Below are 144,179 nucleotides of genomic sequence, written 5' to 3'. Positions count from 1 at the left end.
AACTGACGCTGTGGTCCTATCAAAGCTATACCGCGCTCCGAAAACGCTCTCAGCACCCCGCCCAATCCTGCGGTGGCACTTCAGACACCTCATCGCTGTGCTTGAAGAAGAAAATGAAGAAAAGGAAAGAAAAGACTGCGGTGGAATGTTTGCCAAATGCCAGTCTGCGACATTCCTGTGCCCCGCTTCGGCTTTTTCCGTCCCTGCCACGTAGAGACCCTTCTCCTCTTAACACTGCGCATGAAGAAAAAGAGGGGAAAAAAAGCTGTCGCAGAGAGTTGGCTCTCTCATGCCGATCTGCAACGCGCCGGTGTCACGCTTCCCTGTTTTTCGTTCCGGCTATGTAGAGAAGAGACTCTTCTCCTTTCAACACCGCGCATGAAGAGAGAAAAAAAAAAAAAGCTGCCGCGGAGTGTTTCTTTCTCGAATGCCGATCTGCTTTTCTCCAGGTGGAGACGCTCCTCCATTCTCATCATGCGCTGGCCACGCTCCGGCTGCAGCGCAGATGGTAACAGTGGAAACACAGTTGTCTTCGAAGAGTGTCAGCACTGGACATTGCCGCGCGCAACTTCTTTTGCCAGGAGAATACTGAAGCCGAAGTACAAATGCTTTGCAAACTGCACGCAAAACTTGTTGACTCGTTGCAAGGCCAACATGTACAGACATGTATTGACTACTTTAATTAATGACGGATTTCCTGTAATTTGTGAATAAAACTTCTCCATGCACATGCATCACTGCATGGTGAGCCCTCCGCTCGTTTACCGTATTTACTCTATTCTATCGCGCCCTCGATTGTAACGCGCGCCCGGTTTCCACGACAAAAAAAAAAAAAAAAACTAAGACATCGGTTGCAACGCGCACCCTTTTTTCTCGTTGGCCCGCTTGATCACACCACTCGCGAAAACGACTCTTTTTGAGAGCGTCTTCTGTTTAAATATGAAACGGGGGAAGCTTATGCCTATCTGACGTGCAACAGAGCATTGCTGTCACTCTAGTTTTACCGTGGCCCGATGTCAGTACACAAACTTGCTTCGCCCCCTTCTCCTAGACGGTTGTGGTACCAGGCATGTCGAAGTAAAGAGGCGTGTGATCGGCATTCCCGATTTGCCCAAGCAGGTAGCCGTTGTTGTGCCGCAAGTTTAGGAGGAACCTCTGAAGACTCTGAAGCTTTTCTTCGTACTCCTCCGGCAACTTCCGGCATATGCCCGTTCGCCTTCGGAGGGAAAAGCCTTTTCTCTTCATAAAGTTCGTTAGCCAGCACCTGCTCGCTTTAAAATGGCTCTGCATTAGCCCTTTTTCTAAGGCTAACTGCATAGCCTGCACTTGGAGCAGTTCTGTCGTCACGGGCCGCTGTGCCGCTCACTGCTTATTCACATACTCGCCGAGCAGCTGTTCAATTTGTAGAAACCGACCCTGCTGTGGTCCACTGAAGCCTTTGCGTGAATCTTTGCTGTCGACAATATTCTGCTTTTGTTTCCGCCAGTCCCGCACGCACGTTTCAAGAACTCCGAATGACCGCGATGTGGCCCGATTTCTGTCCGTTCCGGCACACGCGACGACTTTTCTTTTAGAAGCAGCATTGTGGTGCACTCATCGAGTTTTTGGAGTCGGCCCTACCATGCCGTCGATGCTAATGTACTACAAGATGACGAACTCCTCAGCACACGTATGAAGTGCCGCGCATGGGAAACACATAGGCAGAAATGACCGACGCGCCATGCCGACGCACGTAGGGGGCGGCCATTTTGTAAGTGGCGATGGATATAGAATGACCATATTCATTTTTTTTTTCGTACTCGATTCTAACGCACATGCGATTTATGAACTCTCTTAACCGGAAAAAAGGTGCGTGTTAGATTCAAGTAATTACGGTAACTTTCATTATTTTGAACTTCTTTTAATTTGAACAAATTTTCTGGCCTCTTTGAGTACGAATTATTCATATTCGACTGTAGTACAGTGGCTCATGAGATAACCTGACTAGTTTGTTTCCCGAAACACAGTATCTTAAAGCAGTACTAAATTTCTGCATGTTACATAGGCATATTAAAAATCAAGAAATATACACCAAAGCCGCAGCCACAGCTTTACTCTGCGTAGCTGCCTCTGCTGCCTCCACTTCTCCAATTGTACCAGCAGGCAGCCGGGGAAGGTCAGAGGGGCGCTGTGCTGGCTGGGCGTGCTGAGGCACGGACAAGAGCCGTACCTTGTGCTTCAGCTGTCGCACCTCCTGCAGAACCTGTCTTTGTTGCTGCCGGATGCCAAGTTGGATCCGCAGGATCCGTAGCAATAGAGCTGAAACATACAAGAGTACATACCATATTTACTCGCACAATTTGCATCCTCACATAATTTGCTCACCAGTATAATTAGCCAGCCTGCTTTACTACAAGAAACTTTTCGCTCGCATACTTTGCCCTCCCCAACCAGCCCGAGCCACCTTGCCAGCACACACACAGACACATTTGACTTCATGATGCTCTGGTCAGGCACATCTCTTGTCGAGCAGGCGAGTGCAGTCTTACACAAAATGGACTGAGTGCAAGGTCCCTTCTTCCATGAACTTTTATGCTTTCCCTAGAATATCGAACTTGAAAACTGAAACCTGTTTATGTGTAGTCCGAAATGCCTAAAGGTTTGCCTCCTATCTTCCCACCTCTTCCACGGCAAGAATGTATTCCCGAGACACAGCACAGATGTTGAACGCGTGCAAGGACCTGTCACATCAACTAGATGAGACAGGTTTTCGCACTCATTTTTTTTTTTCGGTTTCGCCATCTGGCCATTGCGTTTTTACCGTTCCTTGTGATAGGCTACAATAATTATATACGAGGAAGATTGCTGTTATAAAGCTTACCGAAGAAAACTGAAACCGTGCTACCGCTAAGCACCTCAGCGTGGAGTTCTTCGACATGCAATATTCAGTATGGGAGCCAGCAGAAAAGTGCGTTGAATAAGACTTAGCATAGAAGCTTGGGTGTGTTGGTTAGATATCGGAGGGAACACAACGCAATAGAAGACTGGGACAAGGAATGGACACACACACACATGAAGGGCGACACACACAGCACTGTGTTGGCATCGCGCTTCCTTGTCTGCATCTTACTTTACGTTGGGTTCCCGACAATTATTGGAGAGTACTTATGTTCTCTGGTATAACCCTGTCGTGGGAACTGGTTTTTGTGAGCACTGTTCGGAAGAACTTCAAGAAAATGGGGGCATTTGAACAGGCTTAGCAAACAAATGACAATCCGCTTTGAGACAGCTGCGACAGCGCCTGCAACATATATTCCCAGTTGAGCTTTTAGGCCAGCGATTCCTACTAGCTTCGCACATGACCGGATTGACAAAAAAAGTACACATAATACGCGAGTATATACCGCATTTGACTCTGTAGCTTTGATGAACCAGGCAGATACACAAATTTATCCAAAACTCCATTGATTCTGTTGCAAAATTATTCAACAAACAAATTGCGATATTATCCATGTTACTATACGATTGTGGCACTTTACCATTGCAGCTTTCCAGGAGGCACACATAGTGCAGCGTTAGTTCACCACTCGCAGTTAATTGTATGCAGTAGGTTGCTCACAGCAACTGACTGCATGCAATGGTGAACATCTTGCATGCTTGCACCGCTGTTTCAGCATGCTGGCTGCTTCCCATACGGCTATCAATTGATGTTCACAAAATTGGGAAGATGAAGAAAGACTACACAGTGCCCTCTGCCCACCCTATACTCCAAACCTCCAGCCAACAAACAAACAAAAGAAACAGAAGTATGCAAATTAATATTATTCCTAATGCAGCTGGAATGGAGTGTAGTTTTCACCAATTCTGTGTGTTAAGTCAATATGGAGTGAGTTAACTCCATAAAGTAGCTTTTCTCATAACAGTGTTCACTCTATTGTAACACAAGGAGTGACTTTATAGCATCTAGAAGGAAAAATAGAATCTTCAGTATTTGATAGAAATGTGAGGCTCTACCTTAAAACAACAATAATCTGGAAAAAGAACTCATTACATTCGAAAAAAAAAAAAGGTAGCACAGTTGATCCCCTTTACAAGAGACACTGATGTAACAGACAAACGGGGATAAGAGGCACCAGTGTGCAGGCTGACATTTGGCCCATCATGCATCAAGCACTCCGTAGATGCGCCTGTGCAGCCGGGAGCCCTGCAGTCAAGCATGCTGAGCAAGACTGTTGACCACTGTACAATGACACATTGCCACAAAACTTCAAAACTTCATTTCACAGACTTCTGCAAAAGCTTCTTACACTCTTGCATAATTTTTGCACAAGCTTCTCTCATTCTTGCGTGATTTTCGTCAGAACATATAAGTGTTGGAAGTTGTATGTCCCCAAAAACTTGCACAATACAAATAGCATACATTAAAGTCTATCACTTAATACATGCATAGTGTAACAATGAAAGGAAACTCACGCATGATTTGCTCCGAGCCTTCCCCGTGCGGTGCCTCCTTGAGCCTTGGAGAGCACTGTACAGCTAGAGCAAAGTAGCATCAATCCAGTGTTAATGGCAGGTTAACAAGACAACAAAACTAACCCCCATATTCATAAACGCTCCCCGACTCGACTTTCACCCTTCACTTGACAGAGTTGAGCACTGTGCCGCTGCTCGTTTGAAAGCGACGCTGCGCTACTCGAGAATCACAGCAGATTATTGCTGACATGCAGCAATTTTCTCTGCTTAGAGACGGCGCTCCCATCAGCCATCTCAAGTGAAGGTGAAGCGTTGAGTAAAGGGACGTTCTAGCATACGGGGGTAAGATTGGTTGCAAGAACACTACAATAGACACACTTAATTTTTACACTTCATCTATATTGTACAGCTACACACATTCTGCATCCTTATAATGCAACATATACATACAGGCTTATAAAGTAAACACTGTAGGCTGCTCAAATAACACCTACACAAAAAAATTACCCAAAAGTGGCCATGCGCAAAGTACTTTTATTTGAAACTCACAAAACTTTTGCGGTGATGGAGAATAAATAAGACAGGTTACGCTTGGAGGCACATGAGACCTTCGCAGCTTTCATAAAGTACAAAAAACAATATGGTATGTGTGTGTGTATGTACGCATGAAGCTTCAGCCTTTACATACGGTTTCTTGAAAGAATCGACTATGAATTTTATGGCACCTGTGTCCTTCAGCGCAATTGAAAGCCTGCTGATCAGTGTGCGCAATTGTGGAATAGTTACATGGAAAATGGCGTGAAACACCTAAAATCAAATTTTTCTAGCTAGGAAATATGCAGCTGTGTATACACAACACATGCTGCAAACAGTGGGAGGTGACCACAAGAGTGATTTGAGTGTAAGCGGCAGTATTCCGCATTCATGCACCCCGCCATTTTCAACTGTTGCCCAAAAACAGCACCACTTCAGCGTGCTACTTTTTTTTTTACATCATAAACAGCACGGAATACAGCGAGGATGAAAACAACATATGCAATTAAATTTTGAGCACTATTTATGGTGCGCATGATTGATTGATTGATATGTGGGGTTTAACGTCCCAAAACCACTATATGATTATGATAGACACCGTAGTGGAGGGCTCCGGAAATTTAGACCACCTGGGGTTCTTTAACGTGCACCTAAATCTGAGCACACGGGCCCACAACATTCCCGCCTCCATCGGAAATGCAGCCGCCGCAGCCGTGATTCGAACTCGCGCCCTGCGGGTCAGCAGCCGAGTACCTTAGCCACTAGACCACCGCGGCGGGAATGGTGCGCATGAAAAAAAAAAAAAAGAAAAGGCCTTTGTACAACGACGGATTCATAATTTGCCTTCACGGACCTTCTGTTAGGCTGCACCACATACAGATTTTTTGTGGCTTTCAAAAGAGATTTGAAAAAAAAAATAATAACCGTGTTTACTCTCGTCATGAGCGCACTCACTAAGTCACCCTCATTTCAGTCGCCAAAATTTTGAATTTTTTTTTCTTCCACACATTAAACACACACCTTACGTTCATCCGCTGAAGTCCCACGGGCTCCCCCCCCCTTGCCGCCTTCGCTCGCTGCCACGTGCAATTTTATTTTTGTTTCTATTTGTTCACGGAACGTCCCCTGTCTTTTTTAATTATCTCTTGTAACATACGTGGCATTATCTTGTTCCCGAGGTGCCACAGGTGCTTTGCTATGTAGATGCACCATTAAACTAGTATTTTTGATCAACTGTGCATTTCTGATGTTTACCTTGCAAGTACGTAAAACTGGCATGCTTGTTGATCTACGATACACATGTGGCTTGTCTCACTTTGAAGGAAAAGTTAGCATACAATGGTGTAAATGCTTAGAATTTGAAATATTGAGGCAGCAGCACACCGGAGATGATCATATGGTAAAGAAACAAGTGCTGCCTTATTACTGGCAAGTATGTACAAATAAATTTTGCGAGCTAAAAAAAAGTACAAAAGCACAGCGAGGCTATGATGTGGTTCAACCTGTGGATTCGCTTCATTTATCACGCCATATGATGAAGCTTCCTTTGGTAAAACTGCTCAGATAAAAAAAAAAGTTTGCTGTCCAATACAGCAACTCTACAAAGTGTGCACGTGCATCTCGCAGCGCCTTTTCGTCACTTCCGAAATGCGCCACCAACATGCCCGGGCACCAACCGAATCTATCGCCTACAACTGCCATGTTGTCTCCTCGTGCTTGCACCCGTTTAGTTTTGCCTCACGATGCAAGTTTGAGAAATTATGAGCTGCTAGTGAGGCAAGTTGATTTAGTAGTCCACGCAGAGGGAGCAGAGCTTAGGGTGTTTCTTCGCTGAAAGTTATAACCTGAAATTGAGAACGCACATTCCGATTTTCCTAAAAGTACCAGCGTATTTGGCTGGTGCAGATTAACAAAAGCTACTTGAAGAAACTTTGCAATATTTGCATCTTCAGGTGCAACTTCATTACGGGTAAGTGCCATAGCCAAGTATTTACCTGCAAACAGATATAGCTTACCAAGATACTGTACATACAAACTTGTCCGCAGTTAAAATCATGATGGCGAAGAAGGCGGTTAAAATCGTGATGGCGATCGAGGAGATTTGGTATTTCATTGAAACAAACTATAAAGAATGGGAAACAATATTAGTTCACCTTGAAGTATAGCCGATCGGTTCAAGTTGGGCGTCAGGATTTTTTTTTTATTAGTCAATTAATTCCATACACGGTCTCTATCATGTTCAGTGACTCCACTGTACATTAGCGTACAACAAAAGCAAAATACAAAGTGAAAAGTGTGTTAAAGCATACGTGAAAAATAAAGTGATGACTGGCATTACCGCGGCACACACCACGCAAAGTCGCTATCTGCCTTGTATAATATTTTCCTCGACTATTTCCACAAATTCCACGACTATTTCCACTACTCTTCACCGGTGTTGCTGGCGGCCCCGATCTGGATGAACACGCCCCTGCGTCATCTGCCACTATCTGACGGTGGCATCCTTTCCATCGTCACCTGGTCCACAACACTGCGGGCGACTGCAGCGACGCAAGAGCATATAAAGACCACGGAATTCTCCTGTTCCTTCAGTGGGCACGGTGGAGCGGCAACGATGCGGTCGCTCAGAAATCCGATTTTGCTTTTTGTGCAGGTCAGTAAACCTCCTTCTCTCTACTGTAAGCGAACCAGTAACGTCTGTCTGCTGCTCCTACCGTGCCCAAGTGTCATATTTGAATGTGTGTGCGAATGCGTGCATGTCACAAAGCTTCTACTATGTTGTGGAGACGTTGAACTAAACCCTGGCCCTGCAAATACTAACAAAGAAATACTAGACGCGATCGCTAAGCTATCTGAAAAAGGTGATCACCGTCACGATGAGCTAATGGAAGCTCTTGCCGACCTAAAGACTAAACAGGAGGCATTAGCGCAAACTGTTGCTGATTTAACGGAAAGGTTGTCGGCGGTGGAAGCTTTCGTCGAGTCATGCGACGGATCTGCAGTAGTCAGTGATGTGCCACGTCTAATCGCTGAAACTGTCAAGGTGCAAGGCCAGACACTCAGTGCCCGACTGGACGATCTTGAAGACAGGTCCAGACGAGAGAACGTATTGTTTTTTGGTATATCGGACAGCCCTAATGAGACGTGGGCTCAGTCTGAAGGCCATGTTCGTGATCTACTCTCCCGACACCTTGACATGCACATTTCTGACTCCGAAGTTTCCCGAGCACATAGGTTAGGAAGTTACGCCGCTAAAAAAGCTCGGCCAATTATCGTCAAATTTTCGTCATTTAAGGTTAGAGATGCTATCCTGATGCAGAGACAAAAATTCAAAGGAACTGGTGTATCAGCTAGCGAAGATTTTTGCAAAAGCACGCGAAACTCAAGGAAGAAATTAATGGAATTTGCTAAGGCAGCCGGGCAACCGTATTTGCTACGCGTTAACAAACTGGTCATGAACAAGAAAACTTACGTTTACTGCGCAGAAAGCGACAGCGTTCGCGAAATCAATTCACCCCAAGCTAAGGACAAAGAACCCTCTCTACCTGCACGTGCTGACACTTCTAGCACCTCATAGCTACGCCCGTCTCGTTGCTGCGCAGGAAACGCTTCTTTTTTCTTTTCTAATGTGCGCAGCGTCCTGAATAAACGCGTCGAACTGTCTTCTGCTATTGATTCCTGTTCCGCTGATATTGTTGGTCTGACAGAGACTTGGCTTTCTACAAAAGTAAGAAATGAAGAAATATTGGATTGTGAGAAGCACTACAAATTTTACCGATGCGACCGCGATTACCGGTCTGGTGGGGGTGTTCTGCTGGCGGTTGCCGATAATCTTGCCTCTCATATTATTCCTGTTATGTCTTCACTTGAACTTGTTTGTGTTCGCGTGCTCATTGATTCTCGCGAAATAATATTTTGTATTTGCTATCGATCACCAACTGCATCATCATCCTTTTGCAATGACTTGCATGATGTTGTCAATCAGCTGTTCGTCAGATACCCGAGATCACCTTTGTTCATTCTTGGCGATTTCAACTTTCCCGACATCATGTGGGAAAGAGACCCGGTTACCTTAAAGCACAACTCAGGTGAAAGTAGGGAATTTTTGAATTTTTGTCACGACTTCAACTTTACCCAGCTTGTTGACTTTCCTACTCGCGTTACTCCCACTTCCGCTAGCGTATTAGATCTAGTACTTACCAGTACACCTGACCTAGCTTCACCCTTCACTCATCTACCGGGAATTAGCGACCATTGCATAATCCACTTCACAATAAAAGCACGGGTTTCCATCAAGAAAAGAACAAAAATTATCCAAGACTATAGCAAAGCGGACTTTCATGGAATGAATACAGAGTTACAATCTTTTGTTGACCTATTCTTTGCTGGTTTTGAGCAGCGATCTGTTGAACAGAACTGGCTAGACTATAAGAACAAACTGCTAGCCCTAATTGACCGATTTGTACCTAAGAGAAAAGTTTCATCGAATCCTCGTTCTCCGTGGTTCAATAACACGTTGAAACGCATGCGCAATAAAAAGAAGCGGCTATTCAGACGCGCCAAATCAACAGCCAGAACAGACCATTGGTCTTTTTATCAGACATTTAACAGAGAATTCTGTACTGCGCTTTCGAAAGCCAAAAAAGTATTTTTCGATGAAACTCTTCCTTCGCTGCTGCGCTCTAATCCACGTAAGTTTTGGAGCATCATTAGCGGAACTACAACGCGACATATCCAATTAATACAGTCTGATGTCCCAGTCGCTCTTAGCGAGTGCTGCAACGTTCTGAGTAATGTATTTGCTGCACACTTTCAGAACAGCATCCCAACTATATTTCCACAGTTAACAAGCACCGATTTCTTGCCAATGGACCCTATTATCATTGATGCAGTTGGTGTCGAAAAACTTGTTGGAAACTTGACAGTGTCATCATCAGCTGGTCCAGATTGCATTTCGTCAAAAATGTTGAAGTGTACTCAAGTCTATTCTTCTTTAATATTGTCAAAACTTTTTGAACAGTCATTACAGACGTCCACACTGCCATCTGACTGGAAGACTGGGAAGGTGGTCCCTGTGCATAAATCTGGTGATGTACATTCCCCCAATAACTACCGTCCCATATCGTTAACATCCATTCCAGTGAAAATCTTAGAGCATGTCATTTACTCGCACCTCATTGAATTCCTTGAATCTAATTCCTTCTTTAGCATTTATCAGCATGGCTTCCGTAAGACAGTTTCATGCGAAACACAGTTGCTGTGTTTTACTAACGACTTGTTTATTAACGCAGATCTTGAATTTGATACTGACTGCATATACTTAGATTTCGCTAAAGCATTTGACTCCGTTTCACACGCACTAATCATTTTCAAACTTACTCAGCTTAACATCGACCCCAATGTACTTACATGGATTAAAGAATTCCTCTCTAACCGCAGCCAGTACGTGACAGCTAATAATTTTTGTTCACCTAATTCCGCAGTATCATCTGGTGTACCGCAAGGGTCCGTTTTAGGGCCACTCCTTTTCTTAATTTACATTAATGATCTTCCTTCTTGTGTTTCTTCTTCTACTGTCCGACTCTTTGCAGACGACTGCGTCCTCTACCAGAAAATAACCAGTCATGTCGATCACCTTAACCTTCAACGCGACCTAGATAGCATATTCGCATGGTGTAACACATGGTTCATGACACTTAACATATCTAAATGCAAGAGCATGCAAGTTTCACGTCGCACTACCACCCACTGTCTGCGTACTTATTCCCTCAATAACATTCCATTACCATCTGTTGACAATTACAAATACCTTGGTGTTCACATATCTTCTAATCTTTCCTGGAATAAACACACAGAATATGTGATTAACAACGCTAACCGCATGCTTGGTTATCTGCGCCGTAACTTTTCCTCTGCGCCATCGTCACTCAAGTTAACACTGTATAAAACATTGGTCAGACCAAAATTAGAGTACGCATGCGCCATATGGGACCCAACTCATGCCATTCTCATTCAATCTCTCGAAACCACTCAGAATCGCGCAGCACGTTTCATTTTATCGAATTATTCACGTCATTCCAGTGTCACATCCATGAAGAGCACCCTAAACTTGCCTGATCTTTCATTGCGCCGCACATTGTCTCGCCTTAACCTTTTTCACAAAATCTATCATTATAACAGCCATTTGAAGGACGCCCTGTTTCATCCACCTCGCTTCATATCACCAAGGATGGATCATCGCTTTAAGGTGGGCCTACCATCCTGTCGCACCAGACTATATAATGATTCATTCGTGCCAAGGACAAGCGCCGCCTGGAACCACCTTCCCGCCTCCATCGCCTGTATAACGGACCAAAAAGACTTCAAGCTCGCCATACATGATGCCCTGTAGAATTTTTCTTTTTTTCCTGTTTTCTGTTTTTTTTTAACTTTTTAACTGCACTTACGATTGTTCAAACCACTCCTTTCTGTAGTGCCTTCGGGCCTTGAAAGTACCTTTAATAAATAAATAAATAAATAAATAAATTGCAATCAAAGAGGCTCAAGCTCAACATCAGCACTGTTTAAAACACTTGGGGGGGGGGCATTGCTACTTTGGTGGCATAGGCCGTGACAATATATTCATAATATTATATCTCTTGTAAACTTGCCAAGCTCTGCACGACTAGTTTTCGATGGGAGCAGCTGCGCTTCGCACATCCACTCTTAAAATTGCGGCTCGAGAGATTTTGAGCTTTCACTTGTTCACTTGTTTTTGGGCCAGGCAATTTGTAGTGAAAGCAAGATAATAGGCCCTCATAGGTTGTGGCGGGCAGCCGGTGTACGCCGTGACTGGTATATGTGTCGCACATCTTGATTATCTGGTCTTGTATCGAGTGAACGAGCGAGGCCTTCCTAATCCAATGAGCTCGTTAAAGTAAGACAACAAAAAACCACAATGCTTCCACATCGTTCACAGCAACAGATGACGAGCCCCCAACAAACCGCACTGCAGCACGTGAACTGCCGTAGGTACCCAGGGAGTTACCCGGGCATGGCGGGAGAGGGCGACAACGGCAGAAGTGACATCACAAGAACACTATGTATAAAGGGGACATTTAAAGACTTTTTTCCCATTTATAAACATCGTGCACTGTTCTGTCACAATTCATAGCTCAGAATAGTTGTATTTTGAAAAGGGCACTAATTCATAAGCCCGATGGTTCAAGGATGGGTGCATTTAGGGGGCCCATTCTACGTTTTACTTATGCCCTTCAAGAACTTGCTTACAGGGCCAAAGTCCTGTTTCAGAAAGAACACGCTAGTGCGTGGCCAGCAGTCCGTCAAGCATTAGTGCTGGTGAGATTTGGAAATGCAGCGCATGAGCATCCTCATCTGCTACTTCTCTGCTCATGCTCTCGGGGCTTACTTGCGAGGCACGGTCCTTCGCACTTTTCATTTTCACACTGTAAATCAACTGATACCAACTCTTCCTTCCATTATTTAATAAACCAATATTTCATGGTCACGAGGACGAGCTTAAAATGTTTGCTACATCAGACCTGAACAGCATTTTGAGTCATCGAAACTTGCTAGTTGCAGCGAGCATTATGCGAAAAATATGATGTGCTTTACGGTGACAACTTGCAAAACACTGCAGCAACGATTAAAATCATGCATTTTTTGTGCTCACAGGAAATCCCTGAAGCAGGAGGCACTGGGCTAGATAAATTGCGCAGCTAAAATACGGATGCGCTTTCCAATGCTGTCATGCGTGCAGGCGGAGAAATGGCAGACAAAACTGGGCGCACCCCGATTCTATGCGCATGCGTCCCATTCACAAGCCTCGCTGCCAGTTAGCACCACATGGCTCACTGTCCATGAGCTCGCTTGTTTCCTGTAACAGTGGACCATACGGTACACCTATTTAAAAACGAGGATAGAATGTATATAATGCAGCATCTGATGAAGCCATGACGATGTGTTGCTGATGAAATCTGGAACTCTAGTTAGTACCCTTATTGTTAACCAGCCGACCGACTAGCAAAAAGATTTGCGACTGAAATGATGGCATCTACACCTGCCCTTAAAGGGACACTGAACACAGTTTTTGCCGCCGAGATTTTCAGCCAAAGCAAAAGATTGGGCCATGAAATTCATAGACAATAATAATTTCAAGCAGAAACTACGAAAACATACTGAATTTAATGAACCTTTTACAAAATGCCGCGTCTAGCTCTTAGACACGGCGTTTTCTAAAAGGTCGCGACATTTATTTTTCAAGTTTTTTTTTGTTATTCAAGACAAATCTACGGTGCATTGTTCACAGAAAACAAAATTGCCTCGGTAAGATTTCTTTGCGAGCAGCTTACTAATTTTAAGACAGGCGCGTTGATTCGTGAACTGAAGGATGCGAGTGATCGATCTTGCCTGCTAGTGGCTAGGCGACAAAGGCTTTACCTCATGTCCTGGTGTAGCTAAGTCACGCAAATGGAGCAGAAAATGTGCATTATCATTTATTTCACCTAAATATCACATGTATGTGACTTATTGCCGGTGACAGGTGATCAGGATGAAGTCGACAAGTTGCAAATCTGAACAAGAATTCACTCGAATGAAAAACCAACCTATACTCACGTGCACGGTGAAGTCGAACACGTCGTCCGTCAATGTTGTCGCTGATGCCCGAAGGAAAAGAGAAGAGGACAAGCGACGGGGTCGTCTCTTTCTATAAAGTCGGCGGAACTGCCAGAACGGCCAACACAAAAGGCATCGGGTTGACATTCCTCCATCTGGGCATCAGCCGCTCCACCCGGGCATGCAGCTGCTACTGGTTCTACTACTATCCTCTTCCCCGTGCCTCTTCCTGACATTGCAGTGTTGCTGCCACACTCGCGAACCTTTTTAAATTAAAGCACGCAATCATGTATTATCGTGCGCCATACTAAACTTAAAAACAGTGCGCCGGTACATTAGATCACGAAGCGCGGTCCACGCCATCACAAGAGCAATTAGAGAAATGAAACAAAGAAAACAAAAATGTATAAAATATTTTGTCTCAATACGATCCGCAATTCAGTTTCCTGCAGCGGCTTTTGGCTCTGTATGAACGGCCAAGCCAGTGCCAAGCCAAGCTTGCGTCCCTGATCAGCTGTTTGTTTCCATCGAGAATTCAACAGTGAACTGGCAATTTGTTTAGATGATATTGCTAAAGGGCTTGAAATTGAATATTTCTCTACATACTACTGCTGTACTTTTCCTCTCTGTTTCCTGATCACAGTGATGAGATTGAGGAGGTTACAATTTAGAAAACAGCAAGTGCAGCTCAAGCATTGCTAGTATCGCTGTTTCGGTAATAGAATGTTACAAAGATTTTGCCCCGCGACCTGCTTGCCGTGTTTGAGCACCCAGTAGAAATTTACGGTGCCGCGTTTAAAAGAGTTGAATAAAATTGCAATATTACGAAAGAAAGGCTCTGAAGCAACATCGCATTTTATCAGGCCTACACCTCCCACACCTAGACGAGTAAAACTCGTCGATATTATCTTGCAAAGCTGTGTATAATATTTAAAACACATTCTTTAGCCCACGATGAATTGTTCTCTCGTGTGGCTTCTCCATTTGGTACTGTCATGTTAACTTACAAAGGCAACTTTCCATATTTAGTCTCTTTAGATGTTGCAAAAGCTTGACACGTGGTGTGTATGCCATACTGATAATTCTCCTCGTAACCTGGGTCCGCCTCTTTAAACAGCGTCGCATTTTATTGTTCGCAATTGTGTTTGTTTTATACTGTAAGCGAGCTGTGTGATTTCATCAATATTCACGAGTGCTCCCTGACTATACAAACACGTGCGTCTTAATTGGTGCGGTGCACGTTTGTGTGTAGCAAAAAATGTCATTTCGTCAGCGTGTGTCTGCATACACTTGCATGCCCTGCAGTACGTGTATATAATTAATGCAGTAAGGACTGCAATGCATAGCCTTGCATGGGACATATATTCCATGCACCCTCAGAGAAATGTTGTTTGTTATGAGCCTACTGTTTATCATTACATTTTTTTTTTTCGTTAAATTTTCATCTCCATATAAAGCAGCTGTATACAGGCACGAGCTTCAGCAGCTTCCTCGTTGTTCCATTTTAAATAAAAACACCAAGCCTACCCAAATCAATGATCTGTTTGATATCATTACTGTTATGTGTTCTACGATGTACACAAGGACAGTAGTATACAAAAAATAGGGAGGGAATTGAATGCCCTGCCTGCATGGCTGCGCCGTTTCACAAGATCAGGCGCTGCGCTGTGAAGCTTCCTACCGGCCTGCAGAAATTCAAGGGAGCGTACAATAGCGAGGTTCAAGAGGACTTGTGGGGAATACTAGACACACTGGGTGTAAAAGATGGAGTCACTAATCGTTTAAAGGAAATCTATAAAACTAACAAAGTAGTTAAAAAGTGGGAAAAACAGGTATCCAAGCCCACAGTGGTGAAACGTGGACTTAGGCAGGCGTGCCCACTGTCACCCTTCTTATTCATGATGTACCTACAAAGATTAGAGGCCAAATTAGAGGCAAGGGGACTTGGCTTCAACCTATCTTTAGTCAAACAAGGAAAACTCATTGATCAGGCACTACCAGCATTAATCTACGCAGATGATATAGTGCTAATGGCCGACAACAAGGAAGATTTGCAGAGGTTGATGGACATCTGCGGTAATGAGAGAGATAGGTTAGATTTTAGATTCAGTTAGGAAAAATCAGTAGTCATGATTTTTAATGATAACAAAGGTAGTGAGCTTAGAATACAGGAAGTCACGCTAGAGATAACAGATAAATACAAATAACTGGGCGTATGGATAAGCAATGGGACCGAGTACCTGAGGGAACACGAAATATGCGTGACGACTAAAGATAACAGGAATGCAGCAGTGATGAAAAATAGGGCACTGTGGAATTACAATAGGTATAATGTTGTGAGAGGAATATGGAAAGGGGTGATGGTTCCTGGGCTGACGTTCTGCAACGCGGTCTTGTGCATGAGGTCAGAAGTTCAAGCAAGATTAGAAATTAGGCAACGTGAAATATGTAGGCTTGCTTTAGGAGCTCACGGGAATACACCAAACCAGGGAGTACAAGGTGATATGGGATGGACATCATTTGATGGCAGGGAAGCTAGCAGCAAGATAAAATTTGAGAAGCGATTGAGAGAAATGGGGGAGGAGCATTGGGCTATGAAGGTTTTCAGCTACTTGTACATGAAGAATGTCAATACAAAATGGAGGAAGCGAACCAGGAAATTGACTGGTAAATACTTAGAAAACAGCAGGTGGCCAAACCAGAAAGAACTATCGGTTAAAAAGAAACTGCAGAAAACGGAGACTGACATGTGGAGAATTGGCATGATTAAGAAGTTCGCACTAGAGATCTATCGAACTTTTAAGCAGGAAATTGCCAAGGAAAGAATCTGTGATAATACTCAGGGTAGTTCTCTACTGTTTGAGGCCAGGACGGGAGTATTGCGAACCAAGACATATCGGGCCAAATATGAAGAGGTAGACACAATACGCAGTGCATGCGAAAAGAAAGAAAAAACTGCCGAACACTTGACAATGCTCTGTAAAGGGCTTCACCTTATAGTTCAAGATGATGGCGCAGAGTTTTTCAAAGCACTGGTGTTTAGGGACAGGGAGGGCAAAATAGACTTTAAGCGGGTAGACTTAACTAGAAGGAGGTTATCTGATTGGTGGCTAAAGTCAAGGCACGATTGAAAATTAAACCCTTCACTTCAAAGTACCCGTCCAACTTCTAGTGGTTAGCTCACTAAGCATTACGGCTAGGTGACGTTAGCCGCCGCCCGATCTAAAGGGTACGGCCACATCCATCCATCTATCCAGCCAAGAATATGCTCTCTGGCTTGTTGCTCCAGGCCTAGTCAGGTAGATTTTCTGGCCTCACCGTTGAATTGTTTGCTCGGGTTGTGGCTTGCAAACATTGCGGTTTTGGGCTTCGTATCATCTTGTTCCGTCATCATGTCCTCCAAGTGGAGGACATGTCGCAGTGTGAGGAGGGAGTACGACAAGGCGCTGATAGAATGAGCTATCAGTCTTACCAGGCAGGCGGTTGAGAGCGCACCGAGGCAGCTGACGCACACCAGCACTATCCGCTTCCTGTATAATACAGGCTAGGGAATTATAGAAACACAGAGCAGAAATCAACTCTTGTGCCTCTCTCATGCACTCACAAGGCGGAACCTGCTTCGAACACCGAGGACTGAGCTAAGCAACACCATGCGTGACGATAAATCATGGTCTCCTATTGCAATAATGATTAAGGCACGTATGCAACTTAAACCATTGTCACGCAAGATGAATTCACAACACCATCGAAGTGAACCCAAGGCACGTGCTGATTATTATGTACGGTACTAGCGCTAAATTCGTGCAGACGTTTAGTTGGCGCTGCAGTAGGCCTAGTTGAAGGAATGACCACAGCTACTGCTGTGATGGAGAACGGGCTCATTAACATCTTCATGTAGACTGAAACGGCTTACCCCGAAATGGCTGGGAGTGTCACGCTATCCCTAGCAGTGGCACATGCAGTTGCATATTTAACGATTACAGAAATGGCATACCGATTTCCAAAGCACTTATCAATACTTCCGTCAAGGCGTAGCACCAAGCATTTTATCGCATATTTCGGGAAACATTCCTTTTTCTCCCAATCTGGTGGCTAGGCATGACTACGCCCAGGAATAAGCATGTTATTATGTATGTCGGAGGTATTTTCATCTGATCCCTAAAAAATTATTTCCCTAAACCCATGGAAAAAAAAGAAAATGGAATTCGCACCTGTCAGCACATTGCACCCCATCACAGTAATGGGATCAGATTGGCCTGGCGCTCAATACTCCCTTACGCTTAATCAGAGCTCGGTCTGGCACCAGCTCCAGACAAAATCATTTATAATCTCCTGTCTGGCACATCTGTTTTACTCTGCTCTCTCTCAACCAGAGTGCACCATGTACCTGTGGTTCACCCCTGGTGGATCTTTTTCACTGTTTGTGAATTGCACACAAAGCCCTTACTGGTAGATCCTATTCCCAATTCTTCACTATTCTCACGGGAGGCCACTCTTTGGGCAGCTTACATCACGACATGTGCGTGTCATGATGTCAGTGCCATCTTTTTCAGAGTCGGCGCCGTCTTTTCTTTCTCTTTTGCTCCTTCCCTGTCCTGTGTTTCTGGTGTTGCGCTGCAAACAAGTGAAGATGTTAAAGAACACCAGATGTTCAAAATTTGCTTCTCATTAATATATCGTGGTTTTGGGAATTAAAACCCCAGATATATTGAAAGAAGATGCATGAAAAGGGAAGGATGATATTAGAAACTGGCAAAAAAGGGATGACAGACTTCTTAAGCTATGCTGCCATTGAGATTTCAGCTGTTCACGCAATTCTCACACGTGGCTTTGATGCAGCTATGCACATATCACACAAGCATGCTGACTGTACAGTTAGTATAACTGCAACCTTCATGTACCCAGCCTTCATGTACCCTCTATGACATTTCAGAACATCTGAGTCAGTGTTAGCATCAAGTTATGTTCTTCATGCTGGGGAACCAGTGTGATGAGTTACCATTTCTACAGAATGAAGCCCTGTCTACCTGGAACAAGCTGCAAGATATATAACTAAACGGCCCTTTTCAGGACCAGTCAATCTCTGTCCGGCTTGGATGCACCAACTGATTCCCTTTATCATCAATCCTCAATAAAACTAGCAAATGTTTGTACATGTGCAAGCAGTGTCATTCAATATTTTAGGAAATGCTTGTGAAGCAATTTCAAGGAGAATCGTTTTTCTGATCTCACAGTGAGGCATTAGGAACACCTTAGTCACACCAAATGCCATTATTCAATGAGAGGAACAAGAGAAATATTTCACTGGGAACTATGAAGTAAACAAAAAAACAAATGTTTTCAGATACTGCGAGATCATTTCATAAAAAAGCTCAGAAGTTGCTATGTGTGGCCACATTTAATCTGTGCAAGCATCGTGTGGTTACAAAATTCTGTACCAAACATAGGTTCAGCTTTCTGGAATAGACCGCGCTGCACAAGCTAGCTCAGTGCATGCACTTCTGTACCCTGCCAGTGAATATTTTTACCACCAGTATGTTGTAACGTGAAGTGAAATGGTGATTGCATACTAGGGTGCGTCCTGCAGGACCCCAATAAAGTTGTTTCACTTGATCGGTTGGTGTGCTGTAAGCAGAACATTTCCAAGAAAAATCGTATAGTTTGGAGGAGGACTTAAGCAAGGAAAGGTGTAGATAAAACACTGGATTCACTGGCATCATCCTCACCAAGTATAACATTGTTTTTCTGGTGAAGCTTTGTGTCTGAACAGCGAGCAGGATAAGCTGGTAAAAACATGCAAAATGGGAAGTCTAGCACAGCAATCTGTGCAGTACTGCTCATTTCATGGAGCATTAATTTCACAGGCTTTGCTCATTGTTAGCGTTAAGCCTATATTATGTCCACTGCAGGGTGGAAGTCCAATCAATGTTCCCTGTCCTGTATGAGCCAATTTCATATTATGGCTGATAATTTCTCTATCTCATTGGAACTAATCACCTGCCACCCTCTGCTACATTTCACGTGTCCTAATATAAATTAATTGACATTACTGACCTGTCATCTATCTTTTTTTCTCATTCCCAACTAATGCATTCATTTTTGATAAACTCTGCTTTCTTCCCATGTCTTAATATTATGCTAGTCTTTTTTCATTTTTCTGAAACATTATCTTTGCTCAGAAGCTAGAAGTTATCAGAAAGAACATAACGACATTCTACCTCCTGAGCATTAGCATCATCAATACAAAAATGTAATAAAAGTGAGAAAACATCCTATCTATATAAGAGGCCCTAAAATACTGCAGGAGGCAACAAATAAACTGGTATTTGTATAAAGGCAGTGACAAAAACTTTGACTACTGTCACTTATTCTGATTCTTGGGACATCTTTTTTAGTACATCATAACACATAATTACACATTTACACAATTTACACAGAGGAATTGCCACCACGTGCATTGAGGCCACCCTTCAGAAGTCATGTGAGCACAAGGATGAGGTAAGCCTTAAAAACCAGATTAAAAGACTAAAGGATGCTGGATATCCCAACAGCACCATCACACCCGTGTGCTAAACCCTCCTGCAGAAAGTTAAGTTAAACAAAACAGGACCAAAATAAAAACAGAATGACCAAAGATCTTTGCATGCTATACCGTACGTACATAAGGTGTTTCACAATCTTGTTATTTGCCATCCCTTGCAAGTTTTCAAAAGTGTGTGTACTAAGAAGCAACAGGAATAGCCATTATTTCACCATTCGTCACGAGAATAGGTATACTGAATGCCAATATAATGTTGTGTATGAGATACTATTGACACGTGGAAACGTAAACATAAGACAAACTGGGCAATGCCCCAATGTTTGAGCAAGACAGCATGCTTAAAATGTTAAGAATGGCTATGGTAGTCGCATGGCCATACACTGTAAAAAATGTAAGTGCAGTTCTATGTTTCATAAAACACTGTTTTTGAAAAAAGCAAGAACAAGAAATGAAAGAGAGACTGTGAAAGCATTTTCTTGTCAGGAAGGCCATGGATCAGTGCATCAGTATACCTTCACTCATCCATTCGGAGAGAGAGTATTCTTTTCTCAGTTAAGATTATATTATCATGGTCTCACATGTGTCGTTGTGCATGAGCACTGTTCTTGTACTCTGTAAAAAAGTTGGCGTAGTACCTTCAATAAAATTTAGTTGGCAGTCAGCGCTCTTTCCTGTCCTTTTTGTCTCTTCTTGAACTTCTCTCACTGTTACTAGAACACAACCACGATGAACCAACTTGCCCAGATTAAGCTATTGTTGACGAAAAATCAAAGCATGAAAATACTTCAGGGGCTCAGAACCTCCTCACTACCCGTCTAGTTACGGCCCTGGTCTATGTGTTCCGAGAGTGAAGCACTAGTGGAGCTATCTAACTACCTAACAGTGAGGAGGGTTTGTGTATACTCGAGCTTGTTTCATGACATGGTGAGAGGTGGCAGGTTGTTGAAATAATATGCTGTGTGGGAGGTCAAGATTTTGATTGAGAACGCTGAGTATGAGCCAGTGACATTAGGCGTTCAAGACTTTTTGCGATATTCACTCTAGCATAGGACCTTGGTTGGTGGTTGACGTGTGCATTTGATCACATTGTAGTCTTCCATCATAATTTTTTTGCCACTTGGCGTCGACGCTCTTGAGTTGTACCAAAGTAATTAAGCATCCAGGTACAAGTATCTTCTGTCAGTGTTTCAATGAAGAGCTGAATATGAGTAATAGCTTCTATCGATACTTCTGGCATTGGTGTATGCACATTTCTTTTGAAGTTCTCTTGTAAAAAAGGCATTAAAGGTATGTTTTTGTGACTTTTTAGTGTTGGCCAGAACTGCTGGTGTGTCCGAATGGCTCTTCGATTGGTTGTGGTGCTGTCTTGTTCAGGGCCAAAGAGCTTTCAGTCTTTTTTTATATTTGCCTTCACAGGAATTCTCTTTGCATGCTTCTTCAGTACTTTGTATTATTCCTAAAGCATTGACTTCCAGATTTTGATTGTGGTGCTTTAATCTAGTGTTCAACTTCACGCTAGCTTCATTTGCACGCAAAGCAAGAACTCAGGAGTATGGTAACTTTTGCTATGGGTTTTCCCTTCTTCAGTCTACTGTATTTTTGCCTGTGTTGTCTAAGCGCTGACAGCCTCGTGCGACAGCTTTTTTTTTTTGTGCACTTATTGTGTGCCAATGACTTATTTGCCTCCTCAGCTAAAGACTTTTTGTATTATAAGAGAAAGCTCTGTCTGTATTGCTTTTGTCATTTGCTGATGGTGTATCTTCAGTATCTTTTCTCAGTGTACACTATACTTGAATGGAAGAGCAGCATGACTACCTTCAGCTGTTAGCAGGCTTTTAGCTGCTGTAATACTGATTGATGCTCCTTTCTCGGGCGTTCTATTTTGGATGGTTGGCATGTCATTGCTTTTTTTAAACTTTAAAACTGCAGGTGCACCTTTTTCTGGTTACACCTGGTATATTTTTCCAGTGGTTATATATGTATGTATATATATATATATATATATATATATATATATATATATATATATATATATATATATATATATATATATAGTCGAAAAAAGGAAGACGACAAACGTACGAAACGCAGTTTTTACTAACGTTTCGGCAGGTGGGCCTGCCTTCCAAGGCAGGCCCACCTGCCGAAACGTTAGTAAAAACTGCGTTTCGTACGTTTGTCGTCTTCCTTTTTTCGACTGCATTTCCTACCGGAACCATTGGATTTATCTCTCGCCTATATATATATATATATATATATATACATTGCTAACTTGAGAAACAAGGCCTTTTTACGTTAGGTGCACATCAGGTGGGAAGAGTACTTCTATTACTTGCCAAGATTGTGGCCCCTTATGGTGGGAATCATAATGCACTGTTGATGTGTCAAATTCACATAGCATAATTCCAAGGCACTCGATCAATATCCAAGGAAGAAAATTATGTTCTTTTGCGTGAGTTTCAGCAACTCATAGTAATTTGTATGTAAATGAATACTTCATCATTCTTGGCTGTCATGTTTTATGGAAGCACATGTGCTTCGTTAATAACAAAAAAACACGCACGCTCACGCCACTGCAGTGGCGTGAGCGTGCGTGTTTTTTTTTTGTTATTAACGATTTGCCCTATGCATTCACGTTTCTTCTTTTTTTGTGTGTGTTGTACTTCTCGTATCGCGCAGCCTACCGTTTTGGGCACACGTAAAAAAAGTACATAAAAAAAGATGCGTTCCACGCCGAAATTCGCGTTCGCAACGAGCTGGGCACCGACAGGGTGCCCTACGACGCCCACACACTCCGCAACATCTTACCAACCGTTCGCTGCGATGTTGTTGGGAATTCGTGTGGTCGTTGCATGAATATAGCGCGTGCGTGCGTGCGCACGCGCGTCTGTGTGTTAGATCACGGCAACTGCATATGTTGTATGATTCAGTCACCATAACGCAACTGACGACCCCCGCTCTTCCCACACGTCAAGCAGCAGCAAGTGCCGTTAACCGTACTGTGCTGTGAACGCAAAACAGATTCGAATAGGTCGCGTAGATAGCTAGGCCGACACATGATACGATAAGATTTGCGTCAGATATTCGACGTCTACATGCACGCGTAAGACAGCGGTATCCGCAGCAGCTTCGTCATACGTACGGATAGCACCGCATCGGACGTCACGTCTGACAGAGAAACTTGATCGGTAATTTTTTCTCACTTAAAAAGTCTACCTTGCACAACTTCAACCAACGATTATGCATTTCAACGAGCTGTGCATGGTTTAATGATTGATTGATTGATATGTGGGGTTTAACGTCCCAAAACCACCATATGATTATGAGAGACGCCGTAGTGGAGGGCTCCGGAAATTTCGACCACCTGGGGTTCTTTAACGTGCACCCAAATCTGAGCACACGGGCCTACAACATTCCCGCCTCCATCGGAAATGCAGCCGCCGCAGCCGGGATTTGAACCCGCGACCTGCGGGTCAGCAGCCGAGTACCTCAGCCACTAGACCGCCGCGGCGGGGCATGGTTTAATGACGAAAAGATAGTTCTAATATTGTGCCCGGCACATATATTACTCTCTCTCTAACTTGAAAAATCGGCGCGTGAATTGGGGCCAGAACAGCGCGAAAAAGCAGCACACGCAGAAATTGGCTCATATTCTAATATTATGACATCGTGATGTTGACTTTTCAGCTGACGCCGGCAATAATGTTCAAACGGCGGGCCAATAATGCCGGTCTTATTGGATGGCTCCGCCCATATTGGCTGCTACTTGTACAACCTGGCCCGATGTGTCCGTTCTAATAGGCCGGCACAGCCTATATGGGCGGAAAGTTCTGAAAGCTGGCCCAATATAACCAATCTAATAGACTGGCACAGCCATCATTGGCGGAATGTTGTTAATGCTGGTCCAACATAGCCGTTCTATTCGGCTGGCAGAACCAATATTGGGGGTACGTTGTCAACGCTGGTCCAACGTCGCCGTTCTATTTGGCTGGCATAGCCAATCTTGGCGGTACGTTGTGAAAACTGGGCCGTTCATGGGCCAGGCAATGCCGATCTATCCCCAATATTGGGCCAACCTTCTGTGCTGCCTGGGTTTCTATCTTGTTGTTGATGCCCGGCCACTAGACTGATTCCAGAGCTTAAGATTTGCAACAGTTGATGCCCGTCATAGAGGAGGTCTACCATCGCGTGTTCAAGAGAAGATAGAACAAAGATGCTAGAACCCTCTAGAAGCAGTCGCTTTAGGATGCTTAGGTCTCTTTATTACTTTTGGTATTGCTTCACATGGAGAGACAACTAGGACCGCTGAGGTTTCACTTGCCCAGTCGTTGGCGGAGTACAAAAGCAGCAGACGGCACTCGCCGTATTTAACTTGGCCTTGGAAACAGTGCTCGATCAGTTGAAAGACGATGTCTCATAATGTGCAGACAGCTTCTTTGGCAAAAAGCTTTACATTTCTCACCTGGTTCAATGAGGTAAAATCATGGAGTGCGCATGAAAGCCTACCCGCAGTTGCTAACTATTTTATCAGTACGTAGAGAACTTTGTACTGGAAGCTCATGAGATTCAAGCGAAAATTCAAGATCCGAGGTGGCAGAAAATCAACATCCATGGAACTCACGAGTGCCACTACCGATTGATGGCCCATCTCGAGAAAAAATCTAAATTCAATAGACGTAGGTATTTCTTAAACATGTGCGATTCCCAGCTGGCTGCTAAAGCTTCTTTTTGTCGGTTTGGCTGTACCACTGTTACGTGAGTGTGAGGAAGTGAAAAAGTTACTGTTTGACGTTCACGGGGCGGCTGTTCTTAGCGAAGTACTGCCCTGAGACTGCATAATTTGGCGTCAGTCGACATCGTGGTCTTATATATGTGTTGTACCAAGCCACGCAGAGCAAAGTAGCTTCCTAAGTTTGGAGAACGCTGGCTGCTGCGCCGGGCCCAAAGTTCGTGTCGAGTTCATGAGCAGCAATGCTCTGATTGGTGCAGTTACCTGTAGAACGAGTGGCCAGAAGCGTCTAATGTGGTTTTTTCGCTAGTTTTTACTGATTGTGAAAGTTTATATGATGAAAAATATATGAAAAGTATAAAAAGTATTAAAAAATGAGTTTGTATTTTAGTCGTCGCGTGCTGTATTTTTTTTGAAGTAAGGGTGATTATCATTTTTACTGAAAAGCTTTGACAGTTTTATAAATAAGCGTGCTTAGAAAGGAATGTGGAATTTTTATAGCTTCTTTCGCCACCGCGGTGATATAGTCGCTAAAGTACTCGGGTGATGATCAGCAGGTCGCGAGATCGAATCCCGGGTGCGGCGGATGCATTTCCGATAGAGGCGGAAGTGTTGTAGGCCTGTTTCCCTAGATTTAGGAGCATGGTAAAGAATCCCAGCCAGTCAAAATTTCCTGAGTTCTTCCCTACGGCACCTCTCATGATTACATAGTGGTTTAGGCACTTTATACCAAGCATATCAAAAAATTTTCAACGCTTTTTGTTAGGCCCTTTTTTAAATATAGACCTCAAAACTAGGCAATTTATTTGGTCAACTTTGAAAATTTTCATTTAAAAACCTACATCATATGAAAAATTGATATGTAACTGATCAAAAGCGCAAGTGCGCCTACATTTCTCAAAGCAAGTGTGAGGTACGTAGCTTTAAAATGTTAAATGTTTAATACGAAGCATGTCATAGAGGACTTAGGCTACTTTGAGCATATCTATCTATCTATCTATCTATCTATCTAACTATCTCTCTACCTATCTATCTATCTATATAACTATCTAACTATCCATCTATTTATCTATCTATCAATTTCTCTGTCTGTATGTCTATCTATCTATCTATCTATCTATCTATCTATCCATCTATCTAGCCACGCAAAACTTCGAGCTCTCGTGGCCGTTTGGATATAGGTATCAATACCAAAATAGGTATGACCTACCATGACTGTATGACGAACAGTTGTGACAAGTCATAACATGAAAACCATGATATGTACGTCATGAACGTCATAATTTACTTCTCATAGTCTTGCTGCTCCTGCAGTGGTTTCGTTCACATGACACGTAGCAAAAGTGTTAAGGTTTGACATGACTGGATGGCGAACACAAGTGACAGACTCTAACGTAGAATGCATGATATATATATTACGCATGTGATGGCTACATGCCACACTTATAGTGCACTCTTCGTGAAAGGAAGACGTGAAGGACGTGAATGGATAATGAAGATATGTGACTGGTGCAAACATAAAAATGATGAGAAGCGTGTCACATGACGTGACTCTATGCCACGCTCATGATGCGCTCAATGCGGTTTCGATAGCTTCACAGGTACCAAACTTTCTTTTACGTGACGTGAATGGACGACGAAGGTGCATTACGCGGCTAAACATGATAATTAGGGCATTCGTGTAAACTAAAACATGACTGCATGCTACGCTTGATAGCAAGATCGAGGCTGTTTCGCGAGCTCCACGTATACCAAGTTTGGTATGATGTGACGTGAATACATGATGAAGGTTAGGGATGCGTCAAAACATGATAATCATGAATGGAGTGTCATGTAAAACATGATTAAATTCTGCGCTCATAGCGTGCTCGTGACCATTCCCCTGGCTCTACATACACTAAATTTGGTATCACGTGAAGATTATAGACGATGAAGGGAAATGACAAATGCAGACATAATAAACATGACAAGGAAGTCGTGTTCAGTATAAATAACGTCGCCCTCGTAAAGTTGTATTGATTTAAAAGTGACATGTCAACCCTCCTCATCTTCGCTTTTCATATAATCGATTCTAACTGTATGTGAAATTTCAAGATTATTGTTTATCATGTGTTGCCAAATTGAAAAAGAAAACAACATTAAAGCAGGTAAGTACGGCACTGCACCTTTACGGCAGTATAGATTTACTGTGCTTCACAAAAAATTATCCAACAAAACCGATTGCTGATCTCCTTTATGCAGTGACCAGGCAGCAATACAGAAAATTTTGAAAGAAAGTCAAGAGGTCGACCACACACGCTTTCATCGACTTTACGTGGAATAACCCACTGATAACACCTGCTAGAGTATTAAACTTAATTATGTAGTCTGATTCTCGAAGCTCGCGAATTTATTTGAACGGAAACCTGGTTCGAAAATGGTTTCTTGCGTTTGGTCCAACGAGTGGCCTTTTATGTGAAGGTGTCGTGACAACGATAAACGAGAGGAAATATTGGCATGTGATATCTGGCCATTCAAGTCCATTTAAACATTGTGTCTGGTAGACCAACACAGCGCTTTAACGGGCACAGCAATTCAACATGTACATAGCGTTGTTAGCGTCACAATCAAACCTGACAAGAATCTTTACACCGAAGCTGAAACATGTGTTTGCAGTGTTCTGTGTGGTTCGGTAGTGCGGACACACTTTGCAGTAAGACGGTAGGTTTGGCCAGTTGGTAAGGATCCATTGTGAACTTACAGCGCAACACCAGAAAAAATACAGGACAGAGAAGGAGCAAAAGAGAAAGAAAAGATGGCGCTGACTCACAACTGTTGTTTATTGAAAAAAAACGGGGTGAAAAGTATATTATGTTTAGACGATGGCATTCCAGACACTGCGATCAGACAACTCCGTCTTTAAGGTATAAGGCAAAAAATACTTGTTTATTTAACTGCGTTCGGAAGCGCTCTGCTGTCACTTGGGCGTCCCCGCGTCCCTCGCTCGCGCTCTTCTTCTTCTTCGTTTCCTTGTCCCAGCCCAGAACGTGAAAAATATTCAACATTTCCGGCCACGCAAAGTTAAACACATAGTTCAAGTGGGTACAGTCTTTGTATCGGCCTGATCGCAAGGTGACCGCCTTGCAACTTGATCTTGCAAGAACGAATGACACCGCCTGCACTGCGGGGCACTTCCGTGACTCTTGTAAGCTTTCATAGCTGGCGTGGAGTGTTGTCCGCATGCACGAGAACGATGTCCCCTTGCTTCAATGCTGTATTTGATTTCGTGTCGGCAAAGTGTGCAGATCGTAATTGCAACAGGTATTCTTTTTGCCAACGCTTCCAAAAACTTTCAACCAGCAGCTTCCTGTAGTTGTGTCTGCGTATGGCGTCTGATCGTTTGGAATTACTGTTGACTTCGTCAGCGGTCGCATACTATGGAAGTCAATCTTCGTCCAAGGAGAAGTTCGGCTGGCGTCAAAGTGCAAGGTTCTCCTGCATCTGTCTCGATGAAAGTCAGAGGCCTAGAGTTTACGACTGCTTTGACCTCCGCCAGCTCTGTCGATATTTCTTCGTAGTTCAGACGAGCTTTGCCGATAATTTTTCGCAGCGGAAGCTTCACTGATCGTACAAGGCGCTCCCACCATCCACCCAATCAAGGAGCATTTGGTGCTATAAACTTCCATGAAATACCGTTGGTGCTGAGGTGACCAGCGACGTCCTCTTCAGAGAACATTCGGTTTAGCCGCTTTATGTCTGCCGATGTCTTGTGAAAGCTTCGTGCGTTGTCAGAATAGATCACCCTAGGTAATCCTCTCCGAGCTGCAAATCGTCGTAGGCACAGCAGGAAAACCTCGGATGTCATTTCCGAGACAAGCTCGAGATGCACGGCTCTAGATACGGCGCACGTAAAAAGTGCAACGTAGCACTTCGTGTCCCCTTTCACCGTGCGTGCATACAGAGGGTCCGCGAAGTCGACTCCTGCAACTTCGAACGGGTTCGTTGGTGTCACTCGATGACTTGTTAACGGAGCAGTCTCAGCAGTTCCTGCGCCCGCACTGAAACGCTTGCATATATTGCAGCCATGCTGCACTCTTTTTACCAAAGAGCGAGCTCGACAAATCCAGTAGCGTTCCCGAAGCTGCGTAAGTGTATCTCTAACTCCTCCATGTAAGACTTGAAGATGGGCTCTATTTGGCAAAAGTGTCGAAAAGTGGTGACTTGACGGCATTATGATTGGGTGCTTGACATCTTGTGTGGAATGCATGAGAGATAAACGTCCTCCAACCTGAAGAATTCCGTCTTTGTCTATGTAAGGGCGTAGTTCAGCGATTCTAGATGTAGACTCGACTGGTTGGCCGTTGGTCAAAGGGGTGAGTTCTTCAAGAAAGCCTTGCTCTTGTGTACATTTTATCCAATACTGTTCAGCGTTCAGGATTTCTGTTGCCACGAGATATCCTGTATGATTACTTCTTTTTCTGCATCGGTCAGTAAATCTGAAAATCCACGCAGTGACTCTGAGTAGGTGCTGAAGCCTGCTGTACCGTTGAATATCAATTATCGGAAATGAGAAGCGTGTCATTAGTGCGACGTGGACTGTTGTAACTTCACCTTGGGTGGCTTCCGCTATGTCTAGTTCACAGAACTGAAGGGCCATTCAGACATCGGTTTAGTTAGCCACTCGGGACCATGCCACCATTTTGAGCTGCACAGCAGTCTTTCAAGCGTCGCGCCACGTGTGAGTAGGTCAGGCGGGTTGTCCGTTCCAGGACAGTATCTTCCCTTTGATGGATCTGTAGTGCACCTAATTTCATTGACTCTGTTGGCTATAAACTGTTTCCACTTTTTGAAGTCATCTTTTATCCATGACAACACAATGGCGGAATCTGTCCACATCGTGTAGTCAACTTGAACATTCCTCAAAGCCCTTTTCACGTATGCCAACATTCTTGAGCCAATTAAGGCAACCAGCAGCTCCAATCGCAGCAGCGTTGTCTCCTTAATGGGTGCTACACGGGACTTCGCAATCAACAGTATCGGCTTCTCAGGACTCGATACGACGTATATCGCTGTTCCGTATGCCGCTGGACTGGCATCACAGAAAACATGTACTTGAAGCACATTGGTCTTCCTTGCTCCGCCGCCCAGCTAGTGAGGAACGACGACGTCTTGCAGTTGCTGCAGCTGGATGACCCAATCATTCCATTCTTTTTGCAGGTCATTGGGTAGGACTTCATCCCAGCCAATTCCTCGTATCCACAGTCTCTGAAACAATATTCGTATGACAATACTATATGGTCCTACAAATCCCAACGGGTCAAAAATTCTTGATGCTGACTGCAAGACAAATCGTTTTGTACCCGTCTGTGCTGTCAAAAACCAGAGTAGGTTTTCAACCGAAAAGTTGAATTCATCCTTTTCAGGATTCCAAACCAAACCCAGGACCTTGACCGACGTCTCGTGAAGAACGACCATCTCTTACTAGTAGATTCCACTTGATTTTCAAGCGTGCGCATCAAATTTGCTGAATTTGTTGTCCATTTTCGCAATGTCATGCCGGCCGATTTCATTATTGTGCGCGCTTCTCGGCATAGTTTAGCAGCTTCCTCTTCTCTGTCGGCACCAGTGACTAAGTCATCCACGTAAAACGACTCGGTAAGAGTTTGCGCTGTTTGTGCCATGACAGCCGGTGCTCTTTTAACGTGGTAGAGAATACTAGCTGTGAGCAAAAATGGGCTACATGTAGCTCCAAAAGGCACTCGTGTCATCCTCCCCTCTTGCAGCTTGCCCTTGGATAAATCTCCTTCTGCAAACCAGAGAAAGCGGAAAGCGTCTCTGTCGTCCTCCCGGATCGCAATTTGAAGGAATGCCTTTTCTATGTCCGCGATATCTGCCACCGGGAGCGTTCTGAAGCGTAGCAGAATTTGCACGAGGTCTTGGCATAAGTTGTCTCCCTTTTGAAGGCAGTCATTAAGGGACTTGCATCCTTTGGCATGTGACGAAGCGTCAAACACCACTCTCATTTTCGTCGTTAGTGCTTGTTCACGCATGACTTCCTTGTGCGGCATGTAATATAATTTCGTCACCTCTGCAGGTAAGTCACTGACTACTTCGGCGTGCCCTGCCCTCAAGTACTCCCTTAAGGTACGGTCATACGTTTCGAGCAGTCCTTTTCTGGAGTTGAGACGGTTGACAAGCTTGTCCAGTCGAGTAACGGCTACTTGCCTGTTGCTTGCAAGCTCGAAATTATCCTTTCAAGGGAGGGTCACTTCATATCTTTCGTTTTTGAAGCTAATCGTTTGCTCAAAATGCCTCATTATGTCGCTCATTTCAGGTGGCTTGTTTATCGCGTCCGTAATTCCTATGTTTTCAAGTTCCCAAAAGGAGCGCAATATCTCGTCGGAATCGGTAGCTTGTGCTTTTAGCACGCACACCATCATTTGTGAAGTAATTGGGTGGGACACCAAGTGCGATGTGCTTCCCTGGAAGGTCCATCGAAGCTTGGAGTTCAGTGCGATCAATGATTCGTTGCCTTCGCACCGTGAAACTTCGCCGGTCAACACTTTCCACATCTGATCGGACCCGATAAGTACGCTGATGCCACTCTTAGTTATGATAGATGGATGTTGGAGCTCATCGGCAACATCGTTTCCCAGCTTCTGGAAAGACGCAACGAAGGCTACGTCCATTGCAGTCTCTGCGATATCTTGGCAGATGCTTGGGATCTCTATTGCAGTTAAGACTATTTCCGCGTCGGAAAACTGGCTTCGCAGTCGTAGTTCTACTACGCGACGCCTCTTAGCCTCTTGGTCCGATGTATTTGCGAAAGTATTGAAGGCTATTCGAGTTGCTCCCACGCTTTTCAGCTTGAGGTGCTTGGACAGATCTTCAGTTACGAAAGTCCTCTGACTGCCACCATCGAAAACGCCTCGTATGTAACGGCAGGTGTCATTATTCATGGCCCATGCTCTGAAAGTCTGAAAAAAAAACGGAAGTGGTAGAGTCTTCCTTGACGGGTTTTCTTCCAAGTGATGCACAGACTGTCGAAGTTTTTTCGTAGTTCTTGTTAACGTAGTCTGACTTTCGCGAACACCTATCGGGATCGCACATGCTTGTAGCGTGTCGAGCTTGGCCTTTGGAGCAGGAAATCTTTTTTTGGCAGTCCCGTGCCCGATGTCCTTTGGTGGTGCAGCGGAAACACCTTTTGTCGTTGAAAAGCAGTTCCTTCTTCTGCTTCAGTGACAAGTCAGCTGTGCAGGCTTCCGATCCATGATGGTTGGACGAGCAGAATACGCAGTTGTCCTTTTTTTCTCGTACCGAGTTGCTGTGAAGCACAGATGACGTCGGTTTCCCACGCCGAGAGTACGTCGACTGACTGGCCACGGGGAGTGTTCCATGTTCTCGTCCTTTGGCATCCTTAAAATCACTCTTCTCCAGGCTTTCCAGCTCGATACACAGGAAGTTGAGCACACGGTCCAGTCCCACGGGTGTAGCTTCAGCTCTCGAGTCATATGCCATCTGAACGGCACATGATTGGTGATACTGCACAAATATATCCCGTGGAAGAGCACGCAGTAAGATGTCACAGAGCATTGACGAAAATGACGACTTGTGCACACCCAAAGTCTCTAAGCCTCGGATATTCACGAGAACTTGGTCGTACAAGCTGCGTAGCGCTTTGGTGTCAGTCGATGAACGGACAGGGCTTAACATCCGTAGCTTGGCAAAATATTCTTGCTCCAGGCACGTCTTGTCCCCAAATCGCTTCTGTAGCATTTTGATGGCGTCACTGTAGCAACTTTCTGTCGTCGGAAGGCCTGCAATTACTGATGCAGCGTCTCCTTTAAGATACAGTCGCAGGTAATGAAACTTCTCTGTGGCAGTGATGCGATTGTTACTATGAACAATTTGGTAAAATTGTTCCCTGAATTCGGTCCACTTGCATAAGTCACCAAAAAACGAGCTATTCTCAGTTTAGGCAATTTAACTCCAGTTCCAACTGATGGTGCTACGACTGTCTGGGAAAGTGTTTCTTGAGTTCCGGTCGATGTCCTTAGCATGCGATCTTTCTTGCTGAGAATCTCAGCGGGAATGCGCGTAGCAACGTCCTTGTATTGTAAGACAGCGTTATACTCGACCTCGAACTCCTCGTCAGGTATATGCGGCTCAATCTCGTTGTTGAGGTTTTTAAGCTCTTCGTTATTAGCCTTCAGCCTCTCATATATGGAGTTGAGCTGGTCATAAGAGGCAGAGTCGTTAGCGAGGAGCTCACTTGCCTCGTTTATAATCCTCGTGTCCTGTGCTCGCCGCGACGTCCGCTTCGACTTCAGTCGCTCCATGCCGCTGCAGTCGACTGGTAGCCGTCCGTAGGGTCCTGGTTTTCAATCCCGGTTCTTCGGCACCAATGTTTAGACGATGGCGTTCCAGACACTGCGATCAGACTCAACTCCGTCTTTAAGGTATAAGGCAAAAAATACTTGTTTATTTAACTACGTTCGGAAGCGCTCTGCTGTCACTTGAGCGTCCCCGCGTCCCTCGCTCGCACTCTTCTTCTTCTTCGTTTCCTTGTCCCAGCCCAGAACGTGAAAACTAATCAACATATATATATATAGGTACTGGCAGCCTACATCACAACGTGCGCAGAAAACGAGGTGCACCAAGGCAGTGGTATCACACTCATGACAATAAAAAAGATTGGCCTAAATAACTTCATTCTTCTTCATGCAGTGTGCCGGATGCTTCACTAACGCACTTGCTACCCCTCATCTTTATATGATATGCCTCAGCGATTTCTTTAGTTAGCTGGTTAGAATGCTTGAAGATGATGGTCGTTCTCTCAAAAATGGGACGACAACCGCATGACCTGCAATGTTCCGGCAGATGAAGTCGTGCGATCCCTTGAAGGGATAACTCATGCTCCTTTGAACGAACATTCACACATCGTTTCGTTTGTCCCACGTAATCCCTACCACACGATAATGGAGTTCAACACACAAATTTTTTCACGCATGCGATGTACTTCTTCTTATAATTTACAGCGCATCTCTCTTTGGCTTGCTTGTTCCTCAGCGCATTATCAACCATCAGGAAAATGCGACCTAGCTTATGTTTGGCAGAAAAAAGAACGTCGGCACCATACCTTGAGCCAACGTTTTCTAGCCCATGTGCCAATTTCTGTACATAAGGAAAAACTGCTGTTTTCTTCGGGTTCCATGCAGAGCGCCTTTTCCAATGCTAACCTCGTTGTTGTTCTTGTTGCATGCCTCAACCATGTCCTAAAGCAACGAGTCACTGTGCATTACATTGCCTGTTCTAAGCGGTGCTACAATACTTATTGCTTGTAGAGTCATTTATTACCCTCTACAACATAACTCCGCCTATCGTGTATCGGCAAAGGGACCATTACAATCCCGTAAGAAAACACGCGAACATCCACATGTGCTCACTTTGTTAATGTTTTAGCAGCTGACCAAAGAAGTCTGCGCGCTATTGGCATCGTGCAGTCAAGTTTACCTGAGTGCGCTGTCGGACCAAAAAGCTTAGCGGATAAAAGTAACAATAATGAAAAGTGGTTCGTCAAATTAGTACGCGATGTTTGAGTATCCTTTTCTGCATAAGTGGGCGGATTTGGACAGGGGCTCACAAGAAACGAGTGTGCGCGTCTGTTTTCAGCGTGCTTCTGACGGCCAACGCCAACAAATTTACGATGGGGTGGTGCAAGACACGGACCTCTCTCTTGTCAGTGTGCGGTGCCAGTGTAATATGTAGGCAAACTTAGCACTTGTTTCCCAATCCAGAGGTTTTGACACGTGGCCTGGATCGTAGGCTTTCCACGGTATACTAAATGCGTACAGGAGACTCCTCCGACTACGCGGCTGTCATATTGCCGCATTGAATATGCAGCACCAAGAAAACAACAAAGTACACGCGCAGCGGGAGAAAGAAGAAGAGGTTCTCTTCAGATCAGTTTGCCAGTGTTCTGGTACAATTAAAGTGAGTTCCCTCTATATAACTGCTGCTGTTTCTGCATTGTGACACTGGTGGAGGTGCGGGGTACATGTTCGGGAAGCCTGACAACAGCCCCGCATCTATTCCAGAAAGACTTCCGCGCATCGACATCCCCGTTCACCGCAGCAGCCGCCGCCTGTTAGGCCTCAGCCCGGAGTTTGGTCTATTGCCGGAAAGCGTGACCGTGCCGGAACTCATGACGGCGCCTGGAAGCACTGGCCCTAACATGTCCAGCCCAAGCACGACACAGGTAAATGTTTTGAACCCTCGACTTCCGGTTGACTTCACCGGAAACGCATATGAGGACGCACTTGACTGCTCAAGGAATTAGAGCACACAGCGAATGTTAACGGGTGGAACACCACAAAGAAATTGGGCTACGTTTATTTGCCGCATAAAACGGAGCCCGAACATGGTTCACGAATCGTGTGGTCGTCTTGAGACGAGTTCCGGCAGAAGTTCCTCGACACGTTCGCGAGCACCGAAAGATGAGAAATCGCACAGCGTCTCCTCGAGTCACGGATTCAGAAACCAAATGAATCCGTTACGATGTTTGTTGAGGATATGGCGCGGCTATTTCTTCGAGCAGATTCCAATATGCCGGAAGCCAAAAAGGTTAGCCACCTCATGCGGCGCGTTAAGAAGCAGCTCTTCGCTGGTCTCGTACGAAACCCGCCTACAAGTGTAGATGAATTCTCCAAGGGGGCGACATCCATAGAACGAGCACTGCGTTTACGTTATCGCCAGTATGACCGCCCAACCCACAGTGCACCAATCAGCGTGGCAGCCACGACCCCAGCAACAACACCCGACGAAGGTTCTTTGTGCCAACTAATACGAGAAATTGTACAAGAAGAGGTCAAGAAGCTCGTCGCCAAACCGAATGACTTCGCGATCGCCTCAGTAACGGAAGTTGTACGCCAGGAGATCAGGCAAGCGCTGTCGCTTCCTGAGCCGAACACGAGCACTCCCGGGGCAAGCTATGCAGACATAGTCCGCCGACAGCCAGCGAATGTGCCGACACCTCATCAGTACCACCAGCAACATCCGCCGACCGCGCCTTGGCACTACAGAGAAACTTCGACGCCGAGGCGGAAATCACTTCGCAAAACTGACATCTGGCGTACCCCTGACCCTAGGCCCCTGTGCTTTCATTGTGGGGAAGCAGGCCACATCGTTCGGTATTGCCCGTATCGCGTCGCAGGGTACCAAGGGTTTCCTTCCACTGTTCCTCGGCGCCATTTCAACGGAACACCTGACGTCGACACAAGTGTCATGACCCCGCGGGATGTTCCTCCTGAGTTTCGGTCGCACTCACCCTCTCCTGGGCGTTATTCTCCATCTTCTAGACGGAGCACCACTGAGATGCCAAGAGAAAGATCTCCTAGTCCACACCGGGGAAACTAAAAGCAGCGACCTCAGGGGAGAAGGTTGCGAATCGTCGAAGTGCTGAAAATCCCCCAATACTGCCGAGCGAAGAGAGACATATTTTCAATGAATCGACGAAAGATGGGGTTGTTACTGCCGAAGTTGCAATTACGATTGACGGACATGACGTTATGGCATTGATCGACAATGGCGCGGACTTCTCAATAATGAGTGAGAGTCTGGCAGACACGCTCAGGAAGGTTAGAATGAAATTAACAGGACCGCAGATTAGAGGAGCTGGAGGGCAGCTACTCACACCTACCGGAAAGTGCACCGCAAGAATGAAGATAGGGGATGCATCCTTCGTCGCAACTTTCGTTATTCTTTCTGAGTGTTGAGAACATTCAATCTTGGGGATAGATTTCTTTCGAGAATATGGTGCCATCATCAATATACTGGACAGTGTACTGACCTTTTGAGCGGATCAAAGCGCAGCGCTACACCGAAAATCCCTGCGAGTCATTGATGATGTGACCGTACCTCCGTTATCGGGCCACCCTGTTTCAGTCACGTGCAGCGAGCAGAATACTGGTGAAGGAATCGCTGAACAAGTATTGACGCTTCTACTATCTCGCGATGATGCAATTTCCAGAAGTATCGTCAATGTTGTGTGTGGTGCAGCGGAGGTTTTGTTGACGAATTTTAGCAACGAGCGACGACACTTCACACAAGGCACTACAGTTGCCTACTTCGACAAGATCACCGAAATCCGCGAGTGCTGTGCAGTACAACAGGACGAGCCGCAAGCCAAGTCAGCCCCACCACCTATTGACGTAAGCACGGATTTGTCACCAGCGCAGAGACAGCGTCTAGTAGATCTTCTTCACCAGTTCAAAGACTGTTTTTCATCGACCTCGAGGGTCAGTCAAACGCCACTGACAAAGCACCGAATAATAACGGAGGAGACGGCAAGGCCAAACGACAGAACCCATACCGCGTAGCACCGAAAGAGCGTGAAGCGATCCAGGAACAAGTGAAGAAAATGGTTGATGATGACGTCATCCAGCCGTCAAGAATTCCTTGGGCGTCGCCGGTATTACTGGTTAAAAAGAAAGACGGAAGCTTGCGATTTTGTGTTGACTACCGCAAGCTGAACCGTGTGACGAGGAAAGACGTATACCCATTACCGCGCATCGATGATTCACTCGACAGGCTGAGGTATGCACGCTACTTTTCTTCAATGGACCTCAAAAGTGGGTATTGGCAAATTGAGGTCGACGAGCGAGATAGAGAAAAAACGGCTTTTGTAACGCCTGACGGGCTTTATGAATTTAAAGTCTTGCCATTAGGATTGTGCTCAGCCCCCGCAACATTTCAGTGACTGATGAATGCCGTTCTGTCAGGCCTTAAGTGGCAGACATGTCTGGTCTATCTGGACGACGTCATTGTTTTTTCGAAAACATTTGAGGAACACCTGAGCAGGCTGCTATCGGTATTCTGGGCATTAAGGTCTGCCGGCCTAACACTGAAACCCGAGAAGTGTCATTTCGGTTTCAAGGAGCTCCAAATTTAGGTCATGTGGTAAGCCAGGAAGGTGTTCGACCTGATCCCCATAAGATTGCGGCCGTCAGAACATTTCCGGTGCCAAAAGACAAGAAATCAGTCAGGCGTTTCCTTGGCTTATGTGCATACTACCGAAGGTTTATTGCCTCTTTCTCTCACATAGCCTCGCCGTTAACACGACTCACAAGAGAAGACCTCTCGTCCTCATGGGGCGACGATCAACAGGTGGCATTTGACGATCTCCGACAACGCCTGCAGGCTTCGCCTGTGCTTGCTCTTTTTGATGAGGATGCTCCTACCATGGTTCACACAGATGCCAGCAACGTGGGTTTAGGCGCTGTACTCGTCCCGTGGCAAGACTCAACCGAGCGTTTGATCGCATATGCTAGTACGGCGCCTTCCCGCGCCGAGTTCAACTACTCCACAACGAAAAAAAAGTGTCTTGCTGTCGTATGGGCGGTTATGAAGTTTTGTCCGTACCTCTATGGTCGTTCCTTCTACGTAGTAAGCGACCATCATTCCCTCTGCTGGCTGACCAACTTCAAAGACCCGTCTTGTCGGCTCGCACGGTGGAGATTACGCCTTCAAGAGTTTGATATGACGGTCGTGTATAAGTCCGGACGGCAGCACGCCGACGCCGATTGCTTATCAAGGTCACCGATAAAGCGCGACAATGACACAGAAGATGCACCATGGCGTTTGTAGGAGTCGTCGACACTACTACGATTTTGTGAAAGCAGAAAGAAGACAGCGAGTTGCTTCCCCTTATTGAATTTTTGAATGGCCGGACAACAACCGTCCCTAGAAGACTTGCAAGGAGCCTGCCGTCATTCTGCTTACGTAGTGGTGTTCTCTATAAGAATTTTTCTCCCAGAGGAAGCACCCACCTACTTGTCGTTCTAACGTCACTCCGTGAGAAGATACTCTGTGCTTGCCACGATGAGCCAACGTCTGGTCATCTCGGATACACACGCACATTGGCCAGAATCAAACAGAGATACTACTGGCCAAGACTTCCAGCTATTGTGAAGCATTACGTGCGCACGTTCCTCGATTTCCAACGACGAAAATCGCCACCGTTACAACCAGCTGGACTATTACAACCAATTCAAGTGCCCACGGTAACTTTTGCCCAAGTTCGAATGGATCTCCTCGGACCATATCCGAATTCCCACGCCGGCAACAAGTGGGTAATAGTCGCCACTGATTATCTTACGCGCTACGCGGAAACAAAGGCTTTGACAAGTGGCACCGCCATTGAAACCGCACGATTCTTCGTAGAAAATATTGTCCTGAGGCATGGTGCTCAGACAATCCTAATAACGGATCGAGGTGCCGCTTTCACGGCCGCGCTCCTTAAGACAGTACTCGGGCTTAGTGGAACAGCCCATCGAAAAACCACTTCCTATCATTCACAAACCAACGGCTTAAAAGAACGCCTCAACAAGACTATCGCCGACATGTTGAGTATGTACGTTGACGTGGATCACAAGAACTGGGACGACATTCTACCGTACATCACGTTCGCCTAGAATACAGCGCAGCAAGAAACTACACGAAGAACGCCGTTCAGTCTCCTTAATGGCCGTGGAGTGACGACGATGCTTAACGCCATGTTACTGCACGACTGCAAATACATCGATTCGGATGCTGCATCTTTTACCCAACGAGCAGAAGAAGCGAGGCAGCTTGCACGCGTCCGAATCACCCAGCAGCAAAAGTACGACGCCCAACGGTATAATCTGCGACACCGACATGTCGTCTATCGGCCCGGTGACAAAGTCTGGGTATGGAGTCTTGTCCGCCACCGGGGACTGTCTGAAAAATTGCTAAAGAAGTATTTTGGCCCCTACACAGTTTTACAACGCCTGAGCGACGTTAATTACGTGGTTGTTCTCGACAGCCCTTCGACAACTCGCCAGCAAAAAACATAAATCGTGCACGTTGTGCGAATGAATCCCTATTTTTTGGACTGATTTACATCATACATCTACTACACCGTCTTTTGTAGAAGAGCATCGGGCCGCTGCTCTCTGGAGGGGGGCAAATGCCGCTTTGAATATGCAGCACCAAGAAAACAACGAAGTACACGCGCAGCGGGAGAAAGAAGAACAGGTTCTCTTCCCCTGAGTGGGTATGAGCCATCATCCCAGGGAAACAAAACAAAACAAAAAACAATCAGTTTGCCAGTGTTCTGGTGCAATTAAAGTGAGTTCCCTGTATTTAACTGCTGCTGTTTATGCATTGTGACACTATGTAGTTTTTTTTTTCTAAACAGGTTCAAGAATTACCGTGTCTCCGCCACATATGTCCCGCCTGTCACATAGACCGGCTATATTTGATTCTCGCTCGAAGGTTTGCGTCTTTTTCTTTATTTCTGCTGCAGGCAAGATGAGAATTTTTCGCTGACAAACAACGACGCTGACACTCGAGCCGGCGCACGAATTGCTCCGGAAGCAGCTGTTCACCTCAATTACAATAAAATTTGCTATCCTAATAGAGAAAAGAAAGCAAGAAACAAGGACAAATCAACATTGACTAACGTTCAATTTAATAAGGCAACTGCATTACTACCGAACAGTAAAATAAAACTTCACGATTTGTTTGCAAAGAAGCACTTGGAAGGCAGTTTAAGAGAGATAAGATCCCTAAAAGTTATGCCGGTGGCATAACTATGACATTACGTTCTGGGACATTCCTGAAGACTTGATGTGAACTGACTTGGCTATACACAGAATTGTTCAGCAACAAACACGCACTCTTTTTTCAGCTTCTTAAAATCAGTTTGTGTGCTCCAAATCAAACAGGTCGTTTTCTCTGAAATGCGAATGCATAACACTCAATTAGTGTTTATTTTACAGCAACATAATTACCAATGACGATTCTAGATGACTTCGGCTCAATGTGCAAGATATAATCGCAACTTTATTTTGATAGAAATTTTGTGTTAGTAATAAAGAAGGCAGATGTCCATTTTTGTTACATAAACTCCGGCTGCAATTAAGATGCAAGTAGACTAAGCTTGAGGTAAATAAATCTTTATACGAATATGGGAGTATTTGCGCCATGCTTCATGTAATAAATTTTGCGCCTGACATGTATAGGCATAATTGTCTAGCTCCCTTTCAATAATGTTCACCAATCAAAAATGCATAAAAGTGCTAACAGCAACGAAACCGATTACTCAAAGCATGTGACTGAGAGCGTTTGGAATAGTATCCGTGCACGTTCACCCGTCGGGGGTCATATCCCGCTACTTTTAGAGCGGCGAAAGTCGCTTCTTATTCAAATAAAAGACATTTTGCTCTGAGCTGGCTCATCGTCACCATCAACGTTTATTTGACCCATAAGGACTCTTGTTAGCATTATCTAAGGGGGACAACATATTACTAAGTACAGAAAAAGCAGTGGGATTTTAACCCAGGTATCTGGCGCGCTGGCGCAGTATTCTACCAATGAGCCACGCTAGTGCTTTCAGCTCGCTCGCAAACTTATTTTTCGGAAGCTTGAGATCGGGAAAGGAATCACGTTAATATGAGTAATAAAATGCTTTATAACAGTAAAGAAACAACCAGGCATCACGTTATTACTGTGGTGAAAAACCACATCGGGCCTAATTCTTCATCATCGCCAACCACTTCATGAAAAATTGGCACAAAATATTTTGCAACTTCATTTCAGATCAGAAAAAAACTATGAAAGGCTGCTCTTCAAGCTCTTCCAGTCGGAGCGAAAGCTGGAACAGCGCCCTTTCAGAGTCTTTATTTAACACTCTTTGAATACCTGCTGCAAGCACCCTTGCATGGTAACCACTACGTCAATCATCATCATGCGGTGGGCAGGCACTCACTGAGTGATCTTTCGTCATACATCAAAAAGTGGGGTACCTGGTGCAACCTTGTAACGAGCTTTGTTTCAATTTTTGTGTGCTCTGGCTGACATAAACAATCAAAAATTTTGCCAGAAGATTTTAAATTACCACAATTCTCCAAAGTAGGAATGCACCAAAGATAATACGTGATCAAGACCGAGTTTTGTGAAGGGTTGGAGCATTCGACAACCCCCTCGTTGCGCATTTCCTTGTATGTTGTTTGTTTGATGCACCAAAATACTTTATAACTCATACTATCGCAAATAATTTCTTTGCATCGCGCCAGCGGAAGGCCAATTTGGAAAGGAGTTCCAGGTACCGCCACGGCTAAGCGTTAAATCGCTGGACTGGTACCCGGGGTATGCGAGTTAAAATTCCATTGTGTCCTTGTTGGTTTTTATTTACAAGGTGTTCCGTTATTTCGTGCGTTGGTGGTTACGAGTGGTGGCGGCGGTAGAAAGGCTACGGTGTGCACGTAAACTGTGCTGTGGTTTTATAACAGCTTTCGCTGTAAGGCAATTATTATTATTATTATCATTATTATTATTATATTCTTATTATTATTATTATTATTATTATTATTATTATTATTATTATTATTATTATTATTATTATTATTATTATTACTCAGTTCGAGTAAATAGAAAACATGAAGACAAGAAAACAGGAGGGAAGAAGCTGGCAACTGCCACCATAGGAGCACAATGCTTGCCTGCTCCTTCGGAAAAGGAAGGCATAAGGGAAATGTGACAACAAAGAAAGAGAGAGAAGACAAAAGTAAAAAAAAACACACACGCAAAAAATGAATAATCACATAAAATTTGTGTGTAAACGTGATGTCAAGTCCGTCTTCGTTAAGAAAGTTGAAAAGACTCTGTCAGCTTGGGCACGCCTAGAAGCACGTGTACCTTGGCACAAGCAAACATCATGGGTCGTGCATCTAACTGCAATCAGTGCATAGTTCTTTTTGAGTAGTGTTCGCTGCACAATGAGTTTATGGCACTCTAAAATAACGCGTTTTAGTGTCTCACAGGAGCCACACGACGAACATATCGGACTATCAGCACGTCTTTGACTGTATATACTTTCGCGCGCGGACACAAAACCGAATCCTAACTAGTATAGGAAGGGCTGTGGCACGATGACTCAATCCTCGACCATATATGTGAGGAGGAAACAATCCGCTTGCCCCACGCCGATCAGCATGCTGTATCAGAAGATGACGGTGAATCAGTAGACGAATGCTGTCAAAGCGACACAAAATTTCTCAGTAGTCACACTCGTTGCGGGCACAAGTTGAAGCGAGGCGATCGGCCTCTTCATTGCCAGGAATACCAACATGCGGAGGTATTTACTGGAAAATCAGGGACACCCCATGAATAATACGTCTTTTTGGAAATTTAACAATGCCGCATATAATTGGGCCAATAAAGAAGTACTTTGGCTGGATCATAGAACAGACGTAAAGAAGTTTGCTGATACAAGTGTAAAAATTGTGCGCACAAAATTTACACATACAAGAGCCCAAACACATTGACTGTTGTAGAGTTTTCACTGGCAGCCAAGTTTAGGTGAATATTAAAGTAGCTGTGTTTATGCGCACAAGTGACGCTCGGAGACGTTTACTCGCGGTAGGTTATTCAATTCTTTCATGGCGACAGGGAAAAATAAACTGTTGAATGCAATGGTCCTACTGAAAGGATGTCCGGAGCATTCAGGAAATAAATAGCCGCGGAGAGTATAGCAGGCGGGAGAGTGTGGAAGTCACACAAGTAAGGAAAAGACATTTTTATCACGCAAAATAAAGTCGCGAAAACTTATGCCTGTCAGCTAGATTCTGCAATTCAAAAGAATCCTTCATAAAAGTTATGCGTATTTTGTGACTGTAATTGGAGATGATAAGCCGGAAATTCGTATTCAGAACGGATTCCAACGCATTATTCAGATATGTTCGGTGAGGGCTCCCAATGAAAGATGCGTATTCGAGCTTCGTGCGAACGAAGGTTAAGTACGCAATTTTACCGATGTAACCAGGTTTTTCATTCATCAACGACCAAATGTGTAATGTTATCCAGCCATGTGAGTGAGTTATAATTAAGCACGCTAAGGCATCTGTACTTGTCGACCCATTACAAGTTCATTCAGTTTAAATTGTTGCCGTATTCAGTGTTCGACTGCTTTCGAGATACGCGCAAGATATTTCATTTGGAATCATTAGTCTGCATCAACCACACTAAACAATGCTTTTCATCTACAAATAGATCACTTTGTGGAATTTTGTGATCTTTTGTTTTAATTATGTGGTGGTAAAGAGAAGCTGTAAACCTTAAATAAATGAATGGATGGTGATACTCTTGATGGTTGATTGTTAACATCTGTAAGGAAGAGTAAGGGCCCACGAATGGAGCCCTGAGGGACACATGATATGACCGGAGCAGCAGTGGAGTGAAGGCAGGATCCCACTATTTTTTTTTTCGAGTGTATATTCATTTTATCAATTTGTATGGCGGTGGTATTCATGTCATCAAGTTGAGCGGTCGCAACAAGCGTAAACGTTATCGGTCTTGGTTGTTTGTTAGAAATATTACCAAGACAACCGGTGGTTCATAAACTAGCTTCATATTATGTTTTTCATGAATCTCACTTGTACATCCTACGCTACCACTGAACTGATTTCCTCTGTTGAGCTTTTGATGTACAAGTGCATGCTATTGTTAGGAGGTAGCGTCAGGACTCAGGTGCCAGGTGTGCGGCACCACATCTGGTACCTTTAAAACCACCATCTACCACATGTGCTTGTGCAGTGTTTTGAAGAGAAGTGATTCAAAACTCTATCTGATATCAACTTTTAATATCTACGACGAATAGTCCACATTCCCCTACATATGCACGAGTAAGGCAGCGCCATCTTTCATGTTTATTCCAATGGGCTGATCCCGTTCTCCCTTCATTGAATATTTAGCCTGTGTCTCAAAGGCCTGCCATTTTCGCCCACGCGCCTCTTTATCGAAGGAAGGGCGCAGAGAAATGCCTGTCAACAGAATCTACCGAAACGGCCCCACCATCTCTTTCCTGCATGTGCAGCTAAACCGCCCGTCGCTGCAAGTGCATGGTGTAATGACTTCCAAACGGACGCGTGTGCCTCGAAAGAATTCTGCTCCTTCATTACTTGATGCTCGACCAGTGAAGAACATGATCATCGGTGTCGTGAGTCTTGCGTATGCAGCGAGGACAGAGTGCCCGCGCAGTGAACTGCTTGCTTGCTTGTTCCTTTCTTTTGTGGCTCTCACCCACTAAGGGGGATTGGCCAAGAAGCCGGTGGTTAATGCAAGTAAATACCTATAGATTTTCTAGATTAGGGGAATATAAATACTGTGTTTTGACTGTGAAATTAATTTGGCGCAATGTTAAAAAAAAGAAAAAAGGAAAAAAAAGGTGGGGGAGAAATAATAGAATTTGTTAAGTATCTGTGGTGGAATCGTTATATGAAATTCTCCTGAAAGTTGAATCATTGCAGTGTATCAGCTAAATAGTAAGTGGTAGTAAGTGGCAGTGAACTGAGTCAGCTGCAACACCGGGCACCCTCGTCGTCTACGGAAGCTGGCGTGACAATCAGAAGCACCCCATTAGCATTTTACTGCATGCCAAACCAATACTTCTTTCTTTTTCATTTTGACACATCATTCTCAAAGGCTTGTTTCTATAAAAGACGGTTTGCTCACTTCTCGTATTTTTACGTTATATCAAGCTCTAGAGATCAATTAAGCTGGAGAAATGAAGGCTCAGGACCGCACCTTTCAAATCCTGAATTTCCAGAGGGCCCGCGTGAGGGCGCTCAGGTTTAACCTTACCTGACTTCTGTTTTAACCTGACAAAAAACGTATGGGTCGACACGGTATACAGTGCGGGTGGAGAGGAGGACGAAACTGCCCAACACTTGATATTGTTCTGTAAATGGCTTCACCCAATAGGTCGGGATGATGAAGCAGAGTTTTTCAAAGCACTGGGGTTTAGAGACAGGGATGACAAAATAGACTCTAAGCGGGAAGAATTAACTTGAAGGAGGTTATCTGATTGGAGGCTAAAGTTAGGGTACAAGAGAAAATTAAACCTTTCACTGCAAAGTACCAGTTCTCAACCTCACTAATCAAACCAAGAAAAGAAAATCCACTTTTTGGTTTACCAAGGATTGCGACTTGGTCGCGTTAGCCACCGCTCGATCTAAAGAGTACAGCCATATCAATCCATCCATCCATACAACCATCTCCGAATGGGCCTAGCCAGGTGACGCTTGGTACACTCGCTGTAGTGCGGAAGACAGAGAGAGACAGTATCTAGTCGAGGCTGCTAGAAGACGACTACGACGAAGAGCCGAGTTCCTGATACGATCTGCGAGCTGTAACCCACCAACATGCGGCTCCGACTCTGCGTGCGACGCACAGAAGTGAACAACGGTTTCTCGGTGATTTCTCACGGCACACCAGAACTCTCTTCACCTTTCTATTCAGGGTTCAATTTGTGCCCACATGTTTCGACGGTATTTGAATGGCGTAAGCTTCCCTTCCCAGGCAGCTCACTCCTGAAGAAAGCCAAGGGTCAGGCCAGAGGACGCCTGTGCCCGTTTTGTGTATTCGGCGGGTATCTGGCGGCAGGTGGGTTCGAACCCACGATCTCCTGCCGCTGAAGCGGACACTCTAACACAAAACCACGGCTGTGGTACAGTGCAGGGCTGCGTGAAATGTACTCGTACGTTCGCAACTACATACGTTCCTGCATTGCGTGTCAGTGACGGAAAGCTACTTTTCATGCCCCTGGCGAATAACAACCATTGCCGTGTCCTACTCAGCCGTTTTATGGGTACGGCAAAAACTTCTACGACCCATTACCTTGTACTCCTGCTGGAAATCGCTGGATTCTTTTGCCCGTTGGCCATCTCACCTGTTACGTTGAAACCTCCGCTTTTTTGCCGCTGCTGCTTGTGGTATTGCTGCGTAGATTTATCCTTCGCTATGGCGTGCCACATGAGATGCTTAGTGACCATGGGCATGCGTTTCTACCGCAAGTCGTCCAGCAGCTTTTCAGTGATTTCAATATTATTCATCGCACCACTACGAGATATCAGCTGCAGACAAACGGTTTTACGGAGCACTCTCAATACACGTTCAGTGACAATCTCTCTATGTACATATCTTCCGGCCATTCTAATTGGGACTCGGTGCTCCCTTTTGTGACATAACCGTGTAACACAGCCACGCGAACAACTACTGCTTTTCTCTTATTTTTACTGTATTAGTGAGAGCGCTCTTCTACACTTGACACAATACTTGTTTACAGCCCAGACGCTTCAATATACCGCCAAGCCTCCGAACTTGTTCAATGTGCCGAAAAGTGCCGCCAATTAGCACGTTCACTTACGCCTGTCGCACAATGTCTTCAAATAGAATGGCTTGACTGAGACAAACCTGCTCACAGCTTCCCCGTAGGCTCATTTGTATGGTTCTCGGTTCCATATCAGTCCCCCGGCATTTCCAAAATGTTTTCACCTAAGTACAATGTTCCCTACTGCATCGTTCAATGCACATCACCTGTCAACTACGTCGACGGTCTATTGACACCTGACGATGATAGACGATGCCGTGGTCGTGAGATAGTCTACATCAGCTGCTTAAAACTTTACTATGATCCCCTTGTGCTTGCTTCTCCGTGAGGCGCCAGGATTGCTCCTCTTCACTACCGAGACAAGTGCAGTGGGGAAAAGATCGAGAGAGACAGTATCTAGTCTAGCAGCTAGAAGACGACGACGGCGAAGAGCTGAGCCCGCGACAGTGACTGATGCCCCTGAAATCTGGCAGTTGGTTTTAGTCAATATACCCCCATATATGGCTTTATATTGTAGGCCTAACAAAGTTGTTTCGCTCACCCACTGACCACATGTTTCCCCCTCTTATCGTCCAGTTAAAGTTATACTTCATGGAGCCCTTTAGGATTTAAAAACGGAGCATTTTAAGCTGGTTGTTCTCCCATACTGAGCGAACAGTACACTGTCATTGGCTTAAACCGGAACGTACTTTTCTGCCCTGTTATTTGCGTGCAACTTCACTCCTACAAAACGTGTGCCCAATTGTCTCTAGTGGCATGCGACAGCTCTTGCGGGAACGAGTACAGAAAGAAATGCAGCAAGAAAATGAAACAGATCGATAATAAGAGTAATCTACAGACAATAAAAGGGAAGAAGAGATGGAGTGACTCAAGAAAGAACTTGCGGAACGCTTGAGCTTCCCTTTCCAGAGTAGGGGGCCATACCGCAATCGGGACTTGTGCGCATTGACTTCTTAACTGATAGCATTGCTGTTATTCTCGACAGATGTGTCCACCGTGCATGTCGTAAAATACCAATTGGATGTATGCGTCAAAATGACTGAGGAAAGTTATCCTAGAAGGTCCTTCTCTAATTAGAGCCATTAAAGGCCCACTACGTAGCGGATGTTTTCTTTGCGGTTCATTGGGGAACAAAATACGCATGCGTATGGTAACACGTGAACGTGCGCAGTTACATGCGTGAGCGCTTGTTAATGAGTGGGCCGTCAGTACATCCACCTCATGCGCAGTTCACATGCGTTGGCACCTGGTGCGAATCTACGCTTCTGCCATTCAAAGGATATGTTAAGGAGAATTTTTATACTACATATTTACACTGGTGGAAATGACACAACATTCGGCACATTTTTTGCTCTTCCCCAGTATTCTGCCAGTCTGGCTTGAGAAGAAACGGATTAGCGTCATTACATCTAATGATTTAGCATGCGCAGAGCAACTTATTTAATTTGCCATGGGCGATTTACTTTGTCATGGCTGATGTGGAGAACAAGCAAAGAAGTTATTACAACTGTTTAGGGCTCCAAGTGTCTAGTATTACAAAGATAGACGTTTAAGATTACGTGCTTGCCTTTGACTAGCCACATAAATATTACAATTTAAAGGTTCGGAATGAAGGTTAGCATGAATTACAGCGTCTATAATACAGTTTTTGAAGGCGTCCTTCAGCACTATGTTTTGAAGAGCAAACGTTGTCGTAGAACTGACTATAGTTCAGTATTCATAGGACGTGGAGAAATTAGCGTTTGTGGCACCCTCTTATTACAACGTATGCGCCAGATAGAAATAGAGGAGATTGTTTGAAAAGCGCTAGATTAGCTTCTGCGAGTAGCAGAAACCTGACCTCACTGCTAAGTGAGGTCAAGTTACAGCATAATTTACAGAAAAACAAAATTAGCAAGAGTTAGGATGCGTCTATCTTTTAGACTCTTGCTCAAAATTCATGAGTACACGTGAAAATATGTGAAAAATGACAAAACACATACACATAATAGTTACAGTATTTTTAATATGCATGTAAAAATGTATACGCACCGCCTGTTGGTGGCAATTTTGTTCCCATAATAAGGCATTCATTTTTAGCGTAAAGAAACTCAAATCTGAGGAGTGTTGCACCTGCATAAAAGCACACAAATTTGGCACAAATGTTGTTTACGCTAGGTTTCCTAACTGCAGGTATGCAGTCACCCACATTGTAATGTGAATATCTAGGATGCAGATCAGTAGACTAACAAGTTGATAGATAAAACAACCTGAAATAACAACAGATACTATGCTGCCTAAACATTCAATCTCTATACCATAATCATCAGGCTGATTAAGCGTGTTTGAACAAAATCCTTTACTGATTTTCATCTCATCACTTCATTATTGTGGTGCCATGAAAGCGCTCTAGTTCGCTCTGCCACGACTTGGTCACAAGTAGCTATGTGTCTCTAGTTCATGAGCCGAAGAAGTACGGTTACCGAGAAAAATACTGCCTTTGGTGATCACACCTCTTTCGTTGCGGTTACGATCCGCGAGAGAACACATTCGTCCAAGCCCTCAAGCCACTACATTGTTTGTTATTCTGAACGTGCCTAGTGTCTCCCACTGCATCAAGAAGGCTGCTGCGCTATTCGGGGTGATATATTTTTGGCCCCAACAAATTGAGAAGCATTTCTAAGAAAGTTGATTAGAAAATAACAAGCTTGCAATCTTTGTTTAAGGAGCACTCAACGAACTATGCTACAAGCAAGTGTTAAGGAATGTCTCAGGTGTGAGATTTCAAACTCGTGTGGCAGGTCATATATAAGGAAGATAAGTCATGGCCCGAAAGAGCCTCAGCGCAAGCACGACAACATCCGGAAGCCAATAAGTGACAGTGATTAGCTGTGCACAATTGGCTGTTATTAAAAATTTTAAAGAGCCTAGGGAAGTGCGCATATATAAATAACGGACTACAGGCATCTTGTCTGAAGCTTTTGCGATGCAGCATGTGTTATTGTGATATTAATACGGTCACAGCCGATGTGCTCACATGTTCTCGCCTCATGGCCGATGCGCTCACATGTTAGGAATCATCTAGGTACCTGCATACGACACACGGCACTCCGGCAATGACACAGTGGCAAAGTGGCGCACGTACTGACAAACCCCTGCTTGCGCGTGGCTCATACTGCCCGCTATCAATTCTGACGTCAGTTACTTGCGTTTATTGTACAGCATGTTTTCTTAGATGAACATGACAGTACAATAAGCAACAAAATTAATTAATTCCTTATTGTAGTAAATCCGCCCATATATTTCAGTGTGTGGCTGCAAGGAATAACTGTTTCAGTGTTTGGCGCCTCCCAGTAAGTTGTTAGCTATATTGTCTAAAATAGCTGTTTTGAAAATATTTATTCTCTATGGATATAAACAGGCGCTCTGAACATTTAATAATGGATTCAGTATACTTGCTGTGTCTTCTGCTGCAAAATGTAGTTTCTGAAAATAAATTGCGTGAAGTAAAAGGTTATTCGTGCCACGCACGCGAAACAACTGTTCGCCTATATCTGTTTGTGTAGGCTTGCGTGCAGAGAACCAGTGACATGCTATGACCGTCTCCGAATCTGTCTGACCCGGTGACGTTGACTTTGCTCGGGCCTATCGTAGTAGATTGTGGAGAAAAACTATTGGCTCATTTGGTCATTTTTTATGATAAGGTAGTTGATATGTGTTGTAAAGATAACCATTGTTTTCGCGACTAGCCCGTTTGAAGTTTGTAATTGGTCTTTTACCTGAATGTAATGTGTTGTTTTTTTTGTTTTCGTGCTGTGCCAACTCGGCTGAAAGGCGGAAAGTGCATATGAACAGCCTTGAGGGTGCAAATAACTAAATATTAATAGAAATAATAAAGCCAAAAAATAATAAACAAAGAAACAAACAAACCTTCTTCTCTGTTGCTTGGAAACAAAGTGATATGGTAAGAATTTTTGTATGATTCCCAAGCTTTCGCATATTGACCCATATATGCCCAGTTTTCTAGATATTGGATGCTTCTTTGCTGCACTGTAACATAGCTATACCTTTAGTTGATGACTAGCGCCTCCGACAGGACCTCGAGCAGGTCTCATTCTCAACGTGTACAAGCCTAGACATCGCTAGCTTTTCACGCTGCCTACGTGCAGAAATCGATAACGAAGTAATAATACGCCACTGTATAGAAAACAGTATTGTTACATTTGTCTCTAATGTCTTCATGTTCTGCCCACACAGCAGGTGAAGCAATAATCAGGAGAAAAAGAAGCTAGAGTCACGTATAAAACCATTACTAGTAGCTAAGCAAAATGCATATATGAAAGGTGTAGACAGGGCAGACGAGAACATCTTCAAGTGCCACTCGGCCATGGGTAGAGAAAGTGCTGCTTTTCCTTGTTTAGCTACCTTCTCAACACATCGGTGAACAATGCTCAGCAGTTGCATAAACTAGTATTGAAACCTTGGGCACCCACTTTTTGAGAGGCCCATTGCAAAGGCCTCCTTCAAGAAGTATGGGTCGAAGCCCTCACGCGCGAAAGGCTGCCAGCCGGCAAATCAATATGAAAATTGCTTCGAACACACCGACTACATAGTGCTCTATTAGAATAACGTGACAATGTGGGCCCATACGAAAAGACAATCAAGTGCGGTGAGAAGTGCATTGTTGTAGTGCACGCGAAATGCTTCATAGCTTCCTGTTGAGGGTAGAAGTGCACTTTCATGGAAATAGCATTTACGTGAACACTGTCAGAGGAATTTTGCTGCTGGCGTTGTCATTATTCACCGCATATATACACGTATCTATATATAGTAAAACACAAGAAAGACAAACAATTCAGGAAGAGACTCCGGCGTGCAGAATTGAACGTGGTATCTCTGAATTGTGAGTGCGTGGCGTTAGCCACTGAACCACGAAGAAGTACCTCCTTCAAAGTTCAAACGGAAAGCTATTTATATCTGAAACTTACTACCTTTGATGGATGTCTCGGGAGAAACTATTGTGTTTTCAGTAGAGCCAGCAAGATGGCGCAAAGAGCGCGCATCACATCATCGTCATGGCGAGGCGGCGCATGCTGTCATCTCCCACGAGTACTTTGCCCTGTGAAAAGGGGGCAGGGTGGATGCTCACTCGTGCGCTTGCCTATCTCACGATGAAGACATTTGTACGCCTTTGTTGGCATTGAGCTTTCACGGGCACTATTCTGATCAGGTTACCGGATGCGCAATGGTCACTGAAATTGTTGCACATTCTCCAATGCGCCACGGGTGCGCTTTTCAGACACAGTGAAGTAACAACTAAGACGTCAATTCGCGTTCATCTGTACTTGTGAGTACGTTTTGTGCGTCATTTGTGCGTAAAAATCTGGAGCACGTTTCGATCTACTTGTCATTGTGCGCATGACTTTTCATTTTATTGCTGTTGCGTTTATATATTCGGTTTTGCAGCAAAGATCTAACTCTTTTTTAAATATTTGTTTTGTCATTTTTTTGAGTTTGTGCAAACGTGGGTTCAACGCAAATTCTTTATAAAAATAAAAAAATAGATCACATCACTGCTATTGTTTTATCGACTCTTATTTTTCAATAACGCTAAATGACGTGGTTATTTTGGGTACTTTTACTGAGAGTTCTCGATCATTTCGAATTCACCCAATGGGAAGCTCGTCTATACTGCTTATAGATCATTTCACATCTCTCCATTATCGCATGAACACGATCTTTCGGTCTCACGAGCTTGCCTTTTCCCAGAGACACCACGAAGGCGACAAAAATGGTCCACGTTATCGTTCCTCGCGATTAATCAGTTATAGCGATGAAGCCAGCATGCAAGGATAACTAAACTCCTCATATTACTCTCAATGTCTCTAGGTGCTGATCTTACTGCTGAGACCACGCAAGCTGTTCACAATCGAAATAAAATAACAACGACGAAACAGACGCCATTCAAACCTTGTAAAACATAAATGTATATTAAGGTGCCGAGTAAATAAAGGCTGCCAACTCGAGCTTGAAATTTCATCAGTACTCCGTTATTTAGTTTGTGTGCCACGTGCCTTACCTTTCACTATAATGTCCATATGCTGCCCAATGAGCTCCTTTGTGAATTTAAGCGTCGCTGTCCTGCAAATTTTACAGTCAGTCAGATTTAGGGCATATTCCATGAAACGCTATCATAGTGCAAACTTAAGTCCCGTACCAATAAAGGTGACTGCGCGTTACATGTTGCCTGGTCTACGAATTTAGAAATGATATCCGCTTGCAAGAAAAAATGATGACGTCTACAATAAACAAGAATGCGGAAGACTGCAATCGTTCGTGCCATCTGCAAACCTGTATAGTGCGCGTGCATGGCCCTTTCCTCTGCCGAGTAGGAATCGGCTCGCCAAGCAGAACATTTTAATGTCTCCTGATTCTCTGCTCGGGTACATTCCTGATTCTCTGCTCGGGATTCTCTGCTCCTGATTCTCTGCTCGGGGATTCTCTGCTCGGGGATTCTCTGCTTTAAGTACAAATCATTGAAGGAGTAGCAAAAACTTCTCGCAAATAAGAACGGGCGCAGCTGTAAGAAATAACGCAAACGCTTATTATTGGACGCGATTCTTATGTCCCCCTTGTGAACTGTTTACTTCGGCTTACAGTGATTGGCTGGAGTAAAACTTGTTGGGCTAGCCAAGGCATTGTTGAAGAACATTAGACGACGCGAACCACTAACAAAATGTAGGCGGATGGTTCTCGCCTGATTGTTTTCTGGTGGTTCGCGTCATATAGTGTTCTTGTAAATTGCTACAGCTCGGTTGCCTACTTGACGTACATGTGAGGGTTGTGCATGATCCTTGCTTCGGTCTAGAACACTTCAACTCATTCATGCACATCTTCAGATAGAGAAATTTAGGTCAAATATCCTGTTAGTGCGCTTTTATTCTACTTCTTAGCTTTACACAGAAAATGTGCCGGTGGGTGTGGTGCCTCAACGTGGTCAAGAGCGCCATGAGGTCATGGCTCGCTGCACTTTCGATCAACTGAAGGAGCTTTGTTCCTTCAGTTCCGATCAACTGAAGGAGCTCAGGAATAGCTGCATGCTCGATGACAATTTCGCTTACAAATTTTCTCACCAGACACTTCTGCTTCAAATCCTGACTTTTACAATTTTCACCTTGCCTATTTTTTCTCTTTGGGAACCTAGTTGAGCGTAAGTCACCTGAATTTCTACAATACAGGCTTTTATTGGGTGTACCGTTATAACATAATTACACATAATGTCATGACTTACAGAAATTCTGATTGGGCGAGCGCCGCGCGATTTGTTGCAGTGCAAGACTATACTTACTTATTGGTCCAACTTCCGCCGTTAGTCTGAAAGTTTTTCAGAAAAGAAAACAATTCAGCACTGTTCGTCGATCAAACATCTTTCAGAAGTCAGCTACCGGATACTTCCTGAAAAAATACGTTGTTCAGGTCTTGTGTATTTCAAACATTACAGATTGGGCTTTGGTAATAGCACGATACGCGTGCGATATGTGCTCATATACTGTGCGATGTCAGTGCACAATAACAAAACACCAAATCGTAGATATTTCCAAAGCCACTGCTTATGACGAGTCTTGAATCTAGAATATTACTACGACTACTGAATTATTGTATAGTTATATAGCAGTTGTTTGTTCACGCACAACTTTTCCCAGTGACTTGATATATTTCAACAAAGTTAGTTATGCGGAGAAAAACTTGTATTCGTCAATACTCCTAAAGAAAAACTACGACAGATCGTTCTTTTGGTATAAAAGCATGGGAAGTGAACCCTTTCGTCAAACAAAAAATAAATGCGACGATAACACCGGCCTTACCAGCTTTACGTAAGTTAACTAGCAATAACTAGTATCGCTACGTGCAACCACGAGTGTAGGGCTGAACGACCTTGCTGTAGTATATTTGATAATTATGGTTGATATTTGTAAATGACTGTAGTAAATATCGAAGTAGGACGCTCGAATAACCACGTTAACTACTACACGGTTGTGCCAGTGAATGACTTATACGTCTTGAGAAACCGCTTTCTTACGTAGCGCATTTAGCTTGTTGAAACAGATAAATAATTTAAATTGGCACGTATTGAGCTGCTACTACAAAGAATACACATGTGTGCGTCATTTTGACGAATAGGCAAAGTAACGATTGCGCTACAGTTTATTTTAGTACGTTCTGAATGCAGTTGTATTAGTTTAGGATTCTGTACTCTATGACATATGCAATAATATTAGTAATAATAATTGGGATTTAAGGTCACAAAACTACTATATGCTTAAGAGAGATTCCGTAGTTGAGTGTTCCGGAAATTCGCCCACCTGAAAATCTTTAACGTGCACCAAAATATAAACAGACGGGCCTCAAGCATTTCTGCCTCCACGCCCCGCCGCGGTGGTCTATGGTTAGTAATCTTCTCGGGTGCTGACCCACCGGTCGTGGGATCGAATCCCGGCTGCTGCGGCTTCATTTCCAATGGAGGCTGAATTATTGTAGGCCCGTGTTCCCAGGTTTGGGTGCATGTTAAAGAATCATATGTAGTTAAAATTTCCAGAGCCCTCCACTACGGCGTCTCTCATAAACATATGGACGTTTTGGAACGATAAACCCCACATATCAATCAATCATTTTTCACCAAAAACGCGACCGCCGCGGTCGGGATTCGATCCCCTGAGCTGCGGGTAAGCAGCCGAGTGCCGTACTTATTAGACCAATGTGGCGGGTTCATACAACACATGCAGAAATTCTCCTGTACGACGTATATACATTTGTTCTTAAATTCCGGTGCCTCACCATGTTTGTCTAGCGGCTAAATTACTCGGCTGCTGAACCGCAGGTCGCAGGATTGAATCCCGGATACGGCGGCTGCTCTTTCGGTGAAGCTTGAAGGGCTGTCGTCACCGCCGGCAACGTCTTAATCACTTTTATGCCTCGCGTGGCTTGTCTGTAATTTTTTCCTTGTGCTGTAGCATAGAGTAGAAAGCCGAGAGTGTTGGCCGAAAGCCGATCATGCTGTCCGTATACAGAGAAGTTTCTTTCATGTAAATGTTGAGCAGCATCTGAACGACGTGCTTTGTAAACTTACCTTCACAAAACATCAGTGATATTGGTCTGAATTCCTGGAAAATTCGTTTTTTACGAGACGTGGGAATTAACATTACATTAGCAAATTTCTACTCTTGTGGCGTTGTCCGCTTTTCAAACTCTTAAGCATGCACATTGTGAGGTTATCCATTTAGATATCTGCTAATTTACCGAGTATTTTGTTCGTCACTCTGTCCGGCACTGCACCTAGTTTAGTCCTCATTTGATTAATCTCCGCTCTTACCTCTGCAAGCGAGACAGATGTAACTAATGCCGACTTTTGTCCCTTTACATAACTGGGAAGACTTTCGAATGCGGTGGGATCAATGTACCTGTTCCAAAATTTTATGTTCTTATGCTCTTACATGATCTGCTTAGGGACCTCTATGTTCCTTCTATTAGGCTCCTTCTTAGGGACGCCTAATTAGGGCGCCATCTTTTTACTTGCTGTTTGAACGCTGCCTCTGTGCTATCCGGATCTAAGTGGTAGTGAAGAAACCGCCACACCCCAATTGTTATATTTCTCTTACCTGACAGACATTTTCCACGTTTGTTTTCGTGAGTGAGATGGTGTGCGCTTCAATTTGCCTTTGTAAAGCCGCTATTTGTTTTAATATATTGTCACGGGGTCGTGACGTGGCCGAAGACAGGAGACTTCGTGTTGGGATTTAACTGCTTATTTGGGCGAACCTGTGCCCGGTAAAAGGAAAGTCCAATTACAGCAGCAGTCTCGCACAGATAGCAGTCTCGGACTGATAGCGGCGAACAGAGCGTCGGCCTTCGATCAACAACTACTGACAAGTGGCGAAGCGCGTCGGCATTTATACTCTTGCCATCGAATGTTCTAGCGTTATCGATGGCGGTGGCGTAGGTTCAAGAACAATTTGTACCGTTCGCACAGTGGGCGTGATCTTATCGAAATGATCTACTACAGTCCGGAACCTTCTGGAAAACTGCAGGCGCGGTTTGCGCTGAGAATCGTGTGGTGTTTTAGGACGATAACGAAAACTTGGGAAATGGAACGTGGCATTGCCCCGTCTCGAAAAAGGCATCGTCCCGATGCTTTACCTAAAGATGAAGGTACAATAATAATGCAAGAAAGTACAATAAATAAATTACGATGAAACAGTAATACAAAAAACACTGTATCAGTTTGTTAACGCGCATGAAACGGCTTAAGGCGCGCGACATGCACGACTTCAGGTCGCGATCGGCGTCGTTGAGAGTTCGTAATGCCGTCGGGGACAACCTCGTAATCAAGTGGGCCGAGACGTCGAACCACCCTGTACGGTCCGAAGTAGCGTCGCAGAAGCTTTTCACTTAGTCCACGTCGGCGTATCGGCGTCCACACCCAAAAACGTTCACCGGGCTGGTATTCCACGAAGCGTCGTCGAAGGTTGTAACGGTGGCTGTCTATCGTCTGTTGATTATTGATACGGAGACACGCAAGTTGTCGGGCTTCTTCGGCACGTTGAAGGTACTCGCTCACATCGAGGCTTTCTTCGTCGGTGACGTTGGGTAACTTGGCATCAAGCGTCGTTGCCGGGCTCCTTCCGTAGACCAATTTGTATGGAGATATCTGCGTCGTCTCCTGCACCGCCGTGTTGTATGCGAAGGTCACATACGGAAGAATGGGGTCCCATGTCTTGTGTTCGACATCGACGTACATTGACAGCATGTCGGCGATTGTCTTGTTAAGCCGCTCGGTGAGGCCGTTGGTCTGTGGGTGGTACGCTGTCGTCCGGCGGTGGTTTGTTTGGCTGTATGCCAAGATCGCTTGAGTTAAGTCGGCAGTGAATGCCGTTCCTCTGTCGGTGATAAGGACCTCCGGAGCGCCGTGACGTAGGACGATATTTTCGACGAAGAACTTAGCTACTTCGGATGCACTGCATTTTGGCAGGGCTTTTGTCTCGGCCTAGCGGGTGAGGTAGTCGGTAGCTACCACGATCCACTTGTTTCCGAAAGCCGACGTCGGGAACAGCCCTAGTAGGTCCATACCAATCTGCTGGAAAGGTCGACAAGGTGGATCAATTGGCTGCAGAAGTCCCGCTGGCCTTGTCGGCAGTGTCTTGCGTCGCTTACAGTCCCGGCATGTCCTCACATACCGAGTGACGTCGGTGGTAAGACGTGGCCAGTAGTACCTTTCTTGTATCCTCGCGAGCGTGCGAGAAACACCGAGGTGACCTGCCGTCTGATCGTCGTGTAGGGCCTGCAGGAGTTCTGGTCGCAGAGCTGAAGGCACCACAAGGAGGTACTAAGCTCGAAGCGGTGAAAAGATTTTCTTTTGTAGAAGACCGTTTCGTAGGAAGAACGACGCAAGTGCGCGCTTGAATACCTTCGGGACTTCGGCGGTCCAGCCTTCGAGGTATTCTATTAGGGCCTTAAGTTCCGGGTCGGCCCGCTGTCGTTCAGCGAAGTCGTCTGTAGTTATCGTTCCCAAGAAGTAGTCGTCATCCGGGTCGTCGGGTAGCAGTTGGTCGACAGGCGCACGAGAGAGACAGTCGGCGTCGAAGTGTTTTTGCCAGACTTGTAAATGACAGTAATGTCATATTCTTGAAGTCTCAGGCTCCATGCGAGGCGACCTGAAGGGTCCTTCAAAGTGGCTAGCCAACACAAGGCGTGGTGGTCGCTCACAACTTTAAAGGGCCTGCCGTAGAGGTAGGGGCGAAATTTCGACGTAGCTCAGATGATGACGAGGCACTCCTTTTCTGTTGTGGAATAATTTGCTTCTGCTTTGGATAGCGATCGGCTGGCGTAACCAATAACCCTTTCAAGTCCGTCAGCCCTCTGCACAAGAACGGCGCCAAGACCTACGCTGCTTGCATCAGTATGTATTTCTGTCTCGGCGAATTCGTCGAATTGGGCAAGTAACGGAGGCGTCTGGAGGCGATGTTTAAGCTTCTGGAAAGCGTGTTCCTGTGGCGTTTCCCACTTGAATTCCACGTCGGCCTTGGTAAGGTTAGTGAGAGGATCGGCAATGCGGGCGAAGTTTTTCACGAACCGCCTATAATAAGCGCATAGGCCCAGAAATCGGCGCACGGCCTTCTTGTCAGTGAGCAGCGGGAAGTTGGCGATGGCGGCTGTTTTTCGCGGATCGGGACAAACTCCAGACTTGCTGATAACGTGCCCCAGAAACAAGAGCTCCTAATACGCAAATCTGCACTTTACTGGCTTCAGTGTGAGTCCGGACGTCTTGATGGCTTGAAGTACAGCTTCAAGGCGCCGAAGATGCTCTTCGAAACTCGAGGAAAACACGACGACGTCGTCCAAGTACACAAGGCAAGTCTGCCACTTCAATCCTGCCAGTACTGTATCCTTAGCGCGTTGAAAAGTTGCAGGCGCTGAGCAAAGGCCGAAGGGCATCACCTTAAACTCGAAAAGGCCGTCCGGTGTTATAAATGCCGTCTTCTCTCGGTCTCTTTCGTCGACTTCGATTTGCCAATAGCCAGTCTTGAGGTTCATTGACGAAAAGTACTTGGCGTTATGGAGCCGATCAAGTGCGTCGTCTATTCGTGGGAGAGGATACACGTCCTTTCTTGTGATTTTGTTCAGGCGGCGATAATCGATGCAGAAACGTAGGGCTCCATCCTTTTTCTTCACTAACACCACGGGGGACGCCCATGGGCTCTTGGACCGCTGGATAATGTCATCCCGCAGCATTTCTTCAACTTGTCTCTTCATGGCCTCACGTTCTCGCGTCGAAACCCTGTACGGACTCTGACGGAGTGGTCTGGCATTTTCTTCGGTTATGATGCGATGTTTCGTGATTAGGGTCTCCAGAATTTTCGATGATGACGAAAAGCAATCTTCGTATTGCAGGAGCAGGGCCTTGGGCTGTGCTTGCTAATCGTTCGGAAGTCTGGGATTGACGTCGAAAGCTATGGGAGGGGCTTGGTTCCTCCGAGCAGGTTCCGCAGAATCGGCGAGGGCGAAAGCACTGGTGGCTTCGACAATTTCTTCGATGTAAGCGACCGTTGTTCCTTTGTTCACATGTTTGTACTCATTGCTGAAATTCGTGAGCATAACCGTTGCTTTGCCTGCCCACAGCTCTGCAATTCCTCTTGCGATGCAAATATTTCGGGTGACCAACAGATGCTGAATGCCTTCAGCCACGCCTTCCAAGTCAGGTGATTTAGGAGCGCCGACTGAAATAATGAAGCTTGAGCGAGGCGGCATGGTGACTTGTTCTTCCAGCACATTCAAGGCATGGTGTCCTGACGGCGTGTTCGGCGGTAGTGCTTCTTCTGTGGATAACGTTATCGACTTTGTTTTTAGGTTGATGACAGCACCATGGAGGCATAAGGAGTCCATGCCAAGGATGACATCTCTCGAGCAATGCAGTAGGACTACGAAGTCTGTAGGATAAATACGGCCGTTAATGGTGACTCTCACTGTGCAGATTCCTGCAGGCGTTACGGGATAACCTCCAGCTGTGCGGATTTCAGGGCCTTTCCAAGCTGTCCTAAATTTCTTTAACTTCGCGGCGAATGACCCACTGATGACAGAATAGTCAGCTGCAGTATCGACGATAGCAGTCACACTGTGGCCGTCGATAAGAACGTCGAGGTCGCTAGTTTGCCGTATCGCATTACAGTTAGGGCGTGGCGTCGGGTCACGGCTGCGTCGGCTTGTTCCACTGCTTCCATGTTGCGTCGTCAGGCCACCTTCGGTAAGTGAGCCTTCGCCGTCAGGGCTTTGCCTGGTTGGCGTTGTGTTCGGAAAGCTTCGTCGCGGCGTCGTCGTCGTCGTCGGATCTTCGTTAGTTCGTCGCACAGCAACCGCACCTCCACCGGTTGCTGCCCTTAGTTTCCCGGATACGGGCTAGGAGACCGGCCCCGCGTTGGGCCGGAGTACTGCCGGGGGTGCGGTGACATGCGGCGACTGGGCGACGGCGAACGGGAAGGACTTCGTGGTCTCCATTGAGTTTCTGTCAGGTAGTCCGCGATGTCACGTGGCCGTTCCCCTGGCTGCGGACGTGGTGCATCGACGGCGAAGCCACGCAGTCCCTTCTGTCGGTACTGGCAACGGCGGTAAGTGTGCCCGGCCTCGCCGCAGTGGTAGCACAGTGAGCGGTGGTCAGGGGTGCGCCAGACGTCGGTTTTCCTCGGCGCACTGCGCTGGCCCGCTGGCGAACGGTAGGTCGTCGGTGGGGGTGGTGGCGGCGGTGGTGTCTGGCGACCGAAGTGCGACGGGGCAGCGTTTCGGCGTGGACGGGGAGGAGCGTTGTGGCGCACTGCAGCGGCGTAGCTCATAGTTTCTGGCTCGGGCAGTGGTGTTTGGGGAATTCGAAGTGATTGCCGAAATTCTTTTCGCACAATGTCGGAGATCGAATCCACTTGAGGTTGCGCCGAAGGCAACAGTTTGTGCAGCTCTTCCCGCACGATCGCTCGGATCGTTTCACGCAGGTTGTCGGAGTCACTGGCTTGAGCAGCAGCGCATTCTGGAGTCAGGCGACGATTATACTGTCTGGTGCGCATGTCCAGGGTTTTTTCGATGGTGGTCGCTTCGGCTACAAATTCTTGGACGGTTTTCGGTGGGTTTCTCATCAGTCTCGCAAAGAGCTCCTGTTTGACCCCTCGCATGAGGAAACGAACTTTTGTCTCCTCAGGCATGTCTGGGTCAGCGTGAAGGAATAGTCGGGTCATTTCTTCTGTGAAAATGGCGACATTTTCATTTGGTAGCTGAACCCGGGTCTCTAATGAAGCAGCGGCTCTTTCTTTGCGAGCGACGCTCACGAACGTTTGCAGGAATGCGCCGCAGAAAACATCCCACGTTCGGAGCGTGGACTCCCGATTTTCGAGCCAGGTCCTTGCGGAGTCTTCCAAATAGAAGAACACACGACGCAGCTTTTCGTCATTGTCCCAGTGGTCGAGGGCGGCCACACGGTCGTATGTTTCTAGCCAGGACTCCGGGTCTTCGAACGATGACACATGGAAAATTGGTGGTTCCTTGGGTTGATGCATGACCATCGTGGGCTGGGACGCTGCGGTTGTCATTGTCACTGCAGTCGCGGTCACGACCTTGGTCTTCCGTGCCTTGTCTTGCAGAAGCCCGTACTCCGGTGGTAGCCCTTGCTGTCGGCGGCTTGTTCGCTGCTCCTGGTTGGCGTCGGTATCTTCTCCGCGATGTGGGCTGGGTTCACGGCTTGATGGGGGCGTCCGGTACATGAACGAAGCAGCACCTCCACCAGATGTCACGGGGTCGTGACGTGGCCGAAGACAGGAGACTTCGTGTTGGCTTTTAACTGTTTATTTGTGCGAACCTGTGCCCGGTAAAAGGAAAGTCCAATTACAGCAGCAGTCTCGCACAGATAGCAGTCTCGGACTGATAGCGGCGAACAGAGCGTCGGCCTTCGATCAACAACTACTGAGAAGTGGCGAAGCGCGTCGGCATTTATACTCTTGCCATCGAATGTTCTAGCGTTATCGCTGGCGGTGGCGTAGGTTTCAGAACAATCTGTACCGTTCGCACAGTGGGCGTGATCTTATCGAAATGATCTACTACAGTCCGGAACCTTCTGGAAAACTGCAGGCGCGGTTTGCGCTGAGAATCGTGTGGTGTTTTGGGACGATAACGAAAACTTGGGAAATGGAACGTGGCAATATTCTCACCCCATCTACTTTGCTCAAGTTGGCTCTCTAATGCTCTTATTCCAAAGATTTACAAAACGCCTGTCTACCACTTCGTTGTGTTCGTTTGTTTCCAAACCTTCAGGCGGCTTCTCTAAAGGAATTCTAACAAGTGAAACGCTTTTTCGTGTAATAAAAAAGTACCATTTCAAGATCCTGAAAATACTGCTTTTATTCAGACACAACATTTATAAAGTGAGAAACGAGCGTGAAAAAAATGCAAGTGGCGAAGCTAACATGAGATTACAGCGTAACAACCATGAAGTAAGCAATTTTAGGAGTCTGGCGGGGCCTACGTAGATTACAATCAATTAACAAGAACTACATTGTATTTTTGTTATTTACATAGACTAAACAAACGAAGTTATTAAAAATTTCATGACTACCATGCTATAAAATACTAAAAATACATTTTCAAACATCCTACGCCAAGCGCGGAGATTTCGGCGCAAAGTTTACACAAAAACTTCAACCTTAATAATACATTAAACCAATGACAGCAAAAGATATCGCATTTGAGTTCTTAAAGTGCAGTTTGTCAATCTGAATGAAGTGATTGTTCTTCTTTACTGTTTTTACCAGTACGTCAAGTGAATATTCGTGCACTTTAGCAGTTCTGCAGCGAGTGCTGCCGACTTGAGTATTTTCTTGCCCTTACGTCCTCTGCCGTACTTATATCTTCTGTTTGCCTTCTTCCAATTATAACTTCTTCAACTCATTTACGCCATAGAATACCTCTATTACGCCTAGGTGGCCTAAGCAACGTGATCCGCCTTTCTTGAAACAGTTATGTCTTAGGGAGAAGCAGAGAGAGACTGCCTCGAAGCCCAACTTTCAAAAGGCTTTTTTTCAGTGGGGTAATTTCTAGCTGCAAATAACCTCTCTGCCTTCTTTTTTTTGACCCTTCTCCTTCATTATAACCTTTTAAGACCCCACTATACTTAGACACAGATGAGTTGACCTATTTCAATGAACAACAAACAACGGTTTAGTATTCTGAAAGTACACAGCTCATCTTATGTAAGGTCATGGAGACATCGGCTTTGATAGCTATAATCGCGTAAGTAGACTACTGTTTTATTTAAAATGATAGTATACCTAAAATGATTAACAGACCATAGGGGTTAGTACTTACTTGATCCGCTTCTTCATAAAACAAATCAGCCTCGGCGACGTCAGTGCTACCCCACTTGAACGCAGCGTGCATGCATCGAAGAGGGCTTCCTAAATAAACATCTGACATGCCGACGAGATGGAGACGTTGATTTTTGGGAAGGAACTGTGTATAGGAAAATTTCGAGAGCTACTAAAGCATTCGCACATACAATATAAAATAAGAAAAAGCACAGTACTTGTACACGTCAAGTGAAACACCATTTACGTCAAACTGACAGAATCAGAGTCATCATTGGTCAACCAACGAACTCTAAACGTCCACTGTCCATTAAAGCCTTGACTGTATATGGCTGCCTCAATGATATTTCCTAAAATCACAATAATCACATTGATCTATTGTCATCTTTGCAGTGCCATGTCTTATTCCTTGGTGGTCTTGTCGCCAAGCATTGGTTCTTAGTAAGAAGTCATTTTCCGCAGTTTTATTAGCCGGTGACTTCCTACTTATATCTGCATTGTTTTTTAAACCATTTGCGAGAATCGCCGCCTCTCGCAGTGCATTTAGGCTAAAAATTGAAGCCAGAATTCAATGCTTGGCCGTATTAATTTGTCCAACTTGAAGTTTCAGCCAAAAGTGAAAAACAGAATAATGAATAAAAAATGTTGGGAACTTGACATGAGATACTAGCAACTCCTTATATGCTCTGCGCAGGCGTGTAACATCACGGGTCCATGATGGGTAGAGGGAAAAGATAAAATGAACGAAAAAAGGGCACATTTCAACACACAATCATGACGTTCTCGTCAAGCCTTTGTGACAGACCAATTGAACGCAGAAAGCAGTTTCCTTCCATAATGTTGAGTTGTGTCGGTAGCGAAGGATTGTTTAGTAACAAATGAAATCAAATTATTACTCAGGCACTGCAACATCCCTTGCAGTGTTGCTGCGGATGAAGCAGCCGAACAAGGAGAAAGAAGAACAAATATCGAGAGCGCACGCGAAACAAGGCGAAATAGAAAAACCACAATCGGTTCTCCCTTCGGCTTCTATGGAACCATACCAAGATGAAAATTCAGAGCGTGAAGACCTACTTTACATTTATTGTACTTGTATACTCTACGTCAACCTATGACGGAATAATATTCAGCAATAACAAATAATGATGACAAAAAGTTATAGAGATTGCTGTATATAGTCAATGTAAAGGAGATGTAAACAAAGAAAAGTGAGCGAAAATATATATTCTCACTGGCAGAGGCAGAACCTCCAATGTGCAAACTAAATCCTATGCGCAACTTCTTAACTATAGTGATGTTCTTCTTTCGTCCAGTTTACGGGATATATACGTGGGTTTATATGTTGTAGTGTGTGGTTGTGCAAACTGCGCTGTCAGGGATTACTAGCGTAGGTGTGCAACACTTTTTAAAGGTGGTTGTCTTTTTTGAGCTACCTAAACGCGAATAAATTGGTCTTTCTGTTGGTTTATGTGCACCGATTCAACCTGCCGGCGAAAGAGACATCCATTTTGACCTGGTGGCAGCATTCATACTTGCAAATATTGTCAATGAACACGCTATTAACACGCATACTTGAAGCAAAATGCCAATGCATAGGTGTTAGGCAGTGTGTTTTTTCTAGAAAAGGCATAGGTAGGCAATCATAAACACTGAAGTGTTTATTACGCTGCGTGGACAATGGAACGCTGTGAACAAAAAACAATTTTTCGTACACATAAAACGATATTCAGGGGCTTTAGCAAAAACGACTTGGTGCTGCCACCTACCAGTGGCTCTGCATATGAAAAAAACTTAAGTGATCCCTTATACAGGAATTGGTATAAAATGAAAGTGAACGCATTCGCGTGCATCTGGCAGGTCAATAATAAATGGTATTCCATCCACGCATTCAGTACGCTGAATGGAGCCATATACGAAACTTCATGACACAAGCCTCTTTCAACTCTATTAAAATTAAGTGATTCACAAGTTAAACTTCTCGAGTAACTTACAATAAAATGTGTGCACTTAGTGTTTCAAGTATGCACCAGGAAGGAAATATTGCTTTCACGTTCCACTCTGAAAGATGCAGCTTGAGGGTCCCCCAACTTACGTTTTAACAAACAAATCAAGATTTAAATTTAGATTTCTTTTGCACATTCGTTGAAGGCTAACTGTAGGTATTGACTTAGAAATGCTGTTGCACTTCCTCCGGCTAAGGTACCCCCTACGCAAAAACCCAATTTTCAGAAAATTTCAAAAGAAAAAGTCTAAAGTCTCCGAGATGCGCATATTGGCATGTGCACCTTGCTGCATAACACTCAATTTTTATATTCCCGCGCTTTAACAACCTAAGAGGATAGCTTTTACGAAACTCAGTGACGCTGGCCCATCAGTATAATAAAAACCTCTCACCCATTGCAGAAACACTGTATTAAAATATCGCAATATTGACAATATACAAGCTCTAAAAAGCGAGTGGTTGCGTATTATTTGCTTATTATTTAGATTATATACTTTCTTATTGTATCTCTACTTTGAGTCGTGGCTCCTGGTGGTTTTCTAGTGGCTAAGATAATTGGGCGCCTACCCACCGGTGGCGGGATTGAGTCGCGACTGTGGCAGCAGCAGCGCTTTCGATGGAGGTGAAAGTGCTGTAGCCACGGGTGCTCAGATTTGAGGGCATGGTAAAGAACCGCAGGTGGTCGGAATTTCCGGAGACCACCAGAACGGCGTCTCTCATAATCATATGGTGGTTGGGAGACAATAAACCCTACATATATTCCGTTTCACGTAATGCACAGTTTTTAACTAACGCAATGTATTTCATCTTATCTTTGGCGTCGCTACGTGAGTGACATCGTGTCAGGCTTGACTTTCAAGGAGCTTCTCTCTGCGCAACTTTTTATATGTCAACATGGGCAGCCAGTGCTACATAAATGCATAAATTATCTTATTTGGGGAAATTGAGGATAGAAGGTCACTGAAGGAAAGATTATGGGAGAACGAGAGGTTATTCGCACACACTAACGCACGCTGGCCAAGTGGCTACAAAGTCACATGTGGGATAGTTGGAAAGGTTTATGAGTATTGACGATTACAGGCGGAGGCACGAGGATCGCGGCAGGGGGAGGGCCCCCTAATAATGAGGTGCAAAGTGAGCGCTGCACATTGTTATAATAGAAAGAAGGATGCGCTCCAACTAGGGAGGGCGGCCACGAAGTTGCCTCATACATAAGCGTAATGGGGATGGTAGAGGAGGGGGGCGGGGCGACGAACTTTTGCCCTCTTCCCTGAAGGGATTCTTTAACACGCCTTGTCCTCGGGTATGTAGTTTTTCATCGCTTCCAAATGGTGATGTTGAAAAATGTCTGCTTTTTTAGATGCGGAAGCATCTTATACTCGCGCCTTGTAGTGCGCCGTCCGCGCCGTCCGCACCGCTTCTCGAACATTCGACAGCTGACGCGCGTGCATGCGCCGTCGCGCCGTCGCCCACTCTTCCACCATCTGTGCATCCCTTCCTCCTCTACACACCGCGCGCGCTTCACTCCTCCACCATCTGTGCACCCTTCCTCCTCTACACACCGCGTTCGACATCTACAATTCTCCTGATTCTCCAGTGGACGCACATGTGGCGTCGCGCTTCGAGAAGATTCAACAGCTGACAGTGCATGCGCCGTCGTGCTGTATATATACTCAAGGTCGGCGCTCGCTCGCTCAGTTGCCGCTCGTCAGTTGGTTTGTACGGCGCGTCGACGTCCAAGGTCGCGGTGAAATGAATTCCAACGAATACACAAACAAAATGATCGACGTCCCTTCGACCAGCGCCGCCCTTTCGCATACGTGTGTACGTGTTCACTCATTCAACACCCCCTCCTACAACCACGTTAACCAATTTAGCCATCGACCCAAGTAAGTCGCAATTTAACACCCCATTTCACAACCACGTTAACCAATTTAGCCATCGACCCAAGTAAGTCGCACTTTAACACCCCGTTAACTAATTATATGGTCCGCATCCTCCTCAGTGTTCCCCCGAGGGAAGCTGCGGGCAATTTTTTTTTTATAATGATGTAGGGTAGGACTTTGGAGAATGACGTGCTCCGTAACGGCTATGCATGAAGTGTGCCAAATTGTAATTCTGTAGGGGTCGAGGTGATATTAGCCTTCTTTAGCTCAGCAAGAGCCTGCCATTTACAAATTATATCAGGAGCGTGGCTTATTTTTGAAGTACTACAACAATGAATTTTTTTTTGGCATCAGCTGAGGCCGAGCTTCTGAAATATTTAAGAAGGGGTGATATCAATAATTTTCTCTTAGTTTATAATATTAGCAGAAAGATACCGACTTTTTAACAGTACATGCAGATTTGTTCTCAGCTGGTTTAGAGAGCAGCGCCAGCAATATAGATTAGCTCGTGCAAGTTTATCATCGATGCCATGCCTTTTTTTGTACTCTTCGTCTCCGTGCCACTAGTACAGAGCATAACCACTGGAGGTGGACCTACCATCTCTAAGCCCTAAAGGTCATTCTCAGACGCGTTCTTTATGGCTTCAGCCGAGAGACCTGAACATTACTGGGTGGTAGGGCAGATGTTAATTAAACAGATGGGTTGGACCTCATAGTTTAGAGGAACGTCAGGCAATATTTAGACAAAATTTTTGCTGATAGGCCCACTCAACAATGAGGTGACCAGAGTAGCAGAAGAGTACTGAGAGCGAAATAAACGTCTGTATTTGAAGCACCGTACTAACGTCGTTGGTTGCTCTGCGACGCCGTCATCTGAGCGCGGGTCAGCTGACGAGCATGATCAACTAGCGCAATTGTCACAGATATACTGGCTGTCTCTAGTGGACGGGGCAATGTCTTAAATGATAATGTCCAGCAGCAAGCTCGACTCTCTTACGTAGAACAGTAAAGGTAAAAACCTTACATTGCCTAAACACGATCAGTTGTACGTGAAACTTGCCAAGGGTAGGGCCAAATTGCAGTCTTGGTGGTCTGGGGCACATACATGGCAAGCATCTCCGTAAAAGTGCGAATGAAGCGATCCGTGAGGCGGTTGGTTTGAGGGTGCTAAGCAGTAGTCGGTTTGTGCCAAGATTACTAGAATACAACAGAATCTAGTAACGTTGGTATGTGCTGCGTGGAGAAGGGACGCAGGATGTCAGCGATGACTTGAGATATAAGTATACGGCAATGGTCTTCGAACAGCTGTCTCGGGGTTCCATGAACCAATATACCGTCATGTAACAGGAAGTCAGCCAGCCCCGCCGCGGTGGTCCAGCAGCAACAATACTCGGCTGCTGACTCGCAAGTCGCGGGATTGAATAGCAGCTGCATTTTCGATAGAGGCGAAAGTGGTGTATGCCCGTGTGCTCATATTTGGGTGCACGTTGAAGAACCCTAGGTAGTCAAAATTTCTGGAGTCTTCCACTATGGCGTCTCTCATAAATATATGGCGATTTAGGGCTTGTAAACGCCTTATATATGTCAGGTCAGCCAAGTCGCTTTCACAATTGTCAGTGAAGCTCACGTGATGGCGTAACGTATAGCGCACTCGGTATCAACTGCTACACAGTTGTCTATCAAGAAATAAGTGGGGAAAGACTAAGCAGGCCTAACTCAAGGCAATAAATCGTTCCATAGTTATATCGACTGGCTGAAGATTGCCCGCAGGTAGCACCTGTGGTGTTTTGTGACGTCGGCATAAGAAAACATAAAGCACCGTATGTCTCCTACGTGTGAGACATGCCAAGGTGTCTGGCTTTGGGTGCGTTCTCAAGTTCAGTGAGGACACAACGCAGAAAATTCTCAGGCCTGAAACTACGAATGTCAGAGCTGTCAAGACGGAAATTTTCACAATATAAGACACCCTATTTAAGCACGAGATACGGATGCAGGCGTCGTTTGAGAAAGATTTGGTATGCTTCATGATGTCAAGCAACAGTAGATACCACTTCTGTTTTCCCCCAACGTGATGGAACTCACACTGATAAGATGGTGTGCTTCGCGGGAGCGTCTATGCCATCAAGATCGCCGACAAGGTATTGGCAGAGGCGAACGACATCACGGTGCAGGTGGCCAGATTCATAGACAACCTAATGGGAAAACTCTTGCAGGCGCAAAACCGAGTGACAAAGCCACCCGGTTAGATCTTCCAGAAAGTTCAGGCACCAAAGCGTGTGGTGGTCGGATACAAGCGAAAATGACCCTCCGTACAGCAAAGCCCGAGATTTCACCACCGCCCTAACGAGAGCCAGTACCTCGTGCTATGTACTTAAATGATTATATGAAGGTACCAATAAGAGGTTGCTTGCGTATGCCATAACCCAATCCTGGCCACGTTGCTATTTAGCTAGCACTCAAACAATTCATGTGCACTTGTATCTATGCGAATTTTTAGCAGCAGCAAGCCCGAAGCTTGCCAGAATCGGAGGAGTTGTGAGAAGTGCGATTAGAGTCTAGAACGCGGAAGCTTCTTCTGGGCCCCATGAAAACAGGACATCATGCTTGAGGAGCTGAGTAAGAGATCTCGTAATGAGCGCCAAATTTCTCACGAAGACGATAGTTCTCACGAAGCGAGACCAAAACAAAGACACAGAGACAAGAAGTACACGAAAGACACGAGCGCTAACTTCCAACTGAGTTTAATGCGCAGAGCACGAAAATATATAGAGAAGACAGCAACCATGTGATAAAAACCATACGGCACAAAGAGCAGAACATGAGTAAGAAAAAACAAAAACAAACAACTCAAAAGCAAAGGCACTGAAAACAGCAAAGAAAAATCTAGAAGAAAACAAAACAGAAAGGTAAATATATTATAACTACCTGCCCACACCGAAACCTTCGAGGAACCTGCGTTCCTTTTCAGACAAAGCCATGGAGGGCTTGCTAATACAAGGCACCTGTTCGCGTGCCAACTGCGCGGCCTTGACGATGACTCGGGTGCTTACATCTCTGTGCTTGTACAGCGTCGCTGTGTCCTTGAAGAGGGGAACACAATTGCACTCTGTGCAGTGCTGCGCAAGAAAACCATCTTTCCCAATTCTAAAATTGTTAGCGTGTTCTCTCAGCCGATCGTTCAAGCACCTTCTGGTTGTTATGACATAACAAGCACCGCATGAAAGGGGGGTCCAATAGACAACTTCCCAGGAGCAGGCCGCATACCTGTTTCTTTGTTGAACTCTGCATTCCGTCTGATTGCGTTTTCAGGGGGTTTGTAGATTTGGTGAGGCTGATTAATTTGAATGGTGCCGAGAACAGGACAAGAACTCTAACACGTTTTCCAATTTTCTTGAGCCTGTGTAATATCTGGTGTATGTAGGGAATCACGGCTATCCTTTCACGTTCTCTATCCGTGTTGCTCAGATTCTGTCGCTTCCTCTGCTCTGCCCTATTAGTCCGCAGGATCGTCTCAGCAACAGACGCGATAAACGCCTCGGGGAAACCTAAAGCCTTTAGCCGGGAAACTTGAGCTTTGAAGCTCGCAGAAATATATGGGCGCACGACCTATTTAAGGCATTCTCAAGGCAGGTTCGTGCTATACCTTGCTTAACTTGCTTTGAGTGGAAGAAAAGGGAAGTAGAGGTTTCTGCGCACGTGGTTCGTAACACCAACAGATGTGCTGTGAGCTAAAAACCAGTTTTAAATCCAAAAAGCGTAACTTGTCATTCTCGGGCATTTCATGTGTCAACACAAGAGGCTTTAAACAATCTTTGAACACACCTATAGTTTGAGTCGCAAACGAGTGAAACATAGAAGAAATGTAATTTAGAAGAACCAAGAAATCATCCAAGTATCTGAATATTTTGATGACATGCGACCCTTCTAACTTTTCCTGCAGTTTTTTGCCCATTTTTGCCAATGGAAGATCACTGAGTAGAGGTGCTATGCATGAGCCAATTGAAACACCCTTTTTCTGCAGATAAATGCAACCATTCTATTGAACGAAAGTAGACGTAAGGTACAGCAAAACCAGGTCAAGAAAATCTCGCGAACTAATGCCAGTTTTAATTGGAAGTTCAATTCCCCGAAAAATTCTATGTTATCCCTTATACATTCTAATAACTCATCGTGAGGCAGAGAGTAGTATAGGTCCTTTATGTCAATCGTAAAACCGAAAAAATTAGATTGGTTCAACTGTGTGAAAAATTCTATCAGAGCCTGCGAGTTTTTGATCACAAATGGGTCATCAATCTTCAGACACTTTAGATGGGTCTGAATAAACAATCCGAGTTGCTTTTGCCACGTACCACTTTTTGTCACAATGACACGGAAGGGCATGTCAACCTTATGTGTTTTGGCAGAAAAAAACACGCTGAGCCCATTTTTGTCACTTTTGCTAATGTGCTACTCTAACTGTTTTAACTCTAGTTTACGACAAATTTCCTTGGCCTGCGTTTTCACTATATCTAGACGAATGTTGGTACAACATTTGAAAACAGGTTCGATAGCTGTGGCCGCCTTTTCCAGGTACAAGCAATTAGGAAGGAGGGCGAAACCACCCTCCTTATCTGACGGCACGACACAAAGTTCGTTGTCTCTAAGAAACTTGGTCGCCTTTCGCACCAGAAGGCTGTTGCTGGTAGGCTTACCCGTAGGAGCACGTCGACGCCTTCTGAGATGCACCTGTCTGAATCCTCAGGTGAAGCACGGCCAGCCACAGAGCGCACCATTGAATGAAGCTCGGGTGCAGACCTCTCTCGGTCGACGGCGAACTTCGGGCCTAGAGCGAGGGTGTTGTGGATGTAGTCTGGGAGGACGACGTCACTGCATGAGTGGACGACCCCTGATTGCCAAGGCTTAGTTGGGCGCTGCGCACGAAGGCTCACGAGACCACAGGTGGTTTTCAGTGTACTCGATTCGGTCGCAGTACTCTCGCCATCTTCTTTTCTTCACTCCCGGTATTAGATCTGTCTGTTGAAGCTGGACATGCAGGGCCACCCGGTACGTGCGCTCTTGTCGGTGCCATTCAGGCCGAAGAATTTTGCACACCCGTATGTCATGGCCGATAGAGGGGTGGTAACCTCCAAACAAGGCTTTAAAGTCCAAAGGGAGTTGCTTGTTGCGAATGCAAAAAAAAGGGTGCGCGCACGGCAAATGGATACTGCGCTGAGGGTTACGAGGACTGAATTATGAAGAGAAACACACGAAAAAGAGCCCGAATAACTAGAAATGTAACTTAGAAGTGTGGCAGCTTGGACTAGTTGGTATGGCATGAGGATAGTTATAACGCGAGACCAAAACGACGACAGGCAAGCCCTCCGTGGCTTTGTCCGAGAAGGAACGCAGGTTCCTCGAAGGTTTCCGTGCGGGCAGGTAGTTATATTATCTTTACCTTTCTGTTTCGTTTCTTCTAGATTTTTCTTTGCTGTTTTCAGTGCTTTTGGTTTTGTGTTGTTTGTTTTGTTTTGTTTTTACTCATGTTCTGCTCTTTGTGCCATATGGTTTTTGTCACATGGTTACTGTCTCCTCTATATATTTTCGTGCTCTGCGCATTAAACTCAGTTGGAAGTTAGCGCTCGTGTCTTTCCTGTCCTTGTCTCTGTGTCGTCGTTTTGGTCCCTCGCTATAACTATCGTCATGCCATACCAACTAGCCCAAGCTGCCACACTTCTCACGAAGAGTCAAAACTGTGAAAATGGTCCGATAAATCTGCGTATATCCATCGCACAAAATTGAACAGGAAAGTTCTTTTCTGGGCTGATTTTTACCGGCTCTGGTTGTACATTGTTTGCGTTTACTTAACGGTGAAGCACTGTGCTTTGGTCGCACCCAAAGTCACGTTTGGAAGAGTTGAACCTGCAGCGAAACTGAAAATGCTTAAGACGTCTGCGAGGCACTCTGTATGAATTTCGAATGTCGGCCAAAACAATCACCGCCATGTGTAACAGTGAATGATGTTGCAGAAGATTGCTCGCATATGACCGGGTATCAGCAAATCTTTCTTACACAATTTCTATCATTGCATAAAGCTAGACACCTTTGAAATGTATACATTATATAAGCGATGTTCATTAGTTTACAACTGGATGCACTATATTCATTTTGATGAACTATAAATATTTTTACACACATCCCGCAGCTACGGGTTTCCTTGTGAGAGTGCACTGCTTGCTACGGTTTTCCGGGCTGTCCCCTCAAGGTCTTGCGGCGACCGAGTTCTAGCTACTTTGCGGGCCTACCGCGCTTCTTATTTGGCTTGGGGGTTGTACATGTGGCCAAATAGTGGATACGTAGACTCACTTCGTGAGCTTCCAGCGAAGACAAAGGAAGCAGAAGTGCCGAGATGGTGAGCCCCACCATGAGCGACAGCTGATCATTTAGTGAGAAATTTTATATTCACCGATAAACGGATGCCATAAATGGTGACGCGGCAAGCCGCGTTGCTCTACCACATAACACCCATACCTTCTTTTTCTATCTCTTACACATATTCATTTCTCTTCTCCAATATACATCCCCAGTGTGGCGTTGTTAAGATGACCTCCACAGAGAGAGACAATTACCATGACAAACTTTTTCTTTATTTTCAATTTTCGGATCTACTTTGAGGAGATGAGCGCGCCGGCTATAGAATACCGACGCCTTGATGGTGGCTCACAATCAGTGAGCATTGTTGTAATCACCGGAAATGTGGCCTTGAGCGATCGCTAAACCCTACAGGCAAAAGTGGTGCATACGCTGCCGCCACAGGACAACCCGCGTGTAGAAGGAGCAAGCTCGTAAAAACAAGAACCTCGTCTAAGTGGCACAAATAAATTGAACAATATAGCTGCTGAGCAGGAAATTCGTCATTCGTTCAAAGGTGCCTCGAGCATAACAAAAGCTAAAGGGCAAAACCATCCACTACTTTAGGTTACCAGGGGGTGATAGATGCCATCTCGTCACGGTTCATCTCATCTGCCTGAAACGGCGAGTACCCGAAACGAAGGTCTTTACAGGAAAAACAGCGGGACCCGTAGTAGAAGTCAAAGGGCATTGTCTATTTGTGGCAGAGGGTAGATGTCTTTTTATTGCGATAATAATTAAATGGATAGTCTCGACTTGTTTTTTGCCACCGCCGCCATCGTAGTTCATCTATATAGGTTGTTATATAATTGCGCAAAAGGGTGCCCTATCGTCTTCTTTTTGCATGAAGAACATCACCTTTCCGGCCGGGGTGGTCTGCGCACGTGCCGATCTCGTGAGGGAAGAAGGAAGGGGGACGCTGATCGTTGCAGCGCTATCGCGTCACTGAACATCGTGTTCCTTGTGCCCCCGCAACAGGTGGGAGCTTCTACAGCCTCCACTCTAAACACAAAAAAATTCATGCCAAAAGTGTACCAAAAGTGTTTAGTAGAGATATATGCGATCGTATATCAATGCGTTACTGCCACCCTCACTTTGTATATCAATCTCATATCTACGCATGAGCCTTGATATGGTCATCTGACCGCACAATAGAAAACTTGGTTGCTTAGGAAGCGCATGCTTACTACAAATATATTGCTTTTAAAAATGCTAGTCTCGCTTCGTAAAACATTCGAATTTGCTGCTATTGCATTCACGGCTTCGTCCTTTTGGGTAAACTCACTTTTTCTTAAATTTTTTTAGGTGTCTATAATCGACACAGACACGCCAAGCGCCATCTTTCTTGTGAAGTAGCACAACAGGCGATGCCTAAGAATTGTAGCATTGCTCAATAGTACGCTCGGCCATCAGTTCGTCGACCTTACTTTGAATAATGAAATGCTCGGCTGCCGACAATCAATAAGGATGCCTATGAATATGAGGCCCATTACCAGCGCTTATGCGGTTGGTCACACCTACAGTTTTCCCCTGTGGCGGGCCGCTTAGGACAAAAACGTCGATGTAGGAAAGCAGAAGCTAGTGGAGCTCGTCAGTATGCTGTGGTGTTAAGCTGGAAGCAATCATTCACCTAACAGCACTGTTGCAGCAAGTGTCGAATTGCTGTTGAGCATCTTGGTTGGAAGCAGCCGCCATCGTGACAACATACACCTGGTTCTGTTTTAAAAAGCAAATGAACAGCAAGGAGATTCCTTGCGGCACATCTTGAGATATCAAACTAATCTGACAACTGAAAGGCATGTTGAGTTCCCTGCGAGACACAGAACAGTGTGTAGTAAAGCAATGTCGTGGGTGATGAGGGCATCGGTGATAGGTGTCAGAACGCATTCGCCACAGATAACTAATGGTATTGAGCTGAGCTGGGCGTAGGTTAGTGTTTGGGGAGAGATGCGTACATATGCCATTGTGCCGAGAAGACTGGGTGGTTGTGCTAGAGGTTCTGTTGCTGGTAATTGGAGACTGTGAATGCAGGTCGAACAGTAAATGAAAGCAAAATTTGCGGACAGGAAGGCGAGGACTAAGATTACGTCTTCCGGGCATTTTATGAACGGCGGTAAAATGAAGAAAAGTGTGGCAAACTGCGATTCTTTCAAGACCAGAGAACTTTCCAACAATAGATGCTGTTCCTCTATCAGCTACACGAGAAAACAGATTGCTCGCAGCTGTGAGAAGTTTCTTTAGCTTGCAGCGTAAATGACTCATCATAACGGTTAGGTGCGCACCGGTGTCGAAGGACAGCAACTTGCACACCATCTACTTGAACATCAATTAGGTTCCGTTTTGTCTGTAGGTTCAAAGAGGATGCTTGGCCAATCCGAGTGATGCAGTGCCACCTATTGCCGTAGCAACGCTTAGTTTTCCGTCGGGGAACATCGTGGGAAGAAGAAGGCGATATCGGTGGGGCTGTCAAGAACGAGACCGGCGATGTTGGTTTGAACGAGAGTGGTAGTAGCTTGGTTCAGTAGCAAGTTCCTGGGCAAGACATTCCGTGCTGGTCTCATGACTACAAGCGGGACGCGCAAAAAAGGTACTAATGGAAGCTGGTGCAGGACCCCAGCGACTTCTGCAACGACGAAAAAAGTCCCTTTTACGGTAACACAAAAAGCAGATGGGCTTATTCACTGTGCGTTTGCCATGCAGACGAAATGCGGAACGTTGATGGAGAGTCAAACACAAAAAAAATGTGCTGGAATGAGTTGTGGCTAGAAGGTTGTATGGGAAGCAGTTATATAGGGCGAATTCTCGATTTCACAGTTTGCTGCCATACAGCTCATTGACTTAGGGGAAAAGTGAATCAAGGAAGGGGGTCAGAGGCGTTCGTGAAGATGCGGTAGGATCGGCTACTTCAAGTTCACGCCTGATGAGTCACGTTAAGTGGTCGCAGGAGTCTGGTAGACCATATTGGTCGAGACAAGAGGAGGCCACACGTGTTTTCGAAAGGTGCATGACCTCGTGATATGAGCCTAATTTTAGCCTGTTCGAGCCGGAGTCATTCTTGAATTTTGGCATAGAAAATTGACACCTTATCCCAGCTTCAATGTGAGCTCTTCTTAGCACATAGAGCAAGTTTCGTTTACCCCAATTGAACTGACAGCAATTACCCTAAATATATATTTAAATAGGAAATATTCAGTGGCAACGCTTGTAGGAGCAGTCAGTTTTATAAGTTGAGTAATAACTGACTTCGGTATCTCGTTTATATAAATTTTGTTAAACGGTTTGACAAGCGCGAAGTGTGAGGCCAACTCACCCACTGCGACCGCAGTTTGCTCTTCAGTCTTCGAGTCGTGTCTGCAGTAGTTGACCCTGTCCTCATACGATAGATAGTCGTTCTCGCCCTAATGCAAAAACCAGCGCCACTGGGTGCAAGCGTCCAGTGCCATGCTTGATTATAGGCCCAGTATGGCGCTGGCACCTGCACCACCCAGCGCACGTACTGGGACGCTGGAGCGGCAGCGTACCAGTACTCGGCGCAAAATGGCTTCGTGGGTTAAAACAGGTGTGCCCTTTCTCTATAAATACTTGAATAAATAAACAAAAGCACGCGCATTCACAGTAGAAATAAAAAAACTATATGGAAAAAATGAAACGCTTCCTCACACTATTTGAACTCGCCTCCTCCTGATTACGAACTGAGTACACTACCCACTATGCAATGCCACAATGTACATTTTGGCTTTTCAAGTGACTATTTAACCAAAAAACGCGCCGTTTGACTCCATATTTACAAGTCGCACAGTCAAGATTGACGCGATACTCCACTCCCAATAATAATTGCATCTTGATAAGACAGTGACGAACGTCTTCCGGGCACCAAATGACGTGCAGGTATTAGCAAGAGCGCAACGTTTCTTGAAGCATCCACATCGTAACTCTGAAAAAACTCTAATAGACTGGAGGAGCAGCTACAGATTGTCGTCTGCTGCTGCCGATAGTATTTTTTCTTTGATAGTCGGCTCTCGCACTTGCTGCTGGTCAACATGTACAGATCTAATAAAATGTCTTGTCCGGTAGATATGCCCGCACACGATTAAATATTGAGTACTTTTTTGCGCAAGTTCTGATGTAGCAGTACACATTCGGCCTGCCAGCATATATATTTGCAGTTATATCAATACCTGCAACTAAAAAACCACTGAAGAAATTACCAATGCAATCCGCTGAAAAAATATGCCAGTTTGTTTGTTCACCAAGGCATGTCTAAACACCAACTCGAAATTTCGTGTTCTTATATACAAGTCAGAGAAGAACCAGCTTTTGTGCTCAGACTGACGCTTTCGGTCACAGCCTGAGTTGCTGAAAGCACGACCCATCGATCATCGCCGCTCCTTGTGTGGCCACCGCGCACGCAGTGAAATGGTTGATATAGGCTAACAGATGTCTAAACGATACTTTAAAGTCATTCTTACACTATAGAATTGTGCCTACTTAAAGTAAGAAGGGCCGGCAGCATGTACACCGACACAGCCGATACGATAGGCCTTGATGGGACGGGGCACTGGGTAAGGCCACTTTCGAAGCAGCTGAGTTGCTACGCTTGAAATTTCTGCATTTGAGCTTTCCAACATTTCTAACTGTTACCGAAACTATACCTGAAGTAAGTAGAAGTTGAATCGTTGCCAGAAATTCATTTGCGGAGTGATGATACTGAGCGACAGCCGTTTTTCTGGCCTCCACTGGCAGTATACAGCGGGCGTACCAGTGTACAGGTATATTGAGTTATATCAATACCAACAATAAAAAAACACCCATAGAAATACTAATGCAATTTGCTGAAAAAGTATGCCAGAGAGTCCGTTCACGAAGGTACACCAAACTACCAACTAGAAATTGCGTGTTCTTACATATCAGTCAGAGAAGTACCGGCCAAATGCAGCCGGCAGCTTTTGGTTACAGCCTGCGTAGCTGAAAGCGCGACGCATTGATGGTCAGCTCTCCTTGTGCGAACATAAACACAAGGCAAAATAGTTGATTTAGGTTCATGCAGATGTCTAAACTATACTTTACAGTTATTCTCACACTTCAAAATTGTGTGAACACAAAGCAACAAGTGCCGGTAACATATACACCAATGCGGCCGCCGGCACGACAGGCTTAATGCTCGCTCGATCGGGTACTGGGTAAGACCGCTCTCGATGCGGTGAGTTTGGATGGTTGAAGATTTTGCAATTGAGCTTCGGAACATTTCTAACTGTTATCTGAAGAATGTCAAAGGCCAGACATCCATTTACGCAGTGTGGCGGAATCGAACGACATATTTTTTTCTTGCCTACGCTGGGAAACCTTGCAAAGCGTTCAAAAGAGCTTATTTACGTTTCGTCAACTTGGCGGCAAAAACAAATTTCTGTTTCTGCTAGGACTGGCGTGCAGCTCCAAGCTTACAAGCACTGCAACTTGGAATCGGTACAGCAATACATGGCTGATGCGAATATGGGCAGTATACGAGGGAGCATATGCGAAAAAAGTGCATTTTAATTGCTGCGATGCGTACGTCCGCAGCAAAAGTTACGTATTCTCCGTATTCGTTAGGGTAGCATGTCTCCGTGCTGTCGAATCAAAAGTTTTATATCGAACGACACCGGAACATACCACGGCACACGATATAATAACGTGCATGCTGCGCTGGTAGAAAAAATGCGTGCTCTAGTATTCACCAGCGCTTGCCAGTGAAATTTCCAACGCTTCCTGCGCTTCGCAGTGTGCACCAGGATCAGATCGAGTAAGCCAGCACGTCTACCGGTGTGACACAGCTTGTTTCCAGTGCGCCCAGCAAAATAACAGTGCCAAAAAACGTACTGGCATCACGCTGGGGACGCTGTATTTTTTTTCAATAGGGCGTTCTCATTGAGTCGTGGGGTGCGTCATTGCCGAGGGCGCTAAACCCGCTCACGCCACCACAGCTTGCACTTCAGGTAACGGGCGCGTTTCCGGCCTCGCTGAGCTGGCGTTCCAACCATTGATTGATTGATATGTGGGGTTTAACGTCCCGAAACCACCATATGATTATGAGAGACGCCGCAGTGGAGGGCTCCAGAAATTTCGACCACCTGGGGTTCTTTAACGTGCACCCAAATCTGAGCACATGGGCCTACAACATTTCCGCCTCCTTGGGAAATGCAGCCGCCGCAGCCGGGATTTGAACCCGTGACCTGCGGGTCAGCAGCCGAGTACCTTAGCCACTAGACCACCGCGGCAAGGCATTTCCAACTTTTCACCACAACTTCATTCGTACGAGACACCTCAACGGTGTCATAGGTTGCTTCTGTTGCTGAACAGGGTATAAGGATGTGGGTCCATTCACAGTTTTCATGATTGAACCAAAATTAGGAACGCACGCTATCGCCGACCGAAAGCCGTACTTGAACCAAGGTTTGGCGTTGTAAGACCCGACCCATGAGCACGGCGCTAACTTGTGTTGATGAAAGAAAGTGTCCAGTAAATGTAAAAGATTACAGACAGAGCTGTGTAAAAAAAAACCAAATAATGGCTGTGTATGTCTCAGGCTAACGCGAAACCTGGTCGCTACAAAATCTGAAGCTGAGGCGCTGTCATTCCCGCACTTGAAGCTAGTATTCAATCAATCCAGAAGGTTTTGCAAAACGATTTTGAACGGCACATGTTTCTTACAGCACAAGTGAGCACCCATGCGGGCGTGAAGACGACGCCATAGTAGTGACTAGTGATACCGGATGTGGCTCTGTGTCTGATATAATAATACAAGTGAAACCTAAACTGCCGGAAACTGCCTGAGAAGGCTATGTGTACCATACACACAGGCGGTGAACTTTCGAAAATATTTCTTGTAGAATGATTTTTGTAGAATGATTGAGGAGACAGTCCTCTATTGAATGGCTGGCATATATTTCTGCAACATATTGCTGCTCAGCACTTTCTGGTTGCGATGCTTACACAAAAATTTCTATCTGGCAAAGGATCGTTTGCTTCCAGAACTTTTGTTGCACAGTAGCATTACCGTGAGAAGCAAGCACTTTCTTCGAGCTCACTGGTGAAGTGCATTTTCTCAAAAACACACGCAAGTAGGTGTGCACAAAGGTCTCTCAAAAGCCAGTATAAATCAGGCACATTCAAATTGATTCTAAACCTCTAGCAGCTGGGCTAACTATACTGAAAAGTGCTAAATGCACGAGAAACAACGTAAACATTCCAAAATAGACACTTCGAAATGTAAATTACCGGAGATATCTATGATAGGCATGGCAATTAAAGAGTTAAAACTCATTTCACTACTTGTACACCAAGTGAAAACAATACTTATGTTTTACTTACACACACGTCCTTTATATTATAACAAAATTGAGTGTTTAACGTCCCAAACCCACAAAATGTTCATGACAGACTCCGTAGTGGAGGTCTCCAGAAACTTCGACCACCTGAGGATTTTTAACTTGCATTTCACCTAAGTACACGAGCCTCAACAATCTGCGCATCCATCGTAAGTTCAGCCCACGCAGACGGGATTCTATTCCACAACCTTCGGGTAGGAAGTGAAGTGCCATAACCACTAAACAACTGTATCCGAGTGTCATGTATAGCACGCAGGTATGACAATACATGCAATATTGCAGATCGCAAAAACATTGCGTGGTAGAAGCTTACATTGCGATAGGGTGTAAGAAGATGTAATTATCAATACAACTTCGTTATGTAAAGCAGGCCACCTACTGCAGAAATCAATGGCACGTTACAGCGTGTTATTACCTTCAGACCACGAAGTTGGAGCATAGCGTAACTGCGCGTAGTTTAAAGCCCACTACCCTTTACACAGAATGCAGCCATATGCGAAAACTTCACTGACACAAGGCACTTTCAAGTTACATTGTAATAATCCACAGTTTAAGCTTTTCGAGTAACAACATAAAATAAAAAGTATGCACAAAGTGGTCGAAGTACGCACTATGGACCAGATATGGCCGTCACGTTCAACCCGTAAACGCGAAGCTTGAGGATTCTCAGGTATTTATTTCAGAAATGACACGTATATTTTGTGCGAGTCAATGCAGGCACATTTCTATTGTTACGGGTAACGTGTATGAGTAGCGTAGCCTTCCTTGCAGCACTTTATGGTGAGTGCCCAATAGGTCTCTGATTTTGGGACCTTGTTCTATGTACTGAATGCAATAACTCGATGCTGTCATACAGTGATACGCAGCGGTTATGCCGTTGCACTCATAACAAAAACGGTCAGAAATGATTCTCCTCTGTACATGCATTGGAAGAACTGACCACGATATTTGTACCTAATGCAGAAGGTCAGCTCCGAAAATTGGCGGACGCTTAACCTCCGCCTTTAGGAGTTGAACGCGATAGCGAAATTCGTCCCCTAGTGCGTCCTTCAACCGCCAAGTGCATACCTCATTACATCTTTTGTCGCACACACTTTCACACACACACACACACACACACGCGCACACACACACTCACACACACACACACACACACACACACACACACACACACACACAAGAACGCGCGCGTGCGCAAGCGCTACGTGTCAATAGTAATGCAGTGACTGTGCAGTGTGGCCACTTCCCTCTGCTAGAATGGCGCTCTGCTGTAGTCATAGTCGCCATGCGTTTCCCACAATATCTCTCAGATGGCACACAGACACACACACTCACACCGAAACACGGGTGCACGTGCGAATGATACTATCAGCGTTAAATGAAACCCTAACAGCGGCAAGCCTTTGCGAGAGTGTAGTGCATGCCGTCCATTTATCACCATTGTCAGGCACGCGCATCCTGCTCGGCAGCTTTGAGCATATGTGTGTGCCTGTTCGTAGTGATCAGTGGGCAGCTGCACATTATGCTATCCCGAAGGTTTGCTGCTGTTCGGGTTTCATTTGACGCTCAGAGTACATACAGGTTTTTGATGTAAAGCAAGAATCGCATTACCTCTCAGTTACACGCCATGCGCTCACCATCTTTCAGGCCATAGAGATGTTTCACAAAGCTTCACAGATGCCAGCAAATTATCTAGCATTTTCTATTTGCTTCATGAACGCTTCTTGAGATAATTGGTATGTTTTCTACTGGATGGATAGAGTGGTTCAATTTCAGAGCTGTTTGAAAGTTCCTGCATGTTTTTAGTGGCGATGGCTGCACTTTCCCGGCCTTTCTGACGTAGCTTGATGGCCTCCAAAATGCGCCTAAAGATCGCCGAATGCGCTCGTTTTCTTCGTGATACCTGTTGAACAACATACGTCAAGGAGCCTCCTTCCACTACATGATATGTCTGTTGTGTTTTGTCCCGTAGCAGCTGCAAGTAACGTCGTAGTTTCGTGAAATGACTCCTGCTTGCCGCGAGAATGGTCCGAGTTCGATCCTCAATAGGACCGATGATTTTATTCTTTACTTCGTTCTCTTTTTTCTCAAATTTTCACCGCAACTAACGGTGCCAACACCGACGGTGGAATTTACACAACACGAGCTCACAACGCTATCGCGTCAATACCATTGACTTGTTTGTCAGGAACAATCAGCAACCAAATTGGCTTGCCTCATCCGAACTACTTGCTCTAGGCATGTTAGTTGTGTTTAAAGAACGCATGAACGATGAATATTTCTTATTCTGATATGTCCAAAATCATTATATTTTAAATATCTATGCACGTTCAAAGCAGTATGTAAAGTTACTTACGTCTTCAACATGGCCATCCAGTCCCTCTGTGTAGTACCATTTCGTCCATTGGCCCAAAATAAAGAATATGAGAGTTAATTGCGTGTCACCATTGGCAACTAGCTGTTGCAATACACGCTACGAAATTTTGAGAAACAAGAATCGTTCTAAATTATAATGAGGTGCTTATATTTTAATAAACATAAAACATAGATTACCATTGATTGCTCTCGAGAGTTTAGCTGTGCAAGATTAGTAAGATCAAACCTTTTCGTAGGGGATTTTAAAAGAAACTCTTAATTTTACTAAGTATTGTATGGCATATTGCTGTACTAGAGTATGTAATAGCGCCGGGCTTAAGACTAGGCCCGGGTATTAGGTGCTACCTTCAGGTCGAGCTATCCCTTAAAACCACTCAGTCGTTAAGATTGTTCCACATTTGTTGTGTGATAAATATGTATGTTCAATATGTTTCATTCAGAAAGCGCCTTTTCATGTTAAGCATGCTATTTCGAGAGTTGTAATGCAGGGAAGTACTTGTTTTCATTGTTTCATATGGGACTGCTTGATATACTGGTCACCTGCATAGCTTACATCTAATTGTACTTTTGTTTATAATTACATACGTCAACATTTTATCCGGAACGTTATTTTGTAGCATTACTAATAAATGCAAAGGTAAATATTCATATCAAACATTTATATATATATATATTGGTTAGCATAAGAATAGCGATCACAAAGCGTCAAAGCATGGCCATGTTTTCTCAAATTTCTCCAAATCTCTGTGGTTATTGTCGTTACAGGGAATTACTCTAAAGATACGTTGCCTTTCTATAGCTCCGCCACGCCTTCAATTGATCATGTAACGCGAGTTGGAAATGCGCACGCACTTTGTGGGCCAATCTTCTAAACATCTGAGATTGCATCACGTACTACTGTATAGTGCGGGAGCTCCATGATTTGGATTGAACCGTGGCTACAAAGTCACATTCAACCCAGGCACAGACTTGACTTAATAAGCTTAGTTTTGAAGAGTACGACTATATAGTGACCCCGTTACATCAGTACACTGTATTCAAACCCACGGCCCACCAACCGGAATGTATGTATAGATGATGGTGTACAAGGAAGGATGGTCTCGAAAATTATACGCTCTCGTTGCTAGCAGCGCTAGAGTTGTCTTTTTCAAGCGATTTCCTTCTGTGCTCGCGTTCAGTTGGCCCCGCGAGAAAGTGCTTTTCCTAGTGATTTGCCAACAAGCCCAATCTGCGAGTTTTATTAAGGAGTAGCACGATTATTCTAACAAATGCAATAAACAAGTTTTAATTTGACGCCTGTTTATTTCACAAATGATACAAGTCGGACGTATATTTGATGACAGCAAGCATAAGTGTTTGAAGGAATCATGTGCCACAATTTGATCATTACTTTTTCATCGGTTATTTTGGTGCTGTGGTATGCGCAGTTGTCGTTCCGCAATGGGAAACACCATTATTGAAGCTGTTATAAATTGATAAATGGCAAAATGTACCTTTACTACAGACTGCGGTGACATGCGTCTGCTATTTTTGCTATGAGAATTGAGGTAATGTCATGCGACATGACGACAAAGACTATCTGGTTCTGACTAACTTGAGTTGACAAGTAGCATTCACTATTCATTTAATGTTTGCAGGGCTATAGGAGCGAATACTAAATATTGTAAAAATCTTCTTTTTCGTATTCTCAGAAATACAAAGTTCTGTTTCTGAAGAACTACCTTAAAAACAAACGAACATGACACTTATTTTTGTTGCCAGCGAGCGCAGTTATTGTACGCCAGCAACTAAAGGCAGAATCGCGTGCTACGTTTTTAGAGAGTCAAAAATGAAGTTCTGGACATGCATGCAAGTCGAAAAATGCTTCCGTTAAAGTGTAACGTACAGAGTTTGACCATGGGAGCATCTGCTACCCGACGAACGTCACGTCATGGGTCGTAACCAAGCTAACGCCCAACGTTGCTAACCACGCCGTCAAGAACTGTCATAGCAAGGTATTGCGGGAAGGCCCCAAGAGGTGGCATTTCCAGTGTGCGTTCGTTAGACTCCCGATGTGATTGAAAGTGGTATTTGACGTTAGCAGATGAGAAAATGTGAAAGGGAACCTTTCTCCTCATCATCTGCTCGAGTTTCAAACTCTGAAAACTCATATCTTCACTTTTCTGGCACCATTTTTTATCATTCTTGTTGCAATCGTATCAGGGATAAATACTTCTGGTGTCCTGGCGCTAAATAGGATTGCCGCGAATGTGTTGTAAGGACACTTTATGTACTCAAACTCATTAATTGGGACATATTTTGCAGCAACTTGTTAAATTGGGACAACCATGGTTGCTCACCAACACAAAAGAACGTCACTTGTGTGGATCAAAAGAGCGAATATTAGGTCCGCCAGCGGACAAAACGTCCGTAAGCTGTCATTATTGTTTAGTTCCCACCCACTATTCTACCCTAATTACGTGTTTGTGGTTAGCACGGCTTCAGCAGCTCTACCAATCTATCAATATTCATTTTCAATTCTTTAAGGTGCGTCCGAATTGCTTGGTCGCTATCAATTAACGACTGCAGCCAGACCTACGAAAGCTCATTAAGCTAAAGTGGCTGCTTGGGCGTGTTAGTACGACATAGTTGAAAAACAAACAACGCGTAAAACGAGAAACCAGACGACAACGCTGTGTATATGTACACTTTGTCTGGTCAACTGGTTTAAGAATGTTCTCAAGATAGCCGAACGCTACACTAAGGACATACAGCTTAACGCTGTTACACCCTTTGTTGACGCACATCTCCTCCACCTTTGGGAGTCTAGAAGACGACTTCTGAAGCAGTGGAAGCGGCAAAAACTGAACAAATATTACGGAAACGCATTTATCTTCTCATCAAGCAGTCTCAAGTATATATAAACCAATTGGCCAGACAGAACTGGCACACTTTTTGTGACAAGCGACAGGGGACTGTGAGCACCAAGAAGACCTGGCATCTGCTAGGCGCACTTTTAGCCACGCAATCGTTCAAAGCAGCACAAAAGCAGCACCTTCAGAGCTTTATTGGAAACTATGCTGGTACAGAAGAACACCTCCTAAAAGAAGTACAAAAGAATTTCTATGGCGATGGGCCCACTGGGAATTCAACTCACACCAGTGAGTACACTGGTGCACCAAACACTGCAGCTCTGTAGAGAACGCCTCTTAAAATAAATGCAAAACAGCTCTGTGTCGATGCACACACTGGGGCTTCAATTCACACCAAAGAGTACGCTGGCACACCGAACACTGAGCTCGACCAGCCCTTCAGCCAGGCTGAACTGCACACAGCTCTAATGACGTTTACAGGAGATAACAGTCGCGGAATAGCCAGGATTGTCAGCAAGCAATTACGCAACCTACCACACCCAGCCACCGCGGGTCTTCTCTGATGTTACAACGACTGCAGGGATAAAGGAGAGCTACCTTAGGCATGGAAGCACCCGGAAATCACCATGATCCCTAAGCTTAACAAAACAGTCGCCATTTAGAACGTACACCCTATTTCTCTCACCTCGTGCTAGGAAAAGCTGTTCGAACTTTTGGTGCACGACCGCTTAAAGCAGTACATAGAAGATCGTGGACACCTACAGGACACTATGCTGGGCTTTAGGCAGCATCTTTCGATGCCAAACGTGCTGTTACTACTGAAAAAAGACCTCCTTGATCACCTGACCCATCGAAGAAAGTACCTCATACTCGAAGTCGGCGTAGATGTGGCATTCGATAACGTCAGCCACCACGTGATCCTCAACAAGCTCGAAAGCTTTGGCTGTGGCATTGGAACCTAGACGTACTTCAGAAACTTTCTGACGGACCGTACGGCAACTATGGGCATATGAACCTACCGCAGCAAAAGTTTCCAACTACCGAAAGAGACACGCCTTTGGGTTCAGTCATTTCGCCATTACTTTTCAATGTGGCCATGATCAATCTGCTAAAAATTGTAGCCAAATACCAGATTTACGGTACGCTATCTACGCTGTTGACATCATGCTCTGGACCAGGGCTTCGAACACTGGGAGGCAAGAGACCTTCCTACAAACTTCCGTAAATAACATCGAACGCTTTCTCCGAAACTGCGGTCTGTGCTGTGCCCCCGAGAAATCCGAGCACCCGACTCTAGCATAACACTGTAAGGGACAATGTTTCCAAACGTCGACACCCAGTGAGTGCATGGAGTTCACACCTACCAGAATGCATCGGGAGCTGCCCCCCTACCGATACTTCGACGGACACTATCACAACTTACGCACCTCATCAAGGGGATCGCGAACCAACGAAACGGACTCAAAGAGCACGACACCTTACGTGTAATGCAAGCTCTGTTTACCAGCCGTATTACGTACGGCACGCTGTACCTGAATTTAAAAACGGCTAAAACATGAAAACGTAATATCTTGATGAAAAAGGCCACTAAAGTAGCCCTAGAACTTCACCCAATGGTCTTTACCACACGTTCCTAAAATTGGGCTCCACCACATGTGGCAAAAGCTCGCCCAAGCGCACAAGAACAGCCAGCTGGAGAGGCGGAAGCTGACGCCCACTGGGAGGTCAGTGGTCCGGTACCTCAACTACAGTGACACGTTCATCGCCGATTCAGACCGAAAAAAGTGCATGCCGCTGAACGTTAGAGAGTCACCGTATATGGCTCCTACTCCACGCACTTTGCATCATAGTTTCCAGAAAACTTGACGCAAGACTAGAGCTGACCCTATTCTACGAAATTTCAAGGGACCTAACGCCTGCTACACAGACGCGGCCATATATCCGCATAAAAATGCATTCGCTGTCAGCGTCATAGATTCTCAAGGTCGAAAATTAACGTCGGCCACGGTAAACGCACTCAATTCAGACGCAGCTGAAGAATCGGCAATCGCTCTCGCAACCACCACATGTACAGACGCTGCGGTGATTGTCACCGACTCTAAAGGTTTCTGCAGGAATTTTGCTAAGGGTCGTATCTCAGCTAATTTCATCAATGTTTTGAAATATCGGAGCAATCCAGTGCCATACACTTGTATCTTGTGGGTGCCAGGACACGAGGATCTGGTGAGAAATGAAACGGCCCATGCCACTGCCTGTGAGCACATCATCGTAGCTTCCCCTGCCCACAAGACATCTGAGCCGTCGTTGATGAGAAGGAGGTTGTTCAAAACACCTATTCTTCGTCATTCCAGCATTACAGGCTGCAACAACACGTATACCCTCCACCACACTCAAAACGGACAAAATAGGAAAGCGTGACACTGAGACGCCTTCGAAGCAACATATACTCACAAGGAACCCTATTGCACCACCTCTACTTAACGAGATATAGCTCTATGTGCACGGTCCTCAGCGTACCGGACACCGTGGCACACATGCTTCTTGCATGCTAGTGTAACATGAGAAGTAATCTGCAACAACACACGACTGATAATGAGGCAGGACAGACGAATGAAGCTCAAACCAAAACGTGGGACGTGAAGCTCGCCCTAGAGGACCTGAAATACGTACATCTTGTCGCCAGGGCCAAGGGGGCAATAGAAGCCAGACGGTTCCAGGACTCAAGAGTGCTCCCACCTCAGGGTGACACAAGACATTGCTTGGGGTACTGTTTCAAAAATAAACGCTCACTTCTCTCTCTCTCTCTCTCTCTCTCTCTCTCTTTCTGTCTCTCTCATTTTTCGCACTGTTTGTTTTTACAAAAATCATTTTCATTATTCATCACCTCACTTTAGAAGTTTGTGGTCGCCACGATTGTGCTTGCAATGCTCAGCAGTTTCATTACGAATCTAGACGTTGCCCACACGCATCAAGCTCTGCATGGTCTCTATATTTGATAGTGCTGACTATGGCTTCATAGACAACGAACTCGGTACTCAATACAGTTCCAATTCTGGCTAATGCGGGTCAAATTATGGCGCAAGAATTTTTAAGCAGGTGGAACTGCGCTTGCTCGGGCGTCATGAAAAAGTCACAGAAATGGGCACTTAACTGCAAGCCCTCTCATGGACTTCGCTAGCAGAGAAGGGAAAGCGCGCACGCCGCTGTCACCTCTTTTTCGTTCAAGACCACTTCACGCCGAATCGCCGATCACCCTTCTCGTCCAAATGGGTGTGTTTCTGCACGCCTTCACCGGCTCCGAGTTTCAACGCACTAGCGTTAAAGAGCTCGTTTCGCAGAAATGTCGGCATCGGCCTCACTGATTGTATTGAAAAAAAAACCGCCAGGCCTGCGCGAAACGCCCAGCACAGTCACAGCGAAAGCTGGCAGAGCGGCTTTGCAGAGCCTTTGTTAAATACTCTTTGAGTAGTTGCTGCAAAACTGTTGTAGGGTACCCACTAGGCCATATATCATCGTAATGTTTGTTGTGGTATGAAGGCACTCACTGTGCTTTCATCCGTCGTTCATCAAAGAAGAATGGTACCCGCTACATGCATTCAAAAAAGTGTGAAAAGTATTTTTGTTGTGGCTGGAGAAGGGGAAGATGTATTCCTGAAGCTTTCCTGAAGGATTGCACCATCCGATGGCCCAATCGTTACCTATTTTGTATTCTGTGACGCCTGGTTTGCATTGCCATTTACGAAGGTTCATTATTCATAATACCGTGATTTTTTCCGCATATCAAGCCTCTCTAAGGTCAGTTTACAATGGAGTCTCAAGCCGTTGCGTGGTTCAGTGATAAAATATGGGGCTGACACGCAGGACACCCGGGTACGAGCTCCGTTGTTTCTTCAGGGATTTTCATTTACTTTGTTTTCTAATTTCGCGCAATAGTGGTTTCGGACAATGTCGTGGCGGCAGAAATACGGCGCCTGCCGCCGTTCTTGAGATCTCGGATCAGGCTTCGCTGTATAATTGACACTGTTCGTGACCACAAAATCACGATGCGAATAAAGTGATCTGGTATAATATACTTGAGCCACCACTGTATCTGTCCTTGCGTGTTTTACGCACTTCACGTCATGCTCACCTAATTATGTGCGTGCGTGCCCGTGTGTGTGTGTGTGTGTGTGTGTGTGTGTGTGTGTGTGTGTGTGTGTTTGTGTGTGCCGGCTAATGCGCGAGTTTGTCACACCAGCTCACAAGTAGTTCAGACAGCGTGGAGAGATCGAAGGCGCAGCGCGTGGTAGCACAGCTGGCCGCTTCGCGTTGCCTTAGAAAAGTTTGCCACCAAGTTAACCGTAACAGGGCCGACAGACTGTGTCCCTGTTCGAGGAGAGCTTCTCGCCAAACATTGTCGCGAGGCATCAGCTCTCACTTCTATCTTAGTATGGCGTGAGCCAATGCTTCCAACCTCACTGAGCCACTAGAAGCATTGAGGACAACTAGTCTTCGTACGAAGCTACCCTCTGTTGCCGTTTTTCTCAACGCACCTCTGCCGTGCCGCGAAGAACACCAGGTCGAAATACTAAAAGCACTCTCCATTGCGGTGTGAAAATCGCGCGCAGACCCCGAGGAGTGGGCGCCGCAAATAAACACGAAGAAGTTAAGATCGCGGAGGGGTTCGCAGCACTTGCTAGGAATTTCTCGTCGCAAGGCCTCCTGCACATGCTCGCACACAACATGCGAGTGAAAAGCGAGGAACACCTGCATGTGCATGTGGCAGACGTCATCTGCTCATAGACCATTTAGCTGGTAGTTTCAAGCGCTGTACAGCCTATAATTCTGGAAGCGTCAGTTGGTAACTGCTGCCAAAATATCTGTCATGACTACCAATTTGTAATTCAGACGAAAATCTGCAAAATTTTACTATGTACGACGCAATATCGCTGTTTAACAATGAAAGACTTATATGACTAGGAGAAAAATAAAGCTGTCCGTCAGAGGTGTCACGAATAGTTTATAATTTCTGTACCATCTGTTACGTCGTTCGCAGCGTTGTGCCCTAGCACGCCCACCAATGGTTGTATTGTAAGTGACGTCATTCATCCCCTCGCAGCTGGTGTAGCCGAGGTGTCGAGCATGTGCATAAGTTTCTATTCAGACCTTTCACATGAGTAATCCACGGACAACATAATAAGAGCCCCGATAGTTGAAACGTGAGTGGGTTAGCGTTTAGCGGGCTGAGCGTTATGTCCGGGCTTACAAACAGTTACTAGAAGCCGAGTTTCGGAAACGCGTATCGTTGTTCCAGAAGCCGATAGTAATAGCGCGAGAACAGAACGACGACGCAGAAGCAAGAAGGACAAGAAAAATTTTCCTAATGACTTTTCTGTGCTTTTTTCTGCTTTTTTGTTTTTCCTCTTTCTTATGTATTGCTCTTTGTGCCACGTGGTTTTTGTCACATGGTTTACTGTCACTTCTATATGTTTTCGCACTCTGCGCAATAAACTCAGTTGGAAGTTAGCGCTCTTGTCCTTCGTGTCCTTCTTCTCCCTGCGCCGTCGTTCTGTTCTCGCGCTATATCTATCGTCATGTCATAGCAACTAGCTCAAGCTGCCATGCTCCGGGAGTCTTCCAAGCTGCGATAAATCACGAATGAAACTGCAAAACCTGATGGCAGGCAGATTGTGCAAGCCACTGTGCCGAGGTACCTTGGGAAGTCAAACGCGATGTCTTTTTTTCACGGGTAATTCTACTTAAGTTAACACGGTGGTTCTAGAGACCTATTGAGAGCAGATAACATCGTTGCATCGGTACAATTTAGGGGTCACTCTTGTTAACAACTGCACAGAATGTGATTATTAGCGTAACGAGAAAATCTTCGTTCAAAGTATGCGTTATCGAGTTGTCCTCGCCGTAAAAAAAATCACTGTTTATGTTCAACTAGTACATTGGGCTGTTCTATCGGGCTATGGAGCTTTGTTTTGAGAATGGTGCTTTTTTGTCATGTGTAACTGCGCATGAACGCTTTTCATAAACAGGGCCCTTTTCCGAAAAGACTATTGAGTGCACTTGTTTCAAGATATACCAGGTTAGTCACAGAAAAACACAAAAATGTTGCCTTGGAAATGACGCGTTTCTTAAAACTTTCTTTCCGCACATCTTCAGTGATTACGCCTAAAAATGACGCATCTTTTGCTTCAACAACAGCTTTGCGCTCGCTGAAGTCAGTATTTGTACTTACCGCAATATCTGTATTGCACGCAAAGACCATCTTTACGGCGAAACTCTTCATTATCGCAGACGCATTCATCGTACCCTACGGTGCAACTCTCAGTTTTTTTATTATTTGGGCAATAATTTTCCTTTTTAATGCCATCAGAGCAGTGCACGTAAACTTCATAAGGTCTGCACTCTGAAGGAATAAACACAATACCAAGCACAGATGATGAAACACTGTAATTTTATGGAACACATTGGTATCTCATAAATTTCACTCTCTTAGTCCAGGCGTTGAAATACACAAGGCTAATTGAATCACAAATCACCGGATACCTAAAACGCAGTGATAAGCAACTCAGCAGTGGGAAGTGGAAGGCAAAAGATTGATCAGGTGTTATTTCTTGTAGATGCAAAACACACGAATGGAATACTTTATTTATGACACGTTTTCGAACTCTAGTCGCGGTAGCTGATACTGATTGCTAGAGATCCGAAGGAACTGCTCATGGTTGATCTGTACAAATTCACGAAAATGGCAACTGCACCACACTGTCGAAATTTCAGTGACTCTCGAATCCGGTGTGCTTTATATTGAAACAATGGTTGTTAAACATAATACTTCAGAAGTTTTACTGAAATTCGAATAACTTTTAAGCGAATGTTTGAACTTGAAAGGCTGCCTGTTCAGTGATTTGAAACTGCAGTTTATCCCACTATTTAAGCATGGGTAGCAGAAAGATAAGCCAGTATATTTTTTCACCTCACTTGAAGAGAGAAGTGTCACGGTGTTCACTTTTTAGCAGTCGCATAATCTACACTTATTCGAATGCAGAAGTATAGATTGCAGCACTTCAAGAACTCGAGAGAGAAAGCCTTTAGCTTGAACCTTGAATGACTGAGAACGTCCCAATGCCCCTTGTGCGTCTTTCACTGCAACGATGCACTCACAAGATTTATATTCACACAAAATTGAGTAGAAATCGGGCAGCCATTCTCCACTGTGCTGACTTAGAAATAACTGTCAGTGCGTAAAAGAGGTGAGAGACCAGGGCGTGGTTGGACCGTGTTACTCCACTTTGTTTAGCCAATGCCCTACCATGACTCGGCAGGGCATTGGCTAAACCACCATGCTCTTGCCATCGTTAGAAGAGGCGTCATCAGATTGATTTCAAGACCATGAAAGTAATAAGACTATATATTCTGCTTTTGTTCATCATCTGTTTGTGTCACCGGTGTCATAAACGCGACATAAACAATGCGGCTTGGATTGGATTTCACCAGCGTGTCTGCTGGCAGTAACCGTGCGAAGAATTATCAACACCATCAAAAGATCTCGGAGTGGAGGGGTGCACCCTATACAGATGCACTACCCTTTGCCAGCTGATGGGAGACGTGGCCATTGCTCCAGGATTTCCTGGAGCAATTGCTCCAGGGTTTACAGCGATTCAATGGGGAGAGGTTAGGACAGGCATAAACTTTCTTCTGTGAAGTGTGTGTAGGTGGTAGTTCGAGCATATTGCGCTCATGTATATCAATATCCAGAGACCACCCCTCCCCCCACGTATCCTTGTGAAGAGGTAAGTAAAAGTAAAGTGCTCGCAGTAAAATACAGTAAATGACAGGTACAGTGGCCGTTTGGAGCAACGGCCTCCTATCACACCACTGAATAGGCTAGTCTTTGAAAACGCATCGTTGCGACGACCAAACTTATCGGAGACATAGGTAATTGTTCATGTTTGCTAAGCATACTGGTGTTGTTTTCGTCGGGGCGAAGTGCGTTAGGAGCAGTAATATAAAAATCATTTACTGCTCCAAATATCATTTCGAGCAGTAATATAAAACTTAAGTCGATTATCTTTTTTTATCATTAAGCGTGATTCTTAAACAAAACTGTTTGGCTGCAACAGTGCTTTCTATTTAGGACTGATGCCCAGCCGTGGAGGTCTAGTTGCTAAGGGACTCGGCGGCTGACCCGCAGGGGGCGGAATCAAATCTCGGCTGCGGCAGCTGCATTTCCGATTGAGGCAGAAATGTTGTAAGCCCGTGTGCTCACGTTTGGGTGCTTGTTAAAGAACCCCATGTTGTGAAAATTTCTTGAGCCCTCCACTACGGCGTCTATTATGATGATATTGTGGTTTTGAGACTTTACACCCTACATATCTAACATATCAACGTTTGTGACCACATGTCTATGGGCATGATTTTTATGTTAACAATATATTTCAAGCTGCTCTGACAAGGATCATTTTTGTTTTTACTTTATCGAGCGCATCCAAGCATATTTTTGATTCACAATAAGTGATTCTTTCTAAGTTATGCTGCACGGTGGCAACACGATACGCACGCGTTATTTCGCGGCAGATTTTCTCGAATTATCGGTTGGCTTTACAGTTGCTATGTGCCTTTGATATGAATGAAGTACTCCAATAGTAGAGATATTATTGTGCAATCTGCGAGAGCAAGGTAACCATTGTTAACAAATGTTAATTTTGTCTCAATCGAAAATGCACCTGCGACCAGACTATGCCTACTCATATAAAAGATGCTTGTTCACTCCGTATATCCGCGAGGAAACTAAAATACGCTACAGAACGCGTATTGTGCTCTTTTTTTTGTAGCTTTGGTAGCTCTGCACTCTACAGGAGAAAAGTACTCTCTATGACGCTTCCACTTTCAAAATTGCCTAATCTAGCTTTGTGGACCTGTCTGCCACTCTAATGCATGTCGAGGACGTTTAGGCTGCATTTCTCCAATGCGGGAGACTTGTATGCATATACGACACCAATGTAAAGGCTGCCGAGGCCTCATATTGTGTAATAAAAACTCTGCGTGTCACATGAAGGCAGTTTGATCAAAGTAACATGCAAGTGCTTGGCGTGAAACAGACGATTAGGCTTTCGGTACTTCTGTCTTTTCTGGGCGATTTAATAAGCGAGTTCAATGAGCGCTTTAAAAGGCATCGGATAACAGTGAAGATAATTTCTTCTCTCCTGACGCAGAATATTCTCGAATCTGCCATCTTTCATTCTGCCGAGAAGTTTTCTGGCGTGTATTCGAACATTATTCTCAACTTATACATTGCGAAAGGATAGAAGAGAAGAGGAGAGAAGAGAAAGGAAGGTAGGGAGGTCAACTAGTCCGCGATAATTCATTAGTTGCCGTACACGTGGAAAAGAGACGGGGGAAATCGAAAGAAGGAGGAGAAAGACACAAAAAAGACAGAGATAGCACAAAACACAGTACGTGCGCAAGTACCTAGCCAGTGAAAATCCAGTTTTTTTGTGGCGACATCACTGTCACAGCCAAATTACAAGTCCGTCTTCTTCAAAAACCTCAGCAGTTTTTTGGTCACCTTCGGCTGCTATGCCCTAGGCACGCTAGAATGGATAAAACGTATATTTGTGTAATGCCAAGGTGCTCTATAATAGACGCCAAAGGTTGTCTCTGCATGCCAGAGACCAGACAGTGACAGAGTAGTATATAGGGCAGCCCCTCCTCTCAAACACAAACATCGTGGAGAGCATTGTCAGGTAATGCAGTGCGAAAGCATACGAATTCGTAAATGCCACACCTTTCTACAAAGTATAAAGCAGTGTAGCCTATGTTTGGTGGTCTACTTGGCATACAGAGATACATCAAAGAGCACAGGCGGTGTTGCTGATTAATCTAGGTAATCTGGCTGCTTGGTAGTCAACATACAAAAAGGTTTGTCTCCTGTGCAACCCCTCAAAGTCTGCTGGCCTCATCAGACCTTGAAAGTGGCATGGCATCTTCATGTGTGCCGTCAATAGTAGCCCGAGCGGCTTTATCGGTGTGTTCGTTTCCTATGAGGCCGCACTGACTTGACAGCCCCTAAAACGTCACGTGGTACCCTTTCACATGTGATAATTGAATAACCTGCCGAATTTCAAACAAGAGCTGTTCGTTTGGGCCATGACGCAGTGCTGATAGCACATGGTGCTGGGCCGCTTTGGAGTCTGCGAAGATCGACCACTGTTGAGGTTGTTCCCGACTAACCAAGCAAAGGGCAGCGAGTACAGCAGCAGGTAGTTACGCAGCTGCCACGTCGGGGGTGGTCCGTTCTACAGCTGAAGGGAAGTGAGCAGTGTTGGCTGCGAAATGGAAGTATGTGTCGTGAGATATACTTGGGTTACCTGAAATGCAACAGGTTGCCAATAGCCGCCATGTATTCCTCCCAATCGTGCACCATATTCTTAAAAATCTGCCAACTCCGCCCGCGAAGACAGCTGAAAGAAAACGCTCCTTTTCACTACTCAGGTGCCTAAATGTGTATGTGAGAGCTACCAAAACAAAGAAAAGATTCCTTGGCATCGATCTTTTGAGCATCCACCAAAAAAGCCACGCGGAAGACGTTCTCGCTTTTCTTTGCCGGTAACGCCACCCACCGTAGTGGTCTAGTAGCTAAGGTACTCGGCTGCTGACCCGCAGGTGAAAGGATTAAATCCCCGCTACCGCGGCTGCATTTTCAATGGATTTGTAAAACCTCTAGGTCTGTGCGCTCATATTCAGGGGCATTTAGCGGCACAACTTTCTGCCTCCTTCTAACTCACTTGCCTTCTCTGAAAACTCAGTCAGTTATCCTTAGTGACCAGCATTTATACTGCCTACGCGCTATATGCCCGTACAATGTTCATTTCTTCTTCTTCATTTCAACTATGATATTGTTAAACCAGGATTGTTTCTTTATTCACTGTGCTTCCTTCTTGTCCCTTGAGGTTACACCTATCATTTTTCTTTCTATCGCTCGCTGAATCATACTCTATTTAGGCTGAACCTTCTTTGTAAGCTTCCAGGTTTCTTCTCAGTGGGTAAGTACTGGCAAGGTGCAGCAGCTATATAACTTCCCATTGATGAATTGTGACAATCTATCAGTAATGATTTAGGAGGGCTTGCAAAATGTGCTCCACTTCACTCTTATTCTTCTAGGTATATATGTCTCGTGGTTCGGCTGCGCGGTTTTTACCTGTCCTAAATAGACGTAGTCTTTTTATGACTTCAGGTGGTTTATTACCTATCTCGAAGCACTGTCCTCTTCCGAGGTTGCTTCTCATTACTTTCATTATCTGAATATTAATAATAGGACCTACTTTCCTGCCTTCCTTGCCTAACTCTGAAGTAATGAGTTGCGCTTCGTCTCCTGAGTTACTTAGCAATGCAATATCATGGGCGAAGTGCATGTTAGTAAAGTACTCTCCATTGAATCTAATGTCTAACTGTTCCCAATCTACGCCTCTGAAACCTTCCTGTAATCACGCGGGGAAAAGCATTGGGGAGATATTATCCACCAGCCTTGAACCCTTCTTGATTGGTATTCTGTTTCTTTTTTATTAAGCACTAAGGTAGCAGTCTTCCCTGTTTATTTCTTCCAGAATATTTACATATGCTTTGTCGAAGCCCTGACAAAGCAATGTATGCATGACTGCTGATATTTCTACTGAATTGAAAGCATTCTCGAAATCTATGAAGGCCATGTATTGTGCTTGGTTAAATTCTAAGCATTTCTCTATAACCTGATTGATATTATGATCCCGGGGTGAGAGTAGGCAGAGGGTAAAAATATAGTTATATATAGTACAGGGAGTACGCAGTGTCCTTTAACTAAGATGGAGGAGTGGCAACAACAATACGTGCTTTTATTAAATCGTCATTTCGTCGCCTTTATGGTACATTTGTTGATGTTTATCATCATTCGTATCATAAAGCCGCCGGTGAAAGTGCCGTCTCCGCGCTTAAGAAAGCGTGCGATCCTGCGCAGAGAAGTACGGCTTCAGGCGAAAGACGTATACAATGTCAGTTGACCACAGAGACGATGTGGATCGAGTGTCCAAGGGGGCAATCTCATAGGTGACCTCAGACAGTTGGCACAAGACTATGTAAGGCCCAGTGTAGCGTGCGAGAAAATTTAAGGAAAGACCAACGTGACGAGAGGGAGTCCAGATTAAAACTAAAGATCCTGGGGAATGAGAGACAGCTCTGTGACGGCTGTAGTAGATATCCTTTTTAGATAGTCGAAGCAGAAGGGCGGTTCTGGGCAATCTGTCGGGCCTCTCGAGGCCGAGTTGTTGCATCGCAAGCGTACTCAATAGGCGTGTAAGTATGCGACAGCAGAAGAGTGTCAAAATGCAAAGTGGGGTGACGGCCGTCCAAGAGATAGAAGGGAGAAAAACGAGCGGTGTCGTGTCACGACGAGTTGTAGGCAAACGTCACGTAAGGCAAAGTGGCATCCGAATCACCGTGATCTTCGGAGACATACATCAATAGCATTGTTGTCAGTGTTTGGGTAAGGTGCTCAGTGAGTCCATTTGTTTGCGGCTGGTAGGCAGTGGTGAGTTTATGACGTGTGGAACACGACCAAAAAATTTTGTCCACAACCTTGAAAAGAATGAACAACTGCGGTCGGTCATCAGTTGACGCGGCACCCCATGGTAGAGTATAACGTCCTGAAGGAGAAAGTCCGGGACATCAGTAGCACAGCTTGTTGGTAGGACTCGCGTGATAGCAAAGCGAGTCGCGTAGTCTGTAGGCACCACTACCCACTTATTGCCACTTAGAGACATTGGAAATGTTTCAATGAGATGAATACCAACGCGGTATACTGGGTCTGTTGGAATGTCAATATACTGAAGTGGGCCAGGTGGTACCAATGAACAATGCTTGGGGCGCTGGCTAGACTCAAAAGATGCAACGTATCGGCACACAGAGCGGTAAAGGCCGCGCCAGAAGAATCGACGCTGTACGCGGTAATACGTGCGGACTGCTCCAAGATGTCCAGCAGTTGGGGAATAATAAAGTTGCTCAAGCACAGTAGCCCAGAGCATTGCATGAACTACCATAAGAAGTTCTGGGTCTTCGGTGCTTGTGCTGCGTCAATAGAGAATTCCGTTATGAAGCGTGAGCAGGCGAAGGAAAGGATCCGAGGTGACAAGATAGACAGCGTATGATAGACCGCAAATTGGCATCCCTGAGTTGTTCCCTACGCATGCCCATGAAGTTAGTAATGGTGAAGACACAGGCATCACAATAATGCGTTGACAGGTCAGGAGGATCAACGGGATGGCGAGATAGACAGTCGGCATCCTGGTGCATTCGGCCAAACTTGAGTGTCACGTCAAAGCTATATTCGTGTAGCTTTGAAGCCCAACAATCTAAGCGTCCAGAACAATCGTTTAGGGAAGGAAACCAGCACAGGGCGTGGTGACTGTGATGACCGAAAAGTGGTGGCTGAAGAAGTTGGTTTAATTTTCCAAATTTCTATTAAAGAGCGAGGCACTCGCGCTCAGTGATGGAAAACTTGCACTCGGATGGTGAGAGGAGGCGACCTAAGTAGGCGATTAGACGATTTTGCCCCTGTTGCCACTGGGCGAGGACAGCGCCAATACCGCGTCCGCTGGCGTCCGCGTGAACTTCAGTAGGCGCTGAAGGATCGGAATGACCTAAGAAGGGCGGGGAAGTGAGCAACGCAGTATGTCAGCGAAACGAATCGGCTTGCTGGGGACCCCAAGAAAACGGCGTGTCCTTCTTCAGTAGCTGTGTCAAAGGATGGGCAATGTCGGTGAAGTTGTGGACAAAACGCCAGATGTAGAACAGAGGCCGACAAAGCTCCGTACATCTTTCGTGGAAATTGGTGTGGGGAAATCTTTGACGATGCAAATCTTGCCGGGATCAGGCTGCACGCCTTTAGCACTGTCAAGATGGCCTAGAAATGTTATTGTTTTGCGGCCGAAAGGGCATTTGGAAGAGTGTAACTGTTGGCCTGACCATCTGAAAACTTCCAGAACAGCTGACAGACGATTAAGGTGACTTTCGAATGATGGCGGGAATACAAAGACGTCATCGAGATAACAGAGGCACGTTGAGCATTTGTAACCCCTTAGCAGGGAGTCCAACATTCTGTCAACTTTAGCGGGAACATTGCATAAGCTAAGGGGCATTACCTAAAACTGGAAAAGTCCATTTCGTGTGACAAGTGCAGTCTTTTTACGGTCTAATTCATTCACGGAAATCTTCCAGTGTTCTGAACGCAGGTTGATAGAGGAGAAGTAGGCAGACGCGTGCAGGCAGTCGAGGGCATCGTAAATCCGTGGCAGTGTGTAGACATTCTTGCGCGTGACCTTGTTTAAATGACGGTGGTTGACGTAGAAGCACCAGCTGCCATCCTTCTTTTTTTATTATGCGACTGGTGAGGCCCATGGACTGCATGCTGGTTCAATAACGTTTTTTAGGAGCACTTGGTCAACTTCACGTTAGTTAACATGTCGCTCTGCTTGCGACACGCAATAAGGACGTCGTCGGATTGGGCGTGCGTCTTTAGTGTAGATCGTGTGAGTAACAACTGATGTCTGACCTGATGGGCTGTCGCCGAACATATCTCTGAACGATGGCAAGATATGCCGCTGACCAGCTTCCTGTGCAGGAACGAGGTCTGGCGCGACCATCTTGTCAATGTCGGCATCAATGGAGCTCTGTGAAGAGATACTGCAGCACGCAAATGAGCGTCAGCATTGAATACAGAAACAGAATGTTCACTGATGGAAGAGACGTTGGCTAGAGTCATGTCATCTGGAACAACTCGAAAGCACCAGCCTAATTTCAATATTGGTAACGACGCCACAATATTTGTAATCGTCAACAGAGTATGAGAAAGAGCCACACTTCTGTCTAATAACATGTCCGTAATTTGTGCCAGCACATAATCGCCATCGGGTTCCTGATGAAAAGACCTCATGGTTACATAGGTAACGGCTTGGGGTGCTAGGCGAACATACTCGACAGAACACAAACGCGGTTTAGGTGAAGTTGGAGTGTCATAGAAATAAGGTCGGTCAAGCGGACGCAAGCCTATTCGCAGTCAAGTAAGGCAGAGTGTGCGTCTAGAAAGTCCATTCCCAGGTTGAGTTCAAGAGAGCACTTTTCGTGTACGGCGAAAAGCACAGGTGTGGAGCGGTCAGCAACACTACCACGTGTGTAGCATATCCCAAGCCCAGGAAAAGTTCCACCTTCGGCGACGAGAATGACCGGACCTGTGGGCGGTGTTAAATTCTTTCTAAAACAGCGGCGAATCTTCGAGTTCATCACCGAAATGTGAGACCCTGTGTCTACAAAGATACAACAAGTGCATCGTCTATTTTAACATCTGTTAGGTTGCGTCATGCCGGCATAGTGAGAGGATTTGGCTGGCGAATAGTTAATGCAGCATCACCTCTGGGGGCTGCATTGTCTAGTTTTCCCGAGCCAGATGTGCAGTCGGCGAAAGAGGACGGCACAATTACGCTGAGCGAGACGACGGGCGACGAGACTGCGCTGAGCGGGACTGGTGGCAGGGAGGAGAAGGTGAACGACAATGCACCATCGACGAACTGACACCACCGGCTGGCCGAGGCGACTCGTGGCGAGTTTCGAAGTGGCCATAATCTGCCTATGCGTGACTGTGTTAGCCATAGGAAGGCTCACGCCAATACCACCTGCTATGGCAATAGCGGGACACATGACCAAATCGATGGCAGTTAAAGCAAATGGGCCGGTCATCAGCAGTCCTCCACTCAGCGGGATTGCGATAGCACGCCAGCAGCCTCTGGCCATGGCCTTGAGAAACAGGTGGACGATGGTCAGTCGGTCGGGAGGAGGCGGCGGTATACACAGATTCCAGGCCAACGTTCCAAAACTCTTGGCGAATGATGGCTTGCACTAAAGGTACCATTTGGAAGCTGGACTCACAGGCACTAGAGAAAGTTGAAGCGGGAGACATAACTTCAAGTTCTCCATGAATGATCTTCGTGACGTGCTCTGCACTCGTCGGTACCAAAGGTACAGGCATGTCTTTAAACAACCATGTTGCTGCGGCGTTGGGAACTCGAGTGACCCGATGGGAAATACGTCGGCTTTTTGCGGCCTCAAAACGCTGGCACTCTCAGATAATGGCATCTACTGTGTTACAGTCTTTTCAAATAACCCAATTGAACGCGTCATCGGCAATGCCTTTCAATATGTGCGCCACCTTCTCGGAGTCCTCCATGCCGTCGTCTGCTTATCGGCGAAGGGCAAGCACGCCCAGTATGTGAGACAGGTACGACTCCGATGACGGTTCAGCGCGAAATGCTAGCTGCTTCCTGGCCGCTGTCTTCCTGCCAGTCCATTTGCCGAACAGTGCACGAATCTTTTCTTTGCATGCGTCACAGCTGCCAATTTTCGTTTCGAGGCTTCTCAAACCACACTTTGGCTGCCCCCTTCTGGTAGAATAGGTTGTTCACCAGTATGAGCGTTTCGTACCAGCGATAATTTGGGCTTGTTCGTTCATACAGTGGCAACCATTCTTCAATGTCGACATTGTCGGTCCCGCAGAACGTGCCAGGGTCTTTCAGCTGGGGCAGAACAACTGTCGCTGTTGCGCTGGCCGCTGCAGGAGTCGGATTTGGACCCTCGTGTGCCATCATGGAAGAAACCTGGTGTCTGCCGCTGCCTAGCTCCATCTTGGTACCCAGCATCTCTACCAAAATGTCACGGGGTGAGAGTAGGCAGAGGTTAGAAAAATATTTACGGATTGTTCACGGAATACACAGTGTCCTTGAACCAAGATGACAGAGTGGCAACAACAACACGAGCTTTTGTTCAATCGTCATCTTCTTTGCATATATGGTGCATTCGTTGATGTTAATGATGACTTGTATCAGTATGAATGCGGTCGATTGTTGAGTAGCCTGTTCAAAATCCTGCTTATTCGTTTGGTTGATAAAATTTTATTGTTGTGCTAATTTTTCTAACAAGTACCTTCGTAAATAGCTGATACGCTATGGAGAGCAAACTGATCGGCATGTAGTTTTTCAAGTCCTTATCATCTCCTTTCGTATGTATTAGGGTGATGTCAGCATTCTTCCAAAACTCTGGTATTCTTCCTGTCAGGAGACACCTGGTAAACAAGGTCCCTAGTTTTTCTAACACAATCGTTGCTCCATTTTCCAGCAGATTTAATGTTACACGATCTCGACAGCAGCTTTGCCTCTTTACGTGCTCTCGAAAACTTTTCTGACTTCTATCATTACTACTGGGGTGTCATCTGGCTTACTGCTTGTTCTTAGATAATGTCATGGTTGTGCTGGCTACAGTACAGATCTCTGTAAAACTTCTTCGCTAGTTCTACTATCCTATCCATATTGGTAGTCACTTTGCCTTCCTCGTTCATTAGTTCATACATTTTTTTACATATCTCAAGTTTTCTCTTCACTGATTTGACGCTTCAATCATTTTTCAGAGCGTATTCAATTATCTTAAAGTTATACCTTCTTACATCGGATACCATACGCTTACCAACACTCTTTCGTCTGTTTTGCTCGAGGCTTTTATGCTTCAATGCTTCTTAATGAGATTCTTTGTTTCCTGGAACAGCTTGCCAGTGTCCTGTCCAACTACCGTATCTCTAACATCCACTGCACACTCCGTAATAGAAATCGTCTGATTATTATTCATTGTGTCTACGCTAAGGCTGTTTTCCTCGATAAGAGCCGAGTACTCGTTTCGAAGTGAGGCTCTCAATTCCTGTACTTTCCCTCTCAGTGCTAGCTTGTTGATTGGCATCTTTCATATCAGTTTCTGTCGTTTCTTCTTCACGTCAAGAAGAATTTCGGACCATAACAATATATGGTCCTCGCGTAGGCATCGCACGTTGCGAAGCACTTCCACATCCTGCTCGATGCCTGGGTGTGAACTCAGCGCAAAGTCTATTTCGTTCTTTATTTCGCCGTTAGGACTTCTTCATGTTAACTTACGGCCTTCTCGCTTTCGGTAAAAGGTATTCAAAATCCGTAAATTGTTGCGTTATGTGAATTCTACTGGTAGCTCCCCTCCGGAATTTCTAGTGCCGATGACGAAATTCCCTTCTCGCTGGGGTCCAGCCTTTTGTTTCTTCCCTACTTTTGCACTAAAGTGTCCCATAAGTTCAAGTTCAAGTTTCAGTTATATATATATATATATATATATATATATATATATATATATATATATATATATATATATATATATATATATATATTGTGTTACGCGAAACTTGAGTGTAACTATGTTTATTCACCGCGAATATGGGACAAACAAACCCTTTATTTTCCTCGCCTTACCATGACATGGCTCATATCGTATCATTCACCGGTTCGCAGATGAAGCTCGCTGGGCAAGTGAAATCACTAGCAGAGATGGGGATGGAAATTCTTGAAAAGAGATACGTGCGCCAGGTGTGTTTGGCTTGAACGACGACCAGATCACGTCAAGCGCGCCACTATGTAGGTAACGTCATTCAAGTCATTTACGGTAACGGCTGGGCCGACATAGGCGCGCTAAAAATTTCTGTCATAAGCCATGTTTTCGCTGGGAGGTCCAGAACCACACAAGGTCTCTTCTAGATTTACGTAGGGCTATTGACAAGTCACAGTTCACGATCATGACCGCGAAAATACAGATGTTATCACTCCTGACGGCCTCTACGAGTTTAAGGTCGTGCCTTTCGGTCTATGCTCAGAGCAAGCACCTTTCCAAAAGACAATGGACACTTCTCGCGTGACTCAGTTAAAGATTATGTCTTGTGTACCTTGACGACGTAGTGGTTTTCACAGACACGTTTGCGCAACACGTCCAGTATCTTCAGACAGTTCTTCATGCAATTTGAAAAGTTCTACTCTTTATAAAGCCTGAAAAGTGTCGTTTTCTCTCAGAACTAAAATTTCTTGGCGACGTCGGGAGTCATGCCGGTCTCCACCCTCAACCTGGAAAAAACCAACACTGGTGCCCCACTTTCTGTGCCAAGAAATAAACGCAACCTACGGTTATTTCTGGGGCTCTCAATGAACTCACGAAAGAGTGTATCCAGCTTGTTTGGCGACCAGATCAGCACTATGACTTCGACACTCTGGGACCTTTAGCAGACACCATCTCGGTCATTTTGACAAGACTGCTCACACGGAGCTGCTCACAGACACCAGCAACGCCCAAGGTGCTGTTTTGCTTCCGTAGCATAACTGCGTAAAGCGCGTGATTGCATATGCAAGCAAAACGTTGTAACCTGTTGAGAAAAAGTGTTCTGCAGCAAATAAATAATGCTTAGCAGTTGTGTGGGCCGTAGCAAAGTTTCGACCTTGCTTTTATGGCCGCACTGTGCGCACGGCCACCCTGTCCGCTGACTACCCCGAATTGCCGTCAATTCAGGCTAGTCTGCGACCACCATTCTTTGTGTTGGCTCGCCCACCCGAAAGACCCCTCAGAACGCATAGTGCGATGAAGACTTTCACTGCCGACGCTGACAGTCTTTCACGCACACCAGTGAATATTTACAACACTATATATGAAGAGTACAATGCTTTCCTTCAGCCGTGTCAGTACCCAGCCTGGCTATGCAACAGCGTGACAACTTTGAGCTCAGTCCGCTCATTCAATACCAAGAAGAGAGCGAATGCATCTTTCCTTGCAGTTTCGCTCAGTCACTTCCGTTCTTTTGTTTTCGGCATGAAGAAATTACAAGAAGAAATTCGACAATACGCCATATACTTATCTACTAGTTTTGCCAACCGCACTCAGTGATGAAGTATTAGGTGTTTTCCGAAACAAACCATCCTCCGAACATCTTGGCTACACACGAACGTCGGAACTAATTCGTCGTTTCTTCTATTACCCAAGTCTCGCAAAAACGAGGAAGCACTACGTTCGAATATGTCGTGACGACGAACGACGTAAGTTTCCACCTGTACGACCAACAGGACTCCTACGCACAATAATGACACTGAAGGCGTTATTTCATCAGGCCGGCATAAATTTTCTTGGTTCATTTCCATGTCTTCATCTGAAAACAAATGGATTGGGATCACTGCAGATTACGTATCCCGATACCGCGAAACGAAGGCAATACCAAAAGCTACCGCATTGGACGTCGTCAACTTTTTATTGCGATAGCAATTACATGAACGTTCTCGGCTGGATCTTGCCGTCAACGTCAGCATTCTTATTCGTATAAGTACACGTATGTGCAGCCAGTGATGTTTTACTGTCTGGTGTTCGTTAAGAGCCCACGGGTATATAGCAGATAAAGTTGATAATATAGTTCACCCAATCCAGCTGAGCTTTGCGAAGAAGGATGTGGTTCTACCACATTGCGTGATTTCCTAAGTAGTCGCATAGCCTTGGTATGGGTGGTCACTTCCTCTTTTGAACCTATTGTACTGCTTGGTGGATCGGGGCTGGCTGTGCTTGAACTCAACGTCAGGAGCAACTTTAACATTGCAGTCCTTAGCAACGAGAGGAAAAAAGAAAATGCGTCTGAAGTGGCTTGTCCTAGTGATGACATAATCAAGTGTATCGTGAATAAGTCACTATTGCCAGAGAAGAGACAAGCGTTAGTTCGGATGGTCTCTAACCATGCATCTGTTTTTGACTTCACCCTGAATATTACCAGAATTTCTGCACCACCTTTACGCACTCGTGATCCGAGTGATACTCGTTCCGCCCATCTCAATCGTCATAAACAATAAAAAGTACCTCCGCCTGAGAGTAAAGTTATGGCTCAGCAGGTGGAAGAAATGCTGTCCAAGAAAGTTATACAGCTCTAGTCCCTGGAGCCCCACCAGTTATACTTGTCCCGAGATTCTGTGTAGATTTCTGGCGGCTCAACCGAGTTGAGCCGCCAGAAGACGAATATCCCAGCCGATATTCGCCAAGACGAATATCCGCTTCCCTGCCTCGATGGTGTTATTTATTGTTTGCACTCTGCTTCCTGTTTTTCATCCATATACTTAGGATATGTTTTTTGGCAAATTGTCATGCAATCTGCTGCTAAAGAAGAAAATGGCGTTTATAACTACAGAACATTTTTTTGAATATACCGTCATGCCTTTTGGTCTGTGTAAGGTTTCATCCACGTTTTAGCGCTCGCACACAGTTCTCCGGGGCTTCAATTGTGGAACATGTCATTTCTATCTTGATTACGTCGTAATCTTTGGCAGCACGTTCTAAAACGAAATTGTCGACTTGATGTCCTTCTGATGTGCCTTGAAAAGCAGCATTTATCTTGAATTAAAAAAGTGCCATTTTGGTTAGCGTGAAAGTCTTGTTCTTAGCCATCTCGTAGACAAACATGGCGTTCGGCCTGCTCCCCAGAAAATCACCGCGGTCAGCACTTTCTCTCAACTACGTTCGCTACGAGAACTCCGAAGCCTCCTGGGCCTGTGTTAAATTTCCGGCGTTTTTCTCCTAGCTTTGCAGATGTTGCTGGTCCACTTACTCATCTGCTCAACAAAGACATACCCTTCATGTGTACAAAAGATTTCGAGTCATTGTTTTTTCAGCTAAAGCTTCTACTCACTTCTGGGACTGTTTTTTGTCATTTCGACGCATCATCCTCAACTGAAGTGCACAGTGACACCAGCGAACTCTGTATAGGCGCAGTATTAGCTCAGCGTCACGGCACCACCGAACATCTCATCGCCTACGTGAGCAATTTTTTGAGTAAAGCTGAGCACAATCACACAGTTCCAGAGCGAGAATGTGTGGCAGCTGTCTTCGCCGTGCACAAGTTTTGCCTGTATATCTATGGCCGCCGGATCTGCATCGTCACAGACCACCACTCACTTTGATGGCTCACGAGTCTTTGAAATGCGACCGGTCGTCTTGCACGGTGGGCACTCCGTTTTCAAAATTATGACTTTGCTGTATGCTTCAAGAGTTGCTGCCGTCACGCGTACGTCCTATCGTGACTTCTCCTTCCCACGACTGAATGCGACGCCAACATTTAGAAAGACTCTTGACTCACGTTTTCCATAATTGAAAAAGTTCCGTCAAAAACAACACGAAGGCCGTAGTCTGGCTCCTTTTTTTCTCATCTACCGTCAATAAACCACTTCAAGCCCCATTCCTCGTTCAGGATGGCATTCTTAACAAGCAAAAGCTCCAAAGGGGGCCCTCATACTTTTGGTGGTCCCCAAATATTTGTGACCCAACGTTCTGCAAGCTATGCACGATGATTCGACAGCTGGCCATATGGGGTTTGCAAAGATCTATCACCGCGCACTGAACCATTTCTACTGGCTCCGAATGCGTCAGGATACAGCTAATTACGTGACCAGCTGTGAGCATTCTCAATGGTACAACAGTCCAACAAGTGTGCCGCCAGGGGCTCCGAATGCGTCAGGATACAGCTAATTACGTGACCAGCTGTGAGCATTGTCAATGGTACAACAGTCCAACAAGTGTGCCGCCAGGATTTCTCCATTCCAAGCTACCTCTATTTTTTCCTTTTGAGGTCTTCGGAAATGACTTGACAAGCCCTTTTCCACCATTCATCACTTGGAACCACTAGTTTAAAGTCTGGGTAGGCCACCTCACTCGGCAAGCGGAAACCGCTGCGATCTCTGCTGCAACAGACGGTCACGTTTTTGACTTCCTGCTTCACTACATCATCCTCCAGCATCATCCTCCGACATAATCCTCCGGCATCATCCTCGTGCCATCATTAGCGATCGTGGCCGGCGGTTTGTAGCCGGCGTCGTGGAAGAGTTGGTTCACCAGTCTGTTTCCCAGTTGCATCACGCCCCGTCATACCATCCAAAGACCTTTGGTCTTACTGAGCGTTTCAACAGGATGCTGATTAACATTCTCGATATGTACGTTAATTCCATGCAGAAAAGTCGGACGAAGTTTTACCTTTTAATACCTACGCCTACAACACTGCGCTACAAGATACCATTAGATTTAGCCTTTTGTATCTTGTCAACATCCGTGAGCCACGTAAAACCTTTGACACAATTCTCCTGTTTATAGAGCATGAAAACCCATGCCTTGCAGAGACACTCTGTCGCGCAGAAGAGGCGCGACGCATCGCTCGTTTCTGAACTTTTGCATCCCAAGACCATTCAAAGGGTCGCTAGGTTGAGCGACATCGACATGTGTCGTACGGTGATGGAGATATGGAATGGCTGTGGACTCCATGCCGCTAGCGTGGCTAGTATCAAAAATTTCTGGTCTGGCCCACTATACAGGTCTCTTTGCCGTTTAGTCACGCCTTAGCGACGTTACGTGCGTGATAACATGCCTCGAATCTTTTGGCCATCACTCCAGGAAAACTGACGTCGTACATGCCGCCTGGTTGAAGCCATACTACGCGCGAAACTGAGTAACTTGCCCAGTGTGCATTGTCTGCAACGGGTTAAATTACACGGGGCTTTAGTAGAAGTCGAAATAGGAGAAAAAAGTGTCTGTGTTCTGTGCCATCCCCTCTTTCTTCAACTATACATCATACCGCTTTTAGAACAATCATCTCTCACCGTAACATAATACACATATTATAAACCTCCGATGCAAGGAGTTGAACCTGGGACTTGCGCGTCATGAATTCGAGGCGTTAACCACTGAGAAAACGAGATGTACTACCTTCAGCGTTTAAAAGGCAAGCACCTGTACACGACCTCTCGCGCGCGATCATCTCTCGGGAGGATCATACGTCTTGACTGGTCTTGGGCACGCTGAAATGATTTTGTTGTAGTTGTGGTGGAGTGCACAAAAGTTGGTGCAATCGTTGCACAGCCTTCGTTTGTCAAAAGGGAGGCTGTGAACCTGTTCACATACAGCAAAGCGCTTTTCACACGCACCGAAGTAACAACCGAGACGCTTCTTTAGGTTATTGTGTACCTGAGAGTACGTTTAGTGCGTGTTTTAGGCGTGAGCAGCGTGGGGCACGTTTCAGTTTTCTAGCCATTCTGCGCGTTACCTTCCAATTCGTTGCTATCACGCTCACTGATTCATCATTATGGCAAAGCTGAGACATTTTTGTTAAATGTATTGTCCTCCATCACGGCACTTAAAATGTTGTCTTCACATATCATGACACGATTTCATCCGCAGAGAGGATACAGAAAGAGTCAGGCTAAGGTGCATGGAACACCAAAACACAACGGAATATCGGAATTGCTGCGAGGTTGCTCAAAAAACGGACTCACTGAGCGACTAAAAGATCATTGGAGACATGCTCTAAATGTATGTAGCTGTTGACCACAATAACTTGCTTTACGTTGCATTTGCTTGTGACACCGCAGTCCAAGAAAGTACAAATTTCACACCCTTTCTGCTTCAACGAGCTGAAGAAGCTCGTTAACTCGCTCGACACCGTATTCTGTGTCACCGTTCTGCAGATGCACGCCGCTACAATCTTCATTCTTGTGATGTAACCTTCAATCCAGGCGACGAAGTGTAGTTGTGGACCCCAATTCGACAACGTGGCCAGTCAGAAAATTTCCTCCGTCACTATTTCATACCATACAAGGTTTTACGGTGACTCAGTGAAGTAAACAACGAAGTTCTTTCAGAGAGCACCTTAAAATGTTCCCGTCGGCTTGCACAATTTATTTTCTTTCAAGTTACAAGAATAAAACATACTTTTCTGCCTGTGACATGACTGCTGAGTCACTTTAGATTTTACAGACATTTTACCGTCTGTACTTTTGCTTTCTCTTTTCTCTTTTCTTGTTTCTTCTTTTTCCTTTTATACCCTGCTTGATAGTGACCTATTGGTTTATTTGGAGCAACAACACACGTCTTTACAATGTACAGTGCCTCCTTCGTTTGTTTCATCCAACTTACTGTGCGGCTTCGCGACGATATTTCTTTGGGAGACAGGGTAATGGCACATGAGATTTAGGAATTACCCGCTCTGACGCCGCGACGTTTGTGGAAAAGTAGAACATTTTCGCTCTTATAATTCCGGAGCAGACGTCCACTCCTGGCTTATTGTTTTATCTCACCAGTGACAACATGTTACTTGGCCTGCAATGTACATCGTAATGTAATATGGCCATGCGTGCTGTTGGTCTAAAAACAAGCCTGGTTGAACATTACACCTTTTGTACTTCATCTAAATTTCTTGAAACACAAAGGCTTCTACAAATCAAGGAATGTGAAAAACGTTTATATTCTGACACCTGTCAAAATTTACGTTTCGTTTGTAATGCAATATGTTTGATATATTTTTTATTTTGTTCAGTTCGCTGTCTTCAGAGGTAATAAAGAAATGAAAATTGTGACCCTGGCACGCGGATAGTGTGCCCGGCAGCTTCTGTCCCCGACTGAGAGCTCGAGAGTTGGATTCCCTTTAATTCAACTTGTTTTCGTTTTCTTCTGATGGTGTTGTTTTTAGGCGTTGATTTATTGACAGGAATGGGTCTTTGAAATTTTGTTGGACCCAGGCCTAAAATACGAGACGTGCGTGAAGTTCGAACAAATATGAACGTGGCTTGCCTATCAGATAAAGCAAGAAGCCACCGACACAAAAATATTTCGTTCTCTCTGTGCCTAGTACTGGCTCTCCTAAATCTCGAGCCAATGAACGTGGTTGATCATTGTTGCTTTGAACAAAAACCTATGCTCATATATTGAACGACGTCTTTGTTTTCTGTACAGACCCAGAGGCCGAAAATTGTAAGGCAGAGAAATACCTGAAATAATGGATTTTGAGTCACTTGCTAGGTTTAATTTTTCTCAAAACCAGTTACACTGCATCTAGCACTAAAAGACTTAGTATTCAGGGCTTATGCAGAGTGAGTATCATCTGATGTAAACAGCGTCCAAACCAGCGATTGAGCCGGGATTATGCGATTCTCAGGATCTCTGGTGGCACCTTACGCAATGTGTGGCAAGCTCCTTCACCCACAAGCCCGATTTTAGCAAGCTTACGCAATAACCGGAAACTCTTGCGCATGTCTTACGCAACGCGTGGCAAGCCCCTCGCCCACGGGAGCAACATAGCCCGCAACCAGCGGTGGTTTCTGATTATAAGCTGCTGACGCAAAGGATACCTGAAGCCTACAAAACAACCAAGCGGCGCAATGAGAAGCAGCATCCGAGAGCGTCGAAAAGCAATCGAAGACATCACAGGTTCATGTCGCACCTCAGTGCAGCTTCCTAAACTGTCCGCTCAAGTCCCGAATATATAAAACCTCTGTTCTGTTCTGTTGTGTTCTAACTAATTTGCTGTGAAGAGGTTCATATCGTTTCGGCTACTCCATATTAATAGGCTCTACAGTGAAAAAGAGACTATTACTGAACGGTACCTAACAATTTACTATCAAAAAAAACATATTAGCACAATGAAGTCAGTTGTATTATCATGCCAATGCACAGTTTGCTGACAGCAGTTCATACTGTCATAAACTGTTCACACGCCATCTTACTTTTTTACTGTCAGTATATGCACTAACACGTTTCATATATATCAATTTCTGGCTCTCTATCATAGACGCTTATCTAGTCCTGTATCCACTAAAACGCCTGTGTGGACAATTTTGTTTTTTTCTGAAGATGCATCCCAGGCCATGGCCCGTGTAATTTGTTTATTCGAAAGGGCCATCTGTCCAAACTTGCTAGTTTGTTCCTTAGTTTTTTCTTTATATTTGCGTAATAACACACTCCAAAAGAATATGACAAACGTTTTCTTCCGCACGACCACAATGGCATTCCGATGTGTTTTGTGCAGGAAGCTGTTTATTCTCAGCGCAAACCGCTCCTGCAGTTTTGTGTAGTGTTTTTGGACGATAACAAAACTTGGGAAGTGGAACGTGGCAACATGCTACTTTATATCGAAATCTGTGAATCAAAGTCTCTAAATGTCATGGGAGATCTGTTGCTACGAAAAAGTTTCTGTGTGGAGCATTTTTATAATGGCCTAATTTCTATAATTTACGGGTAACAAAAACCACTTCTCCATCGAACAATGGTTAGCTCCTTGAGTTATAAAATGCCCAATATCCTTTCCAGACATAGGGATTGCGCAATCACGTCTTTCGTTAAATTCTTTCTTGGCGGGGCTGTTAGCCTCCTCATTTCTCTTTATTCCAATGTGATTAAGTCTCCACTGGAATAGAATGTTCTAACCCTGCGCTAAGACATATTTTACCGTTTCTGAATACACGGTGCTGTTTCCTCTTTTTTGTAAAGTGACGTCGCATTTTCGTTGCAAAAAGCGTTTCTGGTTAGCTGAAAGGCAGGTTCACTATTGCTGCATATTACCCACTTTCGTTGCACAGAGTTCTCGCAGATAAGCTACACTGCTTCGAAGATAGCCACCAACGTTGCTGTCGTCGATGAATATTTGCGCAATAAGTACGTGCTCTTTTTCTGAATTTCGGGTATAAAGACTGCACAGGCTGAAGTTTCTTCGGCACATAATTCATCTGTGTGTATCTTTGTTTTTATTAAGCATCATATAAAAATGATGAAGCACCACCTGCGCCGCTACTGGAGGTGCCAAGTCCGCTTTCTTCCATACGCCATCTGTTTCACAAATAACATTGAGAAGCGGCAGCGTCCAAGGTTATTTTGAAGGTTTCCATTCGTCAAATCCTGGCACTACGGCTTGGATTGATCATACACTATCCTGTAGTCAAGTTGCAGTTCATTGTGTAAGTGCACTAGATAAAGGATGACTTTCATAATACATGAAAATTGTAAAGAAATATTCGTAGATATTTTTGTTATCTCGGAGTACTGCCAAATATGGTTGTCGAGCATCTGCATACGCTAAAGTTCTGGAAGTTGACTGTGGCAACCCCAGACATACCCTAAAGCTCCTTGCCAATAACAAGTGGTCTCCATTTGGTGGAGGCAGGATGTCCGTGCAGCCGAGGCAGTGAGTAACTTACGATGGGGCGTGTCCATGCTTCTTGTAGGGACAATAGCGACTCTGTAGTACCGCGGTGCCCTATTTAGCCCCGCACAGATGCCGGACTATTCGAATGACTTTTTTCACTTTTGTTTAAGGGACCGGACATGAGGCGACCATGTTAGTCTCTGGTCTAAAATCAGTCCCGTGGATCTATGAGTTTTTACCATTCGAATAGGCTGATTTCGCAGAATAATCTTGAGATCTCCAGGTCTTTATTGCAAACCGAGTTAGGGCTTTTATAGTCAGACTCAGTTCCATACCTCTTTTTTTAGAAAATAACCAAAAACAATTGACCAGTTGTTCATATGCTTACTATATCAGCATATACATAACATCGAAATTTAGGTGCAAGATTACACGCAAGCTAGCGCCATGCCTGCATTAAAGAGAATAGCGCTTAGCACGCTGCCATGTGGCTCTGCTTAGTTGACGACATGTTCTGACATTGGGCCCTACTGCGTAACTACAAAAACTCCAACACGCTATCTCGCCATTAAATTCGTCGAATGCCTGGACTTCCACAACGCGAACGTGACTCACTGTGTTGTATGCTCATTGGACATAAAGCAATACAGTGACCGGGACGTTTTCTTGTGTACGTTGGTTTTCAACAATTGTGATCAAGTTCAATATGCAGTTCATTGTGCATCTACCTCTTTTGAAGCCAGCTATGCATTACCGTAGCAGTTTGTTTCATCTTTTACTACCATAAAAGTCGTTCACAGATAATTTTCTTCATCATTTTTTAAATACTACTTGTCAAATTAAGCGGCCTAAACGAATTCACTGAATAGGGCTCTTTTCTGGCTATAGCAATGGTACTACTTTTGATATCTTCCCGATTTCTGGAACTTTTTCTTCTTGCCAACGTTTATTGTAAATCTCCAACAGGTGTAATTTTTCTTTTTCGCACAAATTAGAAAGTGCAGCGTATTTAACTCCATCTGGTCCTGGTGAACTTGTTCGCTTTACTGAATACGGAACTTATTGGAGCTCGTGTGGTGTGAAGCTGTCATCCAAATCTGGTGAACTCACCGCAGACAACTTCGTTGCAACCCCCGAAGCTGACTTCCGAGGATTTATAATTGCTAGTTTGGATTGCTTATCCATTTATCGGTGTAAGATCGCATAGTACTTTGGCAACCACACGTTCGCTAACTACTCGTGTCAGCACTAGAGCCTGTAGTGGTCTCGAGTTGGCTACTGGCTGTCGCAGGGCACGTACCAAGTTTCACAGTTGAGGTGCCGAAGTAAATGGAGAAAGTGAGCCAAATAAATGTTGCCAACTTTTGGTTGAAAGCTTTTGCAGTTGGTTATGCATTGCAGATTGTACTTTCTGTGCGACCTTAAAATCTTTTAAATATCCTGATTTGCGACATCTTCTTTTAGATAATATTTGTATTGCCCGAAAGTGCTCATACCCAACACCCGCATACCCATCATGATCTGGTTCTGCATGAGTAGTTTTTGATAGAAATGTTTTGTCTTCGATCCTTACGTTTCTGCGTCATAGCAAGGTTCAAGATTTTGTCTCTGTAGTTCTGGAAAGATCGTGAGATATGTAATTCTTGTTGTGTGGTCCTCTCTCATTTTTTTCAACTTTGGGTGATATATGAATACTGCCAGTTGTCACTTCCCCTTGTATCAGTGTCTGTAGTACAGTCCGTTCCATACGCTAATTCAGTGAAGCATACAGTGATGTCTAGCACGCTGCTGTAGCTATGCTCTCGTAGGTACGTCAAACAACCGTCATTTATTTTAACGTAACCGTGGTATTTGCGCATTTTTATTAGGTCAGATTCCCTACATCAGAACGCTCACTACTCCACAATTCACGGTGCGCGCTAAAATTATCACATGAACATTTGTAATCATGATCAGATCTACACACTGCAGCCAACTCTGCGTATGAAAATTTTGCTTTAGGGTACACGCATGCACTGACGACTGTTGCAGTAACGTTACCAAACTTGACCTTGTATCCAACGAATTCTGACGCATCTGTTTCTGAAATATTCACCAATGTCGATGGAATATTGCGTCTCAAACACAACATTATCCTGCGTTTTGCACAAGCACGTTCTGCTTGGTACACCACATAATTAGACAAGCTAAAGATACTCTTGTTTCATAAATACACCAAATTGAAAACCCCTGCTAAGCGACAAATTTTCAAACATCTCCACTCTTATTTTTCGACTGTTGCAGTTTCACTGGATTATTTTACTTGTTTTGCACAATTTAGACAGCCTGGTAGCCATGATTACTACAAGATAAGATGCTCAAGATCTAGCAGGAATTGCACTTTCGATTAAAAGCCTGCTTGTGGCAGCCATCGTAGAATCGCTGCAACAGCTGGAAAGATAATTGCCAAATTGACTTGCTCGCTTTCAGCTGTCTCCGTTGAGATCGCATTTCTTGAAGACTTTTTTTCTCAACAGGCTCCTTTAACCCTTTTTTTTTTGGTAGTGAATTACTCCTTTGCTCTGTCAAGCCCGGCAGAAGGAACCACTACAGCATGTTCTTGGGCAGGGACTTCTTCGCCAATGCGATGTTTTGGTGTTGAGCGCTTTAATACTTAACGAGTAAAAGTCGTGACGCCACTATTTTGGATTTCTTTGTGCTGCAGGAACACCTTCGACTATATCCGCATTTTGCGCTGACCTTCTTTGTATGTTAAGATATGCTTTGACAATTCCATCTCATTGTGCAGCCGATGACAAACAGTTTTGAGAACAGCGTAAAAACGACACCGTATGTGGTCAAGCACAGTTCGCACACTTAGGTTGACGCTTCGCGGTGCATGCTTTGTAATCATGTGCGCCCGCGCGTACCTTGCATCTCTTGGTTCCCTTGAAAGCCTTGGTCATATGCCTATATCTCTTGAAGGTGCTGCACCTTACAGCTGGCTTAATATATTCTTCAACAGTGTGAACCGTAAAGCCGAGAGAATCTTTTTTTGGCAATGGCATGTCGTGCCTAAACTGGATTATCACATTGCGTACGGGCTGCATTGTGGCAACTCTACCTTCATTTCTTGCGTATCTCTTTTGTCATGTGACTGAGGTTACTCCAACATCTTCAAAATACTCCAGCAGGTCAGAATCGCTGTATTCAAGTGGAACATCCCTTATCTTTGTTAGATCCTTCTTGTAAGACTCGAGTAGAATCACATCCACAGGCCAGCCAGCCAAACTTCTAATCAACAGGCACTCGTTTGCCGAGTACAAAGGTCATACTCCAGCACAAGAACTTCTGTCTCTGCTGATTCTTGATGATTTTAATTTCTAATTGATAGCAGCCTTGATCCCAGATGCAATGCAATTTGGTTTCACCTTCCGGAAGGAGTCCTCGGAGGTAATTACACTGAGGACCACCGGAATCTGCGTAGCTAGGTTCTTGTGATAGGTGACCACAACGTACGCTCTCTCCTTTTCCTTGGGTGCCTGTTTATCCATATGAGTCACGTCATTAAGACGGTAAATTGATGTGGCGTCATCGTTCACTCTCTACTCCCTCCTCTGTATGCCTTTTCTTACACTGCCAGGCCTTTCTGTTTTTCACATAGGAGGTCACTATCATTGTTGAGCCTGCAGCATCTTTAAGTCGAGCGGGATCGCTAAGTGATGCTCCGCTTCGCCCTAGCGGCATCACATTGTCCCCCATACACGGGCTTTGCCAGGTATATGGCACGGGCCTGCTAAAGGTCCATTTCTAACTCTATGCGTAGTAAAACACCATGTCAGCGATGTTTATTTGCCACTCTCCAAACATCTGAGTTTATGCAGTACATAAATGTTGCCTAAATTGACAGTAGCCTTTTCCGCTCCGTCTATCAGCTCTGCGCAGTTGCAGCCGAGAGCTGAGAAACACGCTATACCTGACAGCGGTGACAGGGGTGCGTTACCCAACAGTGATGTCAGCGGCACGATTCGCAGAAATTTGTGACGTAAGCTACAAGCAATCTCTGCGGCATGTTGACTATTTATATGTAAAAAATGCCTGACTTTTTGTTTTTATTTGTAAGCCCTAGCAGTAAGTTTATTTCTACTCTTGGAGGTAGTTCACACACTCTAGCCTGAGCAGATGGTATAAATCTGTGAGAGAGTATTAAATCTACTTCAGAAGCGTGGCTGTACTCTAGCGAGGAAGCTTATTGACTATTTTTCCGCAACAGTAGAGGCGTTCTGTCGAGAGAATGTGCCCAATCCGTGCAGCAGATAGTTCCCAGAACTCCATAAAAGAGAGTGAAATATTGGACAAGTTTTCACTTCCTCAAGGAAAGTTGCCAGCACTCTCTTGGGGATGTGAGCGGAGAAAATGTTTTCAAATGTGTTCTCTAAACTGAAAAAAAAACAAACTAAATAATATTGAGTCTTATATCAGTAGATATAAAAGTACTCCATCCAGTAAAACGCCACTTGGTGTTGAACATCTTAGGTAATGCATGGGTGCTGAATTGCCTCTTAGCTTTGCAAACTAGAAAATACGCACCTTGCGGGCAACAAGTAACACGCGTGTAAACGGGAGTAAGACAGTTCCATAGCACCGCACATAAGAAAAGGGTGCATCTCATTGTTGCGGAAATGCATCTGCACGACAAAAAGACAAGTTATTTTACACATGTGCAATGAAGTAGAATTAGAATAAGAGTGCCTATGGCTGAACTTCTAAGGCTGGAAGAGCAGGTTGACATATATTCCCGTTTAGAGATAACATTAATATTGCATGAGCAACACGTCCAGCATATAACCGACAAACACCTAAACAATATCGTTCAAGTGGAGAGGTGCAGCTACAACACCGAAATTTTACGAGATACTAGAACAAGACGCTGAAATTTCGAGAAGTAGGCCTACTGTACACACTGCCCGCTACCGATGCTTTTGAGGGACACATCAAGTAGCGACTCATCAACAAGTCTTCCTACAGAAAAAGTCTCGTCAAGAAACTCCGCGTGTAAGGCCGGCTCATACATCACGAACTTTCGCCGTTGTAGCCACCTCTTCGCGGAAATGCAAGACATTGAGAAGATCAGCAATGAGGAGATCAAGCAGGCGCCTGAAGTCAAATACCTCGATGACCCGTTGCAGGCGCGCGTCCCGCAGCACAATATTATGATTTCTTACCAACTTACTTTAGTGATAATAAAGTTATATTATTCAAAAAAATATTCTTCGAATTGTGAGGACCGCTCTTGTAATTTGTGAAATAGCATCACATGTATAATATTGCATAATTTATGCATTGCTGCGCAAACGTTTTTTATGGGAAGTGAGTCCCCGAGCTTACCGACGAACGCCGTTTTGTGAACTTTGGGAAAGAATACCTCGTAGGTATATACAATGTGCATAACGCATCCAAATATATATATATATATATATATATATATATATATATATATATATATATATATATATATATATATATATATATATATATATATATATATATATACTTATATATATATTTATATACGGTAGAAAAAGAGGTCAACAAACGTGCGAAAAAACACTAACTTTACTAACGTTTCGACAGGTGGGCCTGCCTTCGTCGGAGTGAATGATTACACATGGCACACAGGGCACATATATATATGTGCCCTGTGTGCCATGTGTAACTATTCACCCCGACGAAGGCAGGCCCACCTGCCGAAACGTTAGTAAACTAGTGCTTTTCGCACGTTTGTCGACCTCTTTTTCTACCACATTTTCAACCGGATCCAATGAAATTCACCCGACCATATATATATATATGTATATATATATATATATATATATGTATGTGGGAGTAATAATTCAATGGGCCAGTTAGTCTTCGTGAAGGTATGGGATATGGCACAACGGGAGCGTTGTCAACAAGGATAAATATATTTATTTCCCAACAGTTTCGGGAGGGGACCTCCCTTCATCAGGGGATGAGTTATACTGACATGAACTTCCTTGCTGCCGCGTCCCTCTCGCCTTGAAAGACGTTTGCGAGAGTGAGAGGGAACTGGAAGAAGGAAAAAAAAGAGAGAAAAAAGACGAAAAAAGAAAGAAAAGAAAGAAAGGAAAAAAAAAGTAAAAAACAGAAAGAACCACTGTCAACACTGAAAACGAAGCCAACTGTCCGTCTACATCCACCTACGGTTCATATCACGTGCTGTTCAGTTCTTGGCGTGTGTCGGGCCACCCAAGATTGTCGCCGCGGTGCCGGGAGGGTCCGGGACGGCGTGCCTAAAGAAAGGGGTTTCCCCGTAATTGGTCGTTTGGTCGTTCGGCGGGCGGCGGGCGGTGTGTGTAAAGGAAAGGTTTCTCCTTAATGGGTCGGTCGGCTATTTACCTTTAATCTTCGTCCGTTTCCCTTCAACGGTCATGAAGTGGTAGGCGAACGTAAACACTTTGTATGTGCATGTGAAAAAAAAAAGAAGAGGACAGTGTACACGTACGAGTCAGTCAGAATAATCACCGGTACCACGCCACTTCACTGCCGAAGCTACCTTTATCTAGACATCTGCGCCTGCCAAACCACAGTTTTAAAAATATTAGCGTAACTATTTTGCAGTCCGGTTTTTCAAACAGACGCGAGCGCGAACAGCGTGAGGCATATTTTATTTTCAAATTTCGTACATTAGTAGCCGGTATCAATGAGGACCCCGGAAAACTCAACTGCCTCCGAGAAGTAAGCCAGGAGAAAATTGGTGACAAAGATTGATAGCTGGAGACCATGCTTTTTTCTGACTGACTCGTACGTGTACACTGTCCTCTTCTTTTTTTTTCACATGCACATACAAAGTGTTTACGTTCGCCTACCACTTCATGACCGTTGAAGGGAAACGGACGAAGATTAAAGGTAAATAGCCGACCGACCCATTAACGAGAAACCTTTCCTTTACACACACCGCCCGCCGCCCGCCGAACGACCAAACGACCAATTACGGGGAAACCCCTTTCTTTAGGCACGCCGTCCCGGACCCTCCCGGCACCGCGGCGACAATCTTGGGTGGCCCGACACACGCCAAGAACTGAACAGCACGTGATATGAACCGTAGGTGGATGTAGACGGACAGTTGGCTTCGTTTTCAGTGTTGACAGTGGTTCTTCCTGTTTTTTACTTTTTTTTACTTTCTTTCTGTTCTTTCTTTTTTCGTCTTTTTTCTCTCTTTTTTTCCTTCTTCCAGTTCCCTCTCACTCTCGCAAACGTCTTTCAAGGCGAGAGGGACGCGGCAGCAAGGAAGTTCATGTCAGTATAACTCATCCCCTGATGAAGGGAGGTCCCCTCCCGAAACGGTTGGGAAATAAATATATTTATCCTTATTGACAACGCTCCCGTTGTGCCATATCCCATATATATATGTATATATATATATATATATTTAATATATATATATATATATATATATATATATATATATATATATATATATATATATGCCTTCACCCTCAATTGCTTTGTGGATAAGGCGGTGTTTTTTTCTAGCGTTTTTTATTGAAAGAGGGTCCTCTTCACAGACCATTAGGAGGTTGGCAGCATGGCCATACTTCTCGGTGAGCCGATGGAACACCATGTGCTTTAAACGCGTTCACCAATTTTCTCACTGCTGGTGCTGTGTCCGATATTCACCCAATTCATTTTATTCGCACTTCGATCAAAATCACTATAATACAGTACAATGACTACGAAAAACATTCTATGGACCATCACAGGCTAAATTTTAGGGTGCTTTCCAAGAATGTTGCCTAGAAATTATTCTTAATGTTAACAAAATATAAAAAGCTGTGCAAACTGGCTACAATGTTAAAGTGAAAAGCTCACCTATGACAATGCGAAGGAACTTTCTGCTGTCGAGTCACCATCGTTTTCCGCCAAAACAGCCCCCCCACACTGAATAGTACGCATATCAGCAATCCTTTTATAGCATTGTAGAATCAAAAAATAAAAGAATCGTGCAATCGTTCTTAAAACCCCATGGTGAGCTTGCTTCTTTTTCTGTTTTATCGGTAGCACAAATGCATAAGAGTGCAAGTGAAAGCTAATATATATGATGTTTAGTTTCTACACAATCGAATGAATGTACCACCTGGCAGCAGAGCTTCACTGCGGGATAGAATAACTTGCTGTGCGAGGTTGATTTCAGACACCGACTGTTGACAGGCAGAAGTACGTTAACGAGGTGCAAACGGCGGCAATCACGACCAATGAAATCTCAGAGGGTGCTGCCACCAAAAACGGGTGGTCGTCTCTATGTCTAGGAACTATTCAGTGAAAGTTTTAATAAGAATATTTTACCATCAGACTCTGGCGTCGTATTTTTCCCGCCACCACGGTTGTCTGCAAGCACCATCACGCGAGAATGTAGAAAAAAATTAAAACAAAAAAAACAAAAGAATAGGGTGAGATATTCATTCAGGCCCTCTGCGTAGCAGTTGATTGTTCGGTTGATTGATATGTGCGGTTCTACGTTCTAAAAATCACCATATGATAATGAGAGACGCCGTAGTGAAGGGCTCCGAAAATTTGGACCATGTAGGGTTGTTTAACCTGGAACCAAATATGAGCACAGGGGCATACAGTATTTTCACCTTCGTCGAAAATGCAGCCGCCAGAGCTGGAATTCCTTTCCGCGGCTTTTGAGTGAGCAGCCGAGTACCTTTGCCACTAGATCAACACGGCGGGGCAGCAGTCGAATGTTCTACCGAGGCGCGCTTGTGCTTCAGATACTTTCACAGATATACAATGTAAAGGCGATAAGTCGCGTGCCTAATAGAGACAACGTACGTATATACTATTGCGCTGTAGAACAGGAGCTTGTTAACGAGGCGTCAAACAACGATGATTGCACAAGGAGTTCGTTGTTGAATGCTTTCATCTCAATTGAAAGTTACTCATACATCGACATAGTCATCAACCACACAAGAATACACATGACGCCTTCCAGATAAGATACGTAAAGAAAGAGTGGTGAAAAAAATCACTACTACTAAAAGAGTGCTCAAGGTTCAAAGCGTGGAACTGCACTTGATTGACTACTTTCATCCAGTAGACGTCATGACAAGGTGTTATCTCGCGCCTGTATTGGCAAAAAAAGTTGATAACCCTATAGCAGTCGCCCAGAAAGGCATGTGCTTCTTTCACCTCAGCAAGGAGCTTGGGAAAGGGGCTGGTCAATAGAATTTTTGTACATGCTTCAACCTTGTGGAAGACATCCAATGTCCGCCCACATTTGGTGCCACTCATCCATGTTTCGACAGAAGTGTTTGATAATGGCTGGACACAGATAGTCTACCTGTCCTGCAGACTACTTGTGCTGAGTACACAACCTGTCCTAAAGTTCACCCTTCCGCGTCGCTCATTTCTTTGCTGAAGCCAGAAAAATGCAGTGGATGTCATGATAATGTGAAAGATTTTCTCCTAATACTGGCCTCAATTTATTCAAATCCGAGCCATGACAACTGGGGTGAGCCACTCGGCAGATAAGCGCCAAGGTTGCTGCTGCAGAGGCCTCTTTTCTCTGGGGCCTGGCGACTACCACCCCAATTTTCGTATTTCGGGGTTGTACTAGTGAAAGCCTGGCTAAGAACCGGGCGGGCAATGGGGGTCATGTAATGAACAGATTCTTTATGCGATTCTCTGAATTTGACTCTTGGACCTGAATTTTACGCATGAATCGTTATAGCGAGTTACTCCCTCAGCGCGCTTTGTTTTGTACTCGGAAAAATTGTCCAATAGCGTCCTTTCTTGGTAATGTAGAGGTGCCATGTAAAATCAATTGGAAGACCGCCTGCCTAAGTCTGCGAATTACACACTCGATTGAAACCGTTTTGTCTTTCAAGCATCCAAGCCTATGCTTGTCGTTGCAAGTGACGACAAGCAGACGAACTTTGGCGTGGCTGACGAAAGAATGGTCTTCCGTGGTTATTGTGGTGGTTCTTTAAGGATTGGGAAGAAGTTGATTGACCACTAAGTACACTGGTCACATGACGGCAGATGCACACTGGGTTGAGTGCAGAAAACGAACCTAGTAAGGTTTTATCTCCACCTAGGGGCATTTACAAAAACTCCAACTAACTGTTGTGCTACCGTGACGCCAGGGTTTGCTCTACATAACATCATCTCCCCTTCAGAAAATTGCATCCTTATACAATATAAAAAAAGACCCTCAATCTATTCGCATAATTACTAGCGGTTAATCGCACCTCTTAAGTGCGGGGACTAACATAGAAAATGATGCCTGACCTAATAAACATGGTCCCAGGAACAACAATCTAAAGTAACGGAAATAAAGTACACTTTGCCGACACATGACACAAGTGCCAACTTGCACTATTCAATGAAATGCATGAACAAGCATTTGTTTTCTGTAGCCATACTGCAGACAGTTGACTACTTCAGTTCATGGCATATTCCTTCAAGAAGGCGGAAGTCTTGCGTGTCCTTTGGGGACGCCGCGACCCTGGCCCTGCAGGATCACTTTGATTATTGCGGCTGTCGGGAGCCGACTCTAAAATCCCATCCCTATTTCTCGCAGAACTTGGCAGATTGCTGCTGTTGAGAGGAGAATCTGAAGACCCGCGTCCCACATCCCCCTCCCCCAAATTGTTATTTGGACCAGCTACTTTAGGTGAGGAATATCAAGGGCGTTCCTTTTGAAGGCCTAATGAGTGGTCCAGGGCCACAGGTACTGGAGGGTGCAAGTCAGGTTGAACGGAGTCCCACTGGGTAATAACGGCGCAGAGCTGTGCTGTACAGCCGTGACACTAGAAATGGAGTGTTGATGGAAGATCTCTGTATTTGAGATAGAGGTTTAATTTCTCGAGTCATCATGAATAAAGAGAAAATGTGCACGAGAGATCCCTGCAGACGGAAGCGTTCATGGAAGAGATGCTGCAGTCACATGCAGGAAGATTGTTAACTTTGACGCAATCCACGTTTTTCCAACGCTTAGAAGGAATGTGCATGGGATTAGCTTGTTGTGGCGCGGTAAGGGGTTGGTGGAACCTGAACGGGCCTTTCCATTGTAGCCTAAACTTCACTTTTTCGCCTACTTTACCAAGAGTTCATTTAGTGGCTTTGCGCATATCTACAAGGGACTTCGTTATTTCGGCTTTTGCTGAACCTTCTGGCGAAGTGCAGACGGAGAGGTACGTTGCAGTACTGGCAGCTTAAGCCTACTAATGTCTAATGTTGTTCGTGGTTTGCGGCCGGGAAGTAGGACAGCTGGCAAACAACCTGTGGTGGCTTGAGTGGTTATCCTGTAAGATCCTGAGAACTCTGTAGTGCTTTGAATGACAATATTTCTTTGCAACTTGGCCACCTGAATGTTTTCTTTGAGAACACGGTTGAATCTCTCTAGAAGCCCGTTTGCCTCTGGATAACCGTTGGAAGAGATGTGATGAACAATACCTCTTTCCTTGAAGAAATCCTTAAATTATCTGGACATAAATTTGGGTTTAGTATTAGTAACTAGGGTTTGTGGCAGACCTTCCCGGCTGGAAGCAGTACTCGGTAGTTTTATGATGTCGAGCATTGTGCCTGAATTCGTAAAAAGGAGTTCAGGCCATTTAGAATATTAGACCATTAAGGTGATCGCATATGAAGAATTAGGAGCTGTATGCAGAGGACTAATTTTGTCTATACTAACTTGCTGCCATAGCGTTTGCGGCCATTTTACTGGCATGAAGAGACGCACTGCAGTTTTAGCTAATTTATCTGCAAGCTGGCAGATGAGGCAGTGCATGACAAAATCATCCACATACTTATCAACGTGAGGCCACAAATAGCACTCAAACAGTAGCTGCTTAGTGCCAACAATACCCAGAAGGGGCTTATGTGCCAATTGCTAAAAGATCCGTATTAGCATATCTTAAATATGGACACGTTCACCCCACAGTTGGAGTCCGTCAACGAAACCATTCGTGTACACGGAAGTGTTATATTAGGGCTGCTTCAAGATTTTCTTTCGAACCATCCCGGAGGTACATAGTTGATGACCCACTTCAAGGTTTCATCAGAAGCAGTAGCTGCCTAAACAGCTTGCTCATTGATTACAGTGGTCACAAGGGAGACAATATCTTACCCTTTGGTAGTGTAATTATCGTTTTTCACTGGAAGCCTCGAAAAGGTATCAGCTCTGCGGTTCTTGGAGTCATTGCAGTACTCTATGTTGAAGTAGTAATAGAGCAACCTGACCGACCAGCGGGAAATACGCAGATGACGTCTGCCTGAATTACCGGCTGCAAGTATGGCAACGACCAACTGGTGATCTATCCTGAGCGTAAAACGCCTGCACCACAGGCAGATAGCCCCCGCTTGCATGTAAATCAGCATGTTAAGGCTCCTCTTTCACCCACAATGTACTTTCGTTCTGTTGGGGTTAACGTCCTCGATGCAAATGCTAGAGTGTGCAGCCGGGAACCCGCACGTTGCTGCCATAGTGCACCTAAACCGACGTTAGAGGCATCCATCTTGACAACCACTGGCAATAAAGAATCAAACATTTTCATAGCAGGAGCACAAGCAAGGCTAGACTTGATTTGTTGAAAGCTGAATTGTGCGTTTTGCGACCAGCAGAATTGTTGTCCCCTTCTTAGCATGGTGCGGATTGCTCCAACAATATCCGCGTAATGGTGCAGGAGTTTGGCATAATACCCTGTAAGGTCAAAGAAGGAGTGAAGGGTTTTCAAGCATGTAGAGGAATAGCATTGAGAATTTTGTGAGCGTTGCTTTCCATGAGCGATATCACCTCTGCAGAAATTTTGTGCTTGGAATAATAATTCCTTCACCACAAAAAGACAAGTGTGATTCAACTTCATGCCACTCTGCGCAAAGCAATTCAAGACATATCTTTAATTCTCATTATGCTCAGACTTCGAGCTTCACCACACAAGTATGTCTAAGTAGCAAAAACATTCTTACAGGATTGCGAATTTGTATACATCATTCTATGAAATACTTCAGGTGCGGAGGTTAGACCGAAGCATACTTGTTTGAAATGAAACAATCCTCATGAGTATTGAACGTCTCTACTAGATCTCTCTAGAAGGAGTTGGTGGTACGCTGATGCTAAGTCCAATTTAGAGAAGAAGGACGCACCCTTCAGCATCCAGAGAAGTTCATCTACATGGGGCAGTGGAAGGCGTGCATGACCTTGTAAGGTTCTCGCAGATAAATGCATAGCGGGATGTCCCATCTTTCTTACGGATGACCATGAGTGGCGACTCCCATTCAGATGCCGACACCCGCTCGATGAAGTCGCTTTCCTCTAGTTATTGCAGCTCGCTGAGGACTTGTTCGCAGAAGGCTAGGGCCAGCTGACACAATTTGGTGGACACTGGCACGATGTCTTCCCGACACTTGACCCGGTGGGTGAACTCGTTGACGAGTCTCAGCTGCCCCTCAAATAGATGCTCGAACCCCTGAGCTACACCTGCAGGAAGTTGCGAAGAAACTGGAGTGGAGAGGCGACACGATAATGTCTTGACCTCGATCCGCAGACCCAAGTGTTGGATAGCATCCAGCCCCCGCAAAGAAGTGCCGTGTGCTGTCACGTAGAAATTAACGGAGGCGCGCTTCTACCTATGCTGCACGTCAGTCCGGAAATATGCAAGGACCGGTATGCGGTGCTTCGAAAAGTTTTGTGGTTGAATGAGCGTCTGGAGCAGTTTGTGTTTGGAAGCGAAATACATGTCCTAGTTTTTCTTCGTCATTAGCGACGCAGTGGTGCCGGTATACACCAAAAGGTACATATGGGCTTGGTCGCAAACAACCGCAGGAATATGAAGTTCATCGGGCTACTCGGCATAACGTTCACAGACAGCACTGTGGCAGCGCCAGATTCAGAGTCTTGAACGGGGCTAACCACCTGTACAGGCAATTGATGTTTACGGCAAACTGCTGCGAACTGGGCTTTGATGCGGCAGAAGTGGCAGATTTTATTCCTGGCCTGGCGATTTCGTGAACTTGCCATGGCTCCAATTGGCCACAGTGGAACAAGGGCCCAATGGTGGCTTGGAAGAAGGCAGACCCACTTGTTGGTCTCGAAGCCGTGCAGGTCTGTTCATGAGCCAGCGTGACTATGTTGAGGCAACTTCACTGCCGGCAAAGCAACCGAGCTGCCATTTTGAGCTGCTTCGATGCGCTGAACTATGCTGCTGGCACTGGCGAACTGTTCGTTAAAGCTTAACGCTGCATTTACCCTGTAAAGTGCCACAAAGTCTCGTCCGAGTTTTTCTGATTTTGTAGCCCGAGGGTTTCCCCGCAACACAGTACTTTGGCTCGTACCGAATCGTTCGCCACTTCGTGTATTATTTGGTAACGAATTCTCTCGCCGTAAGCGGCGCCAAACTTGCACGTAAGGGCTTTCTCCTTGAGAGCAGCAATGTATTTCGGGAAGGTTTTCCTGGGTAATTGTTTGCGGGATGGGATTAAGTGCCGCTCAGCTAGCACATTTGTCGTCTAGACAAAAAGCTCATCGAGAAATAGAAGTAGCGTGTAGCGTGATGCTTCCGCGCAAATCTCTGTCGCCGCTGCATCCTTGTCCGTCGTTGACACTGCAACCAAGCCTGATGCAGTTTGTGAAGCATTTGAATGGTTCATGCTTCAAGTACCGGCACGTTCGCCACTTCGTGTATTATTTGGTCCCGAATTCTCTCGCCGTAAGCGGCGCCAAACTTGCACGTAAGGCCTTTCTCCTTGAGAGCAGCAATATATTTCGGGAAGGTTTCCCCGGGTAGTTGTTTGGGGGATGGGATTAAGTGCCGCTCAGCTAGGACGTTCGTCGCCTAGGCAAAAAGCTCATCGAGAAATTGAAGTAGCGTGTAGCGTGATGCTTGCGCGCAAATCTCTGTCGCCACTGCATCTTTGTCCGTCGTTGACACTGCAACCAAGCCTGACGCAGTGTTTGAAGCATTTGGATGGTTCACGTTTCAAGGTTTGCCTCTGCTGCAAAGTTTTTTCGCTGCCTTTCAATGCTGAGTGCGCTGAAGAGCGCTGCCGCTCGTCTGTCAGGCGCCCCGGTGCCTCCACCAGCTGCCTTGAGGTGTAACTAGATCATTTGTTCTCATTTGTTTCACGGAATGAATAGCATGCGAGGCAAATCGAGATTTAGAAGATTTGCAAAGAGGGCAAACATGGTGTAGAGTAGAGGCAGGAAGCTTAAGCTGAAGGGTACCTTTGCGAGGAAGCCGGATCAAGCACAAAGAAAAGTCGCTCACATGGCACCAGCGTCGCGCGTAGTGAAGGCAGCAAGCTGAAGCGGAAGAGGGCTTCGCGAGGAAACCGGACCAAGAACAAAAAGAGACAATCATACGGCGCCAGCGTGGCGCTAAAAAAAGGCACTGACGTGCAAAAGAAGGTGGCGGGAAGCGGCATTTACGTCTGGCACTTCATGGCGTCGCCTGAGTTTAGGGCTCAGTACTTCTTAGCCATATGTTGTGTACGGCTGGAGCACGGTGAAGCCGGCAATAGGCCGGCGGAGAGGCCGAGGGATCGGTCAGTTACGACACACAGACGAAGTTGGGCGTGGCTTACGAGAGAATCTTTTCCCGTGGTAATTGCGGCGGTTTTTTTAAGATTGGGAAGCAGGTAATTGGTCACTGAATACACTGCTCACATGACGGCAGGTGCACACCGGGTGGTTTGCAGTGCGGAGGAAGAAAAGATAGGACAGGGCATGCTCAGACGGCGTGCTACGTGAAAAGTGTGGAGGAAAGGACATTATGGCAGCCATTATCACTGGGCACAATGGCGGATTTGCTATGGTTACGTGTCGCGCATTGTAGGTGGTCTAGCAGTGCGCGGCCGTGACTGGTGGTGGCACGTTTGCCTCCGCAGGTCTCGTGCTGAGCCATGAAGAACAAATCCATGCTCTGCACGGCATAAGTGGTTACACCGCGTTCTCCTGACAGCTCTGTACTCTTAGCAACATTTACAAAATCTTTCGTCCTCCACCGGGTGTGAAAAGTGCTTAGAACGAGGGCATGCGTCGTGCGTAGAACGAGAGCATCCACCGCACGACACATGAATATATCCATGTGTCATGTGGTTAATGACGCGTATGAAGCATTTGAAGTGTTCTGTGCAAAGATGTTGGGCACCATGACGAAGTGCAATGACGAAAAACGCCTTGCATGTCAGTGATAGTTGGGCAGTGCTCCCGTTTGTGGCAATGGGCGAAACTGTTGTGCCCAGCAAAACGCAATGAGGTTCATGTGCACATACGTAGTTTCGTGTACGTTATGAGTACAGTAACAACTTGCAAATGCGTAATAAAACGCCTTTTTTGTTCTGCTTGTTATACTCGCCTCCAGCATTGTAATTTCAACGTTATAGCAACTGCGTTTAAGTGTCGTTTGCACCGTGTTAAAAGTTCCCATGGTCGCAGAATGCTGACGCCGGTGGGTTTCACGTGAAACACGGGTACAGTGGCCGGGCGCTGTGTCGACCTCGTGTCGGAGTGCGATCGTAGAAGAAGATGCATGACCGATGGCGTTGTCTGTAAAGTTGCTGAATTCTTGACGTGAAAACACTCGCCGTTGTCAGTGCATCTAGCGCGCGTTCTGTTGTACTTGCTTCGTTGTCGGCAAGCTATTAGTTGCTGTTAATACTCGAACAAAATGTTTTCACCGAAGGTCTCGTCCTGTCCCAGAGTGTTGAGCCCCGTTCCACCAGTTTTGAATTATCACCACATGTGCGCTGCACAGCCTACGTGCTTTCCGATCCGAAGAGAGTGTTGCACCTTCTTTTTACATTCGAATGTAAACAGGAAAAGAGAATTTGCCCATTCAATATGGCCGACTTCAAGCTTAACTACGGTTTCACAAAAAGTGACGTCTGGACCTCTTGTAGGTTTTTTCCTCCTCCATGGTTCGCAAAGAAGAGGGAGAGTATGAAACATTTATTTGCGACCGAGGAAAGAATGTTGGAGAGTGGGTTCCTTAGTCCGGAATCCCTTTGTCATGGGCAGCCGCTGTCCTCGCTCGTCTAACGAGGGCCTTTTGGGTATTCGAATCCGAGCTTGACAGAGCTGCCGCCAACCCTACAGTGTTCTGCTGTGCTCTGGGGGTTAGAAGAGGATTGTGTGGGCATTCCCATGCCATGTGGTATAGGGTGGCTGTCTTAGTGATGCAGAACCGGCACTGTGGTGCGTATGTGTTGGGATCTATCTTGGACAGCATGTATGCATTGGGGTAAGACAAGGTCTGCAGGCGACGCCACGCTACCTTAGATTCTTTAAAGAGCTTTGGCCCTAGGGGCGAACTTTTCCGTCTTTCGAGTCTTCGATTTTCTAGAAGATTTTTGTATGTTAGAAACAGGTCCATACGCATAGCTGAGGGCGGGTGCGATAAACCAGAGTCGGATCTCAGGAAGTGTAATTATCAGGCCGATTCATGGGCGAGCTCATTGCCATTGACTCCGCAGTAGCCGGGTATCCATAGCAGCTGTTTACAATCGCCCTCTGAGCGTGGGGATGAGAGTTTTGTAAAAATTTGATGCGCGATGCGGCAAAAGTAGCCTCAGGAATATATCGGTAGGCTGCTTTTGATTCTGTTAAATTGAAAGTGGACCTCAGGTTTCGTATGCCGAAGGGAATTTCGGCTTCTTCCATACTAGTTGTGTCTGCGTTCTGGGCTGATATACAAAAGACCCGTTTTCAACAATGAATGACGCCTCCTGTATATTTGCCGTTCAATGGTCCAGCTGCATTGACAGAGAAGGCGCCCTCCGTACCTGAGTAGTTCTCGTGAACTATTGCCCATGCCCGACGTCGATGTTGGTGGAACTGTGGATGCTTCTGTCATGGTAGTGGTTTGATGGTGAAGTCCTGCCTCCAAGTCGAGTGGCTTACTGAGGACGAGGAATAAAAGAACATGACATCATGCAACTAATTCAGGCATTTGTTATAAGTCACATAATCTATAGCTCTTATTTGTCGCAGTTGGAGACGGTGAGCGGCGTAGCGGCGGATCATAAGGACGACGTTGGAAAGCGTACCAGCTTGTCCCATCATCCCGTCCATAGGTGTCGAGTCCACGACGCTCGTCCTGCTAACGCTTCCGACAGACGCGTGCAATGTGGCCCCGATAGCCGCAGTAATAACAGATCGGACGATGCGGCCGCCACGCTGGGTGAAAGGGCTGGCTAGTCACACCCGGAGTTAACGAAGCCAGCGGGACAGGCGTCGAGTGTGCGGGCATCGGTTGTACCACGGGTGGTGAGCCAGCGAGGACTTGTGCGTACGTCGGCTGGAGTAGAGGTACTGGAGACTCTACAGACGCTGGCCCGGTCATGGACGCCAACTCCTCTTTGATAACATCCCGCAAAACAGTGTTGGAGGGGGGAGGTGGACTCGGTGTCATTGAGAGGCCGAAAGATTGCAGCTCTTCCCGTATAATCGCCCGGATCATGGCACGCAATGAGGCATCAGTCGTGGTAGTGTTTTCAGAGCTGTCCGGCGGTAACCGTTGGGATTCAAGTTCCTCTAGGCGTTGGCACGTGGCAACAACGTCAGCGACTGTAGTCGGGTTTTGATTGACCAAGGCACTGAACGCGACCGTGCCTATCCCTTTCAATAGATGACGAACTCTCTCTGATTCTGACATGGACGTGCTGAAACGGTGACAGAGAGCAAGCACATCCTCTATGTACGACGTGTAGGACTCACCGCATTGTTGCTTGCGAGAATCTAGTGTCTTCTTCGCGAGAGCTGAGCGAACCGCCGGGGTGCCGAAAATTTGGCGAAGCTGTTGCTTCAAGCGTGTCCAGTCCGTAATGTCCGTTTCATGATTGAAAAACCATGTTTTCGCTACGCCTGTGAGGTAGAAAGAAACACGGCGAAGCTTGGTAGGATCATACCAGTTGTTAGTGGAACTCGCTCGATTGAACGGGTCCAACCAATCTTCAACATCTTCACCTCGAAGTCCGGCGAACGTGGGCGGCTCACGCTGGTGCGCGGTGATAATCCACGTTGGATAGGCCGGGGTAGCCGGGGCCGTGGAGGTAGACGCAGAAGCGCCGGTTGGCTCGTCCTGAGGCATGTTACCGGACACCTGGTACAAACGACGACCTGAGCGCAGCTCCAGGAGGCAGATCGGGCTGGGAGAGGACGGTAGATCGTGGAGCACACTCCACCACTTGTGATGTAACGGTGAAGGCAACCTTTATTAGGCCCAGAAGACACGATGAAGCGACCACGCCCAAGGCACAGAACTCAGACAAGCCAAGTCCCCACAGCAGATGAAGATGACGATTACTCATGATGATGAATATGTGTAAAGAACGTAGATGTGCTTAATTAATGAATGCTCTTATTTGAAGATCTTGAAATCAGATGAGCACAAAATAAACAGAGTCGTACGTTCGACTGTCAAGAAGGCTCTGAAATCACCCCCGTGGACACTCATGCAGCGCTTGCTTCAAATGGGGCTCCACAAAATTGTATCAAAACAATTGCACGCACAGAACATGAATGAAGTCATGCGCTTCGCAAAGAACAGATCTGGTAAGAGCCTAGCTCTACCTAGGCGCTTTTACAAGAACTCTAACCCACTGGTGTGCTACCGTTACACCAGGGGTCACGTGATACAACACAGTTCTTTGGTGTGGGCAGACCCATGGCATGATGGAAGCTTCGCATCCAAGCCGTAAGGCGTCACCACCATCGAAACGACGACAGCACGCCGCCGCCGGCGGCAAACAAACGCCATATAAGCCTCTTTTTTTGACAATTTTATTCGTAAACTTTAAAAATATTAAGCACAAAAAACTGTTTCTCAATTTTTAGCCATTCAGAAGCATGCGTGGTGCGAACGCCTGGAAAATCGGAAAGTGACGCGCTTTAGATTGCAGCGTGGACCAGAACACAAACAGTCTTGTCACACTCCTCGTGAAAGGCACGTGAATACGTTGATATTATTTACAGTAAATTTGACGAATACTGACAATGAAGTTTTACGGCATCTTCAGCTACAGAAGGGCTGGAACGTTATCACTATACGTTTACTCATGGCGCCAAACGTTTCGTGGAATGCGATGAATATACCAGCCAGCGCTGAACAGCTTTTGTGCTCCTGGCATCTGCGTTAGAGCTGTGCGTAGTACGCAACTTGCTTGCACAAAAACGCTTATGCACGCATATTGTTCACTGCTGTACATTCTAAAATGTTACTTCATGATCTTTATTTCATGTAAACGTCGATTGGCCTGCAATCAAACACTTGATGGCCTGCAATAAACAAGTGATAGTAGAGAATAAAACAAACAAACAGTTTGTTTGATCAGCGTTGTCATTTCACTCGCCCTGTATGTGGCATGGCTCACTTACTGAAGTTTGCAAGACACTTGTGAGCGTTTAGTAAGTAGTTTACTGCATTTTACTATACGGAAACCAGACACATTGAGACGGTGAGGTGCACCAACGAGCGGAGGACAGCCATGAAGTAAAAGCAGACGACGAAGGTGACGACGGTGTCGTCTGCAATGCGAGCAGCCAGTTGTCCTATGAAAACGCCCTGATGCTCTGAAACCAATTTCGCTTTATACAACACTACAAAATATATAAAAATTAAGTTTGGTTAATATTTCTTCAAAAAAGCTATATTAGAGCACAAGATAAATATTCTTGTATAGTTGTCAGTAAAATAGTAATTTTTTCCCATTTGTGCAACTGCCACCGTAATCTAGACGGGCTGTCAAGGCGTCATATTTTAGTCACCATCGGTTCTATAGACACATCACTCCACTGGTGTGGGCGACACCACCACACTAACAGAGGGGGTTTCAGAAAAACCAGAGAGACCGCAAATTCGATACACCTTCACCTATTGTTGGCAGAACGAGCATTTAAAAATGTACATAGCGCACCCTTAGCCAACCCCTTCTTTGCCTCTGAGCTTCAGTTTCAATCTGTTTACTACACCTACCCACCGGCCAGATAAAACTAAAGCAGCCTTCGAGCCAATACAGCAATTGAATCGGCCTCTCAGCTTTTTTTTTTTCAAATGTTCTGAGCTAGCATGTTCATACTCGTCTATACTTGCCTGGGAAAGTATTTGCGACCCTGCATAGTTGCCACTGTGTTATTTTTCGCACTTCTGATATCAGAAGTACATCTCCTCTTTGTATAGTTGTTTGATCTTCTGCCTTTCTGCGGACACACCTAATTTACCTCAGGTACTCATTTTTTCCCATTTTTTTCATCATGTTATTATATCCTGTTTTCTCGTTCTCCAGTTATTTAGCAAACTCTATTGTTCAAGTATGTCGTGTTCCTGCTTGTTAATTGCTTGCCTGCCTCATACTACAACCATTGGTAAGATGGACTGGGACTCGTTAAGACCATCATACACTCAAGAGGCCGGTTGTTAATTACACCTGTTTCCACAACCACAGTTCACTGTTTTTCTTCATTCATAAGTCAATCTACTATAGTTGTTGACATGAATGTCTTAAAGCTTGTATTCAGTCTTTACTAAAATCCTCCCCACCATGGAGCTAACTCTGCAATGAACTTTACTTTCACTTTCTGGTCACTGGTATACTGTTGCACCCGTTCATCTGCCATCTGTATTATCTTGTTTCTCCTTTTCTCAGATTTCTTGAACATTCGTACATCATTTTTGATAACAGTTGTAGACAATCCTCTTCTAGCTACTAATTTTCAGAATGCTTGTAGAAATGCTGCTGATGGCGTCTTCTCAACCAACTTCAATTGCACAGCTCTTGTTACTGCACATGTAAATATCGCAATGTAGAACTTTGCAATATTGCTGTCTCTCTGCTCTCGTGCATTTAGTAGTAGAGAAAAGTTTATTCCAATTATGTCAAATGACCTTTTGTGCGTTACACTGCCAGCCAGCAGCGGTCCAGTTTCTTGCGTCATAGTTTAGAATAAATCTCCTAGAAGCTAGGTATTTTTATAACATATTTCAGAATCTGTCGGCCACAATCTAAAACTTTGTGCTTAACTTCATCGTTGTTGTCGCAGCGCCACCATGCATTGTCACATGTTGCGCATTAAGAACCAAGTGTTCTGACAAGAAACTTTCTGTTGCCAAAGCAATCCGATGTTTTTCACAAAAGCTCAAATCAATTAAGTGAAACACACTTTTCACTCTTAGGACACCCTGACTGTTTTCAAAAATATTTATGTACATACTTATCTTGTCATACATTCGTGTCACTGCGGTTTGTAACGTCTTGTGCTTCTCAGCACAAACTCTGCATGGTTCGTTTCTAGTGCCGTGAAAGAATGTGTTGTTTTCTCGTCTTAGATTTCTAATATAACACATCACCCTCCTTGCTGTAACTCATAACGCTTCCTTGTGCGATCCGAACCTGTCCCATCAATTAACTGTTCTTGACTTGTAGTGGTAGTTAAGCTTGCCACGGTTTCATCGTTGTCTTCGTTTTCGTCATTGTCTGCCTCTATCGCGAAGTCATCATTCAAGCTTGTGTTTTTCGTCCTTGATTCACGTGAGGCTTTTCCACCTTAGCTCACTGTTCAGCGAACGTTTCATCTTCACGCTTTTTGTCAAATGCGCAGCGTAGCAATAAGTTTCAAGACAGATACATTGATCGTCGTTTGACGTCGTCTTGAATTCTGCTGTGCGGTTGTGAACAAAGAGGTCTTTCGTCTTCTTTGACTTTATCCAGCATAACACAATTTGAGGGTCGGACTAGAATTTATTAGTCTTTACTTCACCGATAAATTTCTCAGTTATATGACTGGCCAATTTGACTGTTGTGGTGCCAGGCAACAACTTGAATCTTGCTCGGGTAATCTTTTTTATCGGAGCGACGGTCCCTTTAGCAATGCTTAAAAAGGCCTATTTGATTTCATTGTAGTATTCTTTTACAATATATGCGGTTGCTTCATACGCCATTGGACTTTTATCGCAGAGCACGTCGATGCTTTCATTTCAGCTTGCCTGTTGTTGTGGCATCTGTTAATAATAAAATTGCCTAAGTGCTGAAGCTCCTCCAACCAGCCCTTCCAAGCTGATTGGTGCTGACTTGGCAACGGGTCGTTGAATTTAAGTTTCGCCATCAAAATTCATGCAGCATTCATTTTGCTCTAACTGAAAATGGTGTCCAAAAAGCTAAACGTTCATTACGCCTTGCCATAGCTTGCAGAACTTGTCGTTCTTATAGTTGTGTTATATACCTGTAATTTGCCATGCAGTGTCTAGAAAGCTCGACACATCGTCGACAAAATTCCATTTCAGTCCCAAAGCCTTGATTTGTCCATATTTTTAATTCTTTGATCTAAATTTTTTCCTTCGTCAAACAGTTTTTTTTAGGTTAGCATCATTTGTAGTCCATTTTCTTAAATTTATTGTTGCACTACGAAAAGTCTCCCTTGCTTCTTTATACAACTTTGTTGGTGTCGAGTATTCCGGGCTCCTAGTTAGACATGATCGATGTAAATTCCTTTACATTGTTGCCCCACAAGTGCAGTATATTTCTCCTCAAAGTTATCTAAATATCGATGTATTGTTGCCACTAGAAAAAAGCTACTTAGTGTGGTGCCGAAAGCTGCCCATGTCATTTTTCATGTTATTTTCTTCGGGTGTGGCATATTTTTGCTGGGAATGCTTTGCCACCAAGAAAATTTCAAGGCGTCTTGGGGATTTTTCGTGTATACCGATCTGTAAAAATGCTTTTACTACAATGGATGAAAAGGCAATCTCGTACCGTGGAAAGTTCATCAGCAAACTTTTATGTTATCGCGCAAACTTGTGATTTTCCAAGTTGTCATTCATGCATTCTTCAGGCTTCTGGCTTGAAGATGCGTCAAAGGCGATCCGTATTCTTCTTGCTGCTCGGTTTTTCTTCACTACTGCCTGATGCGGCATGTAGTAAACAAATTTGTTCTGTATATCTGATCTGAGAGGTTCTTCAACGTTTTCAAATATTTCTTGCTCCAAGTGCTCTCGAATAGCTTTGTCGTAAGCTTGGAGGTCTTCTTTATTCTTGTTCGTTTTTTTGTGGCCTTCATAAGCTTTTTCATTGCTAAGGTGTTATTGTCGCCCAACGTTACGTCTTCCTTCCATTGTAGTCGCACTTGATACGTTCCTCCTTTAAACTTCATTCCTTTTCGGACGTACTCTAGCTCGTGGTCATTACTTAGCTTCGTTATAGGTTTCTCCGTGATTCCCATGATTCCCAAGACCCAGACTCTTGGCATTTCATCACAGATCATGTAAGACTTGGCACTGACTTTGAGTATTATAACAATCGATTATTTCAGTGGTACACAACGAAGTTTAAAAGACCTTGTACCGTTCATCTAAACACCGTTTCTACCGCAATTACTTTTGCAAGAATCTCGTTAATGCGACAAATGATCACGGTACAGTAAAAATTGGCTCCAATTAATACAAAATTTTTCAGGTTTTGACTTCATTGCTCATCTCCTTACTGTCGTTTCTCAAACTAATTCCTATTGATCTTGCTCTTTTGTGCATTGTCAACGGTGGCCATAGTAGTACGTCACGGGCTACAACTTCTTTCTCCAGCGCTTCGATAATGACAGTTTCCAATGTAGAGTCCTCTTTCACGTTGACGTCGACCACTTTTATGTGGAGTTTTATCTTCACACCCCCCAAACAATCCAACAGTGATCCTTTGAGATCTTTTTATTTTTCACCGCATTGTCCTTGGCAGTCTTTTAGGGATGAGCGTCCTCTGGCTACCACTGCCCAGCAGAATTCGTGAGTAGCCATGGCGGTCTTCTCCCTCCGTCAACGCCAGTCTTTCTGCAGTAGTATGCACTTGTGCTCTCAAGGCTGCTGTGCACGCACGTTGTATGACTTCTTGGTCCGTTTGCGCGCTTGTACGCACGTGCTTATCCCCGCTGCTTTGCTGTTGAGCTAATTTTTTTGCCGGAACACGTGGACGACACATGGACGTTTCGCACCTCCCCTTGAAATTCTTGCAGCGTACGCTAGCGCGGCATATTTTTTGGCTATTTGGAGATGTTTAGTGCACCTGAAGCACTTTCGCTCCCACTGCAAGGCTTCATTCGTTTGTTCTATCCCGACGCTTCTTCCGCAATCTTCCATGTGAAGTCCCATCAACTAACAGAAGATGCATTCTTCTGTCTAAGTGCTTTGAAGCGTAGATGTTCTAGCTGGCCTTGTGCTGTGTGGTGACTGGGTAACGTGGAACGTTTCTTCAGCAGTTATTTCTCTGCTGCATATATATATATATATATATATATATATATATATATATATATATATATATATATATATATATATATATATATATATATATATATATATGTATATATGTATAAAAACTTCATATTTTCTTTCAAACTGCGCGTGCTATCTTGACGTTGAGTCCGAGTCCGTCATCGCTGGTCTATTGGTGCCTTTGTCTATATTTTTCATCTTCCTCTATATCTTCATGTCTACCGGTAGCGCAGATTTCGCAAGAGGTGTTATCACTGTAGCGTAAATATTCATTTCCACGGCTTGCCACTGCAATGCTCGTGTCTTCACGTGCAAATCAGGAAAATGAAAATTTCTCCAATCCACCAACATCTTTACAACTCTTCACCGTTCCCACTTTGTTGCTGTTTTATGTATGTCTCTCTCAAATTATCTTGACGACTGAATGCATGTTTCAGCAGAGCGAGGGCATGCTTTTCGTTCTCATCAGAAAACTGCAAAACTTCATTTATAGACGCAAACTTTCCACAGAGCGATGCCACAGGGTAATGAAATTAGGACAATTTGGCATGTTCAGTCTCTTGTGCATCGATGTTCAGAACTAATGCCAACACCTTATTCACACCGTTTTTTCTTCATCAAACTTCATCATCTTAAGGCGTTGCAAGTTAACAAGCTTTTGCGCCTCCGACAGGTGGTTAGTACACTGCACTGAACACACCTGTTCTGTCACTACTCTCGTTGTCAACTGCATTCCTTATTCTAACTCTTGTAATGGCTCTTCCACTTTTGTCGTAGCGGCGACGATCTTCATCTGATGAAGCAAAGCTCTCTCAAATTGCACCGCCGCGCCTTCTTCATGAGTGGTTCTATCTGCTCGTTAACATGGCTTAACGTCTGTGACATTCCCTTTATCTCGTTTAAAGCGTCATTAGTTGCGCTTCATCGGCGTCTTCTTTTATTATCCTACTGATTTTGGCCGTAAGCGTTGTCACATTAGCTTAAAGCGTCTTCCACATCTTCGACAGGACCTCTCTACTGATGCCTAAAGATTGTTTAAAAAACAAGGGGACATTAAGCTTTGCCTTTAAGAGTGGAAGGTGATAGCGAAATCAGGCCTTAGTGCGCCCTGAACCCCTTAGTGAATACTTATTATGTGCTTTGTTACACACACACAAACACTCATGTACACAAGATTGTACCTGCGCGTGCGCGTGAAAGGTACATACAGGTTTTGATCTAAAGCAAGAGTCGCGTTGCCTCCAAGATACACGCCACACACTTGCCGTTTTGGAGGCCATAAAGCGTCTCACAATACCTCGCAGATGGCAGCCCAGTATTAGCGTTTGCTGTTTGCTTGATCAACGCCTCTGCAACGGCATAAAATTTCCATGATATGTTGGCTGCATTCAAATAGAGCGCTCTTCCCCGTGCCACAGAGAGACCGTGGCAGCATAAGCACCTTACCAGACCCAGCTCGCAAGCGTCACGCGCTCAAAGTTCTGGTGAAGAAAGAGAAGGGGTGTTTTGTGATTCTTTTGTTGTTTGACGGGCGCACAGTTTTTCTCACAGAGACTTTAACTTGTGGGCACAGTGTCGCCCTAATAAATACAATTTTTTATGAGCTTCTGTGGTTTAGTATCGCCACAATATGTTTTCCGCTAGATGGACGTAGCTGTACAATTTTAGAGCTGTTGCAAAGTTCCACTTTGTTTTTTGCGGCAACGGCTGCACTATCGCGGCCTTTTTTGATTGACTGATTGATTGATTGATATCTGGGGTTGGATGTCTGAAAGCCACCATGTGAATATTAGAGACGTCGCAGTGAACGGCTCCGGAAATTTCGACTGCCTGAGGTTTTTAACATGCCATCAAATATGAGCACACCGGCTTACAGCATTTACAACTCCAATGAAACTGCAGCTGCCGCAGCCGGGATTTAATCCCACGACCTGCGGGTCAACAGCCGAGTACATCAGCCACTAGAACATCGTGGCGGGTTTTTTTTGACGCAGTTTGATGGCCTCCCGAACGCACCTACAGATCGCCGAATGGGCTTGTTTTTGTCGCGAAACCTGTGAAACAAAACGCGTTAGGAAGACTCCTTCTACTACTAGATATTTGTGCAGTGTTTTTTTTTCGAAGCAGCTGCAAGTAACATCGTGGCTTTGTTGTAGAACAGCTGCTTGCCAAGTGAGCAGCCGAAGCTCGATTATCAATGAAATGAATGAATGAATGAATGAATGAATAGACTTTTCTGAAAGTCCTGCAGTTTTACCGGGTGAGGTGGGGGAAGAGGAGATTAACCTCTGTCCCTTCCCACTGTCCATTGATTATGATGGCAGTGCCTGAGGTGACGCTCGAATGCCTTGCACGCGGGTGGCATTTTCGGCTTGCCGGACGGCCCAAAGCTGGTCGGGCAGATTGTTGCTTGTGAGTGCTACCTTCTAGCGGCAGTGCAGCTGACGCCGCCGATCGGCAACAGTGACCGCTGCCGTGGCGGAGGCTGGCCCCTGCCCTCGCGTGGCGGTGGCAGCAGTGATCGGCCTCGGATTTTGTCCCTGCGTAACATGCGCCGCGAAGTCAACGGAGGCAGTGACGTTAACTTTTTCAGTACACTCTCAAAGCATGTGCAGCAGTGTCGCCCTTTTTCCGCACGCTTTACACGCGTGCGTGTGAAGCACACGCGTGTGATGTACCAAAAACTTTATTCTTCATTTATTTGCTTCTTTCCTGATTTTTCGCTCACGGACAATTTTTACTCAAAACCAACAGGGCCGGACCAACAGCGGAATTTCTACAGCTCAAGCTCTTTAACGCTATCACGTTAAAAGCTGTTGCTGTGTGAGGACGTCACCATCAGTCATTGGTCACGGTCCTTCCCGCTGCGGTTCGTCGTTGAGCCAGACGCTGCTGTTTCGTTTTTGAAGCCGCTGTTGCGAAGGATGTTACAATATTCGCATTGGTCCTAAGGTGTTTTGGTTCATGGCGCAATGTTTTTAAAGGACCATACAGAGCACAGAATATACACGCCTTCGCCTTGACAGAGCGAGAATTTATAACAATGCACAGAGCGTGCCTTTGGCACCCCAACTGAAAAAACCTATATAATTCCATACATGAACTGTATGCTTCGATAAAGGAGTTACAGGTGTTAATACAGGAAGTGTACAGGAACCAAATGGGGGTAAATAGGCATTATACGGGACCTACACGGTGAAATATAGGAGCTGTATGGAACCTGAGCAGGACTTATAGGGGTACGTAGGAGCTATATAGGGATTAGGGTTTGGTATGTAGGTCCTATCTCGCAACATAGGAGCTAATGGGGCTGAATGAGGAGCAGACATGGGACTTGCATAGGGCTCAATGTCAGCCTTATTAGGCCATGTAGGAGATGAATAATCTTATTACACCAAATACGCACGCATGCATAACATTTGTGTTTTTTTGCTTTGAAGAGCCTAAAACACTCAGTTTTTCAGCTGCATTAGTTGGCTGTACACAACCTCAAAAAATAACCAAATTTAATTAGTACATATCTTGAGATGCAGATATGTGCCGAAGTATAACAGGTAAGTATATCAGATAATTACCAAAATACTTGAATCTTATTTGATCACCTTAGTTTTACACGTGTTACAATCGTACAAATAATGCTGTGTAGTTTATAAAAAAACATTACCCTAAATGTTGCATTTGTGCAGTGAATATACTTTCTTCTACCAATTTCCATGGTAAATAGTGACTGAGTAATTTCCTAATATAATGTTACATGAAATGAGACGACACGTAACTGTTTTCCAGGGTATTTACACCAATAAAGTGGGAGCGCAGCACCCAGAGCGAGCAAACCAGTCCTCTTCGTCGTCTTCGGTCCACAAAATGTTTAAACCTTCATGTAATAGCTACGTAGCATTATCCCCCCCCCCCCCCCAGTTGTAAAAGCACCGGCTCAGTGCATTTTATTCGTGTGCTTCAGAAAGAGGGCGGTATGGTTTCAACCTACTAACGTGGACTACGTCACTGGGGGGGGGCGACAGGTTACTCCAGGACACTGGAATGACCTCATAGGTAAAGTTTGTTACCCGTCGTATGATATGCTAAGGTCCCATGTACGGAGATAGCAACTTCTCTGACAATGCAACACCACGAACTGGTCCTTTGAGAAGAGCTAGAGAAACAGGTGAGAAGTAAACGTCGAAATGCTTGCTGTCATAGAGAGCCTTTTGGGTTGCTTGTGAAGCCAACAGCCAAGAGCGGGCCATCTGATGTGCATGGCCGGCGGAGCGATAGCAACACGCGCGTATTCGCTCGGCGGAGGTGTAGTAGTCGGTTGTAGGGCG

General features: G+C 45.1%; 2 protein-coding genes across 3 annotated transcripts in view; both read right to left on the bottom strand.

Annotated features, from left to right (window-relative positions):
• LOC142767583 (uncharacterized) overlaps positions 1 to 14,000 on the bottom strand; it is a 15,565-nt gene extending 1,565 nt beyond the window's left edge. The window contains exons 1-3 of one of the 2 annotated variants that reach the window (XM_075869547.1): positions 13,603 to 14,000; positions 4,453 to 4,507; positions 2,210 to 2,298 (exon numbers count right to left, since the gene is read on the bottom strand). In XM_075869547.1, the coding sequence (XP_075725662.1) occupies positions 2,210 to 2,298; positions 4,453 to 4,507; positions 13,603 to 13,749 (291 nt within the window). In that variant the 5' untranslated portion in view covers positions 13,750 to 14,000. Of the gene's footprint in view, positions 1 to 2,209; positions 2,299 to 4,452; positions 4,516 to 13,602 lie in introns of both variants that reach the window. The other variant, XM_075869548.1, reaches the window with a different exon arrangement.
• A 26,318-nt stretch (positions 14,001 to 40,318) lies between these two features.
• On the bottom strand, positions 40,319 to 122,531 carry LOC142767585 (uncharacterized). Its single transcript, XM_075869550.1, has 9 exons — positions 122,474 to 122,531; positions 119,171 to 119,268; positions 93,002 to 93,172; positions 83,904 to 83,929; positions 63,910 to 64,053; positions 54,368 to 54,393; positions 53,099 to 53,160; positions 49,072 to 49,152; positions 40,319 to 40,607 (listed from the first exon to the last, which is right to left on the bottom strand). Exons 1-9 carry the CDS (start codon positions 122,512 to 122,514, stop codon positions 40,516 to 40,518), a joined length of 741 nt encoding a protein of 246 aa, XP_075725665.1. The 5' UTR covers positions 122,515 to 122,531; the 3' UTR covers positions 40,319 to 40,515.
• Between the last annotated feature and the right edge of the window lie 21,648 nt (positions 122,532 to 144,179).

Source organism: Rhipicephalus microplus, chromosome 7, assembly GCF_043290135.1.
Source record: "Rhipicephalus microplus isolate Deutch F79 chromosome 7, USDA_Rmic, whole genome shotgun sequence".
NCBI lineage: Eukaryota > Metazoa > Arthropoda > Arachnida > Ixodida > Ixodidae > Rhipicephalus > Rhipicephalus microplus.
The sequence above is the reverse complement of the archived record's forward strand: the minus strand, read 5'-3'. Positions and strand labels throughout refer to the sequence as shown.

What these genes read in the sequence shown, in the direction of transcription:
- LOC142767585 (XM_075869550.1), bottom strand. Translation starts at nt 122,514, where the DNA reads ATGGTGACTCGACAGCAGAAAGTTCCTTCGCATTGTCATAG. An exon ending in TGTTACTTGTTGCCCGCAAG is followed by an intron (nt 93,173 to 119,170) that starts GTGCGTATTTTC and finishes TTATTCCTTCAG; the next exon opens with AGTGCAGACCTTATGAAGTT. An exon ending in CGTGCAATACAGATATTGCG is followed by an intron (nt 83,930 to 93,001) that starts GTAAGTACAAAT and finishes GGTACTACACAG; the next exon opens with AGGGACTGGATGGCCATGTT.